Here is a 109,788-nt window from a genome sequence, read left to right as displayed (position 1 = left end):
GTAGCCTGAGCACTCTACAGAGCCTATATTCAGCAACAAAAGAAACCACTGCAATGAGGAGCCCGTGCACCACAACTGGAGAGTAGCCCTACTCTCTGCAACTAGAGAAAGCCCTCACACAGCAATGAAGACCAAGTGCAGCCAAAAATTAATTATTTTAAAGAAGAGATGTCTTCTGATATGGCAGACCAATAGCTTATTTTCTCTTTAATAGTCTCCTAGAATGAGCACGTCTTTTATTGAGGGTTTTAAAATAATGTAACAACTGAGTACTATGAACTCACACATAAGTAATATTTTTGTCCATTGCAAAGGTCTCTGCCTTTTATACCAGAGAGAACTCTTAATGACAGTGTTAATGGTAATGAATAGTAAACCTTGGAAACTGTGATATCAATCATTTACCAAATTATTTTTCACCCTCCCCCTTCTTCTTACTGTTAATGAAATGATTTAGATTTAGTGAGTAGCTTTTAATGTTTACACAGACCTTCATTCACAATATGGTACCCAATAAAATAAAATATTTCAGTGGATTCTGAAGATGTACCAAAATTTTAACTGATGTGAGTTTCAAACCTAGGGCATTAGACAGACTAATTATTTTTACCCAGTTCCCCACTATGTGATAAGCAACTGTATGAAACCAAAACATGCATTCCTTCTGACTGAGGAATTTTATGATGGGGATTATAAAATGTTAGCTCTATAGAAGAGAAAAAGTTTAACTAGTATGTGTCACTTTCAGTGTAAAGATACATTCATATAAAATACCCATTAAATTCTAAATATTAAAATATGCTAGAAATGCTTCAGGCTAGAAATCACATGAATGATTACCTCCTTATGCACTTTGAATCATTATAAACATCAGCCTCCCTAACCAGATAAGAGTATCATTTCAAACATCTTTTAGCTTCCCTCTTTTAGCCATAGCTATAAAAAAACCATTTCCCTTGCTGTGATTCTCATCATCTATTTTCTCTTTAACTGTTTTACTGTAACATCATGTATTGCTTTTTGTTTCAGTGAATGTCATGTTCTCAGGATTCTCAACTGCCATTTTAATCCTGGTTTGTTTGCTGTGTATAACTGTGTTTATCGAGCAAACATTTACATCCTGGTTTTTATTGCAGAGCCATAATTCATAACAATGCAGGGTCGGTCTTGTTGCAAAAGATGATAGCATTCAACATAATCATTTGAGCTGTGGTGTAACTTCTTTTTTTAAGTGTCAGAACAGAGTTAATATCGTCTAATGCCCGTTACCCTTCAAAGCCATCCCTGGTTAGTTAATGCACTTTTGCAACCCTGCTGACATCAGGCAAGGCACTTTTAGGACCTTTTAAGAACTTTTAGAGACAGCTTACTAAACTATAAGAGAAAAACCAGTAGTGTTACATTCTATTCACAACTTGTCTTTGACTCAAAGTATAATCTGGTTTGTTCACCTACCTTATTCACTGGATACAGGTCCAAAGCAAAATCAAATCCACCCAAAAAGGACAAAGATGGGCTATCATTGAAGAAATTTGAAAGAATGTGATTCGGGCTTTGAGAGCAAATCCTGGAGAGGAGTTTGCAAAGTAATATGAGTAAAAGGAGTGTCTTTGGGTCAAATGCATGAACTCCCAGGGGAGTTCCTCTCTAATGTAGAATATCTGATTCATTAAAAAAAAGAAAAAGGCCATCACTGCTTCTTCTCGCATTCATATTTTACTCATGGTCTTGATACGGATCTTCAGTTTGGGCACACACATCACAGGGCAACTGCATCTCCGCACACCTGCTCAGAGTGGGGGTTGTAGACGTTTCAGTTAAAAGGCAGGGCCATGACTACTAACTTGCCATCTTTTCAAAATAACAGATCTCCTGCACGGTTCTAGAGGGATTAGGTTAAAACTTGTACCCAAAACAATCTGAAATTCTGGAGAGCTATAAATTTGGATTCAGATAAAGTAAGATTCAAATCTCAGTCCCACTTATGAGCAAGGAGGAGGCCCTGATCTTCCCAACTGAGAAATAGGTATAATTACACCTCCCTGGGAAAGATTTTGGAAAATAGCTATAGAGTCTTTGGAATATAGTAGACACTCAGTACATGGTGTCTATTCATAATCTATCCTGTTTTGGACTTTCACCTTCTGGAGTTTTTTCCCTCAATTCCTACTCCCTCTTTAAATGATAACTGTTGACTTTCAGAATTTGAGAAGCTTTGCCAATGCCAGATTCTGGTTGAATAAAGTTGTACAAGCTTATACACCATGCACAGGATTCTAAGTCCTATATTGATTGTCTCAACAGTTTTACATGGTCTAGAAAATTTTAAAACAAATTGTTACTGGTAATTTATTCTTTTTGCACAATTTGAACAATCACAGAATCTTCAGAAACGTCTTCTGAAGTCGTCTGCTCACCACCCTACAAACATCTTAAGATAAATGAGAATTTATTCTTCCCTTTCTCATTCAACAAATATTTATTGAACCCTTGCTGTAATATTTATTGAGCTCTGTGTTAGGCACCAGGGAGACAGCCGTGAACAATAACAACCACAAAAATAAAACAGCCTGCTCTCCTATATCTACTGGAGAGAAAAGTGATGAGCGAGATAATTCAGTAATATAAAATGTTACAGAGTGCTAATTACTAAAAAGGAAAATAAGGCAGGAAAGGACAGGAAGCTTGGGTGGGATGCATATTTAAACAGGATGGCTCAGGAAAACCCTGGGTGGGAAGATGAGGGAAATAAAGTCTTTCAAGGTCCAATAACCACTTTAATGAGTAATGGTCCTTAACATCAGCATACATCCCTAGATTTGATGATCAATTGGCCTTCTCAATGATGCAAGATCTGCTTCCTCTTCTACTCAAACTTGGGAGAGAGGAGCCAAGCACCCAGCTCAGTGGGGCAGCTCCCCTTCCTCCCTTGATTGAAAGGGAAACTCACCTGTCAGCCCCAGGCCTTCTAACTGCTCACTTCTCCTCCTTTCCTGGTCCTTTCTGACTCTCTCTTCTCTGAATCTTTGTAAGTCATTTTCATGATGGACTGCTGATAACTCCAAAGATATATGACCAGAACTAAGCACCTAGTGGAAGATTCCAGAGTAGTAAGAGTTTTTTCAGATACAGTGGCTCAATGCTACCTTGTCCTTCAACTTGCTATTATTCTCTCTTCCCTTGATCTTTTTAACCAAGTCATAACAAACAAGTCACACTGGCTTGCCATTTATTGCACATTTAACATGTGCCAATCAAGTACTTTCTATGCATTTTCCTAATCATCCAAATAATTATGAGGTAGGTAGCATTATTATCTTCATTTGCAGAGGGGGAAACTGAGGCAGAGAGAGGTCATGAATCTTGTTCAAGATCTCAAAGCAGTAAATAGCACACCTGGATTCCATACTCCATCTGCATTTCTTTATGATGGTTGCACGTTGAATTTTGCCAATATCTTTGGTAACCTAACTACAGGATACAGTTTTATCATTTAAATGTTATTTATTGGGTCTCTCACACCAGATGGGTACATCAACATCCCAAACCTGTTTGCCTGATCCTGAATTACCACATGGCTTGTTGATGAAGATTGATTTTAAATTTCAAAAGCTGTCATTATGCTCATTCAAAAAATATATTGTTTTTGTCTGCTTTTAAAGAATAGTTCTTTGCCTCTTTTTTGTCTGTCTTTTTTTCCTAAGATGACAATGTATAGGCGTGAATGTTAGACATTTTTGTTTTTAGGTTCTATTTTTGTTAATTAGTGCCACTATACCAATAAGTAAGAAGAATTTCACCCACTACTGAAAGTTGTGCTGACAACATGAAGGACATGTGTAAAAATGGCTCTCATATGTTCTCCTGAATAAAGTTCTGGAAGCTGTTACAGATATATGCTGATTTATAGAAGAGGCAATTCACTAGTCTTAAAAGCACATAAAACTAAAGTTTATGTGGATTGTCAGGGTATATTGAGTCAAAAAAAAGATGACCATTGATGCTTTAATTACATATAGCAGTCTAAACTTTTTTTTGCACAAATACCAGGAATGTATGTAGATTTTTGGCCTTGGATGAATGTTGTTTTTTGTTTGTTTTTTAAGATGCTGTTTACAGTATCACAAATGGTTAAGAAAACCAGCTCATGATCTCTTTAAGCTCACCAGAAAGTAGCAATACTTCTTAAGCCAATGTTTATTTCAACAGAAAATTTACATTTGACTTGTTTGGTAAATCTGGAATAATGTGGCCTGAGCTTTGGGAAGCCAGATTCAAATGAGCTTAGCTCTTCTTCCTTAACAGTTAACTTCCTGTGTTGGAAATACCCACTTGCTTAAATGATAAATGTTGACTCAATGAAGTAAAATTATGAATTCCATTCACTTTATTACTGACACAGCCTTCATGGAGAGAACGAGCTTGAAACATATGTGCAAAAGTTTTTATTTAAAATATTTATCAGGCCGATAAGATCAAACAAAGCATCATGTCATTCAGCTGAGACTTGACAACAGTTGGCATTGCTTATTAGAAACAATGGTTATGGGTGCAATGAAAGAGAGGCTGGTATAGGCAGTAGAAGCAACTACTTGCTTCTGCAAGACACTGATTTCATCTCTTGACTGATGGTGACTCAGTCCTATGAAGCAAGCAATTTCAGCTCACTATGAATCAAAAAGTGCTTAATAACATGGAAATGTACACATAATATATTGTTAATTCAAAGAAAAACAGGACAAAACTTGAATTTGAATTCAATAAGTCACTTCAGTAGTGTCTGACTCTGTGTGACCCCATAGACGGCAGCCCACCAGGCTCCCCCGTCCCTGGGATTCTCCAGGCAAGAACACTGGAGTGGGTTACCATTTCCTTCTCCAATGCATGAAACTGAAAAGTGAAAGTGAAGTAGCTCAGTCATGTCTGACTCTGTGCGACCCCATAGACAGCAGCCCACCAGGCTCCTCCATCCATGGGATTTTCCAGGCAAAAGTACTGGAGTGGGGTGCCATTGTCTTCTCCGAACACATATATACATATATGCAAATATTAGTAAAGTAACCCTCTAGGTGACAGGACACCACTAATTTTTATGTTTTCCTTTTCTGTATTTCTCAAATTTTCTATATTATGAAAAACAACTATACGAGCCATATAGAAAAGTATTGGTTTTTTTAATTGCATTGAGAAAGTCTACCTAACTTTACTCCAAAAACCCTGTTACTGCTTCCGTCACAGTACGTTTTGCATAATAACCAGTGATTTTATAGCAGTTGATTCTCAGAGGAGAATCACTGAACCAAAGTTGAACCTTGCAAAGTCATCTTCCTCATTGCTCAGCCTATACAGGGTCACATTTAAATGATTCCAACCAAATGCAAATTCTACTTGCACATAGACTCAAAAATAAGGGGTTCTAAAGGCTTTCACATTAAACCTCTTAGAAATCCTATCTTAAATTTCCCTTAAAATAGGAATCAAAGCTGGGAAGGAGCCTAGGCTATTTAGTAACTTTATCTTCTCATGGGAAAGACAAAGGAGTACTCAGAAATAAAAGTGAGGTTTCCGGGAAATTTATTCAGTGTCTGAGCTCAAAAAGAAAGAGGTAGTGGGAAATGCTTGGTGCTTATGAAAGGTAAACATGTTTGTGACAAGGGCAGTCAACGATTACAAGATTTGGTTTCAAACTAAACCTGCTGTTTTCTTATGACTATTATTACCTAAATTATTATAGCTGCATTTTTTAACCATTTTGGAGAAAAGAGAGTATTTTTGTAAATTCTCCTTAATGAGTGCTGTTTAAATGACACCTAAAATTATACATAAAATTTCAAGATTAGTCCTAAACAAATGTCTATTTCTTTTACTTTTTTTTTTTTTACCACATAAACCTTTAAAAAGGCAAAATTTCTATTAAAATATTTTTTCCAAATAAAAATTTTAAGTTCTCAAAGATTTACTGGAAACAATGGTTTTATAATTCCCAATAAAGCTATTTCTAGGGTATGCTTATTATATTCAAAACATAAGATTGTTTTGTTCTCTATAATTCTTATCCTTTAAAATAATCTTCAAAATGAAAATAATGAGGTTTTTTTAATGCTTTGGAAGAAAAATGCTAAGTTTTCTTATAATTTTGAATCTTTGTCTTTCAGATTCAACTTACCAACTATTTTTATGTACATTACTGTATTTGGTCCTCACAGGATCACTGTAAAATAGCAAAACCAGTATTAATATTCTTCTCAGGAATCTTATTTTATAAATGAAAAGACTGAAACTTAAAAAAGATTAAACAATTTGTATAAGACCATGCAGCCAGTCAGTAAGAGAACTCTCTAGATCAATTTACTTCTATTATTTTCCCTGCCAAAAAGCAAATTACTCTTACCAATTTATTAAAATATAATACGAAATAAACACTGAAGTTGTTGTTCAGTCATATCTAACTCTTTGCGACCCCATGGACTGCAGCATGTCAGGCTTCCCTGTCCTTCACATTGAATAGAGACATGCAAAAAAAATCCAGAAAATCTGTTATTTTTATTTGGTCATAGATTTACTAGTATAAAGAAGAAGATACAAAAATAAAGTATCTATGCAATGAAATCCTAATTTTATATGAAAAAATTATTCATATGTCTAAAAGACTGAAAATAATTATATCAAAAATTAATAGTGATTATCTCTGAATGGTGAAATTGGAGAGAATTTTTTCACTTATTTTTCTCTAATTTTTTGTATTCTTCAAATTTTTAGCTATAAGTAAGGATTAACTCTATAATCTGTCAAACAAACATTACCAGCTTTCTTTAATAAAGTGATCTAAACATACTGTTTATTCTCGTCAGTGATTCTCTATGTGGTTTCACTTCAGTTTTTTGATTTGCTAGGAATTTTTAATTTTTAAAAAAAAAGGCATATGTGGTTTTTTTTTTTTAAGTAATGTGAAATCACAGTGCCATATTCTGAAGAGTTGGTTCTCTCTTCTAGCCCATGTAGCAATATAGGGCAGGTTTTTGAGATCGTAACCTGAAAAAACAATTCTGCAGTTTTCTTCATGTCTGCGATAAGTCCCAAAGTTTACTGTTAACTTGGATGAGTACCTTCCCAATAGCCATTTCTTCTTCCTTGGTAGAAGAATCTCCATTTGGTGATAGGCAAAGTGTCCCAAATCAGGGGATGAATCATGATGTCCCGTCTAAGGTAGTGTGAGAGATTCCTCTGGTTTTTGGCTTCCCAACCTCCCTTGCAGCTACGGGTAGCCATGTGACCCAGTTCTACTCAATGAAATACTCAGGAAAGTTTTTTTGGCTTTTCCAGTAAAAAGTATTCTTCACTGGTTAGAACAGTGAGAAACATCCAAAAAATACCTGTGCTCCTTTCATGCTTTGACTGTTGTCATATGAGAATTCGATGTTCTGAGGGCTCCAGCAGTCATCTCAGGACAAGAGGGAAAGCCCAAAACACTGAAGAGACACAGAGCCAGAACACTGTTGACCCACTTGCTCCCTTTTAATTTTTATTATGTGAGGTCATTAAATGCACGTATTATCTAAGCCACAGTTTGTTATTCTAATACTTGCAACTGAATGGCTTCTAATGATGTAGTAACATACAAAAATTTTCCAACTGAAGCTATCAACATCTTACAAAGTGTAAAAAAATTAGCCAATACCCAAACTAAATGGCCAACAGTGCAGAATGTCATAGAGAAATGGTTAGATATTCATCATATATGTCTCAATAAATCTGGAAAAGAAAAACAGTGGTTAGGTAGATTATTTTACTGGGCTATTACAAAGTTAGTTAAAAATAACATGTGGGAAAATTATGTGGTTACATGACGTAAGATTATGCGGGGGGAAAAAGAAAAACAGGACTTGGAATTGTATATACGCTATGATTACAATAATGTTTTTAAAGATTGTGAAGAAACAACCCCAAATAACTATCAGGAATTGTCTTGAGGGATAAAATTACCAATAGATTGTTTTTATCCATTCCTCTATTTTTTAAATACTGGGCCTCACAGGTTACAATCTTTACATTAAAAAATATAAAATAAACTCACATAGACAGGCATACCTTGGAGATATTATGAGTTTGGTTCCAGACCATCACAATAAAGCAAATATCACAATACAGTCACACACTATGGATTTTCCAGTGATCATATATGGATGTGAGGGTTGGACTATAAAGAAAGCTGAGCACTGAAGAATTCATGCTTTTGAACTGTGGTGTTGGAGAGGACTCTTGAGAGTCCCTTAGACTGCAAAGAGATCCAACAAGTCCATCCTTAAGAAGATCAGTCCTGGGTGTTCATTGGAAGGACTGATGTTGAAGCTGAAACTCCAATACTTTGGCCACCTGATGTGAAGAGCTGACTCATTTGAAAAGACCCTGATGCTGGGAAAGATTGAGGGCAGGAGAAGAAGGGGACAACAGAGGATGAGATAGTTGGATGGTATCACCGACTCAATGGACATGAGTTTGGGTAAACTCTGGGAGTTGGTGATGGACAGGGAGGCCTGGCGTGCTGCGGTCCATGGGGTCGCAAAGAGTCAGACACGACTGAGGGACTGAACTGAACTGAACGTGCATATAAATGTTATGTTTATACTATAGTCTATTAAGTGTGCAATAACATTGTCTCTAGAAAACAATGAACATAGCTTAATTTAAAAATACTTTCTGGGACTTCCCTGGCGTTTTAGTGGTTGAAACTCCATGCTTCTACTACAAGGGGCATGGGTTCTATCCTTGGTCAGGGGAACTAAGATCCCACATGCCGTGCAGAGCAGCCAAGAAGCAAATTAATAAAATAAAATAAAAATACTTTTTTGCTAAAAAATGCTAACCATCATCTAAACCTTCAGCAAGTCATAGTGGTAACATTACAGATTACTATAATGAATATAACAGTGAAAAGTTTGAAATATTGTTAAGAATTACCAAAATGTGACTCGGACACATGAAGTAAGCAAATGCTGTTGAAAAATGGCACCAACAGACTAGCTTAATGCAGAGTTTTCACAAACCTTCAATTTATTTTTTAAAAAATACAGTATCTTTGAAGCACAGTAAAATGAAGTGTAATAAAATGAGGTATGGCAGTATATACTCCTGGAAAAATTTACATCAATATAAGAATATGTTTGACTCCCTATTGTCAAACTTGAACTTTCCAGCTTGACTTTCAAAGCCCTTCCAAACATGGCCCCTGCCTATTCCTCTACCCCCATCCCCCACTACATGTCCAGTTCCAGCCACAGTTAACACTAATTCATGGCTGAAAAGTCTTGCCTTTTGTGCAAGGTAAACATTGCCAGATGTGGCAGAGACTGCTGATTATTCCCTCAAATCCCTTTCTTCAACAGAGAATGATTTTCAACTGAGCACACCACAGCTGAAGATAAAAGAGGTATGTCCTAGCCTTCCTTTCAGCTGGTTGTAGTTATATGACTTTGTTCTGGCTACTGAGGTGTGGGCAATCTCCAGGAATGTCCTTAATAGGAAAGGTGCTCTCTCCTTTGTCCTTTCCCTCTTAGATGCTTAAGTTTGGGCCGCCAACTTGGACCATGGAAGGAAAGCCCTGAGCTGAGCTTGGAGGAACAAGAAGGCTAGGTCCCTGATAAGCTGTTACTGCCACTCCAGCCCTGGAGTGCCTACCTCTCGGTTTCATTTCCACAGGAGAGACAAAGAGAGAATTTGCATATCCCACCATTGTTTTTGAGTTTTCTGTCACATACAACCTATCCTAACTGATATATTAATTTATGATATAAGCTCCTGACAAAAATGGTTCTAGAAGAGGAATGACAACAATATCATTGAATTACTATCTAGAAGACATGAACTGAAAGTTGGAGGTTTGGGGCTGGCATGCAAAGGAAAACAAAAGGCTAAAGAAGGGGGTGGCTGGTGGTAGGATTAAAAATATGGTGAAAAGCCAGGGCCACCAATGACTATTTGGGGGAGAAGATAAGGGTAAAGAGTTGACTAAAGTAATTTTAAGAATAAGATGACTAATAGTAAACATTAAGCCACCTAGTGTCCTCTGCTACAATGTAATTCCTTAATGCCATCACCAAATTCTCAGTAAAAATCTAGCGTACACAGTAGCCTGGAGTGAGCAGGGTTTTTTGGAAATCAAGGCAAAGGGTTCAAGGCAGAAAAAAACAACAGCAGAAATGAAAAAAACCAAAAGGCTGTTCATTCAGTGGAAGCTGGAAATTAGAGCTTATAATAAAGCATAAGCTTTCCAAATCCCCAGAAAAACAGGTATAAATGCTATATTTCCCATTCAATATGGAATGATTTTTAGGGTCAATATTTTGCATATACTAGCAAATTTTACGGAGAAGGCAATGGCACCCCACTCCAGTACTTTTGCCTGGAAAATCCCATGGACAGAGGAGCCTGGTAGGCTGCAGTCCATGGGGTCGCTAAGAGTAGGACACAACTGAGTGACTTCACTTTCACTTTTCAATTCATGCATTGAAGAAGGAAATGGCAACCCACTCCAGTGTTCTTGCCTGGAGAATCCCAGGGACGGGGAAGCCTGGTGGGCTGCCGTCTCTGGGGTCACACAGAGTCGGACACGACTGAAGTGATTTAGCAGTAGCAGCAAATTTTAATGACATGTTTACATATACTTTGCATATCATTTTGCATTATACCAGAAACAGTCATGCTAGACATATTGTTTTGCAACATATTTTCTTTTGGTTTGGCTGGGTTTTAACCAATCAATATGCCACAGACATCTTTTCAAAGAGATTCACCTCATCCTTTAATAAAAGCATAGTATTCCTTCATATGGAAGTACCATAATTAATTTAACTAGTCCATGATTTTTGTTGTTGTTGCAAACAGTGCTCTATTTGTGCAAAACATGTAACACTTGAATGCAATTGTGCATGAGCAATTAAGTATTCCTGTAGAATAAATGACAGGAAGAGACTTTGCAGGGGTGCTGGACAGATATATTTTTATTGTAGCAGATACTATCGAATTACATTCCAGAGAAGTCCACCAATGATGAATGAGAGCACCTATTTCCTTGTACTCTCACCACATTAGGTATTATAAATCTTTTTAGTTTTCGTCAGCTGAAAAGTGGTATCATGCTAATTAGTGAGATTCAACATCTTCTCACGTATTTACCGGTCATTTCTATTTCTTCTCTGAAATGCATGTCTATATCCTCTGCTCATTTTTCTAAAGGAATTATTTATTGTTTTCATACTAATTTAGAAAAACTATTTATATGCTAAAAATGTCAATAACTTGTCCCTGTATATTTTACAAAAGTATCTCTAGGTCTGTTATTCATCTTTTAGTTTTATTTATGGTGACTTTGGCAGGGCCCAAGTTTTTAATTTCCAAGATTTACTAGACTATTTACCATTCCAAAATGTAAACAGTATCTTCCTATAGTTATGATTTATCATTCTTTCAAAATTACATGACAATAATGTAATAGTTAAGAGTACAATCCTTTGTACCAACCTTCCTGAGTTCAAGGCCTGATTATGCTGTGTAAACTCAGGAAAGTTATTTAATTTCTATGTGCCTTGGTTACCTCCACTGTTACATGGAGATAATACTAGTATCTATGTCACAGGACTTGATGAACAACGATTTAGTACATACCAGATGCTTGGGACATTCCTTGCAACATATAAAGTTTCAATCAACATTAGCTACTATTATTTTGCTGTGTCTTGATAACAAGAGTTTTCCAAAATGTTTTAATATCTGATATGCCCCATAATATAAATGCTCCAGAATGCATCCAATCCTTATAAACGGTCTTAACCTTTCTGCCACCTGCCTAGATCAGTAAAATGAAACTCTGCAACTGAAGATAGAAAACTGAAGACTGCAAATGAGAAAATCAGTGTCACACACAAATCAAATAGAAGTAGCAGCTGCAAAAGCTCAACAAGTCAGAAGCAAATACAAGAGCCTAAGGTAGGAATTATACATTTTAACTATGAGTCTTGCCCTGACAGGTAGGACTCTCAAACAGCAGCTGCACAAACCAGTCTTACCCCATCTGAGACAAATGTGCCCTTAACATGCAATGGAACCTTATTTCCTATACATTTAGCTAATATTCTGAGCAAGTCTCAGGGATGATCCTGTCTGTAAACCTTTCAAAACCTTTCTTTAGCTTGAGCAACTTTATGTTATTTACAGAGTTTGATCACTGTCCTCGTTACAATTTGTAGCTAAAGATCAAGCTTGTTCCTTGATTTTACACTGATAAAGTATGCCCATGTTTGTTAATAATCACGAAAATCTACTAAAAAGGCACATGTTCCCAAGTACCAGGTCCCATTAGTTTTTATTGTAATGCCTTTATCTCTCCCATATCTGTGAGTATCTTTTTTATGCCTAAAGTTGAATTATTTTTTCTTTTCTTTTTCTTGGTGAGTCTTGCCAGAATTTTCTCTATAACATTTATGTATCTTGAGGAAGAGCTTTTGGTTTAACTTACCAACTCTTGCTATATTTTTATTTTCTATTTCATTCATTTCTGATTTTATCTATTTCATTTGTATTGACACTAGCAGGCAACAGACAAATAGACTGTTTTTCAACTGTACTCATTTCTGAGTAAACAATTCACTCTTCTGTTACTTTGATTTATTTTGTTCTTTGTTTTCTTAAGTTGCTTAAAGTTAAATGCTTAAACTCTTTTTCAGTTACTCTCACTTCACAATAAGAACATTCAGCTGTGGCAATTTTATTTGAATTTCAAAGGACAGGGTGACCCCAACAGACATCTAGGCTACATGTGATTTATAAAAGTAAAACCTGCTCTCACACACACAAAAAATACCTGTGTGCGGACTGGAAAAAAAATTAATAGAACCATAAATAGCCTTGAGGCGAGCCAAGATCCTACACAATACAAATGAGGGCTCAGATGACAGATAATGAGATAATATGTCTGACATTAAAAAGTCAGCTATCTTCACACTAAGTCTGTGCTCTAGTTGAGCAAGGAGTCTTAAGAAGCAACGCAAGGAACAACTATGGGCTTCCCCTCCTTTCCTTCTCTCTGCATGATACCAGATCACCTAGAAGTCCACAGTGGACCTAGTAAACCATTTCCTTTCATAAGCACCCTAAGTCCATACTGTGCAAATTCTGTTTTTAAAGTTGAGCTTCAGTTGGGCACTGCCCCAGGCCTTCTCCTCCCCTCCTGGAGAAAAATCCTAGAAGACAGAAAACTACCTGTTGGTGACATCTACTCTGACTTCAAAGTTTAGATGCAAACACAAGGAGCTTGGAAAATTAAAGTAAATTTGGTGAAAAAAGGCATGTCACAGTTAAGGGGGCCATTATTATAGTGCCTCTTGTCATATTTTCTCTCCAGTCACCACAGAGTGATCTCATTGCCTTAATCCTGAAGTTAAGGAGCCCAGGGAGAGGTAGGCTATGCCTATCAGAACCCTCACCTTGAGAGGGTTTTATTGTTGAAATTATACACTCTCCACTCCTGGGAGGAAAAACAAGATCTAATTGTCCAAAAACAGGACAACATATTATGCTAAGTAATCCATATTACAGAATAGGTTTATAACCATTATCATGACTTTTAATAACATTAAAAAAAGATGCATGGTTTCTCATTGTAAAATGCAGGATACAAAAATATATGCAAGGTGTGATTTCAACTATTTAAATATTTAATTTATATACACAGCAGAAAGTTGGAAGAAAATCACCAAAATGCTAGCAGCTCTTTGTTTTGAATAGGATTAATGGAGAGTTTTAAAATTCTTTTTTTTTTATTATAATTTAAAGTGAGAAACTTGATAAGAACTCTACAAACATAAGTTCATTTGTTCGTTTTTGGCTGTGCTAGGGCTTTCTCTAGTTGTGGCGATCAGGGGCTACTCTTCGTTGTGGTGTGAGGGCTGCTCCTTGTCGTGGCTTCCCTTCTCGGGGAGCGCAGGCTCTAGGGCACGCAGGCTTTAGTAGTTGTGGTACTCGGGCTCTAGAGCACAGGCTTAGTAGTTGTGGTACCCAGGTTTTGTTGCTCCTCAGCATGTGGAATCTTTTCAGACCAGGAACTGAACTCTTGTCCCCAGCAGTGGCAGGTGAATTCTTAACCACTGGACCACTAGGGAAGTCCTTTTTATTTTTTTAGTTTCTTTCTCACAAGTTTCATTGCTTTTATAATTATAAATAAATCAAGAACAGCTTATGTGTAAAACTTCAAATCTTTACCTTCCATTTCTTGAAATTAGTTTTGGGCAAAAGAAAAGGACGATGAGGCGAAGGAGGAGAGGAGAAATTACAATACAGACAAAAGGAAATATTGTTGGTTTGCTAATAGGAATGATTTTCAAAGTATTTAACTGGAGTCCAGCCCAGGCACCATGCAGTGAGAACCCAATTAGACAGTAACTAACTGATCCACTCATACTGATGTATTCTCACTGAACATCAGCCTGATTTCAGGCTACTTTAGAAAGCAAGGTGTTATTGGGAATATTCTGACCATCATGTTGAGTCTTTGTATACATTTTCTCCTTGAACAGAGCACATTTAGCTCTAGCTCCATCTGCAAAATCCCGCTTAGGTGTTCCATCTTCCAGGAACCCTTTCCAGGTTGTCCCAAAGTAAATTTATGTTTCTCTATAGCCTTTCCCCATAGTATTTATCATAATAGTGGTGCCCTGTAGTATAGCCATTATGTGTCCTACTCTCTTTTCTCCTATTCCATATCCCCACAGTGCCTAACATGGTAGAGATCATCACATTGAGTCCTCATCCAGCTATTTTCTAAGCAAGGACCCTTTGTTGTCATAGGGTACCTTCCAAAGAGGTCCCAGAGTTACGGCAGCCAACTTCATCTTGCAATTTGGGGTTGTGGACTTGATCACATCCAGGATCTGAGCAATCTACTGAGGTGGGATAACAGACAGGTTTGCTAAACTGCCCTCTCCTCGGAGATGAAGGGCTCATGGGAAAGTTGGCCTGATTGCAAGGGATGCCCTCTACTGATGGTGAAAGCAGAATTAGATATATGTAGCAACTGGGGTGGGGAGTGGGGAAGAAAACAGACAACATCAGGGAAGTGTCAACTGTACCTACTCCCAGAGATACATACAGGGGGAACTTGGTGGTGCTTTTGCAAAAAGACAAAAAAGTTCTTAGCTTTGAAATATCATAGATTCAACATAATCATTTTTTCATTTTGTCATCAAACATCAATACACACTATGTGCTGGATGTTGGGAGATTATAATACATATTGTTGAGAAGGTTGTGTTGAAATAGTCACTCTCACAGACTTAAACAAACATAGCTGAACTGAATTGATCTAAACGCAATAGTTTGCTAGGGCTGCCGTAACAAAGGACCATAGACTGAGTGGCTTAAACAACAGAAGTTTATCCTCTCAAGGTCTGGAGGCCAGAAGTCCAAAATCTAGGTGTCAGCAGCGTTGATTTCTTCTGAGGCTGCAAGGGAAGGGTCTGCTCCAGGCCCCTCTCCTCTTGGTTACAGAGGGCCCTCTCCTCCCTGTGTTTGTTTACATTATATTCCCTCTCTGCATATCTCTGTGTCCAACTTCCTCTCCAAAGGATCCCATTTTAACTCAGTTACCTCTGTAAAACCACCACCTCCAAACACCATCCCACCGTGAGATACTGGGGCTTAGAACTTAAACGTATGAATCTTGGGAGAATACTATTCAACCTGTAATACCCAGCCACATCTTAGGCGACAATCCAGAGGTAAACTGAAATGCCATCCGATAGCCTTGACCTGCCTCTCCGGCCGTGTTGCATGGGGACTAGCACCCAGACTAGAGGCAAAGGTGGCAGGGACCCCAATCACAGCAGCAGTAGGTAAAGTACAAAATGCACTCTCACCTTGCCAAAGAGCTAGCAGCCTTCTCATGCAGTTTAACTTCTATTTTCCTGGCTCTTTTCCCTGGCAGCAGGGAAAGGCCCACAGCAATCAAGGACAGTGATAGCATGCTCTGGCACTTCATTTTGGAGGGCTTTGCCAGGGTCAGAAGACAGACTGAGAAAAGTGGAAGCTCTGTCCTTTATGTATGCAACTCAGCAAGACAGGCCAACACATCCAGATGCCTCTGCCAAACCCCAGCGTAAATGAGAAAATCATTAAATTGTACATCACTAAGTAAAATATGCCAATCTGAGTTCACTGAAATAGGAAAGCTGAATTCTCAAACAAGTTCCAAAAAACCATTAAATCTCTCAATTGTCAACATGGAAAATATGTATTTCATATTATTTGTGTGGAGTCCTATCCCAAGGCCACAGGTGCTAGGGCCTCGAACCAAGGCCACAGACCAGAACCAAGGTCACCTTCAAAGTTGACTAAGCCCCATTTGTAACCTTGCCAAAAGTCCCCCTGATCCTTACCGGCCAGCTTTCTGACCCCGTATTAGGCAAAAACACCCACCCCGTATACTCACCTTACAGTGCCCTAACCAACCTTCCAGGATGAGTTTTCTTTGTCTTGAGGCTATAAAAATTGGCCAGGAAAAGTGTCTACTCTGCCTGGTCTGTCAGGAGGTCGGACTCCTGCATTTGCAGCGCCTTCATTATCTCTGCTCCTTGCTCTTAATATAAATTTACTCCCTTCTGAAATGCTCTGTGTCTGGAATTCTTTTCCAACCCAGGCCTGGACTGCCATGACAACCTGTTTCTTAGTTTCAATCCCTTTCCAAACACCAAAGAGGAACCAAAGTAGGAAAGACATCATTGAACAAAAGGAGGATATCTGAAATACAGTTGAACTGTGTTAAATGACCCATGACATATTAACTCAATCATTTAAGTTAATGCATAACTCAATATAGCTATTGAACAGGAAATGGTCTCATTGGTAGCATCTGGCCAAAAAGATACAGCTGAAAATATATAGAGAGTCAACAATTTCCAATCAGAGCATAAAAAATGAATGAGGTCTGCTGAGCTCCTTATTAGAAGTCCCAGTTCAGTTCAGTTGCTTAGTAGTGTCCGACTCTGCAACCCCATGGACTGCAGTACACCAGGCTTCCCTGTCCATCACCAACTCCCGGAGCCTACTCAAACTCATGTCCATTGCATCGGTGATGCCATCCAACCATCTTATCCTCTATCATCCCCTTCTCCTCCTGCCTTCAATCTTACCCAGCATCAGGGTCTTTTCCAATGAGTCGGTTCTTTGCATCAGGTGGCCAAAGTATTGGAGTTTTAGCTTCAGCATCAGTCCTTCCAATGAATATTCAGGACTACATAGTTCATTTATGTTGGGATGGTATATTTAAGTGTGTTCAATGACTAAGATTAGAGTGAAGACTCCAAGTAATCTAGTTGCGAAAATGTGGTGTAAAAAAGTTACAGGGGTTCCCTTTAAACCTCAAACCTATCTGATTGGTGTTCTGAACCTCCTCAAAAGTAGGAAACAAAGGAAAAATACATAAAACATTATTTACCAGCATGCTCTTGATGAAACCATGTAGGATTCATGGGCTAAATTCTGACCCCTAGTGGTAAAGTTTTAATAAGGTCTTCAAATATATCATACTCGATTCTGAATTACTGCTACCATTGTGGAGAGAAACCATCTTTAAAGGATTAAGAGGAAGATTGTCACCCACAATCTCGGGCACTGGCCTCTTTGACTCTAGGTTGTTCGGTATGTTAGCAAACTCCTTGGCTGACTTATATTTCAACACTGATTTCAGCCTCATGCAAACAAGCATTACCCAAGAACTCCAGACAAAGCAACAGTCCTTCAGTTTATTTTCAGACTCTTTTCCTCTCCCCAACCACCTCAGAGTACTAGTGATTAGTAGAAAACCCAAAAACAAGCACACAGAGGAAGGAAAGATGTGGATATTCAATAACCATGTAAGTGCTGACAAGTGCAGACATAACACTAAATGAGGTGTTTCCAAGAATAGAAAGCAATAATGATACTCCAAGGGGATGATAACATTTAGACATCAAAAAGTAATTCTTCCACTATCATTTATAACCAATTAAACCTAAACTTTTTGAAACCATAAAGTGGATGTAACTATTAAAACATTGGCCCCATAGGTCAAAAATTATATTGACACAATATTCTTATTAAAATAATAGAGCAAATATAAAATTTGAGAAGAAACTTCTTTTTCAAGAAAACCCAAACTATATTCCCTTAAGATAACAGGGTGATCACTTTGACTCAAGACTATTTCTGTTAGCATAGGCAATAAAATGGCAAATCCCTCAATCTTAATTACGAGTTCCATAGAACCAGTGCTGCTTGAGAAGCTCATGGCATCTTGTCTGTATCACAGTTCCTTCCACTGTTCTCAATTTTTTCTTCAGAACCTACATATTCATCCAACATTGCCACACCCACTCTACAAACTTTTATCTCTACTACCCGAACTTTCTTATATTTGTACATATGTAGGTAGGTATGAGTATTTATATATATATATATGTATGTATATGTATTTGGCCACATAGCACAGTATGTAGGACCTCAGTTTTCTGACCAGGGATATAACCTTTGCCCCCTTGCACTGGAAGCATGGACCACTGGACAACCAGGGAAATCGCACCAGTGTACTTTTTCTCTTTGTTTACCGCTCCCCTCCACCTCACCCAGCAACCAAAGTTAACTACCTACTGTTTATCTTTACATAGCCTTCTTCCTGTTCATAAAATCATAAGTACACACACATATCCAAGTTGCCATTAACTGTTTTACAAAAATAGAATTATATACCCTTTTCTGATTTTACTGTTTGTTCACTTAACAATACATCATGGGATGCCCTAACTGGTAAGGATCTGTGGAATATTTTATTTTCCAAAAATAGTCACAGTGGTATGTCCTGTTCCACATGCTCTTCCATGACCTTACTGCTGTCCCATAAAAATGTGGAGTCTATTTCCCCTTCTCTTGAACCAGCTGTGCCTGTGAGCATCTTGACAAATGTGGCATAAGTTGATACAGTGTGACTTTTAAAACTAAGTTAGAAAAGATGACAATCTTCCACCTATTTTCTCTCTTCTTTTTCTTCCTTTCCCTGTCTCCCTGTCTCTCTCTCTCAACCAGTACCATTTTGTGAGGGAGCCCAGGCTACCCTGGGAGGCCATGTGTAGAAGTTCTCACAGACAGTTCTAGCTGAAATCTCAGCCAACAGCCAGATATGTGAGTGAATGAGCCTTCAGAAAACTCCAGATCTCTTCCATCAAGTTATCCTCAGCTATCGCATCTTCTGAATGAGACCTCGGAAACCACAGAAAACAAACCATCTCCATTGTGCTTACAGGCTCTGCTGTACCTTGTCCGAATTCCACCGAATTCATAAGCATGATAAAATTGTTGTTTTACATCAGTAAGAGTTTCAGGGAATCATGTTACACAGCAATGGATAACCAGTAAAGGATTAACTCATCCTTTTATGGCTCTATAATGTTTCTATAGGGTGGCTATAACAGTTTGTTGAAGCAGTGCCTTCTCAAGGACACTTTGTTTCCAGTTTTGGTCACTATGTGTGTGTTAGTTGCTCAGTTGTGGCAGACTCTGACCCCATGAATTTCAGCTCACCAGGCTCCTCTGTCCATGGAATTCTCCAGGCAAGAATACTGGAGTGGGTTGCCATTCCCTTCTCCAGGAGATCTTCCCAATCCAGAGATCAAACTCAGGTCTCCTGCATTTTATGGGGATTCTTTACCATGTGAGCCATCAGGAAGCTAAACTTTGGTCACTATGAACATTACTAAGTAAATATCTTTGAATACATAATATTTCTTGAGATTTAAGTTTTATTCCCGTAAGAATTATAGAGTAGAATTGCTAGGTTAAATGTGTATTTTAGTTTTTACTAGGTTTTTTTTTTTTTTTTTTTTACCCTCTGATTCATTAGGGGTTAATTTTGGGAGAGGTGTTTTTGATTTATCTTTTCTACTATTTTCTACATTTCACCAAATTAAGTCTTTATTTTTATTAATTCCCTCCTTTACTGTTTTTGGTTCTTTTTCTAATTTTTAAGGATAAATAATGAGTTCTTATATTTCTAATCTTTGCATACAGATTTCATTGGGTCTTGTCGGTTTGGTTTTGTTGGGGTTTCCTTTCTCACTCTAGAGTTCACAATTTCAATTTTAGTTTCTAGTTCTATGCAAAGATTATTTAGAAGGGTGGGTGCAAGCATGCTAAATCACTTCAGTATTGTTCGACTCTGTGACCCCAAGGACTGTAGCCTGCCAGGTGCCAGAGTCCAGCTCCAGCAGCCAGGGATTCAACCTGAAGGGGTGGGCGGTGTCGGCGAGAAACTGAGGCAGCCTCTCATTTTTCTTGGACTGCCTGTTTATTTCAAGCTTATGATTCTCTTTTATACTTTCACAAAAGCATTAGGTCAGAGGTTTGATATTTTTAGTTCCCACTGACCCAAATTTATTTTTCTCCAAAAATCATTGTTGCCCCTCAAAAGGAGTTCCTTCCTCAGCGATTCTCTTATCTACTTTTTCTCATGTGTCCTTGTGAATACACTGTAACTCATGCTAATGTCTGGGCTGCATACCACATTCCTCAGTTTATTTCTTATCTTTCTAAGTCCTGTTTGCCCCTAGTATCCTAAGCTCACTATTTCTTAGAAAGGGCTTCTACCTAATAATATCTCTAAAGTCCCTAATTTCTATAAGCTATAGTAGAATATGCTAACATTACAGCAATCCTTAAATCTTTAGCTTCTAACTATTTTAATTATTCCTAAGCCCTAAATTCAGCAAACTCCTTTACCACAAACTTTTCTCACAAATGGGCTTCAGATAGCAATCTCTCCCATGGCCTCAACCTGCGGCCTGTGTGCTCACCCTGGAACACTTTTTTTGTAAAAGTCCTTGAACATATGTCAGTGATTAACTTTATGAATTATTCTTTGAGCACAGACGCAGAAGGCTTTATGCCTTCTCATGCTCCTCTCAAAAACAATAAGCACCTTAATATTCTCTTCCATCAACTCAGCCGAGGAAAGGGAAAAACAAGTTAGAATCACAAAGCCTAACTCCTTCATTCCGGGTCCGTGCCTACGGAACAAAGGGAGGGGGTTTAGGGCCGTGCCTCTATCTTGTCAGTAATGCCTAACGCAGCTCCCGACAGCCAGGTTCCTCTGTCCATGAGATTTTCCAGGCAAGAATACTGGAGTGGGTTGCCATGCCCTCCTCCAGGGGATCTTCCTAAACCAGGGATCAAATCCACATCTCTTATGTCTCCTGCGTTGGCAGGCAGGTTTTTTACCAGTAGCATCACCTGGGAAACCCATTTAGGAGGGTAGTCTTTCTTTTTTTGGGTGGACTGTTTTCCATTTTAATATTTTTTATTGAGGTATAGTTGACATTCACTATTACATTAGTTTCAAGGATACATCACAATGATTTGACCTGTATCTTGTGAAATGATTACAGGATGGTAGTCTTACCATCCTGTAATGGTAATTTGTAACATAATTTCAAATAATTATGTTATCTTTTAAAAATTTATTTTAATTAACTTACTTCTAGGACTTTCCTGGTGATCCAGTGGTTAAGAATTCACTTGCCAATGCAGGAGACATGAGTTCAACCCCTGGTCTGGAAAGATTCCACATACCTGGAAGCAGCTAAGCCTGCATGGCACACCTGCTGAGCCTGCTTGCCCTGGTGCTGGTGCACTGCAACAAGAGCAACCACCACAGGAGAAGCCAGGGCACTGCAGCTAGAGGGCAGGCCGGCTCGCTGAAACTAGAGAAAGCCTGCAGGCAGCAACGAAGGCCCAGTGCAGCCAAAACTAAATAAACAAATAATTTACTTCTAATTTCATCAGATAACGTGACCTGTAAAAATCTCTACTTTTAAATTTTCTAATTGGTTTTGTGTGTGTGTGTGTGGCAGTTTATGGTCAGGTTTTGAATATGGTCAATGGCCATTTAGAAATTACATGTGTTCTCTGAAGAATGCAAGATTTATACATATTTAATAATGCACATATGTTGACTATATTAGTTTTTGTATGGTCTTATTTTTTTGTCTACTAGATTTGTCTAGTTCTGAAAAATGTATAATAAAAATCTACCCTAATTTTATTTTTATGAAGTTGTCCTATTCTCTATGTGGAGGGAAAGAAAGGAAAAGCAAAGAAAGGAGGAGGGTAACAGATGAGGCCTAGCACTGGCAAAGATATCAAGGAGGGTTTTGGTAAAAGAGGGAGAATAAGAAATATACGGCAGAGGCTTTGGGGTATCTATGGGATATAAGAGAAGGGGAGACAGAAAGAAATTCTGTAGTAATGTACAGGGAACAGGTGACCGAAACCGCCCGCCCTGGCCAGACACAATGGTAAGCACTTACATAAGTTATCTTATAACAGGAGGTCCTGGTAAGAAATGCAGAACTAACAAGCTACCGCCAATCAGAAGAATTTGGGAAAGGTCAAAAAGAGTGAGGAGACACCAGTCCATCTATCCTACCAACCTCCCAGAATCCTTCTTGCTGGAATCCATCTTGGCAGAGTGATGCATGAGTTACCAGGAAGGACCCTGTGTCAGAAATGATTGACCAGAGACAACCTGGAAAGTAATCCCATCACCATAAAACCCGAGACCATGAGCCATGTGGCAAAGTAGTTCTCCTGGGTTCCTTTAGCCTCCTATTCTCTGTCCAGGCACCCTTTCCCAATAAAGTCTCTTGCTTTGTCAGCACATGTGTCTCCTTGGATAGTTCATTTCCAAGTGTTAGACAAGAGTCCACTTTTAGGCCCTGGAAGGGGTGCCCCTTCTGCAAGAGGAATGCAGACTTAAAGAGGTACTCATACAAGTTACATAACACATTATATAAAATACTAGTGATGCTCTTGTAAGTTCTTTGAATAATACAAATAAAAATTAGAATTACTTTTACTATCTTCTCAACATGATACCCTCTTGAAACGGAGAACCCTATGGTGCTTGCCCCTCCATGTCTTCTGCCTGCCTTTGTCTGTGTTAAACTTTAGTCAAAGAATAAGATCAGAGAAATGAGAAAGGGGAAACAAAGAAAAACAGTCCAAGGAGACTAAATAATAATAATGTAGCCATTAAGCATGGTCAAGGACCTTTAGTTCTTTCTCAAGGGCTATAGATAATATTCTGGGCCATATCCTGTGAACTTGTAGATACTAAAACACAAAGTGGAGAACTTAACTAACTACATGAGGATCAGAGTATACCCAGGACATGAGCTGCCACAATTCCGAGAAATGGCCACAAGGAAATGAGAACAAATGGACCCTGGAACCGATGATTAACTGTACCTAAAACAACCAAGATGATGCTGGTCAGACCACTGATGACCAATTTGAAAATGACCACTAGAGCTGACTGCTGTTTCTACATGTAGCCCCCCATGCCACCCCCACTCTGTCAGGGGAGGGGGAGTCGGCCTTTGGACAGATGTCTGCTACCCTCCCCTCTCCAATTGCTGGCATCTGAAACAAAGCAAACTTTCCTTTCCACAAACTTGACCTGTTTATTGGCTTTTGAACGGCAAGTAGCCGGACCCTACATAACACATTCCTTCGGTAATACTCTGAGGCTGAGTCATTAAAGTCCCAGGTTCTATTCTGTTCACTCTATGTGTGAGTTTGCATTCGTGTGTGTGTGTGTGTGTGTGCACATGTGCGCATGTTTGTGTGTGTACACAGAAAAAGAGGTATAGTATATAAGTGGATTTACCTTGTTTTTCAGTTGCTAAGTTGTATCTAACTCTGTGACCCTGTGGACTGCAGCACACAATATAAGTGAATCTATATATATCCTTTTCAAAAAAACAAAATTCTGTAAAGCAATTATCTTTCAATTAAAAATTTAAAAATTTTTAAAAAACACAAATGGGATCATACTGTAAATACCCTTTTGCACCCTGCTTCTTTTCCCCTTAAACATACAGATGTATTTATTTATATCCTGCCTGTTTTCTGAAAATATCTGAATTAGTTCACAGTGAAATCACAGGCACATGACGGAAAACTGTTAACATTACTCCAAGGACGAGAACAAGAAATACAAGGGCTAAGGGAGACAGTATATTCAGAAAGTCTAGAATGAACTCATTTCATGAGTGTAATAAAAAATTCAGTTCAGTTCAGTTGCTCAGTCGTGTCCGACTCTTTGTGACCCCGTGAATCACAGCACGCCAGGTCTCCCTGTCCATCACCAATTCCCGGAGTTCACTCAGACTCACGTCCATCGAGTCAGTGATGCCATCCAGCCATCTCATCCTCTGTCATCCCCTTCTCCTCCTGCCCCCAATCCCTCCCAGCATCAGAGTCTTTTCCAATGAGTCAACTCTTCGCATGAGGTGGCCAAAGTACTGGAGTTTCAGCTTTAGCATCATTCCTTCCAAAGAAATCCCAGGGCTGATCTCCTTCAGAATGGACTGGTTGGATTTCCTTGCAGTCCAAGGGACTCTCAAGAGTCTTCTCCAACACCACAGTTCAAAAGCATCAATTCTTTGGCGCTCAGCCTTCTTCACAGTCCAACTCTCACATCCATACATGACCACTGGAAAAACCATAGCCTTGACTAGACGGACCTTTGTTGGCAAAGTAATGTCTCTGCTTTTCAATATGCTATCTAGGTTGGTCATAACTTTTCTTCCTAGGAAATAAGGTGCTTTAACAACAGATTCTTTTTTTTTTTTAACAACAGATTCTTAAGTAACCAAATGCCAGACATTATTTTTAAAGGGGAGAAATTAATTTTACTTAAGACAGAACAATGAAAAGAAAAACTTAGCCCAGACCTTCAAAAGACAGTACTTCTTACCATACATCTCCATCTGCTCCAGAGTCTGAGCAGAGATTCGAGAGACTACTATTAATTCTCAATTGTTTATACAAACAGGGAAGCTGAGAGAACCCAAAATAGCAGTGATTTTTAAAGTATATTTCATTGGTTTTCATATATTCGGTGGATAAATGAACAAGAAAGAGTGGCTTCAAACACAACCATGAAATCCTACTGCAAAGAATTATTTCAGAAAGACCCTCCCCAAAAAAAAAGAAAAGAAAACAAAGACCCAAGAAACCATCCATTTTCCACAATCCTCTCAGCTCCTCCCGATGACCCCATCCATCTCATCTCTCTACTTGGTGTAAAACAGCAGATTATTCAAAGTTGAATAATCCTTACAAATCTTTCTGCAAAGTGTGGCTGTGTTGAGTCAGATCCTATCAGTGTGAAGGATGGGGACCATGCAAATAAAGAAATATTTTCTAATCCATCCATATTTTCAGCAGACTGGCTTTCAATCTTCCTTTACCCTCTGCTGCCTGTCATCTTCCTGGGAAACATGTACATTAAATGGATGATCCAGGAATTTGGTATCAGTTCTATGACCTTCTCCACTCTGATAACCATCATCTCCATTCTCAGCCACAAATCAAACTCTGTTGGCAACAAATATTTGCATCCCTCATATCTTGTTCTCTGAAATTTCTCCCCCTACCTGCATGTCCTTCCACTTTCCCTCACATGCTCTGAGTCTGTTCTTTTATCTTCACTATTCACCTCCATTTCCCTAGTCTACCTACCAAACCCCTCTGGGTGCCACTAGACTCCTCACCCAGTCTGTATCAGTTGGCCATTTCAACTTCACGTATACAGCATCCTAAATTCTTTCTCCTTTCCTTCCCATACTGATCCCCTACCATACCTACTTACCAACCACTGACTCTACTTAACCCAAAGTATGTCTCTGTTTCTCCTCAACTCCTAAGAATTTCTAGGAAAAAATCACTTCATCAGTACAATATACAATACCAGGTTTGGGGGCTATTCAGATCTCAATCTGAAACCTGGTTCTGCTATTTATTACCTGGGAAAGTTTGGGCAAGTGACATAACCTCTCTGAACATCTGTTTTCTAATCTGTAAAATGGGGTGCATCCATTACAATGCTTTCAGCTTAAAAGAAAACCAACCAACTTATGTTGCTTCCCGTAACAAGGTGGTTAAGATCTGTTCTACTGTAAATCAACTATACTCCAATAAAAATTATTTTTTAAAATTCTACCATTATTTCCTCATCATTTAGATTCCAAAGTGTACAAAAACATATTAAAAGTTTTGTTTTGCTGGAAAAAAATAAACAGACTGGGGACTTCCCTGGTGGTCCAGCGGGTAGGAATCCACCTGCCAATGCAGTGGACAAAGGTTTGATTCCTGGTCTGGAAAGATTCCATATGCCTCAGGGCAACTAAGACGGTGTGCCACAACTACTGAAACCCACATACCTAGAGCCTGTGCTCTACAACAAGAGAAGCCTCCAAAATGAGAAGCTTTCACACCACAACTAGAGAGTAACCCCAACTTGCTGCAACTAGAAAAAGCCCACAGGGAGCAACAAAGACCCAGCAATGCCAAAAATTAACTTAAAAAAAAAAAAGATTTATTCTGGGGTTAATTCAGTGGTTTGGTGATATCATCAAAAACAAAGGTTCTTGTAAATGGCATTTGCAGCAACATGGATGGCCCTAGAGAGTGTCATCCTGAGTGAAGTAAGTCAGAGAAGTATCATATGACATCCCTTATATGTGGAATCTAAAAGAAAACCAAAAATACATGATACAAATGAACTTACTTACAAAACAGAGACTAACAGACTTAGAAAACAAACTTATGGTTGCCGGGGGGAAGGGATAGTTAGGGAGTTTGGGAAGATCATGTACACAGTGCTATATTCAAAATGGATAACCAACAAGGACCTATTGTATAGCATATGGAACTCTACTCAATGTTATGCGCCAGTGTGTATGGGAGGGGGTTTAGGGGAGAGTGGATACATGTATATCCCTTTGCTGTTCACCTGAAACTACCACAACATTGTTCATTGGCTATACCCCAATATAAAATAAAAAGTTTAAAGTTTGAAAAAAAAAGAACGAAGTCTTTCCTCTTTAAGCTCTACCATGCTTAACTCATGGAGTTTAGCATTGGGTATATCCACCCTCTAACCAGTCACCAACAAAGGGAAATGGGAGTGCCGCGATTGCCTTTTCCTCCGATCATGATTCACCCTCTCGGGCTACAGAGGGGTCAGTCTTTCCTGAGCACATTGCCACCAGATACCTGAATAAAGAGAGTCAGGATAATGAGAACAAAGAATAGCTGTTAGGCTAACAACTGCCATGTGGGTAATGATACTTATCTTGAGTATGGTTATAAAGATTATGTTGGCTACATCTGCAAAGTACCTAATTGTGCCTAGCACAAGGTAGACACGATGTTCTTTAAAGAAATCTACCAATTCTTTGACAAACTTTCCTTCAAAAAGTAGAGCTAATTCCCCTACCTTTGAATGGAGTCTATTTTTAGTGACTTGCTTCTAACAAATAGAATTTGGCAAAGATAATGGTGTTGAGACTCACAGACATAGAGAACAGACTTGTGTTTGTCAAGGGACAGGGCTGGGGGAGAGATAGATTGGGGGGTTAGCAGATGCAAACTATTACATGTAGAATGGATAAACAAGGTCCTGCTGTATGGCACAGGGAACTATATTCAATATCCTGTAGTAGACCTAATGGAAAAGAAAAATATAATGACGTGAGACTTCCAACAGTATAGTTGTATTAGTCACTCAGCCGTGTCCAACTCTTTGTAACCTCATGAATGGTAGACTGCCAGGCTCCTCTGTCCAAGGAATTCTCCAGGCAAGAATATTGGAGTGGGTTGCCATTCCTTTTCCAGGGGATCTTCCCCACCAGGGATTGAACCTCAGTCTCCTGCATTTCCTGCATTGCAGGCAGAGTCTTTACCATCTGAGCCACTAGGGAAGTGCAAGACTTCCATACTAAGTCATAGAAGTCATTGTAGCTTCTGTTTGTTTACATGGATTGTCCACTCTGGGGACAGCGGCCATGTTATAAGGGCATTTAAGCAGCCAGTGGAGAGGCTTGCATGGGGAGAAATTGAGGATTTTCGCCAAGAAACCAGCACCAACTCACCATATGAATGAGCCACCACCTTGGAAGTGGATTTGCAAGCCCCAAACAAGCCTTCAAATGATTGATGCCCCAATCAACATGCTGGCTTCAACCTCATGACAGACTCCAACCTAGAATCCCCAAGATAGACCATTCCCATAATCCTAGGAAACTCTAAGGATAATAAGTGTTTTTGCTGTTTTAAGCCACTAAGTCTTAGAATAATTTCTTAGGCAGGAATAGACAACCAATACTAATTTTGGTACCAAAAAGGGGGTTCGGCTATAACAAAAATCTAAAATGTAAGAGTAGTTTTGGAACTTAGCATCTGGAAGAAGTTGGAAGAACCTTGAGGAGAAAATTAGTGAAAAGTTAAAGGGTCCTGAAGAGACTGTTAGTGAAGCCTGTTGAGCTCTGAGGAGACTGCCAGAGAGGGCAGGGAGGTTCACAGCTTATTATGCCAGTCCAGGCAACGTGTATCTTGCTGTTCTCCTTGATAAATGTGAAGTCTAAGCTTCTTGGACCATTGCTAGGAGGTAATATGCATCACAGTTAAACACACAGGCCTTGAAACCAGATTGCCTTAGTGTGAATCCCGGTCCCATCACCTCTTGTCTGTGTAATCTTAGGCAAGTCACTTAACCTCTGTGTTCCTCAGTTTCCCTCACTGGATTATTATAAGAATTAAGTAAGCTACTCTATATAAATTTAAAAGAGTATAGGGGAGAGGAGGAGAGGGAAATGGCAACCCACTCCAGGACTCTTGCCTGGAAAATTCCATGGATGGATGAGCCTGGTAGGCTACAGTCCATGGGGTCGCAAAGAGTCAGACATGACTGAGCGACTTCACTTTCTTTCTTTCTACAGTTCCTTTTGGAGAAGGAAATGGCAACCCACTCCAATGTTCTTGCCTGGAGAATCCCGTGGACAGAGGGGCCTGGTGGGCTACAGTCTATGGGGTTGCAGAGAGTCAGACACGACTGAGCGACTAACATACACACACATGGGGAGAGGGGAGGAGAGGGTGAGATACATGGAGAGAGTAAAATGAAACTTACATTACCATATGTAAACTAGATAGCCAATGGGAATTTGCTGTATGTCTCAGAAAACTCAAACAGGGGCTCTGTATCAACCTAGAAGGGTGGGATGGGGAGAGAGATGGGAGAGAGGTTCAAGAGGGAGGAGACATATGTATACCTATGGCTGATTCATGTTGAGGTTTGACAGAAAACAACAAAATTCTGTAAAGCAATTATCCTTCAATTAAAAAAAAATTTTTTTTTTAAAAAGAGCACCTATTTCTCTCTGAGTCCCAAGGCAGAGTTAACTATGTTTGAGGACCTGCAAACCAGGATTGTAATAGAAGCCAAGAAACACTACCTTGAGTAACTAAGAAAAGAGTAAAATGTTCATGAGAGGCTATTCAACTAGGGTAGCATTTCTTAAGGTATGGCCTACCTGCATTATAATCATCTGTGGTATTTAAATTCAGAGCCCAGCTTCCTGATTCAGGAAATCTGAAGGAAGGCAAAACTCTGTATTTTAACTGAGCATTTTGTGGATAATTATTGTGTATCTAAGGGGCTTCCCTAGCGTCTCAGACAGTAAATAATCCATCTGCAATGTGGAAGACCCAGGTTTGATACCTGGGTCAAGATCCCGTGGAGAAGGGTATGGCAACCCACTCTAGTATTCTTGCCTGGGGAATTCCATGGACAGAGGAGCCTGGTGGGATGCAGTCCATCAGGTCACAAAGTCTGACATGACTGAAGTGACTTGGCACGCATTGTGTATCTAAAGTTTGAGAAACTACTTTGGGGAAAGGGAGTCCAAGTAAATGGCCTAAAGATTAATCTCATTGAACCCTACTGTTATACTTTTTAAAATTAAGGCAAAGTTTTCCATTCTTCTCCATAATATATCCATTTTTGTTTTAATATACAAATAGGGTACATTATATAATAATGTGCATTATTTGCCATCGAGTAAAATTACTGCTCCTGAAAGACATGCTAAGTTTACCCTGGGTTTGTGGTAACCCCGGACATACCTCTACATACCTTAGTTGACATACAAAGCTTTTGTGATAAACACATCGACCTACTTTATTTCTCGTGCATGATTTGACAAGTACCATCAGTGTTGTAAATGTGCACATTTGACCATTCAGCCTCCAGCTCCACTTTGAGACTTTTAGTAGTAGAGGCTGGAAAGTCTAAAACTGCATTTCCTAAACCCCTCTTGCTCATAAAATTCTGAATATAAAAGTTTCCACCAATTAGATATACTCTTATGAATCTGGAAGGCAGAAGTAACTTGAAAACCATCTATTTATTGCTATTACTCATTCTGCTAAAAAATCAAGTTATGGGTAGATAGTGTCAAATTGAGCTGAACTATAGAACATCTGCTGGTGTCACAGACAGTTGCTTGGTGTGGGGGAAAACACCACACATTTGATGAGCAGAAGTTAAGTGTTCTATGTGAACGGTGAAGGAGACACACAGAAAAGAAACACACAGAAAGAAAGACTGGGTTTTCCTAATGCAACCACAGTAACATCATCTCTAAAAATAGGTTCTTTAATAAAATTATCCAGTCTTCACATTGCTAATTGTCTTGTTATTGTCATAAAAATTTTTATAGTTATTTTTTCCTGAACCAGCACCCAAATAAGGACTACAAATTGTAACTGGCCAATGTGCACCTTAAATCTCAATGTATAGGTTCCCTTTCCATTTGTGGGGAGCTTGTTCCTTCGTAATTTTTGAAGAAACTGTTAGTTTCCCAGTCTGTATTTTGGTGGTTGCATCCACAGTGTTGACACATCTCTCTGTAATTCCTATAAACTGAGTGTTGGATCTACAGGCTTGAACCAGTATCTGGGTTTGTTTTTGGCAATATATGGTAATTTCCACTTATTTTTGAGCACCTGATTCTAAGTATTGGATATCTTTCTGGGATAGTGCTAAGTCACTTCAGTCGTTTCCGACTCTGTGCGACCCCACAGACGGCAGCCCACCAGGCTCCCCCATCCCTGGGATTCTCCAGGCAAGAACACTGGAGTGGGCTGCATTTCCCTCTCCAATGCATGAAAGTGAAGTCGCTCAGTCATGTCCGACTCTTAGCGACCCCATGGTCTGCAGCCTAACAGGCTCCTCCAACCATGGGATTTTCCAAGCAAGAGTACTGGAATGGGGTGCCATTGCCTTCTGGGATAGTAGAAGCCACCAAAACAAACAAAACTAGAACATTCTGCATTCAATCAGATGGGACCACAACTATAGAGTTAATGGGGATAAACAAACTGACCCATCATTTGTATATCAAAGGCAGGAAATCTTTTCTTACAGTATTATCCAATTGATCTTTTAATTTACTATACTCTAAAGAGATAGTATTACCAAGACCCACCTAAAAAGCCGCCAATTCATTAGCTTATTATGATAGTTTCAGGTAAAATGCGTCTTGTTTTTCTCCTGATAAACTATAAGTCTGAGCTTCCTAGACTCCCTTAATTGTTGATTTTAGCTTATATAAAGCTGAGAGTAGGAAACTTTCCAAAAGCCATTTGGATAATGGTTTCCATAACTGGTCAAAATTACATGTGTAACTATACCCAAAGGTTTACTTTCATTGCTGACTGCTACGGGCAAGCACAGGTCTAAGAGAAAAACGTTTTACTGTTTCCCTTGTTTCTGGGAAGCATGACATTTCCAATAAAATTTAAATAGCTTAAGATCCTGGATAACTTTTTTTCATTTTACTAACCAGGCTAAGGAATTTGAGCAACCTCACTGTATTATTAGTCAGGGTTCAGGTCACAGAAGAAAAACAATTCCAGGTATTTTTTCAGAAAGAAATCTCAATTACTGTAATCACTGGCGCCACCATGCAACGTTAGCATCAGCAGAAGATGTCTAAGCATGTTTCTAGAAACAAGCAGACTTTGACCTCCTCCCACTCCCAACCCAACAAGTTATGTATTTAGTGGATTTCATGGCAGAGGGTTCAGTTAGTCATTCTCCCTAGTTCATGGCACACTATCATCTTTGATCTGTGTAAGGCCACTACATATTGATTTAATTCTTTTCTGCTGCCTTCTTCGTTTTTATATCCTTTCCTCACCGCCAGGCAAACTTTGTATTTCCATGTGTATCACTGTTATCTGTTGCTGTAAAAGATGTATTGTTGCTTATATGTATTTTTAATTTACACAGTATTGTGATACATAGCTTTTTTTCACACTCCACTGTTCTTACGTCCACATTGCTGTGTGTACTTCATGCCCACTGCTTTTAAATCCTTCACAGGACTCAATAGTGTATTATCCATCACTTTCACATTCCCCCGGTGACAAAGACCCAAATTACCTCCAAATTCCAGCATTCTTGTGAACTTGTGGAGAAATCCCTTCGGGATACACCCAGAAGTATGACTGCTGTGCCACGGATACATAAACATTTTAACTCAACCAAGCACTACCAGAATGTTCTTCAGCTCTTTCTTCAGTGGTGCATGAGAGTAACATGTAGCATTATCCAGGTTTCCATTTTGCCAAACGAGTAAGTATGAGAGACTATCTCATTTTTAATGTATTAACTGTAGTTCTCTTAGTAGAAATAAATTTGAGCATCTGTTTATTGGCTTTTAGAGTCTTATTGGCTTTTAGAGTCTCACACTTCTGTAAAATGACCTTACCATATTCTTTGACCATTTTCTATTAGATTTATTTTCACCAGAGTTCCTCTTGTATTTGGAAACTAGTTCCTTGTCACTCAGACATTGCAAATATTTTCTATTGTCACTCATTATGTTCTTCAGTTCAGTTTAGTCGTTTAGTCAGGTTCAACTCTTTGTGATTCCAGGCACTGCAGCATGCCAGGCTTCTCTGTCCATCACCAACTCCCAGAGCTTACTCAAACGCATGTCCATTGCATTAGTGATGCCATCCAACCATCTCATCCTCTGTCATCCCATTCTCCTCCTGCCTTCAATCTTTCCCAGCAGCAGGGTCTTTTGTAATGAGTCAGCTCTTCGCATCAGGTGGCCAAAGTATTGCAGCTTCAGCATCAGTCCTTCCAATGAATATTCAGGACTGATTTCCTTTAGGAGTGACTGGCTTGATCTTGCAGTCCAAGGGACTCTCAAGAGTCTTCTTCAACGCCACAGTTCAAAGCATCAATTCTTAGGCACTCAGCCTTCTTCATAGTCCAACTTTCACATCCATACATGACTACTGGAAAAACAATAGCTTTGACTATATTTTCCTTTGTCGGGAAAGTAATGTCTCTGCTTTTTATATGCTATCTAGGTTGGTCATAGCTTTCCTTCCAAGGAGCAAGCATCTTTTAATTTCATAGCTGCAGTCACCATCTACCATGATTTTGGAGTCCAAGAAAATAAAGTCTCTCACTGTTTCCATTGTTTCCCCATCTATTTGCCATGAAGTGATGGGATCGGATGCCATCATCTTCATTGTTTGAATGTTGAAATTTTAAGCCAGCTTTTTCACTTTCTTTCACCTTCATCAAAAGTCTCTTTAGTTTCTCTTCACTTTCTGCCATAAGGGTGGTGTCTGAGGTTATTGATTTTTCTCCAGGCCATCTTGATTCCAGCTTGTGCTTCATCCAGCCAAGCACTTCACATGATATACTCTGCATATAAGTTAAATAATCAGGGTGACAATAGACAGCCTTGATGTACTCCTTTCCAAATTTGGAACCAGTCCGTTGTTCCATATCTGGATCTAACTTTGTTTTTTGACCTGCATACAGATTTCTCAGGAGGCAGGTAAGGTAGTCTGGTATTCCCATCTCTTTAAGAATTTTACAGTTTGTTGTGATCCACACAAAGGCTTTAGCCTAGTCAATGAAGCAGAAGTAGATGTTTTTCTGGAATTCTCTTGTTTTTCTGTGATCCAACAGATGTTGCCAATTTGATCTCTGGCTCTTCTGCCTTTTCTAACTCCAGCTTGAACATCTGAAGTTCTCGGCTCTCATACTGTTGAAGCCTCACTTGGAGAATGATGTTCTTCATTAGGCAGAAAACTTTAATTTTTTTATCAAATGCCCTATATTTTTCCCTTAAAACTTCTGTTTCTGGGGCTTTAAATTCTTTCCCATCTCTACGTCACAAAGATGTTTTCTAAACTATTTATGATATTTAATGAAACCTCATATGCACCATATGAAGATGCATACTGATTTCAGAGATGCTTAACTGTAGAAAACAATGGCCAATGGCAATTATAAAAATTAAGTCTATGGTAAGGCTCATCCCATTTTCAGAAATAATAAATCAGGATTCTTAAAATTGATATGCACAATTTTATAGCTTCAACTGTCACAACTGTCTTAATCCTTCTGGAGCCCACATATGTATATTGTTAGACAGGAATTCAGTTTGATTTTAATTCATATAAATACAGTTTCCCAATCTCAGAAGGCAAAATTATAGTATTTTACATTTAAGTATATTTGTGCTTTTAACATAATACTCCTTATCAGACTAAAGTAATTCTCTATTCTTAATTATCTGAAGTATTTTACCATGATAAGTATTGAATTTTATCACATCTCATTTCTGTATCAAGGAAATTAATCATAAATTTTTTTCTTTTTCTCCCCCTTCTGTTAATGTGGTAAATTATATCCTTGTATTCCTGAAAAATTCACTTATAGTTGTGATATATTAACCTTTTTATATACCACTGGATTTATTTTTCTAACATTTTGTTAAAATTTCTGCATATATGGTCCTTATGAACACAGGACCATGTTTTATGGTCTTTTATGATTTTTACAATTATGTTTTAATCAATTTTTTACAACAAAGATAGTTTGCACAGATCTGTTTCTGCTCTCTTGTCTCTACTAGTCATCACTCTTGCCATATATGACAAACCAACAGCTAATGTCATGCTCGATGGTAAAATCTCACACTGCCAAAGGCTGGAGTTCCATCAGCAGTCAGGGACCTAAGATCCTACAAGTGGCAAAAAATAAAAATAAGACAACACTGCCTACTCTCACCACTCCTACTCAACATAGTAACTGAAGTCTTAGCCAGAGCAATTATGCAAGAAAAAGAAATAAAAGGCAACCAAATCAGAAAGAAGTTAAATTGTCTGTTTGTAGATGATATCATCTTACATATAGAAAATTCTAAAGACTCCAACAAAAACTGTTAGAACTAATAAACAAATTCAGGAAAGTTGTAGGATATAATATCAACATACAAAAAGCAGCTGTGTTTCTCTATACTAACAATGAACTATCTCACCAAAAAATAAAACAACCCCATTTACGGACCTCTCTGGTGGCACAGTAGACAGGAATCTGCCTGCCAATGCAGGGGACATGGGTTCAATTCCTGGTCTGGGAAGATTCCACATGCTGCAAAGCAACTAAGCTCTGTGCCACACAGCTTCTGAGCCCATGAGCCACAACTACTAAAGCCCACGGGCCTAGAGCCTGTGCTCTGCAAGGAGAGAGGTCACCAAAATGAGAAGACCACACACCACAATGAAGCGTGGCCCCCACTTGTCGCACACAACTAGAGAAAGCCTGTACAGAGCAATGAAGACCCAGTGCAACCAAAGAGAACACAAAAACAAACAAACAAAAATCCATTTACAATAGCATCAGAAACAATAAATAGCTAGGAATAAATTTAATCAAGGAAGTGAAAGGTATGTACAATGAAAACTGTATGAGGCTGATGAAAGAAATTGAAGATACAAGTAAGTGGAGAGATTATCTCATGCTCATGGATCAGAAGAGTTAACATTAAAATGTCCATACTATCTAAAATCATCTATAGATTCAATGTAAGGAAGCAAGTGTCAGTCACTCAGTCATGTCCGACTCTCTTCTATCCCATGGATTGTAGCCCACCAGGCTCCTCTGTCCACGGGATTCTCCAGGCAAGAATCCTAGAGCGGGTTGCCATTCCCTTCTCCAGGGGATTTTCCCAACCCAGAGATTGAATCCAGGTCTTCCACATTGCGGGCAGATTCTTTACCATCTGAGCTACAGAGAGGAACCAATGTAGATTCAATGTAATCCCCATCAAAATTTCAGTGGAATTTTTCATAGAAACAGAACAATCCTAAAATTTGTATGGAACCACAAAAGATCCTGAAGAGCCAAAGTTATCTTAAGAAAGAACAAACCACTAGAAAGATTCATTGTCTAACAGAACCTTGCCTACAATTTGGCTGTTTTACCCGTTTCTTCTCTAACATTGGGCTTCCCTTGTGGCTCACTGGTAAAGAATGTTTAAGAAAACACAAATGTCACTATACAAATATATTAACTAAACAGTATCACTAGAAATAACTTACATACTTAATCTAGTTGCCACAATTGAGTTATTAGATCAAAAGTGATTGCATTAGCAGTTATCAACTGAAAACCCATTCCATCAGCAATGTTGGTTACTATTTGAATATTTAAGTTAAAATACATACAACTGTGAGTTCCTTTGTTATTCCTAGCACATAGTAATCAACAAAGACTTGTTGAAAATATTTGCATTCAATAATCAAAAATGATGTGGCAGAGACTACGCTTTATTCCCTTAATACATTTTTTTTCCTCCAAGAGAATGCCCAAATTTTATCAGAACACATGGTAGTATGAAATAAAGACAACTTCCCAGCCTCTCTTGCATCTAGATGTGACCACGCAACCGAGTTCTGGCCAGTAAGATGTAAGTGGAAGTGTTCTATGGCAGCTTCCACAATTCTTATGCAAAAGACCACTGGCATTTGCCCACTGCTCCCTTCTTGTCTTTCCTCCAAGAGAATATAGATGCGCTGATTAGAGCTATAGCCACCCATACTGCTTTAGGAAAATGAGAGCCCTCCTTGGATTGGCTACAGTGATGAGCTAAAAGGATCCTAGATTCTCAAAAACTTCATGGAAAAGAGGATGCCCATCAGTCCTGGACTCTCTTTATATTTCTGAAATTTTAAATGAAGAGAAAAATCAATTTATCTTTGCCATTGGAAAAACCCATAATAGCAGCTTTCTCCTCCTAGATAAAGGAGGAAGGCAGATTTAGAAATGACAGACTTTCACAGACATACACTATGGAGCCACATCTCTCTCAGTTGGGCATAACAGGGTATTATCTCTTTTTCAGCAATTACTCTTAAGACAGATACAGTTGCTCTATACTAGGAGTCAGAGAATCCAGGTTGAAGTCTTACCTCTGCCACTAACTAGGCAAGTCTATCTAAGCTCTTGTAGGACACCTATGTAATAAATTTCCCTTGAGTCTTAAAATATAATGTATATGAAAAGTGTCCCACCATATAAATTATCACACACAAAACAGTTGATGAAATACCTGTAGAGAGAAGCTCTTTCTGTCTCACTTGGTATTCCTATTAACAAATATCCAATAAATACTTATTGAATAAATATTTTTAAGTCCTTGCTAAATGTGTAAATTATTCTATTTTGGAGTTTAATAAAGTTCAAAGGACTTTAATATTAATTAAAGTATTACTTGAGAGACACAGTTATTTAGAGACACAATTCTTAATTGTGACATCAGTTAAAAGACATAATGGTATGAAAACATAAACCTAGCTAATCCTGGTTCAAAAGCAGACCCCTATTTGCTACAGTAGTAGTAGTTAGTTGCTCAGTTCAGTTCAGTTCAGTTCAGTTGCTCAGTCGTGTCCGACTCTTTGCGACCCCATGAATTGCAGCACGCCAGGCCTCCCTGTCCATCACCATCTCCCGGAGTTCACTCAGACTCACGTCCATCATTGAAAATAAATATTTTTAAGTCACTTTTTAAGTCTAAGTTCACTCAAACTCATGTCCATCAAGTCAGTGATGCCATCTAGCATCACCAAAAATGCCATCCAGCCATCTCTTCCTCTGTCCTCCCCTTCTCCTCCTGCCCCCAATCCCTCCCAGCATCAGAGTCTTTTCCAATGAGTCAACTTTTCACATGAGGTGGCCAAAGTACTGGAGTTTCAGCTTTAGCATCATTCCTTCCAAGGAACACCCAGGGCTGATCTCCTTCAGAATGGACTGGTTGGATCTCCTTGCAGTCCAAGGGACTCTCAAGAGTCTCCTCCAACACCACAGTTCAAAAGCATCAATTCTTCGGCCCTCAGCTTTCTTCACAGTCCAACTCTCACATCCATACATGACTACTGGAAAAACCATACCATTGACTAGATGGACCTTTGTTGGCAAAGTAATGTCTCTGCTTTTCAATATGCTATCTAGGTTGGTCGTAACTTTTCCTCCTCAGTGGTGTCCAACTCTTTGTGACCCCATAGACCATAGCCCACCAGGCTCCTCTGTCCATGGGATTCTCCAGGCAAGAATACTGGAGTGGACTGCCATTCCCTTCTCCAGAGAATCTTCCCAAACCAGGGATCGAACCCAGGTATCCTGCACTGCATGCAGATTCTTTACCATTTGAGCTACAGGGAATTCCTTTTTTGCAATAGCAAAATAGTTTAAATTAGAATAAAAGTTGTGGTATAAAAATAAAAAACTTGACACTTTTCCCTTGAAATTACCAGTTCAGTTGTGTCCAACTCTTCATGACCCCATGGACTGCAGCATGCCAGGACTCCCTGTCCATCACCAACTCCCAGAGCTTGCTCAAACTCATGTCAATCAAGTCAGTGATGCCATCCAACCATCTCATCCTCTGCCGTCCCCTTCTCCTCCTGCCCTCAACCTTTCCCAGCATCAGGGTCTATTCCAATGAGTCAGTTCTTCACATCAGGTGGCCAAAGTACTGGAGTTTCAGCTTCAGCATTAGTCCTTCCAATGAATACTCAGAACTGATTTCCTTTAGGATGGACTGGTTGGATCTCCTTGCAGTCCAAAGGGACTCTCAAGAGGCTTCTCCAACAACACAGTTCAAAAGCATCAATTCTTCGGTGCTCAGCTTTCTTTATAGTCCAACTCTCACATCCATACATGACTACTGGAAAAACCATAGCTTTGACTAGATGGACCTTTGTTGGCAAAGTCAAGTCTCTGCTTTTAAATATGCTGTCTAGCTTGGTCATAGCTTTTCTTCCGAGGAGCAAGCACCTTTTGAATTTCATGGCTGCAGTCACCATATGCAGTGATTTTGGAGTCCCCAAAATAAAGTCAACCACTGTTTCCCCATCTATTTGCCATGAAGTGATAGGACAGGATGCCATGATCTTAGTTTCTTGAATGCAGAGTTTTAAGCCAGCTTTTTCACTCTCCTCTTTCACCTTCATCAAGAGGCTCTTTAGTTCCTCTTCACTTTCTACCATAAGGGTGGTGTGGTGTCATCCTGGAGGAAACTTCTTTGTGTTGAGGACGGGGTGGAGTGGAGTGATGGAAGTCCTCTGTCTCATTCTTTTGTCTGTCCTGCTGGTCTTTACTGGTCCCTAAGCGTGTATGCTTTTGCAAATGAAAGTTAGGAACACTCCTTTGGTTTTCCTTTCTGCTGATCACATCCTTCCCCTGAAGTAATGGAAGAAGAAAGGCCTAACTGCTTGAATGGAGGGCAGGAGGAGGGAAGTGGAGATTGTGACCATGTGAAATATTAAATATTAAGTTATGCATAAAAATGTACTTTAATATTTAAACCACTAACCCCACCACACCAAATGAAGGATGTCCTCACATTGAGCAGTGGTTAACGTATTTTATTAAATTAAGTATGTAATTTGCAAATGGTTTCATAAGAAATTTTAAAAGCAAAGTTATAAAACAGTTTCAATAAAAAAGTACAGAGTTAACAGCAAAATTACATTTTCTTTATAGTACAAATAAAAGGATTTTGTTTCTAATAGACTGTTTGAAAATCTTGTAATATATTCTCCAACTGACAGTTGCAATATTATATTTTAATGAGAAGTCTCATGGTTAATTCTCAATAATATGTTAATAAATGGGTTCATCATTTGGACCATAAAAGTCATTTGCTCAACTTTAAGGAAAACAATGTCATCATATAATGTGAAGTTATAAAAAGCTCTCCGGGATGTAGATCCATTCTAGCCTTATTTCTCTAATAAATTTTGCAAAGAGACATTAAGTAACACTGTAAACTTGAATTACATTTAAAAATAAGCACCATTTACATAAATTCTACCTAAACTTACTTTACCTTTTAAATGACAAGGTTTTTTGGCCACACAAAACATTTAAATCTGTTTTCTTTACCATGTAAATAAAAATAAGCAATATTTAACCACAACACAGAAAAATTATCAAACTTCACCTCTATTGCACAATGAAAAAGCAATTGGAAAAAACAGCACACATTATTTTTGTGTCTTTTTTATACATTTTGTCATTTTCTTAAATTGAGAGCAGTTAAAACATTGTCAGAGCAATTTCCTGAGTTTCAAAGTTTCCAATTTCCAGCTCAGAAATAACCAATCTTGCTATTATATATGTCTTTTTTCTAAGCATACAAAACACTTGAATTTAAAAAGGACAAAATAAAGGATTGGAAACAATCCAACAGAATTATTTAGCTTTTCTCTCCAAAACGTGTTATAATACACAAGACACTTTAAAGTGTTAAGTCGGAGTTTCTACCATACAATATGTCCCACATTTAAAGGCCTTAGAATTTCAGGCAGTACTGAAACACTAATACACTGGAGAAACCTCAACTTGAAATAATATAGAGATACGTGAACAGCCAATAAATGTAAGACAAAATACTTCCATTTCTCCTGTTTAAGGAAGGAATGAACAGACTGAAAATACTGTTAAGAGTCCCCTCTGTTCAACCCTGCTTTCCCTGTGGTTTCCACATTAGTGCTCATCGTCCCCTGGGAGATACTGGTAAGAGACTATCGAAAGAATATAATCGTTATTAAAACCTTCCAAAATTACAGAGCTGTTGTATTTCTTAAATATTAATAACTTTGCAAAGAGCCATTCTAGTAAGTCACATATTAGCACAAATATACCAAAACATACACAAAAACTCTGATAAGCCCCTCATTATCTTTAGTTTTGACACACAGGATTTAGAAATGAGTAAAAGAGAAAAATTTGATAATCCTCAAACTCTGTTTACCTTTGGCATACAGGATTTAGAAACAGGCAAAACAAGAAAAGAGCCATTATAAAATTTTCTTTCATAATTACATGTTGCTTAAACTATGCTAGATAGTGGGATAGAAGCCAATTTGATACTAAACAACTTTACAAAAACATTTATAATGCTCAATATTTCTCCATATATTTACGAATGATGATTAAGAAGAAATGCCCTAGATTTACCAAAATAAAGCATAAAATTAGAGTTGGTACAGTTCAAAACATAAGTTCTTTCATTTGATTTCTGCCCACAAAATACCTCACCTCTTGTTCTTTTTGACTGCTCCCACATTAATCATAATTATAATAACTAATATTGAAGTAAAGTCTAGTTGAAGCACTCAAAAGCGATGTCTTTTTTTAAACTGGGATGAGGAAATATAAAAACACAGAAAATGAGTATGCAGCTGCACACACTTGAATAATTCTAGGTTTTAGTACTGTTATATACATTTCTTAAATCATATCAATTTATACACAGAAAGGTTTTATTTCATTAACTAACAGTTGTAGTTTTATAATTAAAGTTGTTGAAAGGAATTGTTTTACTTTTAATGTATACAACTCTTCTAGACCTCACAAAAAACATGCCAAACTGTTGGCATTTTTAACAAATTACCACAAATGTAACAATGTGAATAATACTTCAACATCAGTTACTATTCCTAAGTAACAAACATATATTTTTATGGAAATAAATTCAATGATATGGCTCTTCTTTTACAAGCATGCTTTCATGATATATAAAAACATGTTTCTGAATTTTATTTTCATTAAAATGTCTGTTCTTCTGGAAATTCTTTCAGTAATAGCGCAATCCTATCACCTCTAGTCCAAATAATTTTTAAGCTTATCAAAAATTAATACAGTTGTTTGCTAAAACCACATATGTTGAAAATACCCTTAATATCCAAAGTCAGATTTATTTAAGCCAGCGTCTCATATTGGAAAATTATACTTTATCACACTAAACTTGTGTAAAGGAAGTTATAACTGACAAGTATACTAACAGGGCTTTTTAAGCTGACCAAGAAAAAAGATGTCAGTGAGTTTCCTTTCAGAAAGTTGGTTCTTTTTAATAATAAAGGTAAAAAACTTTTAAATTGTAAGAATTTCTTTTATGATTATATCAAAAATGTTTTCTATATCTGTTTTAAGTTAATAGGATTTTGACCTTCTCTAGTTTAGAAATTACATGCCTCAAATACAAAATATAGCTCTTTAGTACTGTTTTCAATAAATATCATTTACACAGGCAGTGCTATAAGACTAGGAGCAGTTCTAGAAGACAGCGGCACTCCTTCTTTGAAAACTTGTCTGCCTATGGAAGGTATAAAACTGCACCATAATCTCAGACCCCAACTTAACTTCTAGGAAATGTACACACCCAGAAAGAAGGAACAAAAGGTAAGCGATCAGAACCATATACAAAGAAGAAGGACAAGAGTGTCTTCCTTCATGCAGAATATGGCAAAATGATTTTTTGTATTGTTTTGAAATCAAAAGCACTCAAAGGTTTCTGTTAGATCTCCTTTCTTTCTGTACTACTACAACTAGATCTCAAAGCACTTTAAATACCTCTCATAGAAGCCTTTAAGACTTTACGAAACGTCAAACAATTAATATAAAGGTAACATTTTCTGTCTGAGACAGTATCAGAGCATTTCAATCTTTAAAACCACAGCTGATAATTTTCTTAGACATCTGGTAATCAATAAAAATTCTCTTTAATTATCTTTAATAGATAACATATTCAGCATTTGATTCAGTAAAAATTAAACTTCTCTTGAATTTTGAAAAACATCATGTTTTTCTGTTTATAACTGGACATCACTACTAATAAAACATACATTTACGTAAAATTGACTAAATCACTGCAAATAAAACTAATTTTAAGCTACAAACCTTCACACTTTTTAGTCAAGGATGTTTATTTTATTTTAGCATGACTTTCAAGCACCCTGGTTTAATTTCAGCGAATCTGCAAAAATGAAAAAAGAGTTAAAGATAAAAATTTCAAATTGATTACGAAATATATCTTGTAACCAATTCTAAGTGCCTATGCTAAACATAATATTCACTATCAAAGCACTCTCCTTTAAGTTAAATCAAGGACTAATATCTATGCTTGTGTTCTTTTTAATCTACTGTCAAAATAAATACATGACTAAGGCTGGGGATTACTCCTAACAGCAGTTATTACAATTTAAGATTTTTTAAAATTCTCAAGCCTGATTTTGATGTTAATGAATAACAGTAAGCTGTATGAAGGATATGATGATGTCTGAATTACATTCTCTCTCTGCATTATAACAGCACCAAGAAGAAATTTCCATAGGTAAGTCTGATTTACCAGAACATGAAACTCCCTCAGTGTGAAATTTAAAGAAACACCACCAGTCTCTAAAACAGATGATTAATTCCAATACGATAATGTTCTAGCCTATTTCTTTTGTAAAAGTAACCCTAAAATGTCATCTGTTTTCATGCTCAGAATTAATGCTACATCTTTCTATAACATAGCCAACATTTTATTACATGACATAAACAAAACAGGCTGTAATAACTGAAACTAGAAGGGAAGGAGGGCACTGGGATTCCTCAGGGAATCTATCCATCAACAAATCTTTCTTCTTGAACTTGTCTTGCCATTGGCTGTTACTGAATAATAATCACTTAATGAAAAAGGACATTTCATATTTGCCAGCTAAGACTAATAGTGGCACTTAATTTATGAAGATGTATAAATTCATAACTGACTAGAGATTTCCACTAAAGTTTAAATACATACAAATTATAACCACATTTTAGCAGGAGCTCCAAATTCTTCCAAAATCCACAAACATGTACTTCTTTTCAAAAGAATTAAACAATAACCTTAGGGTGTGAGGAAAAGAGGACGACAGAGGATGAGATGGTTGGATGGCATCACCGACTCAACGGACATGAGTTTGAGTAAACTCCGGGAGTTGGTGATGGACAGGGAGGCCTGGCGTGCTGCAGTCCATGGGGTTGCAAAGAGTCGGACACGACTAAGTGACTGAACTGAACTAAACTGATGATATGTATAATCTAACTATCTTAAATAACATAAAAAAAAAAAAGAATATACTTATTTCCTTTTAAATTTTAAATCTATGATAGAAAAAGTTTTTTTCAAATGATTACTTCAACAACAAACCATTTTTCTTTCATTTCTGGTTTACTAGACATCATAAATCCAGAAAGGATGTTACATATCATAATTTAATCATGAATTTGTGGCTAAAATCAGGTGGTTAAATTTAGTAAACTGTCTTAAAAAATTGTTCTGAGCATACTATTAGTGTTTATTATCTGCATATGGGCAACTGCCATTATCGATAACAGAAATCTATACTTACCTAAAGTTATGGCTTGTGAGGTATTTAATGACGGCTGGTTTGATGCGCGCAACCCCTCCCTGGCTGTGGTTTCCTCTCCCCGTTATCACAGAGAGATAGGGCTTACCACCATTCTGTTTAAATTCTGTTAGAACAGGAATTGGAACAGTTAAAATTTATTTATCTTACATTCTCAACAGAAAACAAACCTTTACTCAAACACATATGAAATTGTTTTCATGAGGATTTAAAGATTTATTACTTCAAAAAGTCCTACACTGATGTTTTTAAATGTATGTTTTATCTTCTATACTTTTAAGTATAGAAGCTTCATAGCAATTGATCCACCTAAAGACTTGAGTGGAACTTCTCCTGTCGGGAGAGAGACATGCATGTGCTACTAGAATTTCTCTCTTAAATAATGATGACAACAATAATATTAACGATACTGAACAATTATTACACACATGGAGTCAGGCACCACTTTAAGTGACTTACATTTATTAACTAAGAATCTTTACAACAACTCTACTAAATACTCCGAAGCCAGACAGCTTTGATCTTTATTATAAGCAGCTCTGCCACTAAATGACTGTGTATTGGGACCATGGACAAGTTTCTTAGCCTATCTGTGCCTATTTTCTTGTCAGTAAAATGGGGTATGAGGCAACTGCTTTACAGGCTATCACTCTCAGGAAGAGCCATTAGCAAACCCACTAATTATAGCATAGACTGCAGTGTTATTGTTAAAGATAATCAATTATTAACTTAAGAAAGTCTTCCAAATAGATGATTTTAAAATATCAAATGAACCTGAGCCTCTTAAAAGACCATAGCTCCTGCTTTGGAAATGAGCCTGTGCAAATAAAGTATATAAATCTGAAAGTAACAGCTACAATAAAATAGCAACAACAAAAAACCTGTTTATAATATGAATTGATTTCACAATTCAGTAGGTATTTGCTCCTCAGTTTTAAATAGCACAAGTTATGACCTTTAGCATAAAATACATATACCCATAAACATTCCATACTCTGTTCATTAAGTTGCCATAAGACTCTGCTGCTGCTGCTGTTAAGTCACTTCAGTCGTGTCTGACTCTGTGCGACACCATAGATGGCAGCCCACCAGGCTCCCCTGTCCCTGGGATTCTCCAGGCAAGAACACTGGAGTGGGTTGCCATTTCCTTCTCCAATGCATGAAAGTGAAAACTGAAAGTGAAGTCGCTCAGTTGTGTCGGACTCTTAGCAACCCCATGGACTGCAGCCTACCAGGCTCCTCTGTCCATGGGATTTTCCAGGCAAGAGTACTGGAGTGCGGTGCCATTGCCTTCTCCAGCCCTAAGACTCGAGCAGATCCACAAACATTGTTTTTCAAGTCTCATATCTCCAAGGCAATATTTAGTCTGGAATTAAAGTGGGCATGTTGCTCTTGTATTTATAATCCCTGTTTAAACTCATCTAAAGCACTTCTCAGATTTATCATTTCAACTATAAATATTTCAGTACGTATTTTAAAAGATAAAGACTCTCTAAAAAAACATAACCACAATGTCACAATCATATCTTACAAAGTTAAAAATAGTTCCTTAACATTTCTAAAAATGGCTAAAAATTTCCCCCAATAGTCTTAAAAACTGTGATTTGTTTGAATCAGGGTTGAAAAGTCCACACATTGTATTTGGTTGATATATTTCATAGGGCATCCCTGGTGGCTCAGACGGTAGAGAATCTGCCTGCAATGCAGGAGACCAGGATTTGATCCCTGGGTATTTGGTTGATATACCTCTTAACTTTTAAAAGGTTCTCCTTCCCCGTGTGATGGAGTTTTTCAATTTGTTGGAAAAATGAGATCATTTATCCTAAATATTTACAGTTTGGACTTTGTATCCCCATGGTGTCATCTAACATGTTCCTCTATTCCCTACAAATCTGAACAAAGCAGTAGTCAGATCTAAAGGCTTTATCTGCTTCTGGTTATGTGGGGGCAAAAAGCTTCATGGGTAGTTGTGGTATATATATTTCAATCAGAAGACACAAAAGGGTCAGATTTTTTAAAATAATTCATCCCTAATTTTGACCATCATCTTTTACAACTACAAGCAATGTGGGACAGAGTCACAGATTGTTCCTCTGGACACGTTTCTGTTCAAAAAATACTACCATCTGGTGGTGACCAACCATAATTACAGGTCACCACAGGCAGCGTGCACAGATGGGCTCTGGCTTCCAGAGAGAGTTTGTATCTTGGGTCTGGCCAAGTATCACTTTAAACAAGTTATTTAACTCTTTTATTCTCATAATTTTTTCTACTGAAATAAAATTCATGATTTTAAAATGTACAATTCAGTGTGTTTTAGTACATTACAATGTTGTGCAACCATCATCATGATCTAATTCCAGAACATTCCATCATCTCAAAAAGAAATTCTGGGCCAGTTAGCAGTCAGTGTCCATCCCTGGCTTTCCAGTCCCAGAAAACAATAATGAACTTTCTGTTTCTATGGATCCTATTCTAGACAATTTATATAAATGGAAATCATATAATATGTGGCCCATTGTATCTGGCTTCTTTCACACTGCATAATCCTTACAAGGTTCATCTGTGCTGCAGAAGGTGTCAGTATTTCATTCCTTTTTATGGCTTAATTATATTCCACTGTATCAATATACCACATTTTGTCCATTCACCAGTGGATAGACATCTGGGTTGTTTCCACCTTTTGGCTATTATGAACATACATAAGTTTCTGTGTGGATGAATTGTGTTTTCAATTCTCTTGTGTACAAGCCTGGGACCAGAACTGCTGGGTCATATGGTAACTCTATGCTTAACCCTTTTAAGGAATGTCAACCTTTCCACAGGTTGCACCATTTAACATTCCCACTAGCAATATATGACGGTTCCAATTCTCTGTATCCTTAATAACACTTATTATTTTCCATTTTATTAAACTTACTAAGTCATCAGTTTCCTTATCTATAAAATGAAAGGAATACCTACTCTTTATTCAGTCACTTACTCGAAAGGTTTTTAAAGTGTTGAGTGGAAAGCAGAATATACAATAATGATTCAATAATTATCTTTGGCTCAATTTTTGGCCAAAAAGATGGACATTTAATAATCATTATATGGACTTCCCTAGTGGTTCAGTGGTTAGGAATCCACCTGCCAGTGCAGGGGACATGGGTTTGATTCCCAGTCAAGAAAGATCCCACATGCCATGGAGCAACTAAGCCCGCGCATCACAACTTACTAAAGTCTGCACACCTAGAGCCTGTGCCCCATGAGAAGAGAAGCCACTTCAATAAGAGGACAATGAGAAGCCTGTACACCACAATGAAGAGTAGCCCCTACTCGCCGCAACTAGAGAAAGCTTGCATGCACTATAAAGACTCAGCACAGCCCCCATGCAAAAAGTCACCTATATAAGAAGCTTTTTATAAATACTGTGATACACACGAGTACTAGCAGAAGTTTTTAATAGGCAGCCTAATTTAGTCTGAAAGTCAACAAGCGGTAACTAAACATAAAGAAATGGAAGAGAAGCAAAACACAAGACAAGGATGAAGACGCAGAGCAGAAACAACTATGTAGGGATGTGGGGATTTATGCTAAATGAAACATGGCAACCTTATCACAGTGCTAATTATGTAACTAGTCATTCACTATCATCTATTCTGTTGCTGCTGCTGCTGCTGCTAAGTCACTTTAGTCGTGTCCAACTCTGTGCGACCCCATAGATGGCAACCCATCAGGCTCCACCATCCCTGGGATTCTCCAGGCAAGAACACTGGAGTGGGTTGCCATTTCCTTCTCCAGTGCATGAAAGTGAAAAGTGAAAGTGAAGTCACTCAGTCGTCTCCGACTCTTAGCGACCCCATGGACTGCAGCCTACCAGGCTCCTCTGTCCATGGGATTTTCCAGGCTAGATGGCAAATTCCATAAAGATGGGAATTGTATGTCTTTTTCACTGCTTTATGTTTGATGTCAAGAATATAAAAGATCATCAAGTTTTTATTGAGTAAATGATGTATTCATCCTCTATAAACAAAATATTCCCTTATAATACTTCTATATAGGAATTTTTCTTTTCTCCAGATTAAATAATGTATTTAAGCTGCTCTTAAATTTTCTCTTCTAATCTTCGTTGCTGTTTTCTAGATTTTCTCCAAGATTTTCAAAATTATATTTAAAAAACAAGTGGGGGAGGTAAATCCTCTACTCTATCAAAGAATGTCTGCTAATAAACACAGAAGGAATATAAATTTTAAAACACCATTATGGGACCACCAAGATAACACAGAAGAACTGTACAAAAAGGATTTTCACAACCCAGATAATTACAATGGTGTGATCACTGACCAGACATACTGGAATGTAAAGTCAAGTGGGCCTTAGGAAGCATCACTACGAACAAAGCTAGTGGAGGTGATGGAATTCCAGTTGAGCTGTTTCAAATTCTGAAAGATGATGCTGGGAAAGTGCTGCACTCAATATGCCAGCACATTTGGAAAACTCAGCAGTGGCCACAAGACTGGAAAAGGTCAGTTTTCATTTCAATCTCAAAGAAAGGCAATGCCAAAGAATGCTCAAACTACCACACAATTGCACTCATCTCACATGCTAGTAAAGTAATGCTCAAAATTCTCCAAGCCAGGCTTCAGCAATATATGAACCATGAACTTCCAGGTGTTCAAGTTGGTTTTAGAAAAGGCAGAGGACCCAGAGATCAAATTGCCAACATCTGCTGGATCATCAAAAAAGCAAGAGAGTTCCAGAAAAACATCTATCTCTGCTTTACTGACTATGCCAAAGCCTTTGACTGTGTGGATCAGAATAAACTGGAAAATTCTGAAAGAGATGGGAATACCAGACCACTTGACCTGCCTCTTGAGAAACCTGTATGCAGGTCAGGAAGCAACAGTTAGAACTGGACATGGAACAACAGACTGGTTCCAAATAGGAAAAGAAGTACGTCAAGGCTGTATATTGTCACCCTGTTTATTTAACTTATATGCAGAGTACATCATGAGAAACGCTGGGCTGGAAGAAGCACAAGCTGGAATCAAGATTGCTGGGAGAAATATCAATAACCTCAGATATGCAGATGACACCACCCTTATGGCAGAAAGTGAAGAGGAACTAAAAAAAATCCTCTTGATGAAAGTGAAAGAGGAGAGGGAAAATGTTGGCTTAAAGCTCAACATTCAGAAAACGAAAATCATGGCATCTGGTCCCATCACTTCAGGGCAAATAGATGGAAAAACAGTGGACACAGTGGCTGACTTTATTTTTCTGAGCTCTAAAATCACTGCAGATGGTAATTGCAGCCATGAAATTAAAAGACGCTTGCTCCTTAGAAGGAAAGTTATGACCAACCTTGACAGCATATTAAAAAGCAGAGACATTACTTTGCCAACAAAGGTCCGTCTAGTCAAGACTATGGTTTTTCCAATGGTCATATATGGATGTGAGAGTTGGACTATAAAGAAGGCTGAGCTTCTTTATAAAGAAGAATTGATGCTTTTGAACTGTGGTATTGGAGAAGACTCTTGAGAGTCCCTTGGACTGCAAGGAGATCCAACAAGTCCATCCTAAAGGAGATTAGTCCTGGGTGTTCATTGGAGGGACTGATGTTGAAGCTGAAACTGTAATACTTTGGCGACCTCATGCGAAGAGCTAACTCATTTGAAAAGACCCTGACGCTGGGAAAGATTGAGGGCAGGAGGAGAAGGGGATGACAGAGGATGAGATGGTTGGATGGCATCACCGACTCGATGGACACAGGTTTGGGTGGACTCCGGGAGTTGGTGATGGACAGGGAGGCCTGGCGTGCTGCGGTTCATAGGGTCGCAAAGAGTTGGACACGACTGAGTGACTGAACTGAACTGATGGAACCATCAATAAAATAACTGATTCAGACAAGGATCATAAATGGATGCTAAAATCATAAGGCAAAATGAGAACAGCTGTATGAAAACAGTTATTCACACAGTCAAAAAGAATCAATCACCAAAATTTACTAACTGATTACAAAGGGAGAAAAGGTACATTTACAAAGCAAAATCTGACATGATAGAGTTCCATATCTCAGCTAAGAAATCAAACTTAACACCACCAATAAGGGAAAACTGACCATATGTGTCTTCTAATGAGTTCACCAAGGATAACCTAACATCACCTATGCAGCATTTTTACCAAGAAAATTTTAAACTGAATCTAGCCGTGAAGAAACAATCAGACAAATTAAAATTGTTCGACAATCTACCAAACGACTGACTTGGAATCTTTAAAAATGTCAATGACATGGAAAACAAAAATTAGACAAAGGAACCACTCTATTATCACAGGAGGCTACTGAATTGGGACCATCAACTGGAACATGTGATGCATGACTGGACAGCTCATAAGACCTTTCCAAGACCTTTCCATACAACTAGAAAACACTAAGTATGGCCTGTATATTAGACAACACTTTGTTAACAATGTTAAATGCCTTAAAAGTGATAATGTATTGTGATTATGTAGGAAAATGAATTTGTCCTCAAGTGATAAAACATGTTGAGGTGTTCAAAAACAAAGCACCACAATGTTTAAAACTTATTCTCAAATGGTTCAGCAGAAAGCAATTTGAGAGAGAGAAACAAATGTGGCCAAATGTTGATGACTGGTCAGTCTACAATTCATTCAACTTCTCTGTGAGTTTTAAATTTTTCAATATAAAAAGCTAGGGAAAAAAGATAGTGGTAAGAGTAGACATACATGTTGATATGCAAAATAAAAATGCCCATAAATAGAGAGATGGGCACATTATGACATGGTCACATAATACTATACAGCAGTTATAATTAAAAAAAAACAAACAATTCATTAAGATGAGTAGATCTTGAAAACGAGATTGGGTGAAAATAAGGAACTTGGCTGATTATACAGTGTGACACCATGTATGTTCATTTTTTTAAACTCACAAAAGGAATACTACAAATGGACTGATGATGAATGCAAACTGAAGGGTGTTGATTTCCATCAGGAAGGTAAGAGCAAAAAAAAAAAAGCAGCACATACAGTAAAATGTTACCACTTGTTACTTTATACTCATGGATACAGAGGTGTTCTTATTTTATTCTGGAACCTTTTGAACATGGTTTGCATGATAGACGAATTCTCAACCTTTTATATCAATTATATTTAATCAAGTATTTAATAATATAACTGATATGTGTTGAACTGATAAACTTATATAACATATAGTATACAACTTTCTAAAATATATACAAAACTAAGTAACTGGAATACAGCTATCAATGACAAAGCAGTATGATGGAACCACAAGGAATAACTGAGGCATGGATTTTATGTCTCCACAATAAAATGGAAGATAAAAAGAAAGTCAAGTTGAGAATTCAAAATACCCTAGCAGTGGTAAAAGGAGATGATTCCCTAGTATTAGATGATTCCCTACTATTAGTCTGGGTACTACAAAGATTGAATTCTCCTAAGTGTTACCATCTGGTGATGAAAAGGAAACAAGATAATAAACCAACAAGATACTTTAATGTATGTAATATACATAATACGATTTTAAGAGGCAGGCAGTAGCTTTCCTATTGACCTGCAAAGACTAAATACAAGCAGAAAGGGAGAAAGACACACCATTATAATGCAAACACTCAGAAATCCTGAATTTATGATAATTCTATAAAAATCCTATCACCTTATTTACTTCTGTATTTTATTAAATATCTGTTGGGCAACTGACATCTAATAAGTATCTAATAGCTCTAGTAAATGTCTACGAACAAAGATGTATAATATTCCTGAAAGACCCAGAGAATTCTCAGATTATATCATGCCCTGCCTTTGAGGCCCAACACTTGGTTTGATATATATACATGCCCATGACTGAAGCAGGAAAATAAAAATGTTAATGGCCAAGGCAGTTAGAATTCTTTCCCAAGGTTTTCTTGAAGAATGAGTCTAATACAAACATCTATCAGTGTGGCACACATATCCTTAGCCTGCACATTCAGACTCCCTTGAATTTGCAAGTTATATCAATACAAACAAAGACATACTTTCTACTGAAAGTGTGTCATGACTACAGTCTTACCTTCAGTTTTCTGCTGTAAAACTGTTGTCAAATGTTCTATAGCCTCATCCACATGCAGCCCATGGAGGTCTAGAACATTCTGCGGCAGTAGGGAGGCATTGACTTTTTCAAATATCTCCACGGCAGCAAGGTGATTAGCTTCTTTCATCTTCTGCTCATGGAGACTACCCTTTAAATATAAACATATCACCAGTGATCACTTTTCATATCTGCTACTTAGTAGGCAATCAGAAAACAAATAGTGCCCCCAGTAAAAAGAAGAACAAAAAAAAAATGGAAAAATTAATCTAAAATTTTTTATGCAGTGGGGTAATATGCAAAAACACACCAAAAATTTAGGTGGATTTCAGTGAACTAATAACATAGTTCTTAAACTACTGGATCAGCATTTCTAACACATTCTCTGATCCAAAAATCATAGAAGAGGGATACAAATAAACAACATCCATCTCAAGAAGGAATCCAGTGGTTTACCTTTTGATAATCCTGAGTCTCAACCCTCTTAACAACTTGGAGTTACCCCTGAAGCCATCCCTTAAGGTCTGTTATTGTTGTTCACTAGATAATACCAGTTTGATACTTTTTCTGCTCAGTCATAAAAAAAGTAAGCTACGTGGAACCACAAGAAAACAAAAAGTCAATCAACCAGTTTCTTTAATAATATGCCGAATGGGGCCACAATGAGTTGGACATGACTGAAGTGGCAGAGCACACACATGCCCAATGAGCCTAGGCAGAAATTCTGTTTCCCTGAAAGATATTAATGTAAATTTCTTTTTCTGACTATGAAAAGTGATACCTAACTAAAAATTCAAGCATGATAGAAAGCACAAGTCCTCTGTAATCCCACCTGGGAAGGTCAATACTAACATTCTGCTGTGTTTCCTCCATTAAACTTGTAACTGTTTCGAAGTAGTACTGAATGAGAGAACCCAACCTAAAAGAGATTAGGGACTGTTGGAATTCTCAGACCATACAGTTCTTATGGAATAGGCTACTTTACATCACTTACAGAATATAATCTACATTCCCCAGAATAACTTCATCTAGTCACAGTATGAGTATTATCTCCTTCAAGATTATTCAGACATCATAGATGACAAAGAAAAAAAGAACTGGCTTTCCTCTTTACCTGCTGGGCATAAAATGTGGCAACGTTTTTCTTCCCCATCCGATAAGCTTCTTTTGCCTTGCTGTAGCATTCCATCCTCTTCTGCTGGTGCAGGAAAGCCTCTGCCCTGTAGTCATCATACTCTGGGTACTCAAAGTCCTGGAAAGATGGTTCACTTGGTATATCTTCAGTCTCTTTCAATTTCTTTGCCTATAAGGTGTTACACAATAAGAAGAACCCAAAGAAAAGAACACACAATCTTTACCTTCAAAATCTGTACGTGAAAACTGGGCTCTACTAATTTTTATCTTTCTTCTTAAAAAAAACAGACAATATTTCCCTACTGTCTTCCTAGTAAGTCATGCACTTGTCAACCATCATTAACTTTTTCGTACCATTTTAACCACTCTTATCTAAGGAGATGTTAAATAGTTCTCTAAAACTCTGGAAATAAAAAAATCAAGCCAAAAGAGAGAATTTAAAATATTCAAAGAATAACATTCATTTATCTAATGCAATATTTTCCAAATTTTAGTTTGCAAACCCATTCATAGGGTCGGTCCAATCACTGAAGGAAGTAATGGCATATTTCAATTTATATTTAAAAAAAAACAATAATAAAATAATTGAATAATATTCTTTTGAAAACAGAAGAGCATACAGAGTGACCATGCCTGATAGTAGGTAAAAATCGTAAGGAGGTTTATAGGGCAGTTTTCAATCAATTCAACCAACTAGCCACTATGGTAGTGTTGACTTTTTGAGCTTTCTGGAATATGATCAAATAGCTGTTACCCATATGGAAACTTAAAGAAACTAAACTAAATAACTCTAATTTAAAACATGAGATCATGAAAATAAATTATGCAAATTAGCCTCAACACTAAACCAAATAAAAAAGAATAACATAAATGTATCACCACATTCCTTACTCATTACTAGAGTCAAAAATCTGTAAATATATTTTTATTTTTGCAACCAATACACATGACTCTCCTTTACCTAAGAATATTCATAGGCCCTACATCCTTATGTCATGCTCACTAATAATACTACTGTTTAACTATTTCATATTAATGTTTAAATAGTCTATGAGTGTATAGCTTGTATCCTGGATAAAACCAAAGATTTTGCAGAGAAGGGATTAAAAAAAAGAAAATACTTTTTATGACCTTTGAAAAGCCATAGTGCCTAATACAACAAACATAAATATTTGCCTTAAAAGTCTCTATTGGTATTTATACTAAAAAATGCAAATCACATTTGGTTCTCTGGGAAGAGACCCTTCATTTCTTATTTTTAAAAAAGAAAAAAGACAGGGAATTCCCAGGCTGTCCAACAGTTAGGATTCTGTGCCTTCACTGCCTAGGCCTGGGTTCGATCCCTGTTCATGGAACTAACATCCCACAAGCCACGTGGCAAGGCCCAAAAAAAGAAAGGAAAAAAAAAAGTATATAATGAAAGCTACCCTCATTTTAAAATAAAACCAAAATTTATTTTTATATCCCTTTCATAGTGATATGGTTTACTATAACTTCACTAACTAGGGCCAAGTGAAATACATGCTTCCTAAGAATTCACAAGCCTGGTGGGCTGCAGTCCATGGGGTCTCGAAGAGTCAGGCACGACTGAGTGACTTCACTTTCACTTTTCACTTTCATGCATTGGAGAAGGAAATGGTAACCCACTCCAGTGTTCTTGCCTGGAGAATCCCAGGGATGGGGGAGCTTGGTGGGCTGCCATCTATGGGGTCGCACAGAGTCGGACACGACTGCAGCGACTTAGCAGCAACAGCAGCAGCATTCTCTTGAAAGCATGATGTACTGTAATATTAAAACCATTTCCAAAGGTAACAAACTTGCAAATTTCATTAACAACTAAAGGGAAAAGGTACTAGTATTAACAAAACACAGTTTTAAATAAATGTTAGTTTCTTGAACAAAACCGGGAAACCAAAATGTTACTGGTATCATGATACTCTCTTTTAGTATCTCTGGTCCTTTAAGGTCCTGGGATATCAAAGACAGACTATTCTGCTCACAAATCTTAACAATATTTTTATCAGTGTTGTGACATCTGCCTACATTTTTTTGAGAAAGACTAAGTATATCTTATCTCCAGTATAACTTATTCAAATTTATGTTTTGGCCAATGAGTACACAATTCACAAACTCTCCTTTCTTGATTCCAACATCTTCTAACCATCTCCCACTTTCAGCAAGCACACTTCCCAATCACTTCCTCTATTGCCATAATGACCAAGAGTGCCTTGCTCTATTATCAGGAGAAAAAGTAATCTTTATTCCCAGTCTGGCACTGAAGGTCTCACCATCATCTTGTACTCTTTGAATCTTGTAACATACTACACTTATCCATGATGAACACAGGTGTCAGTGGTACCACATACTTCCTGCTCTGTGTACACACTAACAGATAACATACTACACTTATCCATGACACACACAGCCATCAGTGGTACCACACACTTCCTGCTCCATGTACACACTAACAGATCACATGAACACCAAAATTACCCAAGTCCTATCAGCTAAATTCTGGTGAAAGAGTCAAAGAAAAAAAGGAGCACACAAGTTTATCCATAAGTGGTCTTATTAACAAGTAAAGCAGGATGATTGAGCACTGTTAAAAAAAAAAGTCTAAAACTAATACAAGATTAATATATAAAATCAATTGTATTTCTATTTGCAGAGGACAATCCAAAAATAAAATTAAGAAAACAATTTCATTTACAATGGCATAAAAAAAACACCTAGAAATAAATTTAACAAAAGTCATGTATAATTTATATTCAAAACTACAACACACTGTTGAATGAACTTAAGAGGAACTAAATAAATTGAAACGTACTTCCACATTCACAAATTGGAAGACAGTATTGTTAAGATGGCAATACACCTCAAATTGACCTGCAGACTCAATATAATCCCCATGAAAATTCCAACTGGCTTCTTTGCAGAAACTGACAAGCTCGTCTTAAAAGTCACACAGAAATGCAAGGGGATAAGAATAGCCAAAATAATCTTGGGGGTAAAAAAAGAACATAGTTGAAAACTCACATTTCTCAATTTCAAAACTTACTGCAAAGTTACAGCAGTCAAGACTATGGTACAGGCATAATGACAGACATACAGAACAATGGAATGAAACTGAGAGTCTAGTAAAAAATTTACAGTCAATTCATTTCCAACTAGGGTGCTAAGAAAATTCAATGTGGGAAAAATAATCTTTGCAACAAGTGGTACTGTGATAACTGAATATCCATATGCAAAACAAGAAACCTGAATCCCTATCTCACACCATATACAAAGATCTAAATGTAAGCACTAAAACTATAAAAGAATTTAAAACTATAAAACTAAAACTATAAGAAAACTTGGGTGTAAGTTTGGTGACCCTGGATTAGGCAGTAGTTTCTTAGGTATGACACCAAAAGTACATCCAACAAAAGAAGTGAATTGCACGTGATCAATTTTTAAACTTTTGTGCTTCAAAGTACATCAGCTAAAAAGTGAAAAGACAACCCTTGGAATGGGAAAAAGTTTGCAAGTCATATGTCTGAAAAGGGACTTGCATGTAGACTATATAAAAACTCATACGACTAAAGAAATTTTTTTTAATTGTAATGGGCTATGGATATTAATAGACATTTCTTCAAACAAGATATAATACAAATGGCCAATAAGCACATCAAAAGATGGTCAATATCACCAGCCATCAGGGAAATGCAAATCAAAATCACAATGAGATACCACTTTTGTATTAACTATGTCCTTTATTTCTTATATTCTGATGCTTTGACATGAGGCCTTGCTAATCCCTAGAGACAAAGCCCCCACCTTGGGGCTAGCTAATTCCTAGAGATTGGAAACAATTCACTTGCTGGCACACTTTATACATGCAAACCATCCAATCTAGAACCCATACCCACAACCACTTCCATGATGGGCTCTCACTCTCTGGCCACCATTCACATACCCTAATCACTGAAGCCAGGTACCAGAAAACGAGGAACAGTTCCTAGGCCTCAGAGCCTGCTGAAATTATTCAAACTAGCCAATCCTGAACCTACTTATTTACCTGTTTTGCCAAGTCTTTCCCATAGAAACCACAAAAAAAGGCTCTTGCGCACATTTCCCCATCTCTCTTTGTCTCCCTGACCCTGGTGCTTCCTCATGGGGCTATGGATGGTAGGCCATACCTCCTGCTTCTGTAACTATAATAAACTTCTTCCTTCATGTCATTTCCATACCTGGTGTCTTACCATACCTGATTAAAATAAATCCCAGGTATCCATCAAACAACTTCACTTCTACTCAGATGGCTTTAATCAAAAAGACAAGATGATAACAAAGTGTCATAGAGGATGCGGAGAAATTCTAACCCGCATACACTGCTGATGGAAACGTACAAGAATGTAACCATTTGGGGAAAATGCTTGGCAGTTCCTCAAATGGCTAAACCTTTCTGGGCTTCCCAAGTGGCTCTGCCTGCAATCAGGGAGACCCAGGTCTGACACAGTTATACTCTAAGACCCATCATACTGCATTCCATAGTTATTCCATTAAACCTCATACGTTTCATGTGTAGTCTACACAAGAAAAGTTACAGAAATTCAAATGTTTGTCATGTACAAAGACACTGAATAAAAAAACATAATCAGCTATAAATTCATTATTTTGAGCAGATATTATTAGCCAAATATGCTATCATTGGTTAAATTTCCAGTCTACAAAAAATGGTGAGAAATAAACATTAATCTAACAAATCAATTATATTTCATACATAACTATTATTTATCATTATTGTAAAAAACTAAGACACTCTATACCTTTTTCTCCTTAGACTTCTGTGCAGTATGAGAAGTGATATTCTCATTTTGGTGAACAAATTCTTGTGCTACCACTGTTTTTACAGGGTCTCCTTCAAGAACACAATTTAGAAATTGCACTGTGTGTTCTAATGAATAGCTGTAGAGAGTTGAAGTACAAATATGAGGTCAATGAATTAAAATAAAAGTTATGTGGAAACATTAACAAAGGCAACCTTTAAAACATCTTAGAATAGGAAAAATTGGCTCACTTCTTAGTTTTAAACATCAAAATTAAATGCTCATTGTGCATCTCAAGACTGAAGAATGAACAGAAAGTGTAAAGTTAGAGGCTCTCAAAAATTAATTTTTAAATGAATACCCAAAAGTAACATATTAATAAAATTAATTCATATTCTTATATTTTATTCCAGATAGATTTTCCACAACTCTTTCTTTCATCTTATCACACATACTTAGTCCCCTTTAGAATTCACACATTTCAGTTTCCTTCATACATCAAAAACAGACAACAGATCTTTATGCTAACATTATATTCTGTCAAATTTCACATTTTACTTAAACCATGGGGTTCCAGTCAGAGAAATTCTAGGCAGAGATACAGAAAGGAAAAAGTAAAAAACTATCCTACCTCCCACCACTACATTATTTAGGCATATTTTCATGGTGATACTATATTATGTGGAATACGAAATTCTACAGAAATTGACAAAAGCCTGAAACACTCATGTTCCCATAACTAAAGAAACTCTTTCCAAAGCAAATTATAAATTATTTTATACTTATTACTTTTTATGACTCTGATCTCTTCCAAAGGCTAGATAATGAAGAGCTGACCACAAAGGACTATTTTTGAAATGCAATACTTTTGCAAAATACTGTGATATTTTGCTATTCTTCAATTTATTAAAGCAACCCCTGAAGGGGAATCATTTGGGACAACCAATTCCACTTGAGCACTCCCATCTTACTGCCTAACATATACTCAACAAATAGGAGTTTCTTGGGGGCTAGAAACTACCAGAAATTGTCCACATCCTAACTAGTCCTTAAAATCACCTAGTTTGCCCACTTTTAGGGCTAGAAGCCAGTCTCCACCACAGGTGTTGTTAGGAGTATATGGCTCTGGAAGATTACACTGCAGGCATATAATGCAGTAAATAATTGAACTTTCTTCAAGCCAGGCTTCAGCGATACGTGAACTATGAACTTTCAGGTGTTCAAGCTGGTTTTAGAAAAGACAGAGGAACCAGAGATCAAATTGCCAACATCTGCTGGATCATCAAAAAAGCAAGCGAGTTCCAGAAAAACATCTATTTCTGCTTTATTGACTATGCCAAAGCCTTTGACTATGTGGATCACAATAAACTGTGGAAAATTCTGAAAGAGATGGGAATACCAGACCACCTGACCTGTCTCTTGAGAAACCTATATGCAGGTCAGGAAGCAACAGTTAGAACTGGACATGGAACAACAGACTGGTTCCAAATAGGAAAAGGAGTACGTCAAGGCTGTATATTGTCACCCTACTCATTTAACTTCTATGCAGAGTACATCATGAGAAACGCTGGGCTGGAAGAAGCACAAGCTGGAATCAAGATTGCTGGGAGAAATATCAATAACCTCAGATATGCAGATGACACCACCCTTATGGCAGAAAGTGAAGAGGAACTCAAGAGCCTCTTGATGAAAGTGAAAGAGAAGAGTGAAAAAGTGGGCTTAAAGCTCAACATTCAGAAAACTAAGATCATGGCATCTGGTCCCATCACTTTATGGAAAATAGATGGGGGAACAGTGGAAACAGTGTCAGACTTTTTATTTTTGGGGGCTCCAAAATCACTACAGATGGTGATTGCAGCCATGAAATTAAGGGATGCTTACTCCTTGGAAGGAAAGTTATGACCAACCTAGATAGCATATTAAAATCAGAGACATTACTTTGCCAACAAAGGTCCATCTAGTCAAGCCTATGGTTTTTCCAGTGGTCATGTATGGATGTGAGTTGGACTCTGAAAAAAGCTGAGCACCGAAGAATTGATAATTTTGAACTGTGGTGCTGGAGAAGACCAACACCACAGTTGGTGGTGTGGAGTTGAGAGTCCCTTGGACTGCAAGGAGGTCCAACCAGTCCATTCTGAAGGAGATCAGCCCTGGGATTTCTTTGGAAGGAATGATGCTAAAGCTGAAACTCCAATGCTTTGGCCACCTCATGTGAAGAGTTGACTCACTGGAAAAGACCCTGATGCTGGGAGGGATTGGGGGCAGGAGGAGAAGGGGACGACAGAGGATGAGATGGCTGGATGGCATCACTGACTCGATGGACATGAGTTTGAGTGAACTCCGGGAGTTGGTTGATGGGCACGGAGGCCTGGCGTGCTGCGATTCACGGGGTCACAAAGAGTCGGACACGACTGAGCAACTGAACTGCACTGAACCCTTCTTATGAGGGTGAAGCTGACACTACTGCTGAGACAAGTATCCAGCTGTTGGCAGACAAATGGAGGATCACTGAATATCATAATACCTACCCTTGGCACCTGACTGATCAATCATTCTGAGCACTGAAAGAAAGTACTCAGTCCTCTAACCTCACCTGGGACCTGCAACTCTGGGTAGTTTCACATCAGACCTTCTTGCCCTAGGTTCCCATTGAAGAGAGTTGCCATATGTCAGCACCAACTATCCTAACCCCCAATGCCTGAGGTGTTTTAACACATAATTCTAAGAAAACAGCTGCTCAGGTAACAAAAATAAATAGAAAATTTGTGGACTGAAATAATACCATGAAAAACTTGATTCAAGTGACATATTTAGAACTCTGCATACTCAGCAGAGAATATTCTTTTTCAAAAGCATCTTCATGTAATATTTATAACAACTGATCATGTATTAAACCACAAAGAAAATTTCAAATTCCCAAAAGCAGGACTCTTTCAGGCTGCATTCTTACACTCCAACACAACAAAACAAAATAAATAGTAACCATCACCACCAAACTATCAATCCATTTAGAAAATTTCAAACTCTTGGATGAATGAGAAAATCAAACTGAATTAGATTTTTACAGAAAAAAATAAAATTACTATATATCAAAATCAAAATATTACACATATATATCAAAAACATAATATAGAGAAAAATTCATACCCTTAAATATATTTGTTATCAAATACTGAAAGGAAACAAACTAACCAAAGAATTGAGAATATGTCAACAAATTTAAAGAGAAAGGACTCAACAAAAATAGAAAGCAATTACCAAAAATAAAAGCAAAAATAAATGATTAGAGAATATAAAACAGACTTTGATCAATAAACCAAGAGCTTGCTCTTTAAAAGGGCCATTCTGACAAACAACAAAAACAAAACAGAAAAAAAATATATTAGGAAAGGAAAAAAGGATATGATCAAATACAAAACAATAGTTTTAATTATCACAGAATATTATATACAACTTAACAATAATAAACCTGAAAATCAAGGTAAAAACTAATGGTTTTCTAGAAGACAAACCACCAGAAAAGACTCACAGAAAATAAAGAAGGCAAATACTTGAATAAAGCAATACCCTTAAAAGATAGTGAAAAGTTCTAAAAGACTTCCCTAAAAAGGCACAACCCCAGAACCTTCAAGATACTAATTTATTTAAATTTTCCAGAGCAAGTTGCTCAGTCGTGTCTGACTCTTTGTGACCCCATGAACTGTATCCCTCTAGATTCCTCTGTCCATGGAATTTTCCAGGAAGGAATACTGAAGTGGGTTGCCATTTCCTTCTCCAGGGGATCCTCTTGACCCATGAACTAAACCTGCATCTCCTGCATTGCAGGCAGATTCTTTACCATTGAGCCACCAGGAAAGCCCTTTTATTAAGCCAAATACCAAATAAAACCCTAAAACCAAATCTGACAAAGATAACAAAGAAACAGAAAATTACAGACTAATCTCACTTAACAACTGTTGCAAAAAGCCTGAAATCAATTCTGATATTGCATTAAAAGAAATAAACAAAAATATGAGAGAATTTTTATTCTAGAAATTACTGGTGATTGACATGAAATACACTAATAAACTAAAGAAAAAAATCTGTATTAGAGTCTCCAAAGAGTCTAAAAAGGCACCTATTTAAAACAACTCTTGCTAAAATAGAAATTTAAGGAATACATTAAGATCAAAACCATGTATTACTCAAACCAGAGCCATTCCTAACATAGCAAACATCAAAACACACTATTACGCTACAATATTGAAAATAAAATTTAGGACCAAATGGCTCAATGGAATCAAAGAGTCAATAAAAGAAAATGTATATTTGAGAATATAAGAAATATTAGTGGTTATATTTTATATCAGTGTGTAAAGATGATCTATCTACCCAGTTTATCATTTGGAAAAAAATTAAGTTAAATCTCTACTTCATACTAAACACACAAAAATGTTAGGTAAATTTTTAAAATTTCACTATTAAAAATACTGAACGATGGTCAAAGATCCTGTGTGCTACAACTAAGACCTGGTGCAGTCAAATACATAAATTAATAAAAATAAATTAAGGGCTTCCCTGGTGGCTCAGTGATAAAGAGTCCACCTGTCAATGCAGAAGACATGGGTTTGATCCCTGGTCGGGGAGTATCCCACATGCCTCAGAGCAACTAAGCCCATGTGCCACAGCTATTGAGCCTGTGCTCTAGAGCCCAAGAATCACAACTACTGAAGCCCGTGCTCCGCAACAAGAGAAGCCACCGCAATGAGAAGCCTGCATGCCACAAGTACAGAGCAGCCCCTGTTTGCCACAACTAGAGAAAAACTTGAGCAGCAACAAAGACACAGGACAGCCAAAAATAAATAAATAAACAAAATTATATATAAAAAATTTCTTTTAAAAAGAAAGCAAATTTAAAAATAAATACTGGAATAAATATGGAATAAATAAATTCCATAATGTTGGGGTAGGACAGATTTTCTCAAAAAGAGTTAAAACTCCGAATCAGTAAGGGAAACAATTTTCTGATAAAACATGAATTAAAAAATGTTCATGAGCAATGAGATTTTATCAAGAAAACTTATTATAATCTATATTAACAAAGATAACTACACATAATATATAAAGAATTCTCATAAATATAGAAAGAAATACAAAGAGCCAAAAGAAGACAAGCAAAAAATAAGCAATTTAATAGAAAAAGAAATCAATGGGAGAAAAGCTCAACCTCACTAGTAATAAAAATTTAAGCAACAATGAAATATTTTTCCTACCAGACAGGCAAAAAATTAAAGATTCTTAATGTTCAGGGCAAGTTACACAATCAGTGCATATAAGTAATATGGAAAGCCCTTATAAAAGGAAATTTGGCATTAGCTATAGACATTTTTAGTGTATCTACTCTGAACCAGCAATTTCACTTTCAGAAACTAGCTTACCATAACATTCACCCATGCATACAAAATGTATGTTCAATGTTGCTCAGTGCAACATGGTTTCCAACTTTTCTTACAGTCAAAAAGCCTGCAAACAGAGCATGTTTAAACAAACTATAGTACTTTAAGAAATCACTTTCAGAGTACTATGGAATACTCTGTAGACATTAAAAAGAAAAGAGTATTTATTCTGTCACAAAGTATGGACAGAAAAAATAACAGCAGAACTACAAAATATTATATAAAACACAATCTATTTTGGTGACTATATATATAGTTACCAAAACAAATAGGTACACATGTGTACGCATACTTAGTATATGAACATGAGAAAAAATTGAGGAGGAATATGAACCAATTGACAAAAACTCACTTTCTACATTATTGCATTTAAATGGTTTATAATACACCTATATTATTTTTGTTATCAGAAAAATAAAAATAAGAGATTAAAATGTATGACATACACTTTCAATCACATCACAACAAAAACTGCAGACAATTCTTCTAGTACTCACTTGTGGTCCTTGAAAATGTCCACCAGGAAATTTTGGTTAATGGCTGGAAATATCTTAAAGAGTTGCTTCTCCTTTAGCTTAGTGGCACAATCTTTCTCAAACATAAGCGTCTCCCTTTTCTAAAACAAACAAAAAAGACAAAACTCATTCTTATGATGGAATTTACAATACTAGTTATGCTGATCCAAAACCATGGTTATTTCATTGCAAAAACACTAATAATTTAAAAGCAACCACAGACTTTCTTCATTGATTAAAGGCTGAAAATAGTAATATAAGTATCGCACTGTTTATTTATATCCCATTTTTTACTAAGTATTTGAAGCTGCTTATTAATACACACACAGAATCACACATATACATATATGTGTGTGTATGTGTATATATATACTCTCACATATGACACATGTGCTGGGTCGCTCAGTCATGTCCAACTCTTTGTGACCCTATGGACTGTAGCCCGCAAGGATCCTCTGTTCATGGGATTCTCCAGGAAAGAATAATGGAGTGGGTTGCCATGCCCTCCTCCAGAGGATCGTCCCAACACAGGGATTGAACACAGGTCTCCCACATTGCAAATGGATTCTTTACCATCTGAGCCACCAGGGAAGCCCACATTCAATCATATATTACACATATAAAAAGGATGAAGTATATACATATAAACAGGATATAAATAAATGAAGAAATCAGAGAGTAGAGAAAATAAAGGTAAGAATATAGGATAAAGCTAGCAAGAAAATTAGTATAAATAAATGCATGCTACAAAATCCTGTACCATTGCTAAAGGTGGGTCACAAATTCCAGTTCTGAGCTTTTCAATGGCCAAAGCAAAGGAAGAAACAAAGATTCTCAGTGTCCACAAAATAAAAAGAAGCCAGCTGCTCAGAAGAACACCTTTTTCTGGTACTGAGACCTGAGAGAAATTTCTCGCATGGGTCCTCATAAAAGGGACACTGTGTGATGCTGTGAACAACGTCCTTAAAAACATATTCTCCTCAATGGGCAGAAACTACAATGTACAAATGAGTTGCAAGTTCAGGTTGACAGAAAAATCCACATTAAAAAATTTTTTTCACAAACATATTTATTCCAAAGGAATTGTATGAGAATTGCTAAGTGTTATTTTTTCAAAGTCGTATTTGGATTGTTTAAATTGCCAAACCAAACAGGCTTTTCTAATATGTGCTAATTTAATTCTAATTAATGATCACAGTAATCGTTTGTAAAGGGACTTCTAACTCTAAGACAATTTGTTGACATTGTGATTTAACTATGTAATATTTTTGTTTATTCCAAAAGTCCTAGTGTCTAAAAAATAACTTCCTATAAAAGTTTAAAGGGTCTCTGAAAATGTAGAAATTACAATAATTTAGGATAGTCCTAGAATAGCTATTGGTTTTGAAACCTAGCCATATTTAGGCCATTTATAATACCAAACAGCAACAGAAAAAGAATCACAATAGGTGACAACCTGACCAGTCAAACAGACTGGTGAAGCTGAAAATATCGCATACCACAAGAGTGAGGAAAACAAGCCACCTCAAGAATTTTAAATATTTCACATCTTATTTTAAGATATACATTATAATCTGATCTTACTAAAAAATTCAGTGATTTTTTTAGAAAAACCTCAGTGATCAGATTTACTAGCATCTGCCAGGTCATAGAGTATCTCTAAACTACAAATTAAGGTCTTATCAATTAACTGAAAACAGCAAGGAGATCAAATCAGTCAATCCTAAAGGAAATCAACCCTGAATACTCATTGGAAGGACTGATGCTGAAGCTGAAGCTCCAAGACTTTGGCCACTTGATGCAAAGAGTCAACTCACTGGAAAAGACCCTGATGCTGGGAAAGATGGAGGGCAGAAGGAGAAAGGGGAGACAGAGGATGAGATCATTGGATGGCATCAGGGACTCAATGGACAAGAGTTTGAGCAAATTCCAAGAGATAGTGCAGGACAGGGAAGCTCGGTGTGCTGCAGTTCATGAAGTCGCAGAGTCAGACATGACTGAACATGACTGAACAACAACATCTTACAATTAATTATCCTCTTCATGCATTATGCCTAATTTTTATTTTATATTCTTTGCTTTAAAAGAATTTAAAGTGTATTTCTCCTTTGGAAAATTCTGAGAAATTACTGAGAAATTTTTCCAGAAATTCTCTTACTGAGGCTCTACTTAAGCAGGAATATCTTTAGGATCAAAAGAGTATAGCTTCTATTATCAAATTCACAGAAAGACAAGAAAAATCATTGACAGAAAAAAAAAATTAAGTTGAAAAGTCAAAGAAACTTATTTGTTCATCATTATGCAAAGTGAAGTGAAGTGAAAGTTGCTCAGTCGTGTCTGACTCTTTGCGACGCCATGGACTATTCAGTCCATGGAATTCTCTAGGCCAGAGTACTGGAGTGGGTAGCCTTTCCCTTCTCCAGGAGAACTTCCCAACCCAGGTATAAGAGATAAAAAGGTAGGTTAGAACTATAAAGAAAAGTTTCAGTAGCAGAAAATAGCATTTCAACAAAAAGTGTCTCATCATTTGAGTATAAGTTCTAGGCTTTCCTTATTTTTTATGAAAATCTATTTCTCCAATTAATTACATATGTAAATTGAAGAGGATATCTGAAACAACACTAAATTATAAGATCCTACTGAAGAGACTGTTCCTTGGATTATATAAACACATAAAGTTGGTTAACGGTAGCATATTTCCAACTTAATTAACAAGTGGGGAAAATAAATATGAAAGTGGAAGAATCCCATCATTCTTTCTACGCCCCCATTCTATCAATATATATTTCAACCAATATAAAGGTGTTCCTTTGAGCAGTCAAATGAGTAGGATAAAGAGGGGAAAAGGTTGTAAGATCACCAACTAAGAATTTTTTTTTTCCTTGAGAACTAAACTAATAATCTCTAAGGTCTTTTCCCTTTTGATTTTGAAATTCTCTAATACTAATTTTCAGAATTCCAAAAAAAGTTAAGAAAAAGAAATGCAAAAGAAACCCAATTCTCTTACAACTTCATATAGTTAGATAGGTTGAAAAAGAACAAAAATTAAATTCAGAGCAAAGCAAAGTATCTGTTTGAACTTGTCTTAATGAAAAGTTAGATAGGAAAAGAAGAGTACTTAATTTAAGATTTGAAAGTTTCTAAAATTTTTCTCTAAAAAATTTTGCTTCAAATATGAACTCTTCAATAGCAAAACAGTCATTTCTTATTACTAACTTATGAATGAAATTATCTTCAAATGAAATATTTCTTTCATATTTTTCTAGAATGAAAAAATTTACAGAAGTAAAATTATAGACAAGAAATATTCATCTGCAAAATTAAATCCAAAACAACAGATTTAACATAACTGGCTTACTGTTATAGAATATCAACTAATTTTCCAGAAGTAAAAACCTCCAACTTCAAACTACATTTAAAACATTTTTCAATTTTAACACTAACTTCAATCAGGTTAAAATAGATTCCAAGACTACAAAAAGTAGAATCAAATGAAAATCACAAACTAAACATATAATCAAACTAGAGTAAGAAACAAAGGCTTAATATTTATACTAACTCATACCAAATCATGCTTTTCCTGTAAGGCAATTTCTTCTGACATTATTTCTCTGAGTGATACTTTTTTAGTCTGAGTGTTCCAATGATCCAATAAGGGTAGCATTTCAGGTGCTGCTAAAGTCTTCAGTAATTTTTTGCCTGTTCTCTGAGATGATTTTTGTTCTGAATTATCAAGACCAATATGCCCAACCAGGGAAGGATCTACAAAAGCAGTATCAATAGTGTCAGACCGTGAATAACAAATGTACAAACTAACAATTATTCTGATGTAAATATATACCTCAGACAGACCCAGAAAACATGACTTTTAACTCTTTGCTTATAATACAGTTTGCAAATTTCAAAATATATCTTCACATAATAAGTATGAAATATGTATAAATGTAGGAATACTTCAAATGAGCAACAATCTGAGTATCACTATAAATCAACCCAATGCTTCCCATTCTTTTTCATATCCCTTCAACAGAGAAAACAGTAACACACATATACACTGATAAACAGAGGAAGCTGCAGCCAGCCAGGAGTGACCAGCTACAGCAGCTGGTCATCTCTGCCTGGCCACTCCAGGAACTGAAAGGATAAATATTTTTGCAAATCTGTAACCCACTGGAGGCACACAGTAAATACTGAACATTGATATTCAAGATAAAGAAGGAACTGAACATTCTAAGAAGTTCATAACAGTAAGACTTAACGTATATTTCAGCTTTTCTAAGAGCAACACATTCTGATATACACTTTTGCTCTCCTGGAAAGTGAAGAAATAGCTAATACTATCATCTGAATAACTGATACTATTTGGGAACCTCCAGCTCTCAAATAATTTTGGTTCTTGAAGCTACAATACAGGTCTGGATTAAAGTTAAGAATCTTCACTCTACAATCTTCAGTCTGGAGAAGAGTTTCTAGAGTTTCTACAGAAACTCAAGCACAAAAGCAGGACCTAGAACAGGTCTGCCATTGTGCACTAACTACTTAAGACACTGCATCTAAGAAATCTTCTGGAATCAAGTATTTTCAGTTTGGTAGATACACCCAAAAAGCAGGCTTTTATGCTCTAATCATATTAAAATCAATAAAAATTTAATAGCCAAAGTAATATTTCAATGATGCTATCAAAGACAGGAATATTTTATGCTCTCAAACCAGAACAGTTTTCTATCATTCAGAACCAAATCATTAACAGGAAACACTCTGAATACATGCATTAGAGCACACCTAGGTGCTTCATAGCCTCGTAGTTGAAAAAAAAAATTTTCAACTGAAGTATAGTTGATCTATAATGTTGTGTTAGTTTTCAGTTATAACCTGAAAGTTAAATAATACAAGGACTTTTTTCTTCTTTAAGTTTTATTTTATATCAATATTAAATGTTAAATTTTTTAAAACTTACCTACAAATCAAAATTCTTTGGTAACATATTTTGTGGAAGTATATTTAAAATGAGTTGAAATTCATACACACACACACCAAGTTTCAACATCAAGATAAGAACATCAGAAGTGAAACCATGTGATTTACCTTGCATTAACTTGCCACAAGATACCTCTTCTTGTCTTTGTCGCTCCTAAACACAAAGGCAGAATAGGGGATTGGCAAAGAAGGGTGCATTAGAAAACATGCTTATGTTATTTTCCTCAGTAATCATTTCTCCTTATAAAACTATCAATCATTCTTGCTAAATCTAATAAATCTAGATAAATATAAATTATGATTACATCTATGTATCTTTTCCACTTACAGAGCTCTTATGCTGTAATTTTTAAAAAACTGTTAATGAAATTTATTAGCATTTCAAGTCTTTAAAGAGCAAAAAACTATTTATGATTTTTTTCCCTAAAATAAAAAATCAATCATATTGAGCTCCATCATTTATTATATAGTTTGGTCAATCTGGATATAATCTAAAACACTGGAAACAGAAAAAATATCAGTAATCTGTTAACTGCTAAAATTCATTCTCTAACTAAAAATTCAATAGAATCTTTGATATAACATAACAGATTGTAATGAAGAGCAAAGGTGACAAAATGGACACAAAAGGAGCTCTTTATAAAAAGAAGCCTACCAACCATTACAGATTCTTTCCATTTCTCATGAATCACTTTAGCCAGATTCAGATCTATATGAACCACACAATCCTCAACTGTTAGGGACCCTTGTGAGGAGAGGAAAAAAAGAAAAGAAAATATGACCATTACTCATTATACATATGCAGAAAACATACTCAACTACCTTACACATCATAAAACTAATCTATATTTTTAATTACTAACCTATGTCTCTAGTTTTAAAACTCTTGGAATATTTTTATGTAATATGTTATTGTATTCACACTTCTTGGCAGATGCAATTATACAATGTTTCATATATTTAAGTTCTTCATGTCCATTACACTAAATATATTTAGTATGTTCACTTCCATTAAGACTTTCCAATAAGTGTGTCCTAAGGAATTATCTTGCCTTAAGTGTATCTGGAGTAGCATCAAAGGATTAAAAAGATGTATCTGTGCAAACAAGTATGAGGTAAATACCAGAGAAAACTTTCAATATATGCATGGGATGAATACAAACTCTATACTCTCTAGTTTCTTGAAATTACATATTTAAAAATCCTCTACAAACACATGGTGCCAAAAACAATAATGTAGTCAACAGACTTTTACATTTGTTAACATACAAAGTAATTTTAAAATTCAACCTAAACTATCTATAGTCTAGTCACAGAAAGATGCACATATAGGTAATAATTTACCTTTTCCTTACCTGAATCAATACCAACAGGGCCAAATAATTCATTGAGCTGAAAAGCCAGTTCAGGGGGCAATGCCAATTCAAGACAGTCTATGGTCAGAGATTTGGTTGTCACTGGAGTGGGATTCAGTGTCTCAGCTTTATCTTCTCCAGTAACTCCAGCTGACAAAGCACTCCCTGCCATTAGAATTGTCTCCATTTCCTGTTCCTCTTCAATCATAAAATCTTCTGTGTTTGGAAATTTCACATAGTCCTTTGGAAGATTTTCATTTTTATTTATTTCAAAAGAGTTAGTAAAATAAGTTTCTTCATGTAACTCAAGATTTGAAGTGCTTGATACAGAGTTCAAAATGTCAGACAAATTCAAAGAAGGTGGTATGTTACCTCCAGTCTCTGCAACTTCTGAATTCTTTTCCATTTCATTCACAGTTTTAGTGGTAGTAGCTTTTAGAGTATCTGGAAAAAACTGCTTCACATTATATAAACCTGAAAGTTCTGTTTGACTATTAGGAAGTACTTCATTACTATTATTTAGCTCTACAGTAGGAAGCATACTTGCTATTAATCTAGGTTTTTCAGTAGGTATAGCTCTTATTTCTGCCTGCTCTAAGTTTTCCTTTTTGGAATTACAGGTAGACTGTACATTAGTGTTATTGATATCAATTCCATTGCTAAATTCTGGCACAGAAAAATTAGAATCCTCTAAGCTTCCTCTTTGGCTAATAATTTCCTTCAAATTCAGTCCCAGAGAAAATGGCCCAATTTGTGCTTCATCGTATGATTTTTTTATATTCTCAAATTCAGTATCCTCACATAATTTAGTTTCAGAATCCAATAAAAGGCTTGTGGCCCAAATAATATCTTTGTTACACCTCTCATATAAGTCTTTTAGGGCTTCTAATGAAAAAGATCCAAATAGTTTACAAAGAATGTTAAGATTTTCAGATTCATCAGCACTGGTGAGCTCACTTTCTTCCACATATGTGCTTTTGTCATACATTACCCTATATGGAATTGCTTCTTGAACATCCAATTTTGTGTTAATATTGAAAGTTTTGGGTTTAAATCCATCTAATCTTCCTGTTAATACTCTCAGAGAATCAGAAACACTAATCTTATTTTTTTCTACTTTCCATAAGAGAGCAAAATCCTGTGGTTCAGTCTGGGTACACATGCCTACTCCTATTCCAGGGACTCCTTTAGTCTTTTCTTCTGAAAATTCAGCTAAAGTTTGTGGTCCTATTTCTCCAGGGACAGTTGGCACATTATTGATATAAGGAAGAGACAATGTGTGTTCCCTATGAATCTTTTTACTTGGACAAGACTTACTCTCATAGGTCATTTCATTGGGCAACATTTCAGAACTTCCTCGAGTACAACCACCCAATGTTTTTAGCTCTTCAGGGCTTGTGCCCCAACAGGCCTCATGTGAAGAGTATAAGGATATTTCATTCATACTGTTGTTGGTTCCAAATTCTAGGCTGGGTTCATTTAAGCCAGCCTTTGGTATTCTTGATCTGTGCTCTCTCTGAGCTAACGAATCGAGGGAAGGCCAGTCACCCACAATGTTGAATGAATCTCTTTCCGGGTTTTTGTAAGTATCATATTCACAGCTACTGAAAGGTTCCGAGGCATCACCACACTGTGACCTGTCGTCATCCTCTACATTTTCATATAGAGGTCCTTGTGGCTGCATACAATCTACACTCACAGATAAACTATTATCTAATATTTTATGTGACTGAGGGCGATTATACTTTTTGTCATTTTGTACAGATGAGGCTTTTTCCATTTTTCGGTTCCTTTTTGTCCTCTGACCAATAGTCTTATCAATTGGCCAGTCACCAACAAAAGACAGCTCGTGTTTTGGAAACTTTTCCAAAGTTGATTTGCCCTTTTGTTTTCCAAAGGCTTTTTTCTTTACTGCCGGTCTTTCTTCCAATATTTCACTAGATAAAGATTTTTCATTTTGATTGGGTACAGGAGTTGAAAGACCACGGTCCCCTTGATTATTTCCACCATAACAACTACTTGGTGACATTCTCTCTAACAAACTATCTGCATTGGTTTCACTACACTCTTTTTCAAGAGCCATTTCTACTGGCTCTTCTTTTTCACTTTTGTCTGTAACTTGTACTTCACTTTCAGAATCAGGAAAGTACGTGTTTGGAGCTTCCTGAATGAAAGCATTCTGAATATTGGGATTCATATCACTTATTTCTTTTTTTCCTTTGTTTAAATCTGCATTAGGGAGATATGCAATATTCTCAGGTAACATATTTTCTTTGGTCACATCAAGTTTCTTCTCTTCAGTTAACTCTAGATGCTTCAAAGACGAGGATAAAACATTTTCTTCTTTTTCAGAAGTAATATCTTCATTGTCTCTTGGGCTGTAAGATTTTTTTTTAAGTATTATAACGAAATCTCTTACTGTTATGATTAGTAATATTAATACTGTTAATATATTTAAACTAAAGAACATTAATATTATAATTTAAACTAAAGAATCTTTCAACTGAAAGACAAGATACCTGATCTTACCCTAATACATGATGAACACACCCCTTTATTGTAATCCCAACACCAAGCACAAGGCCTGGCATACAAGAAGCACTCAAAACTATTTTCGAATTAAATAATTAACAGGAGATTTTCAGTTAAGGTGTTTATGATGCATTAAATATTAAAGTTAAGGTTCTAAATTTGTTCCCAGAACAGGATACCTCCTGGGCTCCTTTCCAACTTACTAAAGCTTAATACATGTGAAACTAGGTCTGCCTCTGTACCACCTGTCTTTTGCTACCAAGGAAAATGCTGAAGATTGATTTACAAAGTCACAAAGAGTCAGTCAACATGATTTGCACAATTAAGTCAAATGAGAGAAAGGGAGGACAGCTCTCAATTGAGATGTCACTTGCTAAAATTTTTTTTAAACCATCCTCAATGTTATTTTCAGACTCAGAGCACTTTTGCCAAATCATTAATACTTTCAATTTCAGTGCATTTTCCTTATTTGTCAACTCATCTTCCTTTCTATACTGTAGGAGTTCTCAAAGGCCCACCTCTCCCATGAAGCCTTCCTAAGTGAAATCACACCTAACCAGTTTTCTACATCCAGATGCTATTATAAGTCCTTTACAAGTATTAATTCATAATCCTTATGAGATCCTTATAAGCAAAGTGTTATTGCCATTTTGCAAATGAGGAGCTGAAATATAGAGAGATCTTATAATCTGTCAAGATTAAGCTTTGGGATATGAAGCCAGGAAATACAGCTAAGGAGCCCATATTCTTATCCATTTTGCAACACTGCAGCATTTATGAATCTTCTTTTCCTAACTCCTTTCCAACAGAGCTTCTCATCCCCTACCATCAAAAAATGTGAGCATTCAGACCTCTCTACATATTTAAGGCTCTTCTTTCCTCACCTACTTATTCAACTGTTTATGTGCCCTAAATATTTTTTAACAGAATCAGTACTATCCTGAACTACAAACTTCCAAAGGCTATGACTTGTATTATTTAATCATGAGTAATAAATTTTTATGATAGTTTGAAAGTATTTTTATTAATATCTAAGAGAATTAAGAAGTAATGTAACTACAAAATAACAACAGAGGGTAGATAAGGTAACATAAATACTGCAATAGCAGCAAGTTAAATAAAGAAGACAGGAATATTCGTAGCATAAAGATGGACCTACATAAATCAGAAGACAATGAATCTTCCACATATGTCATCACTCACATAAACTTTTACTTCTCTTGCTAACCATAAGTATCCTGCTCTATGTAAAACTATACCTAAACCTTATAAACAACAAATGCCTAACTTATTTTTAGTTATTTCACAGTGATTTTAGAAGTTTCAAAATTATCTTTTTTTTTTTTTTTTAATTTTTTCTGGGCTTATGGGATCTAGTTCCCTGACCAGGTATCAAACCTGGGCCCACAGCAGTGAGAGCAGAGTCCTAACCACTGGACCACCAGGGAATTCCTTCGAAATTATCACACTTTTTAAATTAGGCTTTTAAATTAAACTTTGGTACATAGAGACTTTAACCTACCTAGTACTTCTGTCACAAGAATATGCACACAATTCAACGCGTTCGATTTTCTCTGGAACTGAAGAACTCATGATTATTGGCACTGAAACAAAACGTTGATAGTGTTCCAACATTCTTGTTATTTTTTCTTTGCTTATCCCATGAATATTACGCCTAAAAATTCCAGGGGGGAAAAAGGGAAAGGGGAACATCAGTAATGGTATTTTTAAAAAATCAGCTCATATAATGTCAAAAAAACAAACATTCCTAATATGTAAAAATATCAAAACTGGTTTATTATGACACAATGTAAACTATTTAATTTTCATTTTCATTTTATTCAGGATGTCCTAAATTACTATTTTCTTAATCATGCCACACAATCTTTTCCAAATATCCTTTATTAAGTTGGAAAAAAACCAGCAAATCTTAATAACTTTAAAAGAACTTATTCACAAGTGCTATTAAAAAAAAAACAACTCATAAGAATATGGCCATCATTTTAGTTAATTACTAACTAGTGACTAAAAAATTTCTACTCAGAGGCTCTTACTTACACCAGTACAGCAGACAAAATGTCCCAAAGGACTCTATTACAATAAAATTGGATCCCATATAAATTAAAGTAAACACACACTTTAATACATCTTAAGTTCAAGCAAAGAGAAAAAAAAATTCCTATTTGAAGTTTCTGGATGTCCAAATATGAAATCTGCTATATTTGTGCTTTCACTCATTGTAGCTTATTTCTTTGTTTTTGTTTATAAGCTCGTATACTTAGCTGAATCTAATATATGGGAATCCTTAGGCCTGAAACTGAAAGTGCTTTCATTCATACAGCATCAGGAGTTGCATCTGCCAAGAGGCAAGATGGTATGCTTTAGTTCTTTAAGGGTTTTATCTTAACGAAAACATCTCAATTGCAACTCTCCTGTCTCAGGTTGGATCCAAGGTTTAGTGTCTGGATCCTGGGGCTAGTATCAGCATTTGCCAGCTGGGCAAATCTGGCTTTCATATTTACATACCTCCATCTTGTCTGGTTTCAGATCACAAAGAAGCAAAGAGATAGAAAATATGAAAGAGAGGTTAAGAGACATAGACATAGAGGACAGACCAAAAAGGTCTAGTATGTATCTATCCAAGTCCCAGAAAGAGAAGAGGAGAGTACGTGGGACAGAAACAATTTAAAGAAAAATGGTTTAAGAATTTTCCAGAACTGATGAAAGACAATCTCCTAATCTCACAAGTTCAACAAATCCCAAGCAAGATAAATAAGAAATCCACAACTAGAAACACAATACTGAAAGTGTCATTCACCGAAGATAGAAATCATATTACAAGCAACTAGAAAATTGATAAATGAATTATCTACAAAGAAAACAACCATTAGAATTATACCTGACAATAATAGTAATGGAATCCAGAAGACAGTTAAATGTTATCAATAACAGAAACTGTAAATCTAGAATATATACACTCAGCAAAAGCTTATAAGAATGAGCACAATAAAAGAACTTCCAGATTAAAAAAAAAAGTTTGACATAAAGCATGCCTAAATTTTAAAGAAAATTCTAAAAGGTGAATGTCAGGCAGAAGAAAATTCTCAGATGAAAGGCCTATGATGAAAGAAAAATTAAGCACAAAGCAATAACTAAATGAGTGAAAACAACTACTACCTGTACATTCTAGACAGTCAGAGCCTGTAAGCTGGAAGGGAGGTTAATTATCAGAGTTAATATGTTTGAAAGTTCTTGTATGTGGGAAGAGGAAGGCTAAGAAAATGGTTTAACTTAAAAGTCGGCACGATAAAACTTTTAATGTAACCACTAAAAGACTTAAAATAGTATATGTAATCTCCAAACTAGTAGAGAAGGAAAAAATGAGCAAGCAAATCTGCATTCAATTTTTAAAAATCCGAAGTAAGGCAAGATAGGAGGAAAAAATCAAATATATAATTTTCTGTGGTAGGAAAAAACAATCACAAAAAATGTGAGATAAATAAAAAGTACACAGAATGAGGCAGTAAGAAACAAGACCAATTATATGAATAACCAAAATAACTGTAAAAAAACTAAAATATCAGTTAAAAGCTAAAGACAGAGTGAATTTTTTAAAACCCAGCCATACTCGTTATAAGAGATACACCTAAACACAAAGATACTGAAAGGTTGAAAGGAAAAGTATAGAAAAATTAATAACACTCAAATACTAACTAAAAAAAGTTGGTATATTTCTATATTAGACAATTAGATTTTATAACAAAAATTAATACTAATAAAAGAAAACCAGTGGACAAAGATAAAAGCTTCCATTAGAGTGATGCAAAGATCTTAAGATTATATGGACTTCAAAAAATATCCTTAGTATATTTAAAACAAAAAATAGAATTATAGGGAAAGACTATTATAATCAACATAATAGTGGTAGAGGAAGATTTCAACACACCTCTCACAGTAGATTTTTCTCATCCCTCTCTTAAAGATTAACCCATTAAGCAAAATTTTCAAAAAAGTAAAGTTATATATAATGTGAGCAAATGAATAAGCATGATTTAATGATAGAGTAATACACTATAACCATTATACTTTCTTATCAAGCAAATATGAACATTATAACAAACTGATAATGAACTAGTAAAACACATCTTTAAAAATATCAGAGAATTAGTTTGATACAAACCACATAATCTTATCTACTGAAGTAAAGTTGAAAATCAATTTTTTGAGAAGATAAATTTTATATCCATCTACTCAAAAATTCAAAATATAGTTCTAAATAACCCAAAGGTTAAAGAATAAAAGTAACAGTAATGCAAACTAGAAAATAAATGATTAAAAGAAGATATTACACAGTAAAATTCTAGGAGCAGCTAGCATGGTACTTAAGGAAATTTACAGCATTAAATGCTCATACTAGAAAATGACCTGAACTTTCAGTTCAAGCCTTACAAAAATAACAATAAACAAAGCAAAATAGTTTTTTTTTTAAAGCAAAGAAACTAGAATAAAAGAGAAGCAGAAAAGAATTAAACATAAAACAAACTTATAATAGAAAGCTCAACAAAGCAGAGATGTTTATTTGAAAATGCTAATAAAAAATCTGATCTCTAGTGAGAATAAACAAGAAAAAAAGAAGATACATGTAAACATATTAGGATTAAAAAGGGGAAGTATAGATGTAGCAGAGATTTAAACTTGAAGAGAATATCAACCGTCTTAATAAAAAGTCTTAATAAATTTGAAAACTTTGATATAATGGACAAATTCCAATTGAAACTTCTTACAAAGAAAACACACAATACAGACAGGTTCATAAGTAAATCCTATCAAACATTCAAACTTACATAAACTCAGAAAAGAGAAAGAAAATACTTCCCAACTAACTCTATGAACCTAAAACCATCATACCAAAACCAGGCAAGACAGGGCAAAGAATAAAAACTGTAAGTCAATCTCACTCATTCATGCCGATGCAAAAATCCTAAACAAAATATTAGAAAACCAAATCTAGTAACGTATCAAGAGGATAATAAAAAGGAATAAAATACTGATACATGCTACAACATGGGTGAACCTTGAAAACATTATGTTAAGTGAAGCTGCCAGACACAAAAGTTCACACATGATTCCACTTACATGAAATGTTCAGAACAGGCAAATTAAGAGAGACAGAAAAGCAGATTAGTGATTGCCGAGGGGTAAAGTGGAACTGGGAGTGACTAGCAATAGCAGGTACAGGGTTTCTTTTTGAGGTGATGAAAACATTCATTAATTAGATAGTGGTGATGGTTGCACAATGTTGTAAATATCCTGAAGACAAGCTGTCCTTCAATTAGTACTGAAATCAGTTCAAATTACCAAGAAGAAAATATCCTGACCAAAATTAATTTAGGGCTATCTCTATGCGAATACAAAGCACAAAACAAAATACACTGTCCATGTCCTGAGTAACATTTTCATCCAAATTAAAGAAAAAAGTATAATCTTGTGGGGGAAAGCCGAGTGAGTAGTGAAAAACCCGAACAGCTAACATGTGCTACCTTTTCTGTTTACACGTTCTCACTCCCCTCCAGCACAGTAAGTCACCAGGCAGCTACCACAATTTGTTCCTTCCAGTGGCACACAGTTCAGGTTTGCCAAACCCTAGTCTCTTCTAGTTTCAGATATTGACATTATATTTTTAATAAGTAACAAAGTACTGGCTATTTAAGACAACTGGAATTTTTCTGTTTAATAACTCAATTTCAGAATAAAAAGATACAAATTCTTCATAAACTGAAAAAGAGAACCTACAGGCAATAAAAATTTTGTCCATTTTTAAGTGGCAAAGCCACAATCTAATCCATTTTGTTTTATTCATTATTTACAAGAGGAAAATAATCTAGATGGACTTTCGATCACTCTCACAAAACTAAAACATTTTATATAAGCTCCAAGTTTTACCTTGCAAGTTCCTTCGGTTTGAATTTCCACCATGTATCCGGTTCCCGGAAAAGGACTTTATATTTATGTTTTTGAGACTACATACAAAAAAGACAAATGCATTTTTAAATAATTACTTCCATGAAATTAAATTTTTCCCAAATTCACAGCATGTTAAAACTGAAAGATTATAAAAGATTATCTATCTTGATGAGTGTGTTACCGGGCAAGATGAAGTCTCTCTGATCCAACAACAAACTTCTAGAAATTTATGCTACTGATAAAAACTTATGTCAGAGTGCAAAATTATATACACAGCAGAATATCTAGTTCATCATTATTTGTAATAGCAAAAGAATACACACAACACAGTATCTATTAATATGGAACTCACTAAATAAAGGAGGATATAATCATTCAATGAAAATACATACAATGGCTTTTAAAATCCTCTGTTAATAAGAAAATGCTCTTAATGTAAATTGTTAAGAAAGTAAGATACAGAATTTTCACTAGAATAAAAAAAGATAATCTGCATATGTATAGAAAACTTCTGGAAGGAGTCTCAAAAATACTATGAAAAGTATCTACCTCAAGGGATTAGGACTTTAGGCTTTCTTTTTTATGGCTTGAATACCTATCAAAATACATACATGACTTTCATAATTTTAAAACTATTTTAAATGACAACGCAGTCTTTTTTTTTTTTGGCCACACTGCACAGCTTGAGGGAATCTTAGTTTCCCAACCAGGGATTAAACAGGCACCCTCGGCAGTGAAAGCAAAGAGTCCTAACTACTGGTCTGCCAGGGAATCATGGAATTCCCAATGACAGCTACTGAGAAACTATTTTTCAAAACTCTAGTATTTTGGCACAGCAATGCCAAATAAAAAAAGAGAGAGAAACTATTCTACCTGAACTTTTTCCATCTCAACTGATACCAATCTTCAGTTACACAGGCCAAAACCCAACTTGATGCCATACTTAATGCCTCTCTTTCTTTCACATCCGTATCAATCCAGTAAGAAATTCAACTGGCTCTACTTTAAAAATATATCCAGAATTTAATCTCTACTCACCATGACCTTCACTGCTGCCATGTTGGCCTGAACCATGTCATCTCTTTAACTACCACGAAAGCCCTTTAACAAGTCTCCTTCCTGCTTCCATTCTCCCCCACTCCCAAGTCTGTTCTCAACACTGCCCTACAGTGATTCTTTTAACAGTCAGATCATGTCACTACTCTGCTCAAAACCCTGTTATGAACTAATGAATTTATTCTCTCAAATCTTATATGTGGAAACTCCCATTCCACCATGTGACTGCGTTTGGAGACAGGACCTTGATGGAAGTAACTAGGGTTAAATGAAGTCAAAAGTTTAGGGCACTAGTATCCCTGTAAGAAGAGACACCAGAGAACTTGCTCTCTCTACCATGTGAGAACACAGCAAGATGGCCATCTATAATGCAAGAAGAGAACTCTCAACAGAACTTGATCCTCCTGGACCTTGATCTGGGACATCTAGCTTCCAAAATTGTGAGAAAATAAAATTCCTCTTGTTTAAGCTATCCAGTCTATGGTAATCTTTATGGCAACCTGAGCAGACTAATGTATCTTCCATGTCACTCAAGGTAAAATCCTAAGTCCTCACAGACCTAGGCATAAGCCCTTACATAAGTCTGCCCTGCCATCTCCCTGACCACCATTACATCTCTGACCTCACCTCCCACTATTGATCCCTTCAGTTTTATGACAAGATGTCAATAGTGGTCATTGCTATTTTCTGTCATTCTGACAGAAAAGTTCAAAGATCAACCCAGACATCAAGGTAGGTAGTGACATAATACCCTGTAATGAGCCTGCTCACTTCCATCTCCTCACCTCAGCACCAAATTTCTATAACTTATTCAATGGCTGGCAATAGTCCAGGTCTCTAATTACCTAAAGGGGTATATTTAGCTCTTAGAATCAAATTAATTTTAAATGCACACATACACACAGAGAAAAAGAGACTAAGCATTTAAAGACTTTTTCAACTCCCATTATCAATGGACAAATCTTAACAATAAATTATATTACTTAAGAGGATTCTGACTCAGGTCAACCTATATGATAGTCCACAAGGGAAAATACTACTTTGCCATATATTTTTATGTGTGTGTGTGCACATACACACACACACATATTTATGTTTAGCCAGTAGAAACTAAGCTACTTGACTGCTCCCTATTTATCCCTAACTTACTATTTTAGCTACTTTTGTGAATGACAGTCAAGATGGTAATAGACTATTATCTCCAATCTATCCCACTCTTCTACACTTTCATTATCTTAATAACAAAAGAAGCAAAAGGTGATCCTCTTCTCTACAGTAATTCCTGCATCTACTTCTTTATGAAGACAAAAGCATTTGGCATCTAAGATAAACAGGAGTCCTTTATATTTCTAAGTAGAGTTGGAAAGAGTCAAGGAATCAGTATTGGAAAAAAGGATTTATATTTTTAATTATTATATAATAAATAAGGGAAAAGATAATATTATAGAAGGCTGAAGCCTAAATGAAAATCAGAAACATATAATTTGGGGACTTCTTTATTTTCTACATAGGAAAATAAAGTGTTAAAAAATTTTCTAAGATGACAGCAGGAAGCTAAGAAAAACCTACAGAGGAGTCAAGTAAGGTTAAGGGGAAAGCACGTCCCTGTGGTAAATATATTAGTCTAGAAATTAGGAACTCCTAAGGCCAGAAAGCAAACTGAATTTCAGCCTCAAAGAAATCTGTTTCCTCTACCACGCTGCACAGAAGTAAAATCTCACTTGCTTTCAAAGGAAACATAATTTTCTTTAGCAAAGTAAAGAATCACACCTTCAAAACAGTACAAACACACTAGGCACAGTAAAGGGGGTATAAGCTGGATGTGTTAAAAATACAGAATAGCAAGTATAACATTCATTAACTAAAGAAACAAGCTGAGCTTCAATGTGCCAGACATGTGCTAATCTTGGGAGAATAAAACAAATAATACACATACTCACAAAAGCTTCACTCATCAATTTACTCAACAAATATATATATAGTATATGCCAGTGCTATACTTTGTAGATTCAATGATGAATAAAACAACAGCCCTACCCTCAAGAAAAATAGATGGCTTAAAGCCAAATTCAGCCCATCAGCCAATATTCGAACAGATTAGGAACTAAGGATATATAAATATATATATATATATTTTTATGTTTAAAGGATTGTTTAAAAAGAATATGCAACAGATTGCGGCCTGCAAAACCTAAAATATTGACTATCTGGTGTTTTCTAGACAAAAATTTGTCAACTCATGACCTACTGATAAAAACAATGTACTTAGTGCTATAACAGAAATAAGCCAGGGTGCCATGAAAGAAGAGTGCCGAAGTCAGCTTTTTAGTAAATGAATGAATGCTAACTTACTAAAAAGTCAGGACTGTTTGCTTGAATTCACTTAAGTATTAGTATCCCCCCAAAATTCCAAACCCATTATTAAAGACTTATGACAATTTATGGTACAAACCAAAGCAACATATGGCTTCATTTCCCATGCCTGTAGGTTTGTATTATCTATTATTACAGGAGACACTTTCTTCTCAAATGCTTCTTTTGCTGAAAAACAGAAAATGAGAAATCACTTTTAATAACTATGTTTTAAAAAATCTAATCTTATTGATTAGATTTGAAATTTCATAATTTGAAAATCATAGATATGTGCTAATTTTACTCACAATTCTACTTCTAAATACGCTGAAGAAGGAAATGGCAACCCACTCCAGTATTCTTGCCTGGAAAATCCCATGGACAGAGGAGCCTGACGGGCCACAGTCCCCAGGGTCACAAGAGTCAGATACGACTTAGCAACTAAACCACCACTACTTCTAAATACTATTTTGAGTATATGAAAAACTAAAGTACAGGAAAATGCTGAATAATAAATCCTAAATACTAAAATTATAATCAGAAATTAAATAAAAACTGGTCTAAATTTGATGTGTATATTAAATGTATAGACAGCATAAATGGGGGGAAGTTTTCATTAAAACCAATAAAAAGACAATAATCCAATTTAAAAATGGCAAAAGATCTAAACAGAAAGCTCTCCAAAGGAGATAAACAAGTAGCCAATAAACAGACAAAAAGCGAGCGATCAGGGAAATGCAAATCAAAACCACAATGAGATACCACTTAACACCCATCATTAGGATAGCCATAGTCCAAAAGATCAGATTAAAAAAAATGTTTTTAATTAAAAAAAAAAGACAAATGTTAGTAAAGATGAAGAAAAGTTGGAACTCTCATATACTGCTACTGAGAATGTAAAATGGTGCTCTTGCTTTGGAAAATAGCTTGGCAGTTCCTAGAAAGGTAAAACATAGACAGGTATGTTCATAGCAACATTATTCATAATAGCCAAAAAATGAAAACAATACAAATATCCATCAACTAATGAATGGATAAATGAAATGTGGCATATCCACATAATGGAATATTCTTCAGCCATAAAAAAAGAATAAATTACTGATACTTTCTACAACACAGATGAACCTTGAAAACATTATGCTAAGTGAAAAAAAACCATTCACAAAAGACCACATACTATATGAGTCTACTTGGATAAAATGTCCAGAATAGATAAACCTATAGAAAGTGAAGTAGTGGTTGCCTGGGGTTGGGAGAGAGTTAAGGAGAAATGAGGAGGGACTGCTAATGGATATGTGGTCTTTCTGAAGTGATAAAAATGTTCTAAATTTGATTGTGGTGATGGTTGTACAACAAGGAATATGTTTAAAACTATCTGACTCTTATCTCACTCAATAAAGCTTTTTTAAAAAGTTCTGCCAATTAATTTGAAATTATTATTGCTGCAGTTGTTGTTACAGAAAGGCAAGTTGAAGTACTGATAAGCACTCTTCATTCTCATTTAACCTTTATAAGAATTCTAGGGGATTAGTACTATTAAACTCTTACAGATGAGGACACAGGATCCTGGAAAGTACAAATAACTTGCTTAAGAGCACACAGCTGGTAACTGGCAAATCCAAGACTGCACTTGATCACATCAGACTGTTTTATTTTTGTGTTGGTATTTTCATATTCCTGATTTTTACTTTAATATTTAGTTCAAGAAAGAATATAGAAAAATTTAACCATGTCTAAAGATGACAAACTCAAGAATAGCCTTCATAGTGCATGTATCACAAAAGAAAGGCTAAGTAAAATACTGTCTATATGTCTTAACAAGAATTCCCATATAAAATTCAAACTATTCATAACTAAACATTTCATGATAAAATCATCTTCAGTGAATAGTTGCACTAATAAGAAAATTGAGGTTTTACCAATAACCTTCCTGCAGGTTTAGTTTGAGGGAAGTCATTTTCCACTCTCACACAATCCTCTACAAAAATTAGGCCAATCTAGGGAAGACTGGTGGAGAAGGCAATGGCACCCCACTCCAGTACACTTGCCTGGAAAATCCCATGGACGGAGGAGCCTGGAAGGCTGCAGTCCATGGGGTCTATAAGAGTCGGACACGACTGAGTGACTTCACTTTGACTTTTCACTTTCATGCATTGGAGAAGGAAATGGCGACCCACTCCAGTATTCTTGCCTAGAGAATCCCAGGGATGGGGGAGCCTGGTGGGCTGCCGTCTAAGGGGTCGCACAAATTCGGACACAACTGAAGTGACTTAGCAACAGCAGCAGCAGGGAAGACTAATGGTTAACAATGCAAATTCTATTTTAGGAAACTGGGACCCGAGCATGCCAGACAACTGTAATCATCTTGAGCTATTTCCAGACCAATGTAGAAAATCTGACTTACTTCTGACAAGATCTCCATTGACTAAATAAAACTTAAACATTTCAGGCAATGTTCTAAGCTATTTTACAAAAATTAACTCATTTAATCCTCATCACAGATCTATGAGACTACCTCCTCCACTTATTATGTAATAAGAATTGCTATAGTTATAATTTTATCTATATTATATAGTTATAATTTAGAATGAAAGTTAATTACAACTTAAAAGTTGTATGTCACTCAAAATAAAAACACCCAGCGGATTTTTTCCTTTATATTGCTCTTAATATTACCCATCACTTGATGTCTATCCTTACCACGATTCTGGTTCCATTCATGTGCTTCTCCTAAGTATCTTACATCAAACTGGTATTGTCCATTTATGTAAAAATAATCATCAGTACTAAGAATAACTCCACTTGGATTATCCTCTTGCAAAGTCCTGTGAATGATAAACATAATTATTTTCATTAATTTTTCTTCTAAATTCTCTCTCCTGATTTTTGCAAGGTCATAATCCAAATTAAAAATTCAAGTATCATTATTTAAAAGAATAAAGATACTTTATTTCTCAAACAAATCACATTGAAAATCTCTAAGCAGAAGTCTGACTCCCAAGAAAACCGAGGCAAGTCTACTTTGCTTTATGTAAATTATTATTTCGGAAACTTTTAAAATGTATTATGAAGTCCTTTGTCCTTACTATAAAGGTATAAAGGTTAACACAATTTTAAATATCAAGAAAACCAGTAACTAACAATGCTTCAAAATTCTTATCAATCACATGCATCTCCCTCATCTGGCCACTTGATACACACAGATCTACCTTACCCGCTCTAAGCTGAAGGTCACTTTCAGGTAGGCAAGTACCTTGATATTTAATTCTACTTTAAAAGTAGAGGAAACTCTTAGACTATTCATTTAATCAGCTCAATTATACAAAGTTAAGGACTTCTCTGGTGGTCCAGTGGTTAAGAATCCACCTGTCAATGCAGGGGACATGGGTTCAGTCCTTGGTCTGGTCCAGGAAGACTTCATGTGCTGCAGGGCAACTAAGCCCATGTGCCACAACTACCAAAGTCCCAAGGCCCTAGAGCCCATGCTCTGCAATAAGAAGTCACTGCAATGAGAAGCCCAGGCACCGCAATTAGAGAGTGGCCCCCGCTCACTGCAACTAGAGAAAGCCAGTGCACAGCAGTGAAGACCCAATGCAGCCAAAAATGCATTTAATTTAAAAAAATTTTAATAAATAATACGAAGATAAGATAGTTTTATAGGGGTTTTCTGACTCCTCTCTTTCTTTTGGCCACATTAGCTCGCAGGATCTTAGCTTACCAACCAGAGACAGAATCCAAAGCGTGAAGTCTTAACTACTGGACCATCAGCAAAGTACCCCATCTCTCTTTCTTGACTCTGGAATTTATCTTCTATATAATTGAGATACATGTAAAAAATTAGCAAAGAGAATCCACAGAGACATAACAGTGCTACCCTCTTGACATATATGTATATGTACAACTGATGATCGACTTTGCTGTACAGAAGAAACTAACACAAAATTGTAAAACAGCTATATGCCGATAAAAACCTATTTTATTTTATTAATTTTATTGTATTGGAGTATAATTTACTTACAATGTTGTATTAGTTTCAGGTGTACAACAAAGTGAGTCAGTTATGCATATATATATATATATATATATATATCTCCACTCTTAAAGATTCTTTTCTCATATTGAAATATATCTTTTGAATTTGATTTTTATTAGTATCTATTAAGCAAAAATAGGATTCCCTGATAGCTCAGTTGGTAAAGAATCCGCCTGCAATGCAGGAGACCCCTGTTTGATTCCTGGGTTGGGAAGATCCCCTGGAGAAGGGAAAGGCTACCCACTGCAGTATTCTGGCCTGGAGAATTCCATGGACTCTATGGGGTCACAGAGTTGGACATGACTGAGCTACTTTCACTCTCACTTTAAGAGAAAGAGGTGCTGTTTTAATCCCTGAGCATCCATCAGTAAATTGCATTCATGAAGCTTACATTGTAGTGAATGCTCACTTGATCTCACTTTCTGAGACTCCTTCATTTATCTTCTCTTTTATCTCTAAGCTTTCCCCTCTGACACTTCACATCTATCTCAGCTATCTTTTAAACTTTTAACCACACTTTAAAGATCCCTTTCCAACTGTTACCCAACTTCTCTCCTTAACTGCTTTAGTATAAATGCTTTTTTAAGGTCTTAAGGTCTTCCACCTTTCCAGGGCAACAAAACTATTTTTCAAGATAGCCATTTGTAGCCTTCTTTCCAATAACTCTGAAAGTCTTTTTTCATCTTTCATTTCCCTTGGACACAACAGCTTAACACTGTGGACCACTCTCTCTGAGAAAACTCAGCTACCTATCTCTGCACTTCCCAGTTACTTCTCTCTTTTCATTCAAATTTTAGCAAGCTCCAACTCTGTGACAAGCATTTCTTTCTCTTCCTAATCTCTAACTGTAGCTGCGTCTGGCTCTGAGGACTCTGAAACCTACTTCTTCAAACCTGTGTCACAGCTCTATTACCTTTTAAGGTACCCCCTTTTGTTTCAATCTTTCACAAAATTAAGTATCATAACTGACTGTAATATCTATAATATTATTTCCTATTCTTGTGGTCATTCATCAAAGAGAAAGCCTATGTCTATAGAAGAATATATTTACAAATATATGAGTAGAATATGTGGAAATTTATTGGAAGATAAATCCAGACTAAGAAAGGACATTTAAAAAACAACTGAAAATGAGCTTATCAAGGTATACATGAGTGTTCCCAAAGACTAGATACACCTAGGATAAAATAGAAAAGATTCAGCTGAGAACAGCAAACCATGAGAGAAAACAGATAAAACTTAGAAGGAAAAGGGAAAAATTGGCAAAAAAAAATAAACTAGATGTAAATATTCTGGAATTTAAAGAAGAGGATTGAAAGAACTTTGAAAACAACACCCTTTAACAAGTATCACTGAAAGTATAACGAAGTTGCCTCTATCCCTGACTCTGGTCTCTGAGACCAAGACATCCACAACGTATCTTAACTACAAAAAGCACACAGATGGGATATATGAAATATATGTGGTACTGAGGGTACCACATTTTGCAAGAAAAAAAAATCACTGAAAATTTGAAGTTCTCTGATTACCAATGGTTCATCCTATGTTCTCTTCCTTCATATTATACATTTCTAAACCTTATTTAACAACATGCTACAATTCCAAATTTCCAACTACCAGCAGAATTCTTGTTAAGACTTCCTTGAATTCAAAATCAATTATGGCCCTTTATCTATATAATCAAAGCTGAATTTATCTTTCTCCCACTCAAATTAGTTCTCTTCCACACGAACTTATTTCTTTTGATTTTACAAGCTCACAATCTTGAAACCACCTTTAATTTTTTTCTTCTATTCTGTCTCTCAAAATGATATTCTAAGACAAAAAAATTCAATAAAAACTTCTGGAGAAAACAGTGCTATTAGCTACAAAGTTAGAAAAAATTAGTAAACATCTCTATGAAGTAAAAACATCTCACATAGTCAAGCTATTATAAATATTCAAGTTCACACATTACACTCATTTTTTAAACTCAATTAAACCTCATACCTTGCCAAAGAAGATTTTCCTGATCCTGGAAGGCCTCTGAGAAGAACGAGAACTAGTCCAACATAAGATGATGTCTTCTTTCTTACAACCTGAGAAACTGGAGTTTCTTGTACCTGGTAAGCACTTGTTCCCTCTTTACTTCTCCATACCTTTGTTGGGGAAGTATGAGAAATAACTGGGGGTGGAAACGTATAATTGACAGGCCTCCAGTGTGCAGCTGTGGTTACAACAGGAGCTACAAAGCCATGGTTTGCTTGAAAGAGGTCAAAAGCAGGAATCATTGGATTCCACATTGGTGGAGGGGGGGGAGGAGGCAGCAGTAGAGGGAGAGGGGTTAGTACTGGGCAGTAATTCACATCCTTCCCCTTTGGTGGCAGTTCAGTATGTTTGTGTGGCTGGAAACTGAATTCTTCAGAAGGTACAAAAACATCAGGGACAGACGTGGACTTCTGATCTCCACCTGTACCTATTAAACCAATCCCTGGATTTTGGACAGCAAGGTTTAGAGGAGCCTGAAGCTCATTAGCATCCAAATCTACAGGGGCTTGAGAGAACTGAGTCTTAACACACTCAGATTCCGAAAGCTCTTTCTGAATTTGGTTGCTGCCATCCATCAAAGTGTCATTATCTGCATTTAAAGAACTACTGAGAAGAGAATCTTCCAATGCCACTGTGTTATCTTTTGTAAAACTTTTGGACCCATTTGAAACTGAATGTGAAGTTAAGGAATTTGAACTTAATGCAGAGACAGAATGCTCTAAATTTTCATTGTTCAAATCCATATTTTGGGTAGAAAGAATGGGAGTCATATTACTTGAATCTGAACTTACAAATGAACTCGGGTCACTAAAATTATTAACATCTTGCAAAGGCAAAAATGAGTATGCTTGGTTATCAGGAGAAGAGTTCAATTTCTCAAAAGCATTTTGTATTAAAGTATCTAAGTCTTCAGTTAGCTGCATGTCCAAAAATGAATCCATTTTTAAATCTTCACTCTCTTCTTCTGGAGGACATTTTTCCATTATTTCACATTTCACTGCATTTACTTGTTTCTCAGAAGCAACGAAGTTTGTTGAAGACGATTCTTCTATCTTAGCATCAGTGGCTGATAATTCTAATAGACAATCCATGGCATTTTCAACTGTACAACAATAAGAACAATAACAACAATAAAATATATCTATATGGACTGAAAACAGTAAAACATGATTTAATTAAAATTCACATAAAATTATACTGACTTTACATTGAATGAAATGTCAAGAAATTTATAAATATTCAAGTCATTTTTAACTTAACATTTTACTAATATATAATTCTGTATAGTGAAAGATTTGAATAATGGAGACATGCAATGTCGTTACTTTCAGACAAACAGTAATAAACTAGGCCAATAAACTGCCATCAAGTAGATATTCTCTGATGAATTTATTGAGTAAAAGAAAAATATCTGGAACTGTATACTTTAGGGTTGTTTATAAAGATACTAAAACCAGTTGATCTAATCAACAAATACTTACCTACTACATGCTGTTTTAAGTATGAAGTATTTTATTTATTAATAAGTATTCTAATAAATCTAATTTGCTTATATGGTCCATACTATGAATTTCACTTAACACAAAAAATGTGCATGAGCATGTACTACATATCAGACATACTTTGTACAAAGATGAACAAGATAATAGTTTTTACTACACTCGAAGGATTTTCGCAGTCTAATGGAAGCAACTGAAGATGTTAGAAGACAATTATAGTATAATATAGATTAAATGCTGCACACTCTTAATAATATACAAATGCCTAAGCAGCCTTATAGGAAAGTAAGGAAAGATTTCACATGAGGTGATATGTAAATTGGGAGTTGGAAGATCAAAAAGAAGCTTGTCAATACAGAGGGGAAAGGTAAACCCAGTCCTAAAAACACACAGCATGTTTAAGCTATTGAGTTTGTTGGAATGCGAGTACACAGTAATATGGCAGATAAGAGAAGGAGATAAAACTGGAAAGGGAAATCAAGTAAAATTGGAAGGGTCCTCTATTTCATGGTAAGAAATACTAATTTTATTTTCCAAGGGAACTTGAAGGGAAACTACCTGTCATAGCATTTGGGTTAGATGTTTTGTCGTCTCACTGAATCTTCAAATTATACTACAAGCTATAGTATTCCCAGCACAGAGATGAAGAAAATGAAGTTTAGAAAATATATTAACTTAGCCCACGTCACACAGATAATAAGTGACAGAGTCAGGACTGGTGTGTCGACTCCAATGCTGAGCTCCTTCCATTACAACATAAATACAGAGAAATTAGAATTGTTAAGCATCTGAAATCTGAGGCTTTTTCATATTATTTTTGTGTATTAACTTAAGGAAGCTAAATGTGGAAACAGCACAGCACAGTAGGTAAAAGCTCTGGTCAGGAATCAGAATGACATTTAAAGCCCTACTTGCTGGCATGAACACTTTGAACAAGTTAGTTAACTTTCCTAAGCCTTGATTTTCTCATTTGCAATGTGTGGATAACAAAAGTACCTACCTCATAGGGTTGTTGTGAGGATTAAATGAGATAATCCATGAAAAAGGGCTGTGCACAAGGACTGGCACCTAGTAAGCACCCAGTTAGTGTTCCCTTAAGAAGAAAAACAAAGAGGGATTGGAGGGGGCAAGCCTGGCAGAGAGACCAGTTAGAAGACTATAGCAATAAACATGGAAAAAAGGGGGAAAAAAAAAAGCGGGGGGGAAGCAAATATAAGAATTTCTAAGAAAAAACTACATGATAGAAAAATCACAAAAGATCAACCAAAAAAATTAATGTGTATATAATGAAAAACAGTATATGTAAAAAGAAGTAAAAGAGCAAACTATATACATAAAACACAGAAGTTTTTACAGTGTTGAGAAAAATTAAAACAATGGTATAAAACAATGAAAAACACACGAACAATTCACACAATACAAGAACTAATAAACAATCATATATAAAAATGTTAACATTTCTCTTTATCTAAAAAAAAAAAAAAACCATTAAAGAAAAGGTAAAATCTTATTCCTAAAATCTTAAAAGAATACCACTCAATGCTGATAAGGCTGTAATGAAACCCTTATACAGTGCTAGTGTCATTACAAATTGGCACATTTATTTTATAAGGTAAATTTATTTTTTAATTAATTTTTATTGGCATATAGTACAGTTGATTTACAATGTTGGGTTATAGTTTTTGCTGTACAGCAAAGTGCATCAGTTATACATACACATATATCCACTCTGTATTTTAATTCTTTTCTAATACAGGTCATTACAGAGTATTGAGAAGAGTTCCCTGTGCTATACAGTAGGTCTTTATTAGTTATCTACTTTATATGTAGTAGTGTGTATATGTCAATCTCAGTCTCCGAATTTATCCATCCCCCGCTTTCACCCCTGGTAACCATATGCCACACCTCTTTAGTAGGCAATTCAGCAAATGTTTCCAAGAGCCAAAAACTGTCCTTACCCTGTGACAGAAGAAAATAAAACTTCGGAATCGGGAAAAAGCCAAAAGACAGAAAAGGTTATTCATACCGAGATGTTCTTTGCAATATTAATTATTCATGTAAAACACAGATATAATTAAATAAATTACAGCCTAATAACCCAACATAATAACCCAACAGAATATTAGAAAGCTATTAAAAAATATAAAGACTGCAGCCAACTGAAAAAAATGCTTATATTAGGTTAAGTTTTAAAAGTAGAATATACAACGTCATAAATGTTATTATTCAAACTACTCAAAACATCAGTATTTATGAACGAGGTATAGAGAAGATCCTGCAAAAGAAAAATGTTTTTTGTTAGGATGTAAGGGTAACACACTGATATTTTCCTTGTACTTCTTCATTGTTACTAGTGTACGTGCAAAAATAAATTTTAAACACACCAAAATTAGGAAATATATGTTGAAGCCACAAGTAAAATTGTAAACACTATTATTTCTGAGCATCATGTAGACTGCTGAAAGCTGGTTTTCTGCATACATAAAAGGATAGATAAGATAGGCTCACATCATAGACTGTGGAATGTAAAAAAAAAAATTTGAAGTTTACCCCATTACCAAAATTCCCCAAACCTAGAATAATTTTACTTATACTAATCGTGGCCAATAGCAATATTAAACATCAATATTTAACTTACTCATCCATTTAAATTTGATAGTTTCCCCTGTCTGCAAACATACATCTAAACAATTTATTACAAGTCATTAATAATTTACTGCACTGAAGACTTTATCAGAACAAAACAAAAACTCAATCCTTACTGGGGAAAAAAAAGAAAAAGTCCTATGAGGTACATACTATTATTTTTCTCTTTAACAGATAAGAAAACTGAAACCCAGAGAGGTTAAGAGGTAGAGCTGGAAAATCAACCTAAAGCCAATTTCAAATCACACTGGTCTATTAGCCTCAACTCTTAATCAGCTCTCATTTCCATAATTATAATTACCTTTTCACTCAATAAGTATTTACTGAGGTCCGAGCGAGTCATTTGGTACTTAGGGGCTGGAGATACAGCAGTACAACAACAGTTTTTTAAATCCCTCTCTTCATAGAGTACTCCAGGTCAAGGGCTCTCAACTGGGAATGATTTTGCCCCCCAGGGAACATAAGATGATATACAGAGGTATTTTTAATTGTTACAACTGCAGGGGTGGGGCAGGGGATGTGCCACTGGGCTCTAATGGGTACAGGCCAGAGATGTTGCTGAACATCCTATGATGCCCAGGAAAGACACTCACAACAAAGAATTATCTGGTCCAAAATGTCAATAGTGCCAACCTTTTCAAGAGGGAAGATAAAAAGAAATAAAACATAAAAGATGAAATCTACACATACATCTTATACCCAGAACTATACATTTCTTGAAAGAAGAACGATGTTTTATTCTTTATATCCCTCATAATACTAAACTTAGTACCTTACCCACAGCAGATTTTCAAAAAGTAATGATCAAAATAGAAATAACGTAGTCATTTTCTATATTACTACTGGTCATGGCATAGTACATAAAACCTTTTTATAAAATGCAAAGGGTTCAAACTAAACTTTTCTCACCTTTGAAATCACATTCAGAAAGCATCAAATACACTACATCAGGATCCAGATCAGAAAACATCTCTGAGACACTGGTGAAGAGTTCTTCCTGATCAACCTTTGTCTCATACATGGAAGGAAGAGTAGTGGTTGGCTCCTCATGACTAGTAACACTGGATACAACTTCCTTAGAATGTGTGGTCTTCCGAAAAGGATTTCCCCCAAGATTTTTCCTTCTCCTTGGCATTCTGACTTCCAAAACTAAAATGTTTCCCTTTTCTTATTTAAGATGTTTGATATTTAAGTCATACCTCAAAGAAAATAGGGTTAAATATCTTGCACAATCCAGTAGTAAAAGGACCTAAAATAGAAAGCAAGTTGAAACACTCAGACTATAGTTATAGTTCCAGATCTAAAATTGGAATGACATCTTTATTTAACTCTAAGAAAGTACCATCAACTCTAGTGGGCAGCAAAGCCCAAGAGCAGTCAAACAATTTCCCTCTCCAAAATATTCAAGTTTTTCAGGATTGAACATGTTAAAAATTAAGATATTAACAAATGTAATATAGTTTCAGAATGGTGAGTACACTACTTTAGCACAATTACTTCATTTAAAAAAACACCACCACAGTATTCATAATGAGGATGCCTAATGAACACCTATTTGGATGTCTAATAGGCATCATAAACATCACATGTCCAAAACTGAGCTCCTTATCACATACTTCACACTTGTTCTTCCTAGTCTTTCCCATCTCAAGGCAACTCTATCCTTCCAACTGCTCAGGTCAAAAATCTTGGAATAATTCTTGACTCCTCTCATCCCACATCCAATTAGTAAGCCAATTTTGTCAATGCAACCCTCATAATGTATCCAGAATATGATCATTCCTCACCATTTCCATGGCTACCACAGCCTTGCCTGGATTAGTATAAAAGTCCCTTAACCTCCTTGCTTCCATCCTTGCCCCTTCAGTCTACTGAGCACAGCAACTACAGTGACTCAGTTAAACCACAGGTCAGATCACACCTCTCTTCTGCTAAACTATGCACCAGCTTCCCATTACACTCAGGATAAAAATCAGAACCCTTAAAATGGCCTATAGTGAAGTGAAGTCACTCAGTCGTGTCCAACTCTTTGTGACCCCATAGACTGTAGCCTATCAGGCTCCTTCCTCCATCCATGGGATTTTCCAGGCAAGAGTGCTGGAGTGGATTGCCATTTCCTTCTCCAGGGGATCTTCCCGACCCAGGAATCGAACCCGGGTCTCCCGCATTGCAGGCAGACGCTTTACCGTCTGAGCCACCAGGGTACAGTCATCCCTATTCCTCTTTCCCTTGCTCATGTCACTCGAGCCATACCTTCCTTGTCCTTCAAACATCAGTCATGCTCCATCTTAGAACTTTTATACTTGGTCCCTTCTACCTAAACTACTGTTATCCCAGGTATCTAAAAGATGTATTTCTTATCATTACTCAATTGTTACCTTCTCAGGAAGTCAGTTGTCCAACACCACTTACCCTTCTTTTCTTACTTGAATTCTCTCCATAAAACTTACCTTCTAAAATAGTATATGTGTTTCATCCACTTGTTTTATTTATTACCCATATTCCAGCAAAATGTAAGCTCCACAAGGGCAAGGACTCATAGATCTGGAGAACTCTGACAATCTATTTGCTTTCTCCTCTTGGATCTATCTAATGAACAATTCAAATGTAACATTATCTAAAACCAACTGATATTTTCTCTGAAACCTGCTCTAAACATTTGGTCTGGCTATAGTCATCCTCCATCTGTATTCCTGTCTCCTAAATGGTCTCCCTGTTTCTATACCTCTTGTCCCCTACAGTCTATTTTCAATATACCAGCCAAAAGGATCTTCATACAACATAAGTCAGAATGAGTCACAGTATGCTTTAAATTCTCAACTGGCTCTCCATATCACTCAGAGTGAAAGCTAAATTTCTTACTATGGTCCACTTCCACTTTTGGCCTTTAATATACTTTTTCCCAAGATATTTGCATTGCTAACTCTTTCACCCCTTCAAATCTCTGTTGAAGTACCACATTCAATGATTTCTTCCTTGATTATCTAATTTGAAGTCATATTCCCCATTTTTTCTTTCCCAATCTCCCTTTTCTGTTAACCACCCATTGCCCTTAACACCTTCTACATTCCATAAAATTTACCTTTTAATTAAATTTATTGTGTCATAGCTCTCTCCATCTTCCAGGACTGCAATGTCAATATGGCAGCCACCAGCCACATGTGCCTATTTAAATTTAAATTAGTTAAAATTAAGTAAAATTACATTTTATATATATTTATCAGATAAAGTAGATTTTAGAGCAAAAAAAAAAAAAAAAACCCCGCAAATATAGAGAACACTATATAATTATAAAGGATCAGTCTGACAAGAATTCAGAGCAACCCTAAATGTGTAGGCACCAAACAGAGCTACTAAATTAAGTGAAACAAAAATTGACAAAACTGAAAGGAGAAATAGACAAGCTTATAATTATAGTTAGAGACTTCAACACCCCTCTCTCAATAAGAGTAAACAGACATAAGATCAGCAAGGATACAGAAGAACTCAGTAACACCATCATTTAAGGATCTAATCAACACTTACACACTCCATTCAACAACAGCAGAATGCATATCCTTTTCAAGAACCCAAATAACATATACCAAAATAGACCATATCCTAGACTATAAAACAAACCTCAACAAACTTGAAAGAACTGAAATCATATAAAGTATGTTCTCTGACCACAATGAAATCAAACTCAAAATCAATAACAAAAAGATAATACAAAAATCTCCAAACACTTGGAACATAAGTAATATACTAAATAATCTATGGGTCAAAGAGGAAGTCTCAAGGAAAATTTTAAAATACACAAAAATGAATGAAAATGAAAATATACCATATCAAAATTTGTAAGACACAGCTAAAGCAGCAATTGCAAAAATTTATAGCAAATTTATAACTATAAATTCATACATTAGAAAAGACGAAAAGTCTCAAATCAATAATTTAACTTTCCACTACAAGAACCTAGAAAAAGAACAGCAAAATAAACCCAAAGCCAGTAGAAGGAAGAGAATAATAAAGAGCAAAGGAGAAATGAATAAAACTGAAAAGAGAAAAACAATCGCTCTAGACTCTGCAGACATCATAAAACTAAGAGAATACTATGAACCAGTGTACATACAGAAGTCTGACATCTTATATGAAATATTTATTTCTCAAAAAACACAAATTATCATAACTCACCCAACAGGAAATAGATAAAAGCCCTATGATTTTTAATGAAATTTAATTCCCAATTTACAAATTCCCCAAAAAAGAAATTTCAGGCCTAAATACCTTCATTGGATAAGTCTATCATATATAGTCTCTTTCAAAAATAGAAGGAACACTTCTTAATTCATTTTATCAAGTCAGTACTGTTACCCTGATACCAAAATCAGACAAAGCAGTACCAGAAAAAAAAAAACTACAAACCAATATCCTTCATGAATACAGACATAAAAATCCTTAGAAAATATTACAAACAGAAATCAGCGATTTATTTTAAAAGAATTATACACCATTATTAAATGAGGTTTATCCTAGAGATACAAGGTTTCAATATTCAAAAATCAGTATAACCCATTATATTAATAGGCTAATGAAGAAAACTTTGGTGGCATGAATAAATGAAGGAAAAAAGTGACAAAATTCAATACCCATTCATGATAAAAACTACCCAAAAAATAGGAATATATGAGAACTTCCTCAAAACCCTACAGATTACATTTCATTTAATAGTAAAATACTATATGCTTTCACCCTAAGATTGAGAACAAAGCAAGGATGTCCACTCTCACCACTCTTATGAAATATAACGCTGGAAGTTCTAGCCTATGAAGTAAAGGAAGGAAAGGAAATAAAAGATACAAAGATTCAAAAGGAAAAAATAAAACTTTTCCATTTGTAGATGACACAGCTATCTATGTGTAAAATCCCAAGGAATCAATAAAATCTCCAACATGAGTTCAGCAAAGGATACAAGATAAATACACAAAAGCAACTGTATTTATATATCCTACCAATGAATACATGAACATTGTAATTAAAAATACAATATTATTCACAAATGCTCAAATAATGAAATATTCTGAATAAACCTAACAAAATTTTTGAAAAAGTAGATAAATGGATTTATGAGCTGTTAGACTCAATATAGTAAAGATGTCAATTTTTCTCAAATTGACATATAGGTTTAGCACAATTCCTATCAAAACCCCAGGAAGATTTTTTGTGGATATGGACAAGATTATTCCTAAATTTAAATGGAAAGACAAAGGAACTAGAATAGTTCAAACAATTTTGAAAGAGTAAAAGGATTCTGTTGATTCCATTTTAAGACTTACTATAAAGCTACACTTATCAAAACTGTATGGTATCAGTGGAGGGACAGGCACACAGATCTGACAACAGATTATAGATTAGCAAACAGAAGACACCAACATGAATATGCCCAATTGACATCTGACAAAAATGAAAAAGCAATTCAATGGAAAAAATATAACCTTTCAACAAATGGAACTGGAACAAATAGACACCCATAGATAGAAAAAGAAAAACCTTGGCCTAAGTCTCACACTTTATTAAAAAAAAAACTCAAAATGGATCAAGGACTTAAATCCATAGTACTATAAAACTTCTAGGAAAAAAAAGAAAATCTTAAGGATCTAGGGCTAGGCAAACACACCAAAAGTATGCTCCATAAAAGGAAAAACTGATTAAACTATACTTTATCCAAACTTAAAACTTTTACTCTGTGAATAATCTTGTTAAGAGTATAAAAAGAAAAATGACAGGCTGAAAGAAAATATTTGCATACCATGTATCTGACAAAGGACTAGTATCCAAAATATATAAACAAACTTTATCAAAATTCAAAGTAAAAACAAACAAAAACCAAGTAATTCAACTAGAAAGTGGGGGCAGGGGCGGATTTCACCAAAAGGATATACAGATGGCACACAGGTACAAAAAGAATTTCAACATCATTAGCCATTAAGTAAATGCAATTTAAAACTACAATGAGATATTATAATACTTACACATCTGTTAGGTTGGCAAATATAAATAATAATGACAATAGGAAATCCTGGCAAGGATACAGAGAAATAGGATGGCTCATATGCTGCTGATAGGAATGTAAAATGAAAAAACCACTCTGGACAGCAGTCTGGCAGTTTCTTAAACTAAATCTGGAACTACCACACAATTAAGTAATTGCGCTTCTGGGCATTTCTAAGAGATGGAAAATTAGGTCTACCCAAAAAGCTGTACATAAATATTTGTAGCAGCTTTATTCATTATAATCAGAAACCAGAAAACAATTCAGATGTCCTTCAACGGGTACACAGTTAAACACACTATGTCACTTCCATCCCAAGAAGTTAATAGTCAGCAATAAACAGAAACCTACTATTGGCACACAAGACCTGGATGAAACTGCAGATAATTAGGCTGAGTAAAAAAAGCCCATCCAAAGGCTATGTACTGCATGATCCCCATTTGCTTAACATTCTTGAAATGACAGAAATACAGAAATAGAGAAGATTAACAGTTGCCAAAGGTTGAGGAGGAGGAAGGAAGAGGGAGTAGTGGATGTGGCTATGAAAAGGAAATTTTAAGGATTTTTGTGGTGATGGAAATGTCCTATATCTTGACTGTATTAATATCAATACCCTGGTTGAGACGCCATAAGGCATTTTGCACATGTTTCTTTCATTGGGGGAACTGGATGAAGAGCACAAATTTCTCTGTATTATTTGTTACAACTGCATGTGACTCTCAGTTCAGTAGCTCAGTCACGTCTGACTCTTTGTGATCCCATGGACTGCAGCACAACTGGCTTCCCTGCCCATCACCAATTACCGGAGCTTGCTCAAACTCATGTCCATCACGTCGGTGATGCCATCCAACCATCTCATCTTCTGTCGTCCCCTTCTCCTCCTGCCTTCAATCTTTCCCAGGATCAGGGTCTTTTCAAATGAGTCAGTTCTTCACATTAGGTGGCCAAAGTACTGAAGTTTCAGCTTCAGCATCAGTCCTTCCGATGAATGTTCAAGACTGATTTCCTTTAGGACTGTGGTATGATCTCCTTGTAGTTCAAGGGACTCTCAAGAGGCTTCTCCAGCACCACAGTTCAAAAGCATCAATTCTTTGGTGCTCAACTTTTTTTATAGTCCAACTCTCACATCCATACATGACTACTGGAAAAACAATAGCTTTGACTAGGTGGACCTTTGTTGGCAAAGTAACGTCTCTGCTTTTTAATATGCTGTCTAGGTTGGTCATAGCTTTTCTTCCAAGGAGTAAGCATCTTTTAATTTCATGGCTGCAGTCACCATCTGCAGTGATTTTGAAGCCCAAAAAAATAGTCTCTGTTTCCATTGTTTCCCCATCTAATTGCCATGAAGTGATGGAACCAGATGCCATGATCTTAGTTTTCTGAATATTGAGCTTTAAGCCAACTTTTTCACTCTCCTCTTTCACTTTCATCAAGAGGCTCTTTAATTCCTCTTCACTTTCTGCCATAAGGGTGGTGTCATCTGCATAGCTGAGGTTATTGATATTTCTCCCAGCAATCTTGATTTCAGCTTGTTTTTCATCCAGCCCCACATTTCTCATGATGTACTCTGCATATAAGTTAAATAAGCAGGGTGACAATATACAGCCTTGATGTATTCCTTTCCCGATTTGGAACCAGTCTGTTGTTTCATGTCCAGTTCTAACTGTTGCTTCCTGACCTACATACAGATTTCTCAGGAGGCAGGGAAGGTGGTCTGGTATTCCCATCTCTTTCAGAATTTTCCACAGTTTATTGTGATCCACACAGTCAAAGGCTTTGGCATTGTCAATAAAGCAGGAGGAGATGTTTTTCTGGAACTCTTGCTTTTTCGATGATCCAGCGATGTTGCCAATTTGATCTCTGGTTCCTCTGTCTTTTCTAAAACCAGCTTGAACGTCTGGAAGTTCATGGTTCCCGTACTGTTGAAGCCTGGCTTAGAGAATTCTGAGCATTACTTTGCTAGCGTGTGAGATGACTGCAATTGTGCAGTAGTTTGAACAATTCTTTGGCATTGCCTTTCTTTGGGACTGGAATGAAAACTGATCTTTTCCAGTCCTGTGGCCACTGCTGAGTTTTCCAAATTTGCTGGCATATTGAGTGCAGCACTTTCACAGCATCATCTTCTAGGATTTGGAATAGCTCAACTGGAATTCGACCACCTCCACTAGCTTCGTTCGTAGTGTTGCTTCCTAAGGCCCGCTTGACTTCGCACTCCAGGATGTTTGGCTCTAGGTGAGTGATCACACCATCGTGATTACCTGGGTCATGAAGATCTTTTTTATATAGTTCTTCTGTGTATTCTTATCACCTCTTCTTAATATCTTCTGCTTCTGTTAGGTCCATACCATTTCTGTCCTTTACTGTACCCATCTCTGCATGAGATATTCCCTTGGTATCTCTAATTTTCTTGAAGAGATCTCTAGTCTTTCCCATTCTATTGTTTTCCTCTATTTCTTTGCACTGATCACTGAGGAAGACTTTCTTATCTCTCCTTGCTATTCTTTGCAACTCTGCATTCAAATGGATATGTCTTTACAATCTCAACAAGTTGTGTAAATCAACAAAAAGTTATGTGACTCTACAATCTCAAAAAGTTTAATTTTGAAAAAGAGTACGTAAAACTAAAAATTCAGTTTCTCAGTCATACTTGTTACATCTCAAGTGCTCGATAGCTACATGTGGTTAATGACTATCATATCACATGGGAACTTTTCCATAAGCACTGTTCTAGAATATAAGTTCCGTAAGGCAAATGAATATCTCGTTTGAGAAAGTTAAGAAGTTTTATTCACAGAAAGTACAAACTGAATGCCATAAAGAAAAAGAAGTACTAAACACATCTAGCCACATTTAAATATAAAATACCTGTATATCAAGAAAAAAGTTAAAATATGTATAACATATAGTAACTGTTTTCAATTTCTTCCCCTTCATCCTTTCTTAAACATGATTTTGCCCTACCAGTTCTACCACTATACTAAAAACTGCTCATATCTAAATCACCAGTAACCAATGTAGATGATCAAAGTCAAAGATAAAAGGTCTAATCCACCAGGAAGATAAAGCAATTCTAAGTTTGTACTCAACTAGTAAAAGCCCTCTCTCTGTAACTATTATAACAAGGAGGTTCCCACCTCAGCCACTTCCCTGCTCCTCACACACACATAGAGGAGAGGAAGGAGAAAGAAAAGGGAGAGAAAAAGCAGTAATAACATAAAAGATTTGAGTCATGTAAGTATAACTTGACTTAGTATCTAAATAACACCAAATCCAATAACCAGAGAATATTATTTTCAAGGTCAGAGAATTATGCTAGAATCAATAGCAAAAATGCAACTAGAAAACCAAATTATATGAAAATTAAGAAACATACATCAATACATCAAAGACATATTCATTATGTAAATTACATATTAATACTGATTTTAAAAGAATTATTAATAACTATAAAATACTAAAAACAAATAAAAACATTATACATCCATATTTGTAAGATACAATTAAAGTCATGCATAGAAGAGCATACAAATGCATATATTTAAAAAAAAGGCTAAAAAAACAATGATCTAAAATAGATTTATTGAATTTTTATGGCTCCAGAAACTATATGCAAAATACCCTATGTACTCTGTACACCCCAATATGACTGATTGTACATAAACCGTATCCATGCCCTACTCAATGATTTCTTTTCTACCAACTACTTCCCACCAAAAAGTCTCTATCCTCTCCTATCTTTAAAAATTCTAATTCTAAAAAGTTCAAATTCCTGTACTGGAAAAACTGTTTGAAATCTGATTTCTCAATGCACCCCGAATTATTAACTCAGAATTCTTAACTGAGTTAATAGGAGAATTCTTAACTCAGACTATCCAAACTCCCAGTATTTCCTAAGCAGTTTGTTTCTTAAAAGCAGTTTACATTCACTGTTTCAACTTGCCACTTCCTGTTGACTTCTTGATCCAGTGTAATCTGTCCCCTGCATCTAGTAGTTTTTCTCTGGCTGCCCTTCTCAGTTTCCATCATTGATCTCTTTTCTTCTGATCTCTTTTCTTCTGTTCGCTCTTTCAAGTATGATTGCTACCCCGGGTTCTATTCCCAACCATCTGCTCCACCACTTTTTTCTAGGTCCATCCAAACCCACTGCTTCAATACCTATGACTCCAGCTAAGAATTCTCTCCCAGCTCCAACATAGTTAACTGCTTTGAGGTAGGAGATAAGATAGGCCCTTGGGCTGGACAGCTGGTATTTGTCAAGCAGAGTAAAACTGAAACTCTGTTTCCCCCAGACAAACCAAGGATAAAAGCTACCAGCAAAAGCTGAGCTCTGTTGAAGTAAACAGATAAGATAACCACTCCTGAGTCAAGGAAAACTTCCCTGTCTGCACATGAATAGGAAGGCTCCTTCAGGGGCTCAAAAAAGGAGAGAGCACCACCCCTTAATAAGTGTGGACACACCCCCACAGGCCTCTGAGGTGGAATTCAACTTAGCAAAAGTTGCACACACGTGTTGGAGAAGGTCCTAGGACAGGTCAGATGGGAAAAAGGAACAAGATAATTCACCAAAGGTAAACAAAGACCTCGAAAGACTATCCTATATAAGTGATTTAAATCACCTCTTTACTGTGCTCCTTCTCATACACTTACTCTCCCAATGTGTATTTCTGCCTTGTGTGTGTGCGCACGCTCGGTCTTACTTCAGTCTTATATCAACAAGTTTAAATTAAACAAGTGTGCTCTCCCACTTGTGGTGCTGTGTCTCTAATAATAAACTTTTATCTGTTTTTTTACAGTTTTTGCCTCCTTGAAACATTCTTGCTTTCACACAGGAACAAGAGTCAGGGCCATTTTGCCTCTAGACACCAACGTCTAGCGTTGGTGTCTAGCAGCCTAGTTTCATCCAGGCTGCTGCTACTGCTACTGCTAAGTCGCTTCAGTCGTGTCCGACTCTGTGCGACCCCACAGACAGCAGCCACCAGGCTCCCCCATCCCTGGGATTCTCCAGGCAAGAACACTGGAGTGGGTTGCCATTTCCTTCTCCAATGCATGAAAGTATAAAATGAAAGTGAAGTCGCTCAGTCGTGTCCGACTCTTAGCAACCCCAATGACTGCAGCCTACCAGGCTCCTCCATCCATGGATTTTCCAGGCAAGAGTACTGGAGTAGGGTGCCATTGCCTTCTCCGACAGAGCTGCTACTGCACCTTAAATATACCTCTATTTTAGCATCTGTGTACTTGTTTGCTTAGACTGCTAGTCTATAAGCATCTCACAATATGTTCTTATTTAGCAAACAAGAGCTTAATAAATATTTGTTATATGCCAGCAAAAACCAAAAAGTCAATTTAGTTCTTTAAAATATTGGACTTACCATTTCAGTAGCTTGACTACTCAGGTCCATAATACAGGGCATCTCTTTCCCATGAATAAAATATCTAGGAAAATAAATTTGAAATCAGAAGGGTGGTTAAGAGTCAGAATGAATATTCTTTGCCCAGAACTCCTTCCCCCTTACTCCACTGGGGGCCTAATTTCTGCTAACAGACCCCTGGCCAAGTAAGTAAGCACGTCACATGACTTAGGCTGAACTAGGCATATACCTCATCCCCTCAGCTGCAGGAATTGGTCAAGGGACAGGCACGTGACCAAATCTATCTAGAGCCTCTGATGGGAGTAGCTAAGTAATAAGTCTGTGCTCAGGAACCAGGTCCCAACATATGGAGAAGCATACCGGAGTAGGAGAGATGGTGCCAGTGTCACAGATGATAAGCACAGGAAGGACTGGGAATTCCCTGAGAGTCCAGTGGTTAGGACTTTGCACTTTCACTGCCAACTCTGACCATGGTCAGGGAACTAAGATCTGCATCTTTTCTGTAAAAGGACCTACATAGTATGCCTTTCCTAGTTAGAAAACTTGCATCTATCAGATAGGTCTTTCTCTTCCCTACTAGGTAAACCCCAATATTACTACTTAATTCCCTTTTAATACAGTCTACGCAAACGACATCTCTTTTCTTTCGTGGCTACAGCATGTGGGATCTTAGTTCAAGGATGTGGGATCAACCCATGCCCCCTGCAGTGGAAGGGAGAAGTCTTAGCCACTGGAAAGCCAGGGAAATTCCTCATGTCATGGTTTAAGGTAGTCAGTTTACTTCTTTCTTTTGTTACACTCTAACCAGGACACAGCGAGATGACAATGAGCAATTACAATGAAAATGTAGAATGCTAGGGAAAGTAGAGGACTGGCTTCCCAGGAGAGGCATCGCCTCTATGGAGAGCTGAAAAATAAGTATGAGTTAACAAAACCAAAGGGGAGGGAAGCAGGGAGCAAAGGAAGGCATTCTTGACAGAGGAAAGCTTCTGTACTCAAGTAGATTTAACAAACTTGGCATCTTGAGAGAGAAATGAAGTAACTGAATATGACTAGCAAATTGAGGGCAAAAGGAAAAAGTGACAGGATGAAGAAGTCAACAGATGCCAGATCATGATCCTGAAAGCCAAATTAAGAAGTTCAGACTTTAACCTGAAGGCAATGAAAAGCCACACACACAAAAAAGGTTTTGAGCTGAGGAGTTAAGGGTTTAAATGTGTTAGATTACTCCAGCAACAGTGGGATAAAGTGGATGGGAAGGCAAGACTGGAAGCAGGGATAACCACTTAGGAGGCTACTGTGGCAATCCAGGTAAGAGATGATGCTGACCACTAAGTAGGGTAGTAGCCTGGGAATGGGAAAAAGATACAGATTCAAGAGAGATTAAGGAGACGGGGCTTCCCTGGCAGTCCAGTAGTTAAGACGCCAAGCCGCCACTGCAGGGAACATGAAGGTCAGGGAATGAAGATCCTGTAGGCCTCACAATGTGGCCAAAAAAAAGGAGAGATACTAAGGAGCAAGAATCCAACAGGACTCAGTGATCTAGTAGAAAATGAAAAGAAGGAAAGGAACAGCCCAGGTTTCTGCCAAGTTATTATTAGCAGTGCCTACTATTTATCAAATTCTTACCACATATGCATTATCTCTTATAATCTTCCCCTAGGAAGAAGAGGTAGTTTGTTTCATATTTTTGGTTTGAGGCTGGAAAAGGGAAGGTTGATAATCACTATAGTTTGGGATATGCTCAGTCTGAGTCACCTGTGAAATACAAATGAACATGTTATGAAGGTAGATGATAACCTGAGTCAATTTATCAAGAAACAGCTCTGGGTTGGAGACCTAAGAATTATCTACATACAGATAGTAACTGGGAGAAATATTTTTTAAGGGTAAATATCTTCTTTAACTCTGAACTTCTATTGCTGGGGACTCGGGTTCAAATCCTGGTTGGGGAACTAAGATCCCACATGCCATGCAGCAAGGTCAAAAAAAAAAAAAAGAAAAAAAATCTCCTTTATTCATGCCAATATTTATTTAATACCTATACAACTATAGCTTTGGAACTAGAATTAAGGGGGAAAAAATGAGTAAAATTCAGTGAAACTCACAGTTACTATTCAGAGGAGGTAGTTCCATATAGCAGTAAGTGGATAGTGGAAATACTACGTTAAAGGTTCAGAGGTAATATGATGAGTATGTGATTACCTCTGCTGGGGGAAGAAAGCAAAGCAAACTTTACAACATATACCACCTTAATTTTGAAGGTCAGCAAAGAGTTTAAGAGGGGTAAGACAGGGAGAACAGTGAAGACACTACAGCCAGAAGAAACAAATTCGAAGACAAAAGAAAAAAAATTTTAAAAGACCGTCTGCTTCAGAACAAAAGAAAATTAAATATTATTCATGTCAGTCTCCCAAGCTAATTCTTAAATTTAATAAATAGAGTGAACATATTTTAAAAAAATTTTAAAGACACATGGGGGAAATTCATTCTAATACTATATCATATTAAAGTAACATTGTGAGATTAAATGATACAGCTACAAAAATCCAATAAAAGATGGAAGGATCATTATTAAAAGTTAAGAGTCCAGATATAATCCTAATGACATTTGGCTTACTCATTGTCTGGCATTGTAAATATATTAAAAAAAAAATTCAATCTCTTCTTTAATTCCTAATAAAACTACTACCACAGGCATTTAATAATGTAATCTGCTAAGATCCAATGTTTGATCTGATGAACTGAAATTCTTCCCAAGACTTACAATGTGAGTTTGCATATAAAAAGCTGAATAGAAGAAAGGCAAAGATGGTAGCTCTTTTCTAAAATTCACATTGACTTATAAATGGTTACTGCTTTGCATATCAAAAGATGCATAACCATAGATAATCATGAAGAAAACGGAGATTTTAAGAGAAAATCCTCACACAGTATTAAAAAAAAATGCCCCTTCACTGATACTATTTATTTAGCCCCTATTGTGTACAGATACTATGCCTACTTCAATAAAGAGAAAACATTCCATAACTTAAGCCCCCTTTTTCTATGAAGTCCAGTATTTAGTCCTCTTTGCTACCCCCTTCAAAGCAGCTAAAGTCAACAGGTGCACAAATTGACATTTGTTAAGTACTAAATGCTGATTTGTCCCGGGTTTTGTTTTATGCGTCTTTTTTCATGAACTAAAGTGTAGTATTCTTATGGAAAAGCAGCCATTTCTTTCCTATTCTTTTCACCATCTCCATCACCGTAGCCCCCACACCCCGCCGTCCTAGCACGGCCACTTGAATAATAAAGCTCTGGTAAAGGAACAAAAAAATGTTTATTTAATTTGACCTTGCAAAACGGGCAAAGTAAGAAAATTGAACCACGCTGATTATCAAAACACAAACACATGACGTTTACATTTCTTAACGCTTTTAAGAATTCTTTCATTGAAAATTGAAAGATGAGGGTTAAAATGAGTTACAAGAGAGAGCCAGGCGTTTGAGAGAAAAACAATGAAAATAATAAAAACAGAATGAAAAGGCTGCTGTTGAGATGAAAAAAAAAAAAAGAAACATTTTTTTAAGTGGGGGGCCAGAGGCAGCTGCAAATCAGCCACTGTTTTCTGAGAAGCCAGGTTCATCTCCAAGATTTTCTTCTCTGAGCTCAACCAATCCCCACCTTTTCTGAGTTATCCAGTCTCCAGGCAAGCAGCGCTTCTTGATTGGCTTAAAGATGCCGAGTAGAAAAACCAGCCAATCCTGTCTTGAAGTCAGAATTGTGCTATGGAGACATTACAACCACTGCATGGCGAGAATGTGTACAAACCTGTCCGTGCCACAAATATCAGATTCTAGTTCTAAAGACTGTTGCAGAAAAGAAGATTCTTCCAAGCCAACACTGAGCGTGATCTGGCATTTACACTTTTTAAAATTACTCTCTCTTTATGAGAGAGAGAGAAGAAAATTTTAAAAAAATAAAAATAAAAATACCACGTTTTAACCAAAAGAGCTTAAGGAATAAACTGCCCCGGGTCGGATGACTTACTCTACCTAAGACGGATTTTCAAAGGGACCTCTCTGGAGAGTCCGGATCACAGTAGGGCTCAAGGAGGGAGTCAGTGAGGATCAAAGTTGCCGTGGGGGAGGGTGGTATGGACGACGATCAAAGAGACACAGATACCAGTAACCGGGAATGCCTCCCTACAGTACCCAAAATCAGAACTTGCAGAGTGAGAGGCTGTTTGGATTTGAAGTGAGTAAATAAAACGGCTGTGCTAGGGCTACGTGCTCCGGAGGGTGGCCCCAAGTTCCAAGAAGGTTCCGCCTGGGAAAGCCAAAGGAGCTCGGAGGGCCGCCAGGTCAAGTCCCAACGGGAACTAACAGGGAAGCCCCGGGGGGCGAGAGGGGTGTGTCAAGGGCCCGGAGGCCCGCTGGGGCCGGGAAGCCAGGAAAGCGGCCACTGCCTCCGCCTTCGCCCTACTTCGGGCGGCGAGCCAGGGCCCGCCTCTCACCGACGCCTCACTTCCCTTCCGCCCGGGCGACCGGGCCCGCGGGCCGGACTGGAGACCGCCGCGCCGGACCTCCACGTCCGGAGGTTGGGGTTTCCGTCCCAGCGCCTCCTGCTGCTGCCTCAGGCCCTCCGCTCGGGTTTGGGGACCCCGGGATCCCCTTCTTCCCGACCCTCAGCCCAGCCCCGCCGCTCCGCCTCCCACCCGCCGCCTTTACCTGCTCCAGAAGCAGGCGGAGGGCGTCGAGGCCGGGGCCGCGTCGTCGAGTGTGCGACGCGGCGCCGCGGGTCCGCAGCCCTTTCCCGCCGCCACCACAGCGCTCTCCGGCGCGGCACAGGGCTGGCGAGCGCGACGGCCGCCTGGGGGAGACGCGCGGCGGGCGCCTGGCGGGGAGACACTGCCGCTCTCCGTCCGGCCGGGGAAGAGCAGCCGCACAGCAGCCAGCCGCGAGAGGGCGGGTGGGCGGCCGAATGGGGAGGGGTCTCGGAGAGCAGGGAAGGGCTGCCACGTCGCCCAGGTGGATCGCTGCTCTCCGCCTCCCCCGCCCCCGCCGGCTTCGGGCCGCGACCTCTGGTTCGTCCTCGGGCTCAGGTGGGGCGCGTCGGACCGCCCCGCCTTGGCGGCCCCGGTGACCCCGGCCCGCAGGCTCCCGCCTCTCCGTCTCCCCTCAGTGAGCAGGTCCCGGCCTGGCCCATTCTGCCGTATCGGGCCCGCCCTCCCCCGCCTCGAGCGAAAGCTTGACGTGTTTCTCCCTTCCCTTGTCATGGGGTCACACGGAGGAGCAAGCCCTTTCCAATGTGTCGGGTTTTCGAGGAAGGCGTGAGTCGTTGTGAGTTAGGGAACACAGTAATAGGGGCCTGAAATTTCTGCGGAAATAAACTGCGCAATAACCACCGCCGTGCCTAAAGCCTCTTTCACTCTCTCCCAATCCCCCAAAAGCAAAAACAGAAACACAAGGTCGTACTCGCTGGTCGCGGCGGGCCCGC

General features: G+C 36.8%; 1 protein-coding gene across 12 annotated transcripts; it reads right to left on the bottom strand.

Annotated features, from left to right (window-relative positions):
- Positions 1-39,651: 39,651 nt before the first annotated feature.
- On the bottom strand, positions 39,652-109,153 carry N4BP2 (NEDD4 binding protein 2). 12 transcript variants are annotated; one of them, XR_008717107.1, is made up of 22 exons: positions 107,974-108,741; positions 105,937-106,065; positions 104,308-104,371; positions 95,990-96,072; positions 93,817-94,156; positions 88,724-89,864; positions 85,402-85,526; positions 82,802-82,890; positions 79,273-79,349; positions 74,852-75,004; positions 70,798-73,175; positions 70,102-70,187; positions 69,551-69,596; positions 68,031-68,227; positions 64,448-64,566; positions 58,516-58,654; positions 53,688-53,876; positions 52,556-52,724; positions 44,464-44,587; positions 42,986-43,061; positions 41,345-41,445; positions 39,652-40,827 (listed from the first exon to the last, which is right to left on the bottom strand). XR_008717107.1 is itself a non-coding variant. In XM_055588341.1 (21 exons), exons 5-20 carry the CDS (start codon positions 94,040-94,042, stop codon positions 43,016-43,018), a joined length of 5,304 nt encoding a protein of 1,767 aa, XP_055444316.1. In that variant the 5' UTR covers positions 94,043-94,156; positions 95,990-96,072; positions 104,308-104,371; positions 105,937-106,065; positions 107,974-108,741; the 3' UTR covers positions 39,652-41,445; positions 42,986-43,015. The 12 variants fall into 12 exon arrangements, 10 of the variants coding, with proteins under 10 accessions (XP_055444316.1, XP_055444317.1, XP_055444313.1 ...); XR_008717106.1 differs by having other exon boundaries at positions 41,345-43,061; XM_055588341.1 differs by having other exon boundaries at positions 39,652-41,445.
- Between the last annotated feature and the right edge of the window lie 635 nt (positions 109,154-109,788).

This window comes from Bubalus kerabau, chromosome 7, assembly GCF_029407905.1.
Source record: "Bubalus kerabau isolate K-KA32 ecotype Philippines breed swamp buffalo chromosome 7, PCC_UOA_SB_1v2, whole genome shotgun sequence".
In the NCBI taxonomy this organism is placed as follows: Eukaryota; Metazoa; Chordata; class Mammalia; order Artiodactyla; family Bovidae; genus Bubalus; species Bubalus kerabau.
The sequence above is the reverse complement of the archived record's forward strand: the minus strand, read 5'-3'. Positions and strand labels throughout refer to the sequence as shown.

Coding starts and splice junctions, on each gene's coding strand:
- N4BP2 (XM_055588338.1), bottom strand. CDS start 94,042: ATGCCAAGGAGAAGGAAAAATCTTGGGGGAAATCCTTTTCGGAAGACC. Junction 89,865..93,816: donor TTCTGAATGTGATTTCAAAG/GTGAGAAAAGTT, acceptor ATTGTTGTACAG/TTGAAAATGCCATGGATTGT. Junction 68,228..69,550: donor TTGTGGCAAGTTAATGCAAG/GTAAATCACATG, acceptor CTGCTTTTGTAG/ATCCTTCCCTGGTTGGGCAT.